The sequence below is a fragment of the Lactuca virosa genome, chromosome 2 (genome assembly GCF_052849685.1).
Source record: "Lactuca virosa cultivar CGN04683 chromosome 2, Lactuca_virosa_CGN04683_v6, whole genome shotgun sequence".
NCBI lineage: Eukaryota > Viridiplantae > Streptophyta > Magnoliopsida > Asterales > Asteraceae > Lactuca > Lactuca virosa.
In genome coordinates, this window is record NC_136427.1 from 242,013,314 (window position 1) to 242,157,492 (window position 144,179).

Here is a 144,179-nt window from a genome sequence, read left to right on the forward strand (position 1 = left end):
ATCTTGAGAGTTCATCTCTGGAGGTATAATCCCTTCTATTTCGTGTTGATATGATAGATTTCATGATTTTAGGGTTTTTACCTCCATTTTATGTAAGATCTAATGAGTATGAGGCCCCCTTTGTGCTAATAGCATCAGATCTGGACCATGAGAGGTCCATAGAGTCACTATCCCTCAGCTTTATGCAAGCAAATGAAAGATTGGGGACTAGGTTGCCATTTTTAGAGTTATTTCTCCATTTATGACTTGTTGTGGGTTGCATGCACGTAAAGGTTGCACCTTTACGTGACATTTGAACATTTGAAGGGTAGATCTGATAGTTAGGGAAGCAGATCTGACCTTAGGAGGTCATTTGAGGATGAACATGGAGGCAACTCGCCGAGTCCATAAGTGGACTCGACGAGTAGAGTCGGGGTTGCCCCGCGATTCGTGACAGGTGTAACCCGTCGAGTGGAAGGATGACTCGACGAGCCAAGAGAGGCTGAAAGGATTCAGAGGAACCGCATGGACTCGCCGAGTCGCCCTTGTGCACTCGACGAGTCGGGTCAAAGTTGACCGTTGACTTTCGTTGACTTTAGGGTTCTGGTCAAGACTGATTCAGGAGAGCTCAGGGAAGGGTAGAATCGCCTTCTACCCAATCTGTAGAGATGAGATCATGAGTGAATATTGATCGGGGATGTTATCTGAATAATAAGAGGAGGCTAAGTCGGGACGTTGAGCACGAGAGTTTATCCGACTTCATTGAGGTGAGTCTTCGCACTATACATTACCTAGAGTGGTATTTATGTGTTGTTGTGTTATGTGTTTCAGGTACTAGCGAGGATCGCGGGAAGGCGCCGGCATGATCCGTACACACTGAGAGGATTTTTGTATTTGAGGATCTTGGGATTTGTTTATTGAGATAACATGTGTTACATTGGATTACTATGATATTTTATGAATGAGAGTATGTTTTTAAAATGAAAGATTGTTTTGGAAATTTACGTCGTTACAAGTTGGTATCAAAGCCTTGGTTTGAGATACTCGGATACACCTCCGGGCGTATCTGAACTCAAACTGAGGATTTGAGAGAATTTTTCATAAAAGAAACAATTTTTCCAAAAGTGTAAAGGACTTTTGAGAAAAGCGGAACGGAGCAGTGTGTACGATCAGCCAGCGCCCGAACGGTGATTTCCCAAAATACCCTTACATTATGTGTTATGAGATATTATGTGATATGTTATGCACGCTAGAACGGAGCAGTGTGTACGATCAGTCCGAAAGGCATTTTTGGTAGCAGAAGGTACCCTTCTCGGTATGGAAGGCAGTTTTCACCTCATCCTCTCGCTTCATCTATACCTGATGATAGCCCTTGTACGCGTCGAGGAAGCATTTAAGTTGAAAACCTTCAAGCGATTGGACTTTCTGATCGATCTTCGGGAGAGGGTAGCAATCCTTTGGACATGCTCTATTGAGATCTGAGTAATCAATGCTCATCCACCACGATCCATTGGCTTTCTTCACCATGACAGGATTTTCTATCCATGACGGGAACATTACTTCCCTGAGTATGCCATCATTCACCAGGTCGGCCACTTCAGCGTTAATAGCCCTGTTCCGGTCTGCCGCCTGGCCCCTCTTATTTTTCTTTACAGGGTTACTTCCAGGCACGATATTGAGGTTGTGTTCTATAACCTGCCGATTGACGCCTGTTAGGTCTGTTGGTTTCCAGGCGAAAACAGTGGAATATTGCTTCAGGAGTGCTACCAGTCGTGCCCTGGTTTCGTCTGATAGGTGAGCACCAATTCGCACGACCTGGTATGGATATTCCATGTTTATTTGATGTTGTTCGATTGAACCTCCCTCCTTCGTCTTCTTTGGGGCTCGCACCAATTCGGGAGCGGCTATAATCTAGTGGCAATGCTGTGCCCTGGTGTTTGTGGCGAGGACCGTCGCCGATCCCTGGCATATGCTAAATTTAACGATTCCATGGATCGTCGATGGTACGAGATGCAGTAAGGCGATTGCCGATCGTCCGAGCAGGATATTGTGTTCTGCTGGGTACCGCATCACAGAGAATTCGATTGTTCTTGTGATTTTGTCCCTCTCGTCGTGACTGACCAACGTTAAGGGTAGCCGAATAGTGCCCAGTGCTCGTAGAGCATATCAGAGAAACTACCACTGTCGATGTATATTCGATGGAGCTTTGTGTTATGAATGAATCCAGATATGAGGAGTGGCTCTCGCGTATCCCAGTTCGGTGGTCTGGGATCTCTACTTGAAAAGATGATATTGAGTAAATTTCTCGAGAGTACCTCTATCTCATCCTCCGCTTGATGAGTTATGATTCTCTTACGAGGATTGGAGATAGTAAGTACTTCCGTGCCGTCTTGCGAAGGTTTCTGCAGCAGATCAGGATGTGATATCGCCGTCTGAGGCGATGAACCATCCGATAACGGTTGCCGGTAACTGCTCTGGAGTACTGGCCTCGTAATCAGCGAGATCTGCGCCATCAGCGTATGGATTGGAGTCTGCGTTCTATAATCACAGTGGTGTGCGTTTGTTATCGCTAGCGGTATTCGAAACAGATCTTCTATTATAGACACAGGTGCTGTTGGGTTTGGATCGCCGTTTTGCGCAGAACCAGTGTCGTTTACTGGTTGTATCACTCTGAGGATACGTCCGGATGGCGCCAAATGTTGTGACATGCTCTCTAGGGGGTTTGGATGCTTGATGATGTACCACCTCGGAAGCTTTCCTAAGAACACAATCACATAAGAACCGTTAGAGGACGACCGAGTGTTCTCCCGGGACGTTGCTCCGACGATCAAGTTAGTTTTCTGACAGAGAGAATTAGGGTAAATTATGTGAGAGAGAAGATGGATTCCTTCCTTGAGGCGGAAGAGATACTTTTATACATGTTACTAACGGATCGTGGGGACCTCGTCCAATGAGTGTGATACGTGGCCTCCTCTGACTGGGATAATTATGCCCACGTTAACTAACTGCCTGGTGACGTCGGTTCTGGGCGTCACCAAGGCTTATTGTCACGTCATGATTGGTCGTGAGTGGATGAGAAGATCATGGGGAATATTTTTCCCTCATGGAGGGAAGCGAACTGTTGCCCCGGTGTTAGATTACTTGGGCCAAGGTCGGGCCTTGGCCAAGGTTTTGACGAGATAACATCTCATTTGTACTTCCGTTACATTTAACGTGACCATTCATGGTAACGTTAACACATACTTTCTAATTTTTCAATGTACGACTTCATTTTCAAAACGTGCACACACATATAATTTCCATCTTTGTGTTTACATGCCAATAGGGCTTGAATAGTTTCATATCTTTCAACTTGAGGAAAACTGTGAAAGCAAAGATCTGCACGAACAAGGTTTGAAAACTCAAACCTTGAATTAACTAAATATCAATGTCTACTACTAATAAAGGTCCAGTCAATTCTGTTAACCAGTCTTGTCACGGAATTAAGAATTTCAACAAATTGCTTAAAGTAAACAAATAATAAGTATGAACAGTGTAAAGAGATTCAAGAACAATAAGAATGATAAAGAGAATGATTGACTGAATGATTCTTGGTATTGATGAGAAAGATGAATGTTGCACTCATGCTTGCTTAACACTAAGGTTACAACTCCTTAAATAGACAAAGAGTAATAATAAGACAAATCTAATAAAGTGCATGGACTAAAAGACATATGAAGATCAACAGATTGAAACAGCCTCTTCTGTTGATCTTGTCCCATGTACTATACTATCAAATAATAACTATATAAAAAAATAGTACTTGGAACATTAAATTCACATTACAGACTCAAAATAACAAGTAACAAAAGATGCATCTCGGACTGAAATTCACTTCAGAATTAACTCCACCTTGGAAGATTCTCACTTCTGACATGCTTATCTCGTATTGCTAAAGGATCAATTTTCATGTATCAACAATCTCCCCCTAAGTGAACTTATCAATCATTTAACTCATCATTAGCTTCATTAAACACAAACAGATAAGCACTCTGGAGCCAGCTTCAGACTTCGATGTACCATTTGAGATACTCAATGAATTTCTTCTTGACGTGTTCGGAGGAATCACTCTTAGAAGAATTTGAAATGAAGTTATAAAGAATCTTGGTAGGAATTAGATGTTTGTCAAGCACTCGGAAAAATTCTTTTTGATTGGTCTTCTTTATGAGGTAGACATAACCAAGTTCTGGTTCTTTAATTGGTCACTCTGCTACAATATGTGCTTCACGAAGCTCAGTGGTGATTTTGGCTAAGAGATTTTCCGTTCCGAAGAGATGAGCAAACTCTACATCGGATCTATAAAATCCAGCAATGTAGTCCTTAAGAAAGATGACTGCGGCGTTGTAAGCTCCAATGCTTGATTCATTTGTTTGACGATCTTGAAAATGAGCAGCTATAGTGAGAATGCCATTTGGATTCATCGAGGGAAATCTGCATCTGTGATGGTGATGGTGGATTCTTTGTTCCGAGATATGAAATATCTACGCAAAAGACAGTCGAGATCAAACTCTCTTTGAACCTTATTACCATATCCAACGATCTTGGTAATTCTTTTCTGAGACCACACTTCCTTTTGAGGTCGTGCGTTGGTATAATAGAAGGTTCTCAATCTCTCATGCTCAGTTTGGATGATGGTTTGAGGATCTTCAGTTGGATGTAGGGGTGCAAACTTGATATAGTAGTGTCCATGTGGAGAGATTGGCAAGTCCAGTTGATCAGCATCTTGAGTTGGAAGAAAAAAATACATGAAGGGCACCTTGGGAAGTCCAGTATATCATGAATAATTCCTTCTCAGAAGAGAGGAGAAATGCCTAGCATCGGATTTGGATTATCTTTGAGAGCTTGAATCTAAATGCTTTCTTCCAATGCTTGTTGTATTTTTTCCTTGGACCAACCCTTATACTTTTTAAATGACTTCACTGGGATGTCCGAACTTGTAGAAATCTTTTTGCCTTTGTCTTTTAATTAGTCACCTTGGGAAGAAATATAGGACCTTCATCTATTTGAACCTTCAAGTTTCCTGGATGGAGGAGGAATCAAAGGCTATTCATTGATCTCATCAAGTTTCCTGGTGGGAGAACCTTCATCTATTTGAAAAATCCTCAAAGCAGGAATTGGAGGAAGCATTGACTGAGTGGCTCGGAAGGTGTCGATTGTCATATTGGTTTATACCTTAGCCATGTATCGGCTCCGCTGAAAAGTTTCGTGTAAAGATGATGGCCAAGAAAATGAGGACCATTTCATCTTCTCTGGTTCTGAAAGGACTTTGGTAGGAGGTTCCCTGATAGCTTGTAGTCCTAGAATCACATCTTCCACTAAATCTTCATCATCATCTACTTCAAGAGTTTCTACTTCCAAGATTTCTTCATCGGTTGATTCATCTTGGAGTGCATAATCCAAGATCGGTTTCCATTGCACCTGATTTTGTTCTCCCCTACTTGCATGGGAAGACCCGACCTTCGATGCAAGTACAAAATTAGACTTGATCTCTTCCAACTGTTCGAACACTTGTTGAAAACTTATATTGACTTGCTTGGAGAGTGACGATCATCTCATCAAATTGGTGGTTCATAACATCCATAATGTGCCAGGTTAAATGTATGAGCTTGATGAGCACCTCTTGCATGACCATGTTCATGGTATCTTTCTGACGAATTTCTTTCTTAATTCTTTGAAACCGCTTCTCATGATGAATATGAATCTGCTTGATGAGTTCATTGGTAGCAGAGATCATGTCATCATGGATCTTAAGCATGGTGTTGATGTGTCGAGATGATGATCCAGATTAGCCTTGTAGCATTCCTCGGCTTCTTCAAGAGTATGACTCAAGCGAAGAGAGATAAGCTAGTCTAATTGATTGGCTTCGTCAAGTTCCAAGGGAGCAACAACTTGGATTTTGGAAAGAGACTTGAGTATAAGTTCGAGCTTGGAATCAAGACCTGCGACTTGCTGATCAAGTTTCGTATCAAGGTTCACTACTTTCCGATCGACTTTATCAACTTTGGAGTTTGTTGAGGCAATATTATCTCGGAGTTCCAACAAGGCAAAATGATCTGCAATGTTTTCATCGGAGGAACCTGTGTCCGAGGTGGAGCTTTCAGATTTCTTTTCATCTTCATTTTCATTGTAATTTGGATCTGTAGGCTTGGAATCATCAATTGGATCACATTGGCATTTTTCACCGTGATCACCTTCCAAGGTAGCTTTAGAAGGAGGAGAAGAGTGCTTGTTTCCTTCATGATTTTCTTCTTCTTTAAATTCCTCGGAGGATGAGGAGAGACCAAAATCAAAACATGGTTTTGATGAAGAAGGTTTCTACAGTAGAATGAAGGTAGTGGGAACCACAATAACACCAACAATAGTGTTGTCATCTTCAAAAATAATCTTATTGGAAAGATCATCTTCAACATCAGGCTTAGGAACTTCTGCACTAGTAAACGTTGGAGGATCGTCCGAAGCATTTGTGGAATTGGGAACAACTCCTTTTGCAGCAACTTCATTCCGAGGAGGGCCGTCCACTGCGGTGTCAGAAGTGGGAACATCTGCACTCAGAGTCTTTTTCAATGAGTCGAGGAACGGTTGAAGCTCTTGATCTGTCTCTTCGTTCGATGGAAACGTGAAGGTAAGGCAACTCCTGACAGCTCGTTGACACATGGAAATTAGCATGTATTCAACTTGTTCTCGAGAGAGCTACAGATTCCTTATGTGAGCCCTGTCAACAAAATCTGACCAATCCTTTTCAAAAATATCCGATCGTCCTTTACCCGAGCCAGGTATCAGACCAGTTGTGGATTTCAAAACAGGAGGGACTGCTCCTGCTTCGGAAAGCTTCGAATTGGTGACATGGGACACTAATTGTGCTTGTGTAGAAGATAAGGGGATGTTCAAATTGACTCGTGAGTGTATCCCAGGAGGCTCCAAGGGACTTTGTTCAATACCAGCACCATCTTTTTCAAAAGATGGAGGTATATCATAAGCAGACTCCCTGTGTGTGTGCATGTGATTTTGAAACTCCGAATGGTACTTCAGAAGAGTGGACGGGTGGGTAGGCTGAGACCCAGAGTCACTTCGAATGCCGATTTGTGAATCCTTTTAAGAGGATTCAGCAGCTTTGATTCTCTTTTTGGCTCAGACTTTTGAAAGGGATTCCTTCCGTTTGGAAATCTGTTTGATGTGTCCTCTAGAGGTGGTTGTTTTGTTCTCATCTGAGGTTGTATCATTCGAGATCGGGGAAGGTTGTGTTGGGTCAAAGACAACCAAGATCTCAAGATGATGTTTGAGATGTGGTTAGTTTGATGGAACAAAGGCCAACACGTGTTCAGTTAATCGTCTAACAGGTCCAAAAGCAATTTGACTAGGCAACCTATAAGTTTTGATAGTCTTGAAAAAAAAATATACCTCCTGGATGTCTGAATTGAGTTGAATGGATTCATGTCTTTTGGTGTAGAGTTGTTGCAGAGTCAGAGCCAAAAATCTCGGACTTGGGAGCTCGTTCGGTTTCCTCTTGATGGCAAATTTCCTGAAGTCTTGCCACAACACCTGCACTAGATCAACGGCGTTTGGTTTTCCCGGTGAAGATGTTGTACACCACATATAGCCAATATTTTCTCATGGAGTCTGTACCACCATGTTTTCTAGACAGATCTCTAAGAATGAGGTGCATCAAGATAATCCAAAGGCCATGAACGGCTGATTTATTGAACTCCTTTTGCATTGAACTCACCATTGTAGCCGATTTGGGTAAAAAACGATTAAAATTATTCAGAAAATGGTTCTTGCACTTGAAAACCTTTGGGGTTTTCTGTAATTCGAATTTCTTCGAGAAAAGTAGCCTTATAAACTGGTACAATCGTATCGTCAGCTATCTTTACTTCAAGAACACCATTTTCGATCTTCACTCTTTCAAAGGCTTTGTGAAGAAGTGTGTTAGGGAAATTAGGGTTAGGGATTTTAGTGAGAGTAACAACGATGGAATGGCAGGAGATAAACTCAATACTGATCCTCACAGATTCAAGTAATCCATGGGGTCAATAGAAAACAATTGGTTGTTTCTCTGTGAATGAACTCAATGGAGGAAGATGAAGCAGGCCCTTTCGATGATTTCTTCTTTGTTGCCGGTTTTGAAGATTTAGATGCCATTTAGAAGGTTTAGACGCCATTACAGGTGATTTGGAAAAGCTTTGATGAACAGAGTATAGAAGAAATCGCTCTAAGAAGAAGATAGCCAAATAGAAAAGCAGGAAGAGTTAGGATACAAAATCCTTATATAGGTTGGAAGTTTCGGGTCGGGACACAGAGTGGAATGATGAGACCCGAAAACCGAAATGGATTGCATTTAATGCATAGCCCAAAAAGGCTTCCTATGTGACAGTTGAGAGCAAAATGATGGGACGTTTGTTTGTTCAAAAAGGAAAATCGTCGATTCAGTTCAGAAAACACTCAGTACTTTATTGAAAAACATTTCAGAATAAAAACTTTAATGATAATCTTAAAATTCATTTATTGATGAGAATCTCGGAATAATTAGATTTCGAGATGGAATGTCATAAGATACTTCGGAAAGAATTCAAACACATCATTAGTACATGATATAGAATTGGAGATGGCACAATCTATAACTAAATATCAGAGGTAAAAATGCATGAAGATCTTAGAGGACAAGTTTCAAAAAAGACTTGATGTTCCAAGAGCTGAAGGAACATAGCTTGGAAGGAGATAAGTGATGAAGTCACATTACCATTTCAGATTTGAATTTCAAGGTTTACTTCATAGAAATCATTCTGAAATAAAATATTTCGAGAAGAGAATTCTCTTAAGATATTCGATGTAACTATATCGGACTAAACTTCAAATTATGAGGAAGGTTGAAAATCTTAAGAGTGGAAGAAAAGGTTAGACAAAAATAGATATAATGATCCTTTATTTTCCAAGAAGAAACAATGCCGAGGAGAAAAAGTTTTAATTCAGAATTATTTAACTTTCTAATGTTTCCATTAGAGAGTGAAAAATTCTTTGAAGAATTAAGGATCATGCATCATCATTCCCATTTTGTTCAGAAACCCAATATATTTGGTTTTGTCTAATGCCTAGACATCAGCAAATTCATCATTAGAAGGAACAAAAATGTGCTCAATGTTACCTTTGAGAACATGATCTTTAATAAAATGATTTCGAATATCAATGTGCTTGGTCATGGAGTGTTGAATTGGATTGTGAGAGATAGAAATTTCACTTTGAGAATCACAATAGATAGGAATCTGTTGAAATCTGTAACCATAGTCCAAAAGTTGAGATTTCATCCACAGAAGTTGCGAGGTATAGCTTGCAGCATCAATATATTCCACTTTAGCTGTTGAAAGAGCAATACAGTTATGTTTCTTAGATGACCAGCTAACCAATCTTCCACCCAAAAATTGACAACCACCACATGTACTTTTTCTATCAAGTTGAAGTCCTCCATAGTTTGAGTCAGAATAGTCTTGAAGAAGGAAACTTTCATTTGCAGGGTACCAAATTCTGAGGTGCTTAGTTCCTTTGAGATATCGGAAGATTTGCTTGACAGCCAAACGATGACACATCTTCGGATTAACCTGGAATCTGGCATACAGACATGCAAAGAACATGATGCATGGACGACTTGTGGTTAGGTAGAGTAGCGATCCAATCAGTCCCCTATACTTCTTCTGATCAACGGTAACACCTGATGGGTCCGAGAAGATCTTGTGTTCGAAACCCATTGGACCCTTTTCAGAGGAACATGCATCCATTGAATATTTCTTCAGAAGTTCGGAAATGTAGTTCTCTTGATGAATGAAGATTCCTCTATTGGTCTGTTTAACTTGCAGTTCGAGGAAGAAGCTCAATTCACGATTCATACTCATCTGGATCGACTAACCATTAACATGGAAAAATCAGCAACCATCGTTCGATCAGTTGATCCAAATATGATGTCGTCGACATATATTTGAACTAACATGAGATGGTTTCCATTTGATCTTCAAAATAATGTAGGATCAAGAAGTCCTCTTTGAAAACCAGAACGCTTCAGAAAATCAGTGACTGTCTCGTACCAAACATGTGGAGCTTGCTTGAGGCCATAAACAACTTTTTGAAGTTTGTAATAGTAGTTTGGATATGAAGGATTTACAAACCTAGGAGGTTGTTGAAGATATACTTCAGTACCAAGTTCACCATTGAGAAAAGCGCTTTTGACGTCCATTTGGAAAACTTTAAAGCCTTTGTGAGCAACATAAGCATGAAAGATACGGATATCTTAAAGACGAGCAACATAAGCAAAGGTCTCGTCGTAGTCGAGTCCTTTGATCTGAGTAAATTCTTTGGCTACCAATCTCGCTTTGTTTCAGATTATGACTCTGCCATCGTCGAGTTTGTTTCGGAAGACCCATCTTGTACCAACAATAAGGTGATCCTGAGGAGAATGGACAAGAGTGCACGCTTGATTTTTGTCAAATTCTGCTAGCTCTTCTTGCATGGTTGTAATCCAATCAGAATGTTCTAAGGCTTTTTTGATGGATTTAGGTTCAACCATTGATATGAATGTCGAAAAGTGACACTCGTTTTGAATGTTAGCAGCAGAGCGAGTTTGAATTCCAGCGGTAAGATTTCCAATAACTTGTTTCGTAGGATGATCCTTTGTCAAGATATGCAATCTCGGAAGTTCTTATGCCGCAAATGATCCGATATCAAAATTGGGGTTATGTTGCCCCCCCTGAAAAAAGTGTGTTTGAGGATGATTCTCCCCCTAAACTCTTGAATTGGATATGTCAGCGTCGTCATTGTTCAGAAAGTCAAAGAAGTTGACATCATCTTCATTGTTGTTTGGAATAGGATCAAATTTAGCGAATTGATCTGCTGCAATTTGAAATTCGTCGACATTTTATTCTAGGGTTGGATGACTATTCTCCCCCTCAATCTGATAAGGTTGAAATGGATCGGAATCAAATGGAGGAAAGGTTGGGGTCAGACCAGATACATTTTGAGAAACCGGAGTGGCAAATGATAATGACCTTGATCGAGATTCCGAATCAAGAGTAGTTTTTGTTGGTCTGAATAGACTTTCAAAATCAAACTCATAGATAATTTGAGGATTTGGAGACCCAGGGGGTGGAGCATCGGACTCCATTATATGTGTTGTAACATGAGTAGGATCTGAGTTCCGAACAAAATTATCATCAAAAGTGATATGAAAATTTCTTTAATTACACGAGTTCTACGATTCAGAACCTTGTAAGCTTTAGATTTGGCGGAGTATCCCAGAAAGATGGCTTCATCGGATTTTGGTTGAAACTTGGTGAGTTAAGCACGATTGTTCTGGATAAGGCATATACACCCAAAAATGTGCAAGAACGAGATACTCGGTTTCCGACCATTCATTGCTTCATACGATGTTTTGTTGAGATGACGGTTGATGATACTTCGATTTTGAGTGAAGCAGGCTGTGGAGACGGCTTCGGCCCAGAGATAGAGAGGAAGCTTTGCAAAGTTCAACATCAACCGAGCGGCTTCAACTAGAGTTCAATTTCTTCTTTCAACCACACCATTTTGATGTGGAGTGTACGGATCAGAAAAGTTGTATCCAATGCCTTTGTCGGTGAGAAACTTTTCAATGGTTGCATTTGTGAACTGGGATTGTAACATCCCAAAATTCAAGACCAAAAATTTTATTTTTAATTAAGTAATTATAAAACCAATAGTCTGAAAACATCCATAGTGTCATCCCATATCAAACCAATATGTCAATATTCAAAACATGTCATAATAAAACAACATCAGAGTTTAACTCCTAAAGATCTCATGTGTGGAAAACATGGTGTGATGCGCTACGATCATGCCGACTCCTTTCCTTTCGAAGAAGAAGTACCTGAAACCAAAACTGAAAACCTAAGCGCGAAGCTTAGTGAGTTCCCCCATCATACCACATAATCACATACTACCAGGAATATCTAGATGCACGGCCTACCCTGTCAGGCATATATGGGTGCCTGACCTACCCTGTTGAGCATACCTGGGTGCTCAACCTAACCATGTCAAGCATAACTAGGTGCTCGACCTACCATGTCATGCATATCTGGGTGCCCAACCTACCCTCCGGTTTATTTCAACCGGTTACGGGGTCTATCTCACCCCCTACCACTATCACATAATAACATATAATAAACATACTGTCAAGCATATCTGGGTGCCCGACCTACCGTCCGGTTTATCTCAACCGGCTACGAGGTTTATTTCACCCCTCCTACTACTACCATATGATAACATAGCATACAAGAACATAAATCTCTACAGATAGTGGTATACCAAACAATTATCACAAAGACAATCATCTCTACTATAAACAACTACTAGTGGGCCGACATTGGTGCCTTCGACCGACTCATACCAGGAAGGTAACTCACCTCAAAAACTAAAAGTAGCTGAACAATCCCCAGCTCCGGATATCAAACCAACTCATACCCCTACACATAAAAGATTTCCTTAATTACCCTTTCGTACTCATAACCCCTTAAGGGTCAACTTTGGTCAAAGTCAAAGACAAATTCAACATTCCGAGTTGACTCAACTCGCCGAGTTACTCTTCAACTTGTCGAGTTTCCATATTCACATAATCGTGATAACACGATCCAGCTCGTCGAGTTTTTCCTACAACTCGTCGAGTCCCTCTTTTTCCAATAGAGTCGGGACACTTCCAGACCAACTCGTCGAGTTCTCTTATAAACTCGTCAAGTTCTTCAGTCCGTCAACCTTCTTAATGCATTAAGTCCCTATTCATCAAATCAGGGCCCTATCTTCTAGATCCAAGCTGTAAATACATCTAGAAGGGTAAAGTTTCCAACTTTACCCATTAAGCACCTCTCCTGAGGCTTAAAGCTCAAACCCTAATCCAAAAAGGATATAGCTTCACTCCAAAAATCCTTATATCCTCAAAACAATGCACAAGGACATAGATCTGGACCTTAAAGGCTTAAAGGTCACGTGAAGCTCTCATGTTTACTCGCATGCAAGACCCAATAGGGCTTAAAATACTAAAAAGATGGTCTAAAAGTTGCATGGGACTTCCATGGCCATAAAGTTGGCACCTTTATGACATGAAGTCCCCTCAAGACCCTAGATCGGAAGGGTTTGCACACATGGGACGTTCAAATCCCAACCATCAACATACTTGGACCAAAACATGAAGCAAAACATCCTAAGACAAGATCTAAGCATGCCATGGACAAGGTTGAATCTTTATACCTCAGCTGAATCAAAAATTAAGCCTAACTTTTGGATCTACAATCCTTCTATATGTCATTGCTCCTTCTTCAAGTTCCTTCTTCTACAAAATCACCAAGAATGCACAAAAATTGGCTCAAAACTCTCAAAAGTGCATTAGGGTTTCGGAGCTAGGGTTTAGGACGATGGAGGCTGGAAATGAGGCCAGGTTATGGGGGTTAGGTGTTTAAATAGGGTGCAAAACCCCGAAATTATGGTTTCATTTTACCCAGCCAACTCGTCGAGTTGAGGCCTCACAACTCGTCGATTTGGTCACTTAAAATCCGCGGTCCACAAAATCTTTATTCGACGAGTCTGGGGCCTCCAACTCGATGAGTTGCTTGATAAAAATGACCAAATTATAAGTTTAAATACATACCAGGGACCAGGCATTACAATTCTCCCCCACTTGTCTCAGACTTCGACCTCGAAGTCCGTTGTCTCAAATAATCATGGATAATGCTCCCTCATCTCCTCCTCTGGCTCCCATATCCACTTTGACCCCTTACGGTGCAGCCACTGTACCTTCACTAACTGCACAACCTTGTTCCCTAAGGTTTTTGTCTTTCGATCCAGAATCGCCACTGGCTTCTCAACGTAGTTCAGGTGGTCGTCCACCTGAATATCCTCAAAGGGCACTACTACGGAGTCATCCACTAAGCATTTCCGCATATGGTAAACATGAAAAGTATTGTGGATCTGACTAAGCTCGGCTTGTAGATCCAGTCGATATGCAACCCGGCCCACCCGAGCATACCAATGTACATGGGGCCCAATGTACATGGGGCCCAGCTTGCGCCGCTTCCTGAACCGGATGACACCTTTCCAAGGTGACACCTTCAGGAGAAACATATCCCCTACCTGAAACTCAAGGTCCGACCGGCGCTTGTCGGCATAGCTCTTTTGCCGACTCTGAGCTGGCTGGAGCCTGCTCCGGACCTGCTGGATCATCTTAGTAGTCTTGAGTACCACTTCGGTACTCCCCATGACTCTCTGACCGACCTCGCCCCAATATATTGGGGTCCTACATTTCCTCCCGTAGAGCATCTCGAAGGGAGGTCGGTCTATGCTAGGGTGATAATTGTTGTTATACGAAAATTCTACTAACGGAAGATACGTATCCCAACTCCAACCAAAATCTAATACGCACGCACGCAACATGTCCTCTAGAGTCTGAATCGTCCTCACTGTGTCCATCTGTGTGCGGGTGAAAAACTATACTGAAGTGGAGACGAGTACCCATCTCGTCATGGAGCCGCTTCCAAAATCTGGAAGTGAAGCGAACATCTCGGTCTGACACTACCGAAACTGGCACTCCATGACGTGTCACTACCTCGCGGACGGAGATCTCGGCTAGCTTCTCAGCCGATATACTCTCCTGGATCGGGATGAAATGTGTACTCTTGATCAACTGATCCACGATGACCCAAATCGAATCTACTCCACGTGCAGTCCTGGGAAGCTTTGTGATGAAGTCCATGGTGATGTCTTCCCATTTCCACACGGGAATCTCCAACGGCTGCATCTTGTCGTGAGGTCGCTGGTGCCCGACCTTTATTTTCCTGCAAGCCAAGCACCACTCTACAAACCAGGCCACATCCCGCTTCATGCAGGGCCACCAGTAATCAGGGTGAAGATCCCGATACATCTTTGTCGCCCCGTGATGGATGGAGAACCTAGACTTGTGGGCCTCCTCCATCAGAACCTGTCGTACACCTCCCTGATATGGCACCCAAACCCTCCGATGCATGGTTAATAACCCACAGCTATCATAATCGAAGGAAGCCATCTGACCCACAATGCGTTCACTCTTCCGGTACTATTCCTTCATAGCCTCTACATGTGCCTCTCGAATCTGCTCCAGCAATGGAGTAATCACTGTCATCCTCAAGCATATATCCCGAATCGGCGCTGCAGTCGCCTTGCGGCTGAGAGCGTCGGCCACCATGTCGGCCTTCCCTGGGTTATAAAGGATCTCACAGTAATAATCCTTCACCACATCCAACCAACGTCGTTGCCTCATGTTCAGGTTTGGCTGATCCATCAAGTACCTCAGGCTCTTGTGGTCCGTGTAGATAGTACAACGGACCCTATAGAGGTAGTTTCTCCAAATCTTGAGGGCAAAAAAAACTGCCCCCAAATCTAAATCGTGTGTCGAGTAATTCGCCTCGTGAGGCTTCAGCTGCCTCGAGGCGTAAGCGATAACGCGCCCTCTCGTCATCAATACTGCGCCTAAGCCCATGATAGACACGTCACAATACACAGCGAAATCCTCAACGCCCTCTGGCAGAGTCAATATCGGTGCCTCGCACAACTTCTGCGTCAAAGTCTCGAAAGCTGTCTGCTGATCAGACCCCCAGCGGAATGTCACCGACTTCTTGGTCAGTCGGGTCAATGGAACGACTATCTTGGAGAAATCCTGAATGAATCTCCGATAATAACCCGCCAAACCAAGAAAACTTTGAATCTCAGATGGAGACCTCGGAACCTCCCATCTCATCACGGCCTCTACCTTGGCCGGATCGACTAATATACTATTCTGGTTGACGAGGTACCCCAGAAACTGCACCTCGCACAACCAAAACTTACACTTGGAAAACTTTGCGAAAAGTCTATCCCTCCTCAATGTCTCCAAAACCTCCCTCAGGTGCTCCTCGTGCTGCTCCTGCGTCTTGGAGTAAACCAACATGTCATCAATAAAGACTATTACAGACCAACCCAGCATCAATCTGCATACGCGGTTCATAAGATCTATGAACACGGCAGGAGCATTGGTGAGCCCAAACGGCATCACCACGAATTCGTAATGACCATATCGAGTCTGAAAGGCTGTCTTCTGTACATCCTCGTCTCTGACTCTCATCTGATGGTAGCCTGATTGCATATCAATCTTGGAAAACCAAGATGCTCCCTGAAGCTGGTCGAAGAGATCATCCATCCTCGGGAGTGGATAACGGTTCTTCACCGTTACGTTATTCAACTCCCGGTAATCTATACACATCCGATGTGACCCGTCCTTCTTCTTCACAAACATGATCGGGGCTCCACATGGCGAACTGCTCAGCCTGATAAATCCCTTGTCTAACGGATTCTGCAACTGTGTAGACAAATCCTGCATCTCGGGAAGAGCCAACCGATACGGTGCCTTGGCTGTCGGAGCCGCACCCGGAACTAGGTCAATCCTGAACTCCACCTGTCTCTCCAGAGGTATCCCAGGTAAATCCTCCGGGAACACATCCGGATACTCCCGCACAACTGGCACATTACTCACGGTCGTCTTACCCTCCTCCCAGGTATCCATAACATAGGCAAAAAAACCTGTACATCCCTGATGAAGGTAGTGTCTGGATCTCGCTGCTGAACACATGATCGGTCCATGTTGCGGTCTCTCACCCTGAATCACCAGCTCTCCCCCACTTGGGGTCCTAACCCGAACCAACTGCTGCTCGCAGTTGATTACCGCCCTATTAGGGATCAACCAATCCATACCTATGATGACCTTGTTCCCACGCAAAGGAAAGGGAACCAAATCCATGAGATAACGCTCGCCATACATCCTCAGAACACAATCCCTATAAACCTCCGAAACTCGTACGGATCGATCGTCCGCAATCTCGACCTCTAAAGGACAACCCAACATGCTCATAGACTCAGCAAACCTCTTGCTGAGTGCAAGAGAAATGAAATATCAGGTAGCTCCCGAGTCAAATAACACCAACACTAGGATACCGTTCACAGGGAACGATCCTGTCACCACATCTGGTGCGACACGCACCTCCTCGGCGGTCAACTGGAAGGCTCGGTTACTCACCACTGGGGCATCTGTGTTGCCCAGTCAGCCATCTGTGATTCGTAGGGTCATTGGAGTCGGCGCCGCCACTGGCGCTCCTGATACCAATCTCGAGCAGTTGGACTTTTTATGGCCCCTCTTATTGCAATGGAAGCAAATCAGGACTGATGTCTGAATGGTAGGGGTAGGGGCAGTGCAATCCTTGCTGAAGTTCCCATTCATGCCGCACTTGTAGCATCCCGATCCCCTAGCTCTGGACACTCCCTCGTGTGGCCTGCCGCATTTCCCACAGCGGCTCTGGCCCTGCTGACCCTTCGACCTCGGGTGGAATCCCTTGGGTTTCTTCACCGAAACCCCAGTCGTCTGCCCAGCCTCTGCCTTCCTCTTCCTAACGTGCTCTATGTCAATCTCCCCCTCTCGTGCCCTGGCTATCATGCCATCCAAAGTCGGGCACGCCGAATAACTGACATATTTCTGTATGTCATCTCTCAGCATATCATGGTACCGGGTTTTCTTCATCTCCTCATCACCCTCATACTGAGGCACCAACAAGGCCCTCTCCCTGAACTTGGCGGTAATCTCCTCCACTATCTCCGTAGTCTGTCTCATATCCAAGAACTCCCTGGCTAGCTGTTGAACCTCCACAGCTGGCGCAAACTCCGCTCAAAATCTGGTCACAAAATTCGACCTGGTCATGGCCTCAATAGCTTGGGCTCCCAAAGTATAACTGACAGCCTCCCACTAATCTCTAGCTCGCTCCCTTAAACAACCAGCAGCAAACCTGACTTTCGACCCCTCGGGGCAGAAGCTCGGCAACTGTGCAGACTCGATATCTGTAACCCATCTCTTAGCCACAAGGGTGTCATTGACCCCGCAAAAGTTTGGTGCTCCACATCCCCTGAAGTCCTTGAAGGAGAGTGTGTGAGTCCCAGACTGGCCAGGTGCCATGTCTCTCCTGAATGCCCTCAGGCGATCCTCCATCAGCTCAATGATACCTTCCTTGATCGACCCGAAAATCACCGGGTCGCCTCAAGGATGCCTCGCGTTATCTCAGATGCAATGAACTCGTGCAATCCATCATCAACTGGATCGGAACCTGTACCCGAACCTGACCCAGACCCTGAGCCCCCTGCTCCATGACGTGTCACCACCATTCTGAAACAAACCATACACTCTTCAAGGTCATATATAATCATTGAGAGACCTCACACACACTACAAGTTCCTTGGTTTTATCTAAGCTTTCCTTGTCTCAACTACGGATCCTCTGCTTTCAGTAGTACGGGCCCATAAGGCCATACTACCTTCCACATCTATCCGTACTTTCCTCAAGAATTTCCTTGACTCCACCAAGTCCCTTTCACTACTACTGTAAGGGCTTTGAGAAAGAACAATGAGTGTGATGCGTGCAATCAGCTGAGCTCAAGTAAGTTTTCCCCAAGATACCCATACATGTTATGATATGAATTGAGAATATGTGAACTGCATGCTAGATTAGGGCTAAGGGTCTAGGAAGGATGCCTTGTATGCCTACTGTATTAGCTTATTGAATTGCATGTTAGTATTGATTAGTCAGTGATATGATGGCCTGATTAGGATATGCTTGGTTTTAGTTACTCAATGCTCGAATGCTACTTGCTTTGTGCTTTTAGGAGTTCTAGTTATCTTTAACTAACTAGTAAACGAATACGCTAAGTTACATATTACGAGGAATAAATAATTTCAAAAGGTTAGGTTTAGCCCTATTGCGCAGCTCTCGTCTGAGTCTAACCATTGCAGAGAGAGACCTCTCATTCGAAGAATTATCCGGTCTTAGTAATATGTAATGGTATTCACAAGCTAGTTAGGGAAAGGTAGTGGGGACTTCTTATGCAGCTGATGGCGGAGAGTGGGTCAGAGATTACCCTATGGTAAGCCTAGGATGAGAATTTTTCATGTAAAAACCTTTCAAACCCTCGATTTGAGTCCAGACACCCCCGAAAGTGTGTCTAAATCCCTCAAACCAATGCTCTGATACCAACTTGTAACATCCCAAAATTCAAGACCAAATTTTTTATTTTTAATTAAGTAATTATAAAACCAATAGTCCGAAAACATCCATAGTGTCATCCCATATCAAACCAATATGTCAATATTCAAAATATGTCATAATAAAACAACATTAGAGTTTAACTCCCAAAGATCTCATGTGCGGAAAACATGGTGTGATGCGCTGCGATCATGCCGGCTCCTTTCCTTTCGAAGAAGAAGTACCTGAAACCAAAATAGAAAATCGTAAGCACGAATCTTAGTGAGTTCCCCCATCATACCACATAATCACATACTGCCAGACATATCCGGGTGCCTGGCCAACCCTGTCAGGCATATCTGGGTGCCCGACCTACCCTGCTGAGTATACCTGTGTGCTCAACCTACCCATGTCAAGCATATCTGGGTGCTCGACCTACCCTGTCAGGCATATCTGGGTGCCCAACCTACCTTCCGATTTATTTCAACCGGTTACGGGGTTATCTCATCCCCTACCACTATCACATAATAACATATCATTGGAAGTGTCATCCGACCTTAATTCGAATGACTCCAAAACTCCAGCCTTTTGGATTTGGCCTATGCGCTTCTTGCTGACATGTCCAAGACGACAATGCCACAAGCATGCCTTATCCAATTCATTGGAAGAATCAATGTACAATACATTATTTCCTAAGTTGTCCACAACCATCACAGTTTCATATACATCATTACAAGGTAATGCTTTAAAATAAAAGACACCATTATAATAAGCATTAATAGCACCACATTCTTTATCAAATGAAAAACTAAATCCTTGTTTGCACAAACATGAAAGGAAATAACATTTCTCGCCATTTCAGACGAGTAGCAACAATTATTCAAACCTATTTCTAACCCACTACTAAGAAATAAAGACTTAACTCCAATCTTGGTGACAGGTGAAACCTTCTTATTCCCCATGATCAAGTTTATCTTCCCGTGCTCCACATTCTCACTTCTTTTTAGGCCTTGCACATCAGAACAAATGTGAATTCCACAACCTGTGTCAAGAACCCAAGAGTTATAATGTGATGAGTTTTTAGATAGAATAGTATAAATACCTACATGGGTGTGTTTAAATTTCCTATCTTTCACATCCTGCAAGTATTTGGGGAAGCTTCGCTTCCAGTGCCCCTTTTCGTGACAGTAGAAATACTCTGCTTCCTTAGGAATGGAAGAGGGAGTAGCAGAACCAACCTTGGTCCCACTTGAAGAGGATCCATCTAGAGACTTTCTCTTGTGGCTCTTTGAGGGATCCTTCCTCTTCTTCCCTTTCCCTTGTCCAATTGCCAGAACAGGGGCATTTGCGGTAGGAGTAGAAACAACAACATTTTTACCTTTGAGACCACTTTTAGCAGTCCTCAAAACCCCTTGAAGTTTGCTAAGTGTGACCTCCTCCTTGTTCATATGATAGGTCATGCGGAACTGATCATAACATGGAGGTAAGGATTGTAGAATGATATCTATAGCCAGCTCCTCATGGAAGTTCACATTCAACTTTAGCAATCGGTCCACAAACCTTTGCATTTTCTGCAAGTGGCCTGTGATGGGTTCACCGTCCTTCATCCTGGTTGTTATCATGGAAGAGATGATTTCATACCTCTCTTGACGAGCACTCTGATGGTATCTTTCCATCAGGTCCTGGTGCATCTCAAAAGGGTAGAAGTCCTCATAGGACTTTTGGAGTTCAGCTGTCATGGTGGCCAACATGATACAAGACACCTTGGTGGCATCCTTCTCATGAGTCCTAAAGTCAGCGATCTCCTCAGGAGTAGCAGAAGACTCATCGATTTCCGTAAGATCCTTGTCTAGGACATATTCCTTGTCCTCATAACGAGTGACCATCCTGATGTTCCTCATCCAGTCATTGAAGTTGGAACCATCAAAGATGACTCTCCCACAAAGGTTCATGAGAGATAAGGAGCCAGTAGGGTTTGAGCCAGAAGCAGTGTTGGAAGACATCCGAAAAGAAATAAAGACAAAGTTTATATTAGATAAAGAGTCCTTAATATAACACCCAAAATGAAATATTAAGGCTAGGACCCAACACAATATTTTACAAATTGGAAGAGGGATGTCGTAATCCAACTTGCAAAATATTTGAAGGTAGGTAAATAAAGATTTACCAATTTCCACCATGAAAAAAGAAATAGTTATTATTTTTAATTGGATTGAAATTCCTAGATCCAATGAGATTCATTGAACAATTCAATGGCATGTTTAAATCTCAATTATGCCCTTCAGGTTTGTGACTGGGATACCGAGGATCACAAACAAGGTGTGAATAACCATGAAAAATGTGCTTGGTACTCCCGACTTTATCACCCAATCAATATATCGGTTAACCACACACACTCCATTGATCTTATGATAAACATCGAGCCACCCTTTGCCACCCTTACTAGTCTAAGTTAATGTGTCGGCTAACCACACACGCTCCATCAACGACTTGGTAAAGTGCAAAGTGCAATTTTCATGGATTAACATAAATTTCACATTTTCTTAAAGTAACTAAGATTGGGAATTTAATAAAACATTTAGTTACTTTATTATCATTATACTTAATGAGAATTATAGTCTTATCCTACCCGTTCGGCTAACGACCCTCCACCAGTCAAGGAAGCGGTGGGTGAGAATGGACACCCATTAAACTGCCATTTTATAGGCAGTAACCTTATACCCCCCTTATAGATCGGCTTCGTGAATGAGGCCTACTAACGGTAAGACTGACTTGATCTTATACACACACACACACACACACACACACACACATATATATATATATATATTATTAACTTATAATAGTATAGTATAAGGGTTGAATTTTAAACTTTTAAAATTCTAGGGTTTGGAGTTAAAGTATTCTAAAGCGACTTTACAAATTCCAAAACTTGAGGGCAAGTTTTGAAACTATTCAAAACCTTTCATTTCTATAACTTATGAGTTTTAATGACTTTTAAGGAAAAAAAATTTGGAATTCCATAACTTGAGGACAAATTATGGAGTCCATTAAAAGGCATTTAGATCAATAATTAAACTAACAAGAAATGTCAAATAATATCTATGATCTAGCAAAACTCATAAGCAAGGATAATTCACATCAACAATTTTCAAGAATCATATAAACTAATATAAAACTTGAAACTTTGACAATTATCTACTAATTGTACAAGCATGAACATTACCCTATTGAAAAACAGGTTTCTAGGTTCAAAAAATAGTTTAGGGTAATGATCCCAATCCAATTGCAAACCAAAACTCGAAATTCTGCTCACTGGTGCATCACCACATCGTGGTAATAGCTGCCACGTCGTGGTGAGCAGGTAGAACCGAAAATGGCAGATTTTCTAACTTTGAAAAACAAGTAGCATCAAGTATAATTGAAAACAAGCCTATGTTATGATACCACTGAAGGGTTTTGAGCATTCTAACACTCCTATGGTGTACATGCAACCCTAGATGCATTGGATCTATGTTTTCTCTATTATACATGCAAACTTTCAATTTTCCAAGGCATCATCCTAACTAGCATACTAAGGAGTATATACACTACAAAAATCTAGTTAGATGACTTACCTTTGTTGTAGCTTTAAAACCTTAAGCCTTTAAGAGCCTAGCACCCCAAGTGTGATGCCTCAAATTCTTCACACAACACCACCAACAATGGAGAACTTGAGAAGATATTGTCTTGCACACACAAAATCGGCTAGCCCTCTTGTATCTCACTTAAGTGCCGATTTAGGTAGCCATGAGGTTTCTTATATAGTGTGACAGAACTAGGGTTATACCATGTAGACCCTAATGTGCATGACTTTCCACATTCCTTAGGCTCCATGGGTTTTAACCTCCATGGAGTATCCATGGGTCACCACATGGGTTTAGCCCAACATAAAGAACTATGGATCATAAGCCCACTTTATAAGAATGAATGATTTACACAATCAATCCCCATATATTTAATTAGTCTCTTTTGATCACAAAATTAATTCCAAATTAATTTTTGATCAATACTAATTAAATAATATGATTTCATATTAATATATTAGAACTTATAATATATTAATAAATCATAAATATCCTCTTCTCAAAAGTCCATCCTTACAAATTGTTTCGGTGCCGTGCAACCCAAATGAACCATGCTACTCTCAGGTCAAGTACATACCAATTATAGTTATGGGCTTAGACACTAAATCCAACAGAAATCCCATGTGAAACTTGTGTAGTCATCAACCATCACAAGAATGTAATTTTTGTGATGTAACCTTTCTGCGGCAGATGGTCCACAAAGATCGATGTCAAGAAGTTCCAGTGGTTCCGGCTTCTATGTTCCTTTGAATGAGTATCTAACTCTTGGACTTCTTGACTGCTGACGGTGCTCAATCCTGCACCTGCTCTTCATACTATGTTGGACTTTCAATCATAACCTTCGAGTTACAAATTCGATCCTTATTAGAGACTCCAGATCCTTCTTGACAGACTTAACTTAAGATAGGTTCTTTCTTTTGATTATCGTAACATACCGATGGGTTATGTTCTAATGACCTCTCATTGTATGATGCAACACTTAGAGTCAAGTCTTTTAGAGCCGAATTCCAGAATGAAATATACCTTCCTTCATGTTCTAATGTGATATAATCACATTTTAGCATGTAGCATCTCTTGCTATAAGCTTCTTACTTTAATAACGATCGTGATACTTCTATTGATCACTTCGATTATCTTTCACTTCAATCTTCTGGCTTAAGTCAGACGCTACATCGAGCTTGGTTCTCTGAACCACGTAAAATACATATCTTAGTCGGACTCGATCTGATATGATCACTAGGGTCGGAATAGTAATCATCTTCTTAGTCATTACTGAAACGATGGTAACGACATACTTGAACAAAACGGAATCAATTACTAGTGCCTTGGTAACCTTGTGACTTTCCTTGATCCAAGTGTGAGTCATGTGCTTCCAGAAGTATAGGCCTCTACTACCTTTCACACCTACTCATACTCGTCCACTCGTCCCAAGTATTGTATCGTAGTTTTCCAAGTCACCGTACAAGAATTTCACATACTCATTTAACACACCGGATAACATAACGAAGGTTTATATTAATTCGTGAAACAATTACATAGATATTTAGGTTCACCATACACTATTCCTCTTATATTAGGCTACACCATATGATATTATCTATATGGCTGCTTCATATCCTGATCTTTGGATATACAGATCCTCACTCCTGATCCCTTGCATCCTCGCCTGCTTCATTAAGGATCATCTGGAATGCTCTTGATTTTGGCTTCGGCGGCGCATTTTGCCTTGCAGCTTCGTTCTTCTTTGGCCAGTCTCTTGACATATGCCCCTTGTCTCCGCATTTGTAGCATACCTTATCATTAAGCATACAATCTCTGGAATAGTGAGCGATCCTCCCACACTTGTAACAAGTCACTTCTCCATCGTATCTCCCATAGTGCTTCTTCCTGCACTTTTTTCATACCACTTGGCCCCATACTTTTGTTCATCCAGGTTAGACTTTGAGAATCTTCCTTTCTTATCAAACCTTGAGGATACCTCAATCTTCCTCTTTTCTCCCGCCTTTTCTTTTTCTAGACCATTTTCTCTTATCTGGGTCTCTACATTCTTAGCTACTCTAACGGTTGTTTTCAAGGTAGTTGCCATTTTGACCATTGGGCCAAAGTTTGTTGGCAATCCGTTAGCAAACCTATCTATTTTGGAGATTTCAGTAGGCACCAAGTATGGGAATATCTTCATCCTCTCGGTGAATGCGGTGGCATACTCATCAACACTCATCTTCCCTTTCTTAAGGTTCTGAAATTCTTTGTTTAGGTCTATCAGATCTATCTCTGAGCAGTACTGCATTTTCAACTGCTCCATGAATGCTTCCCAAGACATCCCCATGGCTTCTCCCCATGGCATTGTATATGCCAACAACTTCCACCAACTTAATACTCTGGTCTTTAGTTGTCTGACTGCAAAGACGGTCTTTTGCTTATCGTTGCAGTTGCAGCTTTCAAATACCATTTCCATTTCGGAGATCCAGTCCATAGTTTCCACTGGCTTTGGGCTTCCATAAAGACTTGGTGGTTTGGCACCCAAGAAGTTCTTATACATGCGCCCATCCCTGTCAATCCTTCTATCCGGGTCGTTCCTCCTGACCACTCGGGGTCCAACTTGACTCACAGTACGGCTGTAATTTCCCTCCTCTGACAGCCCTTCATTCAGGTCGGGTTGCACAATAGGTACAATAGGCTCTTCCATATTTTGTTGGAGTAGACACCTTGTCTCTTCCATCTAGCGATCCAACATCATTTGAATCATTTGGCTCGGGTGTACCTGCTACCTCTGGTGCACCCTTAATCACTCGTGACTGTTGGTTTCCATTAGCATTTCCTAATCCGCTGCGGGTTCTCACCATTTCGATCTATACACCAAATTAGACGTTTGGTGTGTAGTGACGAAAATTTAGATAGGGGAATCAGACGTATGAATCTCTTTATTACTCCGAAAAGTTACATGTCAGTTCTAATACTGTAATTAAACGTTTAGAAATCTGAACACATAAAGTTTCCAGATCCGGTCGGCAACAGAACATAGATCCAATCAAACGATACCATCGTAAAGCATCACAAATCATTTAGAAAATAAAAGCATTTTAGGCATCTTCCCTAAATAAGCTAGTGCTTGTGTCTATTCAGGCATACATCCTAAATATACCAAACACTCCTCTCACAATCATCGCTTAGCATTCTAAGTTTAAGTCTGGAAATTTCCTACAAATTCCTAGTTCGATTAAACTAGTGCTCTGATACCAACTGTGACATCCCCATTTTCACGGCCAGAAAAGACCGATTTGTTTATGATTTATTTTGAAAATCAGAGTATCTTTTTAAAGGAAAAATGTTGCGGAATTTGTTCCCAGTAAAACATGATAAATACGTTATCAAAGCATTTCCAAGGAAATGTATTTTATTCATTTTAAAACATTGGGATGTCATCGTCAATACAGAAACATAAGCATAAACAGACCTTACATTTATTTACACTAGTGATTCATATCTCCTTAATCTCTCAGTGTAATGTAGCTTCATATCGACACCTGTGAAACAAATAAACTGAGTGGGTCAAATTGGGAAACCTGGTGAGTACATAGGGTTTTCAACCCACAATAATAAAGTTATTATGTTTTATCAGCAAACAATTAACCCAATTACCCATCCCCATTATCTTCTTTAGTTCTTAAGGATCTACCCTAAGAATCATCTATCATCCACTCATTCATTCCTAAGGATTGTCCTAAGGAATAGGCACGAAGTCCATCGCTGTCAGGGTTTATTTAACAAGCACTAAGTCCATAGCTTTCGATGTTATCTATAAGGCACTAAGTCCATAGCTAATAGGGTTCATCTGTAAGGTACTAAATCCATGGCTACTAATATTTATCTGTAGGGTACAAAATCCATAGCTACCAACGTCCAATTATAAGGCACTAAGTCCATAGCTACCATTGTTCATTCATGAGGCACTAAGTCCATAGTTGCCATGGTTTTTAGAGTACACCGGGTGAACATACACCTTTCATCTCATCATCCAACTCATCTTTCATCTACCCATCTTTACCCATTGTAATTTATAGGTATAAAATACGTATATAGTTTAAATCGAATAAAACATGTATATATTTGTTCATCTAGCATAGATATCATAAACATACACAATATGCACACATAGTACGTAATTTATATTAAATACTTCATATCTATGTGTAAGATGAAAGTAAATATGCACTCACTTGTCAAAGTGATGATTCCAAACTCGGGCAACGCTTCGATTCTAATGATTCTATTTTCCTTCGACGAAACCTAGCATTAATATTGCTAAGTTTTAGTTTAATCTTTATTGCGACTAATTATTAGTCTAGATTCATCATTAACTCAAAGTCTACTTTCATGATCTATCAAGTAAGGAACAACCAGGTAGGATCATATCGGAGGTAGGGTCCGTTTGGTATACGAAGTATACTGTTTGGAAATCCCACTTTAAACACCTTACTAAATCACAGCCTAGACATCATCCCCGTAAGTAGATCAATCAGTATAACAACTTGGAATCACTGATAAATCTTGTTTATAAGTTCATAATAATGATAATGAACTTAAACATAAGTTATACTTAAAGTAGGGTAAGCATAACTCACTTAACGGGGGGGTTTGTCTAGGAACCAGGCTCTACGGGGGCGGAACTTCTGATTTGAAAGCTCTTCTTCTCGGAGCCTTCTGGCGCTCCGAGACTCGCCTCTAACACCTAGGAGGTGCTAGGGAATCGAAGAGAGGGTTTGGGAGTAATGGGAGAGATAGAAGTTGAAAGGTATGAGTTTTGGGGTGATCTACACCTCTATTTATAGGTTGTATGGGGCCTCTCACGTCGTGAGACAGGGCTCTCATGTCGTGAGCCTTGCGTAGGCACCAATGCGAAGCCTGGTGCTGACACGTGGCGCCGGACGTAGGTAAAACAACCAATCTTTAAAAATTCATAACTTCTGCATACAAGCTCTGTTTTTGACATTATTTATATCCACGTGTAGGTAATGACAAGATCTACAACTTTTCTTTTGACTCCATTGGCTAATTCTCGACCGATTTCAAATTTAACAGTATGAGAAGATTACACTGTTTAATAACCGTGTAAAATTCATAACTTCTACATACGGACTCCGTTTTCGTCTGTATTTTCCTTGTTGAACTCTTATTAATGAGATATTCAATTCTCATTTAGGTTGTGTCGGCTAAAAATCGATCGATCTAAAATTCGAATTTCGGGTTGTGCACTGATATGCTAAATCTTAGAAAAATCATAACTTCCTCATACGAAGTCAGATTTGGACGTTCTTTTTATGTACGTTCTCGGTTTAACATATAATAAAACTTTAATTTAGATCTCTAAGGCTAAAAAGTAATTTATCAAAAATTCACTTTTTACGTTACGCGATGCCGTGCCGGTTTAGCCGTAAAACTTCGATGGGCCATAACTTCTTCGTTATAATTCGGATTTCAGCGTTCTTTATATGTACGGAACCCTTGTGACATATACTATAAATTGGTTAAGATTATTCATTCTAAATAATCTTCCATCAAAAGTCATTTTTGACGCTTATTGTCTCTAAATTGACTAGCTCGAATCTGCGGGCGTTGCAGATTGATTCCCACATTCACACGCAGCGCAGAGATGATTGTTTTCAAATTTGAGGAGTGCCGGACCTCGGACCATTTCACCAGAAACTAGATCATTCATGTATCGGAAGTTGAGATGAGCAAGCCTACGATGCCATAGCTAACTTACGATAGGAACGGTCTTTGAAAGAAGACAAAGTTGTGGCTTTCCGATGATCATGTTGATGCCAAAGGATACATATTCTTGATACGATTTGATTTGATAATACATTTTGGTCTTCTGTCATAACGTAGCTGTGCTTCTTGCAAAATTCAACTTTTCGATTTACGTCAATGAGTTGGGCCACATTGATCAGATTATGCTTGAGATCAGATACATACGCCACATTAGAGACAAATAAATTTTTGTTGGTCAAGACGCCATAACCTCGAATTTGAGAATTTGAATTATTTCCATAAGTAACATAACCAGCATTTGGAGCACGCTTCAGATCACGCAGAAAATATTTCTACCCAGTCATGTGCATGGAACAAGCACTATCAATATACCATATTGTATCTTGTTCCGAAGAACAAAAAGCCTGCAAAAATCAGCGAGTTTTAGAGTTTTTAGGCTCCGAGTTAGATTTAGGGACTTTAGCATGGGCTTTCGACTTGGTTTATGATTTATGAGCAGCTGGTATCTCGGAAGGATTTTTCCAAGATTCTTTTGGAAAGAAGCAGAAAATCAGGATCTTTTCATTTATCCAAAAATCATACTCAATCATTGGTGGTTTGGGCACTGCTTTCCTCGGGGGAACAGTTTTCCGAGATGTTGCTGGAAGAAATGTGTTCACAGGTGTTTCAGTTGAGTTGTCAGGCCTTTTCAATTTCCATTCAAACTTTTGTTTTGAACCTTTGGAAGAATTTTGAACTACAGTGTTCCAATCATCTTTTTATTTGTTTGTTGAGTTCGAAGACACATTAGGTTTAGGAAATTGTTTAGGTTTAAAAATCTCAACAGTAATATTTTTCTCACAACTATTGACAGATGTGTTCCGAACATCCGAACTAATAGCATTATATGGCCTCTTAAGAATCTTAACAGGCATGAAGGTATTGTGATTCCTAAAATCTGGACTAACTGTTTGAGAAACTTTCTTTTCAGATCTCTCAAGAAACAAAGAGCATTGCCTAGACCTAGTTTCTTTTTCACGAGCTTTCCTAGTTTCGGACTTTGGATGAACAATGTATTTATTGTTCAGCCAGGGTTTCTTCTGAGAGTCAGATGATGACTTGGAAGTTTGTCTAATCGATGGATTGTTGAAACGAGGCTTAATTGGTACTAGAGTCGATTTTGAGACTACCTAAGAGATGGAGACACAAGAATCAGACGAGATTTCATCATCATTATTAAGTTCCACATCACTATCAAGAGACGCCCAAAATGAATTGGATTGATCTGAGTCATGTCCGTTTGTCTCAAGAATTATTTCCTCAATAACACTATTATTCAGAGGACCAGAGTTCAGAAAATGAACTCCAGTACAACCTATGTTCGGTAAGGATTCCGAAGACTGATTCAAGTCCAGTGATATCAGAGGCGTGGAATCAGGACATTTAACAGTGATAGGTTTGAACTCGGTAATCAATGATTGATATTTGTCTGAAGTCTCATGAAGGGATGAAAATGGTGAGACAGGGGTATCCGAATAAGTATGGTTCAGAATGTCTCCCATGAACGTTAGGTTTTGAAGTTCCTTCAGAGGATGAGCAATAGGTTTCGTAAACTCGCTTCCGAGACTTGGTGCTTTGGACCAAGGGTGACGAAAATTATGTGTCATCTTTTCGTTAGCTTCAATAACGTCAACAGAATTGTGCAAAGCATCAATTTTCGCATTAAGAAGTTTATTATCAGTAACCAAGATGTGTCTTTCATAAGAGTAATTTCACATTTGTTATTCAAAATGATACATTCATCCTTAGCCATTACAAGTTCTCTCTCTAATGATTCAATCTTAAGCTTGCGGTCTTCAAAACATAAACTAAGACGGGTCACTTCACTATCCAACTTCTCACTAACTTCTATGGCAGACTCATAGGCTTTATGAATAACTGTCATATTTGATTAAATTTGAGTTAGATAAGGTTCACAAACAGACAAATCAAAATTATTATCAATACTCATAGATTTTACCTGTTGGATGATGCTTCGTCCAGGTGGATCATTTTTTGCCATGTAGTAGTAGTTTGGCTTAACATCATCATCATCAGCTTCCGAATCAGAAGACGAATAACCTTCATTACACTCAATTTATTGTCTAGCCACTAGACATAAGTTCCTTGCAGATTTTTCTTCACTCTCATCACCAGACAACCAATGCCCATCAACATTCCTTGAAATCGTGGTGATAAAAGCCTTTTCACTTTCAGCAAGTTCTTGTGATCTAAAAGCATAGTAGGCAGAGTCTTTAACCTTTGGGTTTTAAGGAATTTAAGCCAAACAGTCATTTTAAAAGTGGTTTCCAAGACAACATTTGTGACATGCAATCTTGGGCTTAGGTAAGTTCGGAACTTCCTGAGGTTCCAAGGAGTGATTTGGAATGTTGGGTCGATATGCCGCTGGATTTTCAGTGGTTTTAGGGTATGGTTGAGGATTGCTTTGGTGAGGAGTTTGAAATAGGTTTTGAGGTGGTTTTTGCTTGGGATTCCAAGGATGTTTGTACTTCATAGATAGTAGTGCAAACTCTTGCTGGAAACGAATATGGATCAAGGTCTACATCATCCGGGTAGTTCAAAATCGTAGGAACATATGATACAAGTTGAGTGGGTCATGTAGGTTGAATAGGTGGGATGGCTCCAAAAGGATCCGAAACAGATGGGTTCAGAATCAATGGATTGACCGAGCTTACGAATGTGAGAGGACCTCCTGAAAGTTCTCCCAACGTTTGAGCAACGTTGGATTCATGACCCTGCAGTTCGTCAAACAACTGATAGAGCTTCAGTTTCTTCAGAGATCCATTACTCTGAAGACAAGAGTTAATGTTTCCCCATCCTTTTCCAAGGTTATTGATGAACTTGAGATTGTACTGTTGGATATAGTGTCTAAGTCCATAACTTTATTTGGTATGTACTTGACCCGACCCGGCATGGTCCATTTGGGTTGCATGGCATTGCAATACTTGGATAGACTAAATGAGAGAATAAGGCACTTATGATTATTAATACATTATAAGTTCTAATATATTAATAATAGTATTATTTAATTAGTATTGATCAAGTATTAATCTAGTATTAATTTGGTGATCAAAGTGAGACTAATTAAATATATAGGGTTGATTATGACAATCATCAATTCTTTTATGGTGGATTAATGATCCATGGTTTATGGGTTTGGTTATAACCATATGGAGCTCCATGGATAGTCCATGGGAGTTACAAACCCATGGGTCATGGAAAATCAAGAGTCATGACAATTAAGGGCATTCATGTGTAAACCCTAATTGTGACAACACTATAAAAGGAACCCTATGGCTAGCAAAATGGTAACCTAGTGTTACTAGAGAGGGCATAACCGATTTTGAGGCTAAGTGACATTCTCTCAAGTTATTCCAAGTCTTGTGGTGTTGTGTGAAGCATTTGAGGCACAACATTTGGGGTGCTAGGCTCACAAAGTCTTGAAGGAATCCAAGCAACAACAAGGTATGTATTTCTACTAGCTTTCATGTTTTATGTAATCCCCATGCCATGCTAGTCAGGAAATAACCTTGAAAAAGAAATTTGCATGTATATAGAGAAAACATAGATTCAAGGTTATTAGGGTTGCATGTACACTTAGGAAGTGTTAGAATGCTCAAAAACCCATCAGTGGTATCAGAGCCTAGGATTGTTTTCTGTATACTTGATGCAAAACTGCTTAAAAATCGAAAATTCTGCACTCTGACGACTGGACTCGCCGAGTCCATGGGGAGGACTCGCCGAGTCCATGAACAAATTCATTCTACTCGCCGAGTAGAATAATGCACTCGGCGAGTAGGAACGTGCTGGGCAGTTTTTTCGAGTTTTGTTGCTGGAAATGGATTAAGATCATTATCCCAATCTGTTTTGGACTTGTAAAATCTGCTTTTCAAAATGATAATGATTATGTTAACCCATTTTACATGACTTTTATCAATTTTCAAGTATTGTATATGTTTATATGATTTCTTGAAATTGCTTGACATGAATTTTTGTTCTTATGAGTTTTAGAAGATCATAGGAATTATGTGTAACCTCCATGTGTGTTTAATTCATGATCTTAATGGCTATGATGGTGTCCATAACTTGTCCTCAAGTTATGGATAACCAAAAGTCACTTCTTTTAATTATGATTAAAGAACTAAAGAGGTTTCATAAAATGAAGAGTCTTCATTTTTATGAACCATTAAAACTCATAAGTTACAAATTGAAGAGACTTGGAATAGTTTCAAATCTTGCCCTCAAGTTTTGGAATTTGAAAAGTCTTACACTTTAATACTTTAATTCCAAATTAAACCTTAGATTTTTAAAAAAGTTTAAAAATCAACACTTATACTATTATTATAATTTTATTATATAGATATGTATAAGAATATGTCATTCTTACCGTTAGTAGGCCTCATTCACGAAGCCAGTCTATAAGGGGGTATAAGGTTGCTGCCTATAAAATGGTGACTTAATGGGTGTCCACTCTCACCCACCGCTTCCTTGATCGGTGGAGGGTCGTTAGCCGAACGGGTAGGATACGACTTTAAATACTCGTTAAAAGTATAATGAATTATAAAGTAACTATACATTATAAATTCCCAATCTTAGTTACTTTAGGAAAATGTGAAATTGGTGCTAGCCCATAAAATTACACTTTGTACCTTACCAAGTCGTTAGTGGAGCGTGTGTGGTTAACCGGCACACTAACATGGACTAGTAAGAGTGGCAAAGGGTAACTTGACCTTATTATAGATCGGTGGAGCATGTGTGGTTAACCGGCACATCGATTAGGTAATATTGTTGAGGGTACCATGTCAATTTGTATGGTTATTCACACCTTGTTTGTGATCCTCGGCATCCCAGTCACAAACTTGAGAGGGCACAATCGAGATTCAAACATGCCATTGAAAAGTTCAATGTATCTCAAAAGATCTAGGAGTTTCAAAACCAATAAAACCTAATAATAAAATATTTCGTTCTTATGGTGGAAATTGGTAAATCGTCATTTACCTACCTTCAAATATTTTATAGTATGGATTACGGCATCCCTCTTCCAACTATAAATAGTTTGTTGGATCCTAGCCTTAATATTTCATTTGGGTGAATTATTAAGGATTCCTAATCTAATGAAACTTGTCTTTCTTTCCTTTCAGATGTCTTCCAACAATGCTTCTGGCTCAAACCCAACAGGCTCCTTTTCCCTTATGAACTTGTGTGGTAAGGTCATCTTTGATGGATCCAATTTCAATGAGTGGATCAGAAACATCAGAATGATTACCCGCTATGAGGACAAAGAATATGTCCTCGATAAGGAGCTTAAGGTTGTGAATGAAGCCACTGCTACTCCTGAAAAGTTTGCGGAGTTTGTTGCACATGAAAAGGATGCTACTAAAGTAGCATGCATCATGATGGCCACCATGACTCCTGAACTTCAAAAATCCTATGAAGATTTCTACCCCTATGAGATGCATCTGGATCTGATGGAAAGGTACCATCAGAGCGCGCGTCAGGAGAGGTATGAAATCATCTCCTCCATGATAACCGCAAGGATGAAGGATGGTGAACCCATCACCGGTCACTTGCAGAAGATGCAAAGGTTCGTTGACCGGTTGCTGAAGCTAAATGTTGACTTTCCTGAGGAAATGGCGATTGACATCATTCTCCATTCCTTACCTCCAAGTTATGATCAGTTTCGTATGACTTATCATATGAACAAGGAGGAAGTCACACTTAGCAAACTTCAAGGACTCTTAAGGACAGCTGAAAATGGCCTTAAGGGTAAAGCGGTTGCTGCTTCTACTCCTTCAACAGCCCCTGTTCTGGCTATTGGGCAGGGAAAGGGTAAGAAGAGGAAAAGCCCTTCGAAGGGTACCAAGGGTAAGACTCTTGATGGTTCCTCTTCAAGTGGGACAAAGAAAGGTCCCATTACTCCTTCTTCAAACCCAAAGGAAGCACAGTGCTTCTATTGCCAGGATAATGGACACTTCAAGCGAAGCTGCCCCAAATATCAGCAAGATCTAAAGGATGGGAAGGTTAAACCCACCCATGCAGGTATTTACACAATATTGTCTAACAACTCATCTAATGCTAATTCTTGGGTGCTTGATACAGGGTGTGGTATTCACATTTGTACTGATTTGCAGGCACTAAGAAGAAGTGAGCAAGTGGAGCACGGGAAGATAAACTTAGTCATGGGCAACAGGAAAGCATCACCTGTTACCAAGATAGAAGTTTATTCTTTATTGCTTAATAATGGGTTAATGTTAGATTTGAATAAGTGTTGTTACTCGCCCGAAATGGCGAGAAATATTATTTCTTTTCATGGCTTGTACAAACAAGGTTTTTCATTTTCATTTGATAATAAAAATGGTGCTATTAATGTTTATTACAATGATGTATTTTACTTTAAAGCATTACCTTGTGATGGTGTATATGAAGCCGTGAATGTTGTAGACAATCTAGGAAATAATGTGTTGTATATTGATTCTTCAGATAGCTTGGATAAAGCATCCTTGTGGCATTGTCGTCTTGGACATGTTAACAAGAAGCGCATAGGCCAACTCCAAAAGGCTGGAGTCTTGGAATCATTTGACCTCAAGTCAGATGATAGTTGCGAGCCTTGTTTACTTGGAAAAATGACAAAGTCACCCTTCACAGGTACTTGTGATAGGGGTGAAGGTTTGTTGGACCTCGTACACACGGATGTATGTGGGCCCTTCAGAGTTGCTACAAGGGATGCTAATCGCTATTATGTGACTTTTACTGATGATTACAGTAGATATGGATATATTTACTTAATCAAGCATAAGTCAGAAACCTTTGAAAAGTTCAAAGAGTTTAAGCAGGAAGTGGAGAATCAATTGGGCAGGAACATCAAGATGCTCCGATCCGATCGGGGAGGAGAGTATCTTAGCATTGAGTTCCTTGACTATCTTAAGGAATGTGGGATTGTCTCACAATTGACACCTCCCAAAACACCACAGTTGAATGGTGTAGCTGAGAGGCGCAATCGAACCTTGTTGGATATGGTTCGTTCCATGATGAGTCGAGCTTCGTTACCAATCTCTTTCTGGGGGTATGCCTTAGAGACTGCCGCCCATATCCTTAATCTAGTCCCTACTAAAAAGGTTGCCAAAACACCTCACGAGATGTGGACTGGGAAAGTTCCCAATTTGGACCACATCAAGATTTGGGGTTGTGAAGCTTTCGTGAGGCGTGAGACTCATGATAAGCTTGAACCTCGAAGTGAGAGGTGTATTTTCATCGGCTACCCACAGAGATCCTTTGGTTACCTCTTCTACAGACCCAGTGATAATGTGGTCTTTGTAGCAAGAAGAGGAGTCTTTCGTGAGAGAAATTTCATAAGCCAAGGGGACAGTGGGAGGCAAATTGACCTTGAAGAGTTTCAAGAGTCAAGTGGTGAAGGAACCTCAAATGCTATCGACCAACCTGAGGAGGAAACTCCTGTTGATCCGATAGATGAGTCTGTACCTCCAAGACGTTCCACTAGGGTGAGGAACACACCTGATTTTTATTATGGTTATCACATCACCACTGAAGGTGATACGTTTATTAGTGATAGTACACTAATAGATTTGGATGAACCTAATAACTACAGGGAAGCCATGGCAGGCCCTGAGTCTGCTAAATGGAAGGAGGCTATGGACAGCGAGATTCAGTCCATGTATGACAATCAAGTTTGGAACTTGGTTGACAATGTACCAGGTCGTAAGACAGTTGGGTGCAAATGGATCTTCAAGAAGAAGACTGACATGGATGGAAAGGTACATACTTACAAAGCGCGACTGGTTGCGAAGGGCTTTACTCAAACTCCGGGAGTTGACTATGATGAGACCTTCTCATCAGTAGCTAAGATTAAGTCTATTAGAGTATTGTTAGCCATAGCTGCATTTCATGATCATGAAATATGGCAAATGGATGTCAAAACCGCTTTCCTTAATGGAAAGTTGGCTGAGGATGTTTACATGGCTCAACCAGAGGGTTTTGTCGATACAAGATACCCTAATAGAGTGTGTAAGCTTGATAAATCCATTTATGGATTGAAACAAGCATCTCGCAGATGGAATCTTTGCTTTGATGAGAAAGTCAAAGAGTTTGGCTTTTCTAGGAGTGAGGATGAGTCTTGTGTGTATGTCAGGGCTAGTGGGAGCATAGTTAGCTTCTTGGTGTTGTATGTGGATGACATACTTCTCATAGGAAACGACGTCCCAACCCTGCAGGAGGTTAAGTCCTGGCTTGGAAAGTGTTTCGCTATGAAGGACCTTGGGGAAGCTGCCTATATCCTAGGGATAAGGATATTGAGAGATAGGAGTAAGAGACTAATTGGACTTAGTCAGAGTACTTATGTGGATAAGGTACTGAAGAGGTTCAGTATGCAAGATTCCAAGAAAGGAGAATTACCAATCCAGAGTAATGCCAAGCTAAGTAAGACTCAGAGTCTGAATACAGAGGCTGAGATAGCTGAGATGAGTCATATACCATATGCTTCCGCGGTGGGCTCAATCATGTATGCTATGACCTGTACTCGCCCTGATGTGGCCTTTGCTTTGAGCATGGTCAGTAGATATCAAGGGAACCCTGGCAAGGCACACTGGACAGCGGTAAAGAACATTCTCAAGTATCTGCGGAGGACTAAGGATTGGGTCCTTACCCTCGGAGGCAGTGATGACTTGAGAGTGGAAGGATATAGCGATGCTAGCTTCCAGACTGATAGGGATAATTTCCGCTCTCAGTCAGGCTGGGTCTTTATCCTAAATGGAGGGGCAATTACTTGGAAAAGTTCCAAGCAGGAGACAGTAGCTGATTCTACTTGTGAATCAGAGTACATAGCAGCAAGTGAAGCAGCTAAGGAGGCGATATGGCTAAAGAACTTCATTGGAGACCTTGGAGTTGTACCAGCTATAAAAGAGCCAATGGAAATTTTCTGTGACAATGAAAGTGCGGTTGCTTTGGCTAAGGAACCGAGAGATCACGGGAGATCTAGACACATTGACAGAAAATACCATTTCATCAGACATCGAATAGAAGAAGGACTCCTCGTGGCTAAGAGGGTATCATCAGATGAGAACCCGACAGATCCCCTCACGAAGGGACTGAGCAGGGTTAAGCATTTACAGCATGCGAGGCGCATTGGGCTGAAGGATGATATTAGTTTCAATAATTAGATTCCTGAAACTTGTAAAATGTAATTGACATTTGATGATAAATAAAAGTTGTTATTTATTTATGAGTAAGGTGTTACTATCTTATGTTGATTGTTTACTATGTTTCAATTTTGCATGTTTTTACTTCCAGAATAATTATGTTATTATTCAAACCATCCACAGTCAGTCAAACTTTGGAAGTAAGTACTGATTTAAGACTGTCATGAATTTGGCTTGTATGATTTGTCTAAAAGTGCTTTGGACAATGCAATGGTTGCTACAACATTCATGAGTACTCATAACGGCTGAGTATTGGATCCAACCCACGCTCACTTGCATCACTTCATGGAATTTATCTCGAGTGATCGTGAGACGGTAATATCATATGAATCTTCAAACCTAGATATATGAGTTGTTGACTATGAGTTGGTTATTCATTGATTGTACGAAAACGCATTGGTAACTCGATGTTATAAAACGTGCCTTTGTGAATAATTCAACAAGTAGTTAGTACAAGCATATCAGTCGAAGTTTATCTGTTCCTTCTAGAAATAGAAGCGATATATGGGCCCCTCGATGATTTGGTTCTGACTTATGTACCGGGCCCGGTCAGAACCTAATTGATGTGTTCAATTTAGTTCTATGTCGAGACAAATCAGAGATCGAGAAACAAATGCTGGACAATAAGTAAGACCATGTTCCATGTGTTTGTCCGGCTGATATCATGAGAACAGAGGATTATATGATCACTTATCTTAAATGGCGTATCATCATCATCTCAGTTCCGAGAGACTTTGAAAGAGCTACGATTGCTAGTCGGATTTTGAAGTCATATTTGCAAATATAGTTATTAGACTTATCCAAGTGGGAGACTGTTGGATATAGTGTCTAAGTCCATAACTTTATTTGGAATGTACTTGACCCGACCCGGCATGGTCCATTTGGGTTGCATGGCATTGCAATACTTGGATAGACTAAATGAGAGAATAAGGCACTTATGATTATTAATATATTATAAGTTTTGATATATTAATAATAGTATTATTTAATTAGTATTGATCAAGTATTAATCTAGTATTAATTTGGTGATCAAAGTGAGACTAATTAAATATATAGGGTTGATTATGACAATCATCAATTCTTTTATGGTGGATTAATGATCCATGGTTTATGGGTTTGGTTATAACCATATGGAGCTCCATGGATAGTCCATGGGAGTTACAAACCCATGGGTCATGGAAAATCAAGAGTCATGACAATTAAGGGCATTCATGTGTAAACCCTAATTGTGACAACACTATAAAAGGAACCCTATGGCTAGCAAAATGGTAACCTAGTGTTACTAGAGAGGGCATAACCGATTTTGAGGCTAAGTGACATTCTCTCAAGTTATTCCAAGTCTTGTGGTGTTGTGTGAAGCATTTGAGGCACAACATTTAGGGTGCTAGGCTCACAAAGTCTTGAAGGAATCCAAGCAACAACAAGGTATGTATTTCTACTAGTTTTCATGTTTTATGTAATCCCCATGCCATGCTAGTCAGGAAATAACCTTGAAAAAGAAATTTGCATGTATATAGAGAAAACATAGATTCAAGGTTATTAGGGTTGCATGTACACTTAGGAAGTGTTAGAATGCTCAAAAACCCATCATGTACTCGAGTGGAGTTCGGACTAATCCATGTGTTTTCATGTTGTTCACAATGATCCTGTACCGATTTGATGTAGAGGCTACAGATTCACCAGGAGTTGTAGTGAAGGTGTCAAAGTCGTTTATAAATGATGTCAAATGATTATCTTTCATGTTCTCGGACCCTTCGAACAAGTCTTGAAGTGTATTCCAAATATCTTTGGCGGATTTTCACAACTTAATGTGCTCAAAGAGAGAAGGAGGGACACCAAACACTATTTTTGAGAAATTGATTGCATCTGCATGAAGCTTCTCAAGTTCTGATGCAGTCAGTGGTGCTGGTCGTGCTTCTTCTTGACCTATGAGGGTGGAAAATTTATCTCTAAACATTTGTCTTACGGGAACATGAGGACCCTCTTTCACTGATCTCCATGTCTCTTCATCTTTATCCTTACCAAGTAAAAATCTCTCCATTCTAACTTTTCAGTCATCATACTCTTCAACAACTAACAATGGTGCACGTGTTTGGCAACCCGCGCTATTTGATATTTTCATTGAATACATTTGTTGAGATTGATTAGAAGCAACCATTGAAGTTAAGATATTAGAGCTGAAGTGGTAAATTGAAGAACTTTTATCCTGAACACAGAAATGATTGAGATACCAAGGTAATCTACAATCAACTATAATATGTTCTTATGGATTCAAAGGACAACCACTTAGGCTCTGATACCAATTGTGAAAGCAAAGATCTGCGCGGACAAGGTTTGAAAACTCAAAGCTTGAATTAACTTATGATCAATGTCTGCTACTAATAAAGGTCCAGTCAAGTCTGGTAAACCAGTATTGTCTCGGAATTAAGAAGTTCAACAAAGTGATCAAAGTAAATAAATAATAAGTATGAACAATATAAAAAGATTCAAGAACAATAATAATGATAGAGAGAATGATTGACGAATGATTCTTGGTATTGATGAGAAAGGTGAATGTTGCACTCATATGTGCTTAAAACTAAGGTTACAACTCCTTAAATAGATAAGGAGTGATAATAAGACAAATATAATAAATAGCATGGACTAAAAGACATCTGAAGATCAACAGACTGACACAACCTCTTCTATTGATCTTGTCCCATGTACTATACTATCAAACAATAACTATAGAACAAAATAGTACTTGGAACATTAAATGCACATTACAGACTCAAAATAACAAATAACAAAAGATGCATCTCGGACTGAACTTCACTTCAGAATTAACTCCACTTCGGAAGATTCTCACTTCGGACATGCTTATCTCGGATTGCTAAAGTATCACTTTTCATGTATAAAAAAAGTGACGTTGGGAGAGTCATAGGAGGAGGTGGTGGAAGAGTTGAAGAGAGACGATGTCCAGATCCACCATTTCCTAAGGAAGGGAAGACATTTTCACCTTGAATTGAAAATGCAATACCATCTCACTAAGAAAGAGGAAGACCGTTTCTATCTTTATAAGACATTTAAACATGGGAAAAGAAATAATTCAAGTTAGTTGATTTTAATCTTTAACTATTAACCCAAAATTTAAATTAAGGCTAGGATCCATATTTTTTATTCGAACTTTGAAGAGGGGTGTCGTAATCAAATTACGAATCTATTTTAGGTAGGTAAGGCTTTTACCAATTTCAGTCTAATGAAACTCCTAGATCTTTTGAGATTCATTGAATCTTATCAATGACATGTTTAATCTATGATTATGATCTTACCTTTTTGTGACAAGGATGCCAAGGATCACAAACGACATGTGAATAACCATGCAAATCCGCTTGACAACCATGAGGTCATTTATCATCTCAAATTGATGTGTCGGTAAACCACACGCACTCCATAAACAATGATAATTTTCGATTTATCCGTCACTCATCTTTATAGTCCCAGATTAGTGTGTCGGTTAACCACGCACGCTCCACTAACGACATATAAAGAGTGATATGTGTTTTCATGGATTAGCATATACTTCACATTTTGTCCTAAAGTAACTAGAGTTGGGATTTATATAAAAGGTTCTAGTACTTTGTAACGCCTGGGTTTCGGGGCTAAGCATTAATAGATGATGTAATAGTCTAGGTCAACTATTGTAACTCTTTTTGAATTAATAAAGATGAATTATTTGAGTATTATGTGAATTATGTGCATTTATGTGCTTATTACTTATTTATAAATGTATAATAAATAAATGATAAAAATAAGGGTCAAAATTAAAGTGTGAGATAAACCCGATATCTTTACATAAAGTTGTAGTGGTCGAAACAAGGATTCCGGGGATATAAAGAACGCCGAAATCCGAGTTATAACGAAGAAGTTATAACCCTTCGAAGTTTCGCGATGGAATCGGCACGGCACCGGGAAGCGTAAAAAGTGAATTTACGATAGAGCTCTTTTAGCCTTAGCAATCTAAACGAAAGTCGTAGAATATGTTAAACCGAGAGCGTCCATAAAAAGAACGCCCAAATCTGACTTTGTATGAGGAAGTTATGAATTTTCTAAGATTTGGCATAGCAGTGCACAACCTGAAACTCGAATTTTAGATCGAGTGGTTTTTGGCCTACGCGACCTAAATGAGCATAGATGTTTGGATGAGAGATAAGGGATTTTAGGCCTGTAAATACGAAATAATGTAGTAAGGCTTATGTTGTACTGTTTATGCTTTTGATCTGTATCGAACATGACATCCCGAGTCTTTTTAATGAAATACATTTCTATGGAAATGCTTTTATAAATCTTTATCAAATTTTGTTTTGGGAACAAATTCCGCAACTCTTTTATTTAAATTATTGCTCTGATTTTTAAACAAAACATAAACAAGTCGGTCTTTTTTGGCCTTGAAAAATGGGGATGTCACACTTGGTATCAGAGCATTAGTTTAAGCGAACTAGGAATTTGTAGGATTTCTAGACTTAAACTTAGAATGCTAAGCGATGATTGTGAGATGTGAGCATTAGCTTATTTAGGAAGTATGCCTAATAAGCTTTTATGTGCTAAATGCTTTATGCCTGCTATGTTGTTATTTGTTCGGATCTATGGTCTGTTGCCGACCGGATCTGGAAACCTTATGTGTTTAGGATTCTAAACGTACGAATACGATATTAGAATTAACATGTAAATGTTTCGGAGTGATAAGGATGATTTAAACGTCTATCCTAAATAAAGATCTAAAATACTCCCATAGTATTCTAATTTTTTTTTGTTCTGATCTAGAAATCCCTTGAATAGAGTTAGGTAAGTTTTAAGACTGTTGCAACACCACATCACTCCCAAACACATGTCGATCATATCTCAAATGAATATAGTTGATCAGACTATATTGATCCCAGATATGATTACATAACTGTCCAGGTTTGACTGCAGTGTTCAACCTTTAAATACTTCTGTTCTGTTCTTCTTGTGATACTTGTTCTAGTATGTATATATGTATAAGCATGTATGTATACTTTTATAAAGTATCGTTATATTCTCAAAATATATTATTATTCAGAGCACTTAGGCCCCATTGTATTTATAGTTTTATATCTTTTATCGGTTGATATACTTAGTTCACTATAAACAATGCTCTGATACCAATCTGTCATACCCCCAAACCAGAATGGCGGAAACATTCGGGGGCGGATGACTTCACGTAGTATCATCACAGTTGAATATCGTAAAGAAAGTAAACACAACCATCACACATATAATTTAAAAGTTACATTGTTGTATGTAATACATGTTTCAAAAGAATATTACAAATATGATGATTTAAAATGTTTTGATAACCGACGCCTTAACGTCCCTCCTTCAAAAGCTGATGTTTTTACCTGTATTAATGATTCCTTGAGAAATATAGGTAGTTTTGAAAAAGTGTCAACAATTAAGTTGGTGAGTTCATAAGCGTTTTTGTATAAGAATAGTATCCTTTTTAGTGTAAAAATAACTGAGCGTGTTTCTAGAAAATCCAATATTTTCCATGTATGTGTGGTAGTTTGAAAAAGTTCCAAAGACTGGAATGCTTAAGTACCTTCCGTGCTAAAAATGGTGTAAGTGGATGTATACATATATAATGTAATTACTGGATGCATTTAATAGTCTCGTAAATCAAAGATATTTCGATACTCCATGTGAGTGTTATAACCATGCTATTGACCCAGACTGCCTGTAACAAACGTTCTTCAGGCGTTGCAGTGTTATGACATTTGTCACCACAGACCTGCCGGTCTAACTGTAGCTAACAGTTTAGGTGCGGGATTGTCAATCACGTATATATCTATACACAAGTATCATGCTCTCCCTACAAGATATTATGGCTTATAATACAGGACTTGAAATACGTACTTGAGAGTACGGTGAAGCCGGATGTCTCACAAAACTTAGTATCAAAAGATTTACGGAATGAAAGGTCCACATTTCTTGTAAATGAAAGTATTTCCTTTTTATAATGTTTATGTAAAGATGTCATGAATAACTTGTAAACTATACCCATTATAGTTTTTCGAAAGTATGTTCTGTTTGGTGATAAAACTCGGTGTATACCAACTTTGCATGTAAAGTGTAACGTTGGTGGTAATGTTGTTTAACATTTAGAAACAAGATGTAGGTAAAGTATTTGAAAACATATGTAATGATGCGTGTTTAAAACATAAGTTTTTCTCGTGTTCACTTGTATTCCCCCCCCCCCCCCTTAAAACATGAAAAAGACGTGAAAATGTAGGGGTATGAACTCACCTGGAAAGTGTGGTGATTTGAAAAAAACGAGATTTTCTCGGGCAACACTTCAACCGGGAAGTGGTAAGTTTCTCGGGATTCTCGGAGCTTCGGACCTTCGTCGGAACTTGGATATGTAATCGGGGTGTCGGGGTCATCTCGGGGTGCTAAACGTAGAGTAGAAGTGACAGAGAAGAGAGAATTGAGCAAGAGAAACTGTAACCCTCGGTTTCTATTTATAGGGTGAAATTTTAGGACTCAGGTCGTGAGCATAGGATGGCTCACGTCGTGAGTTTGGCCTGTAGACGCGACGCCTGGTGGTCTAGCTCTGGCACACATCAGTCATAGACTCACGTCGTGAGTCTCTTGCTCACGTCGTGAGTCTTCGGATAAGGTTGGTGTGTGTGCCCCGACTTCAGAAATTCATATATCTCGCATACGAGCTCCGATTTCGACGTTCTTTATATCCACGCGTAGGTGAGGTTATGCTCTACAACTTTCGTTTAGACTCCGTCGGCTAACTTTGACTTAAGTTTTTAAATATTATATTTTTAATAGGCCGGGACAGGAAAAATCCATTAAAAATTCATAACTTCTTCATCCGATTTCCGTTTTCGTCTGTTTTTTTACCGTTGTATTACTATTGTCGAGATCTTCAATTCTCATTTAGGTTGCGTCGGCTAAAAGTCGTTCGATCTCTATTTCGAGTTTTTAGCTGTCTACTGCTATATCTGAAACTTAGAAAATCATAACTTCCTCATACGAAGTCGGATTTGGACGTTCTTTTTATACACGTTTACGGTTTAACATAATCTACGACTTTCGTTTAGATACCTAAGGCAAAAAAAGTATTTTATTGAAATTTCACTTTTTACACTTAACAGTGTTTTACCGGTTTTGTCGTGAATCTTTGATTAGTCATAACTTCTTCGTTATAACTTGGATTTGAGTGTTCTTTATATTTCTGAAAACCTTGATACGATATTTAACAATTTATGCATCCCAATTGAGACTTTTGAATAATTCGTTTTTGACGCTATTTTTATCGATTCCAAAAATAGATTATAATATTTGACTTTTTGAATATTGCATTGACTTGAAATATCGGGTTGTCACATCATCCCCTCGTTAGAGGGAATTTCATCCCGAAATTTAATCTAAGATGGAGTTCATGGCCTAGGAAAAAGATGTGGGTACTTTTGTTTCATCTGATCCTCGCGTTCCCAGGTGTATTCAGGTCCTCGCTTGGCATTCCAACGGACCTTCACAATGGGTATGCGACTTTGTTTAGGTCTTTTAATTTCCCGATCCATGATTTCTACTAGATCTTCTACGAAGTGGAGACTCTCATTGATTTCAATTTTGTCCAGAGGGATGACGAGGGTCTCATCGGACAAGCACTTCTTTAGGTTCGACACGTGAAAGGTAGGGTGTACATTATTGAGTTCATGCGGTAATCGAAGTTTGTATGCCACCGGGCCGATCCTGGCAAGGATCTCGAAGGGTCCGATATACCTTGGGTTTAGTTTCCCATGTTTTCCAAAACGTATTAATCCCTTCCAGGGTGAGACCTTCAATAGCACCCGGTCCCCAACCTGGAATTCCAAGGGTTTCCGTCTTTTATCCGCATAACTCTTTTGTCTGTCTCTTGAAGCCTTTATTCATTCTCATATTTGGACAATATTCTCGATAGTTTCCCTTATGATTTCCGGGCCAGTGAGAGCGATGTCGGGTACTTGACCTTTAGCAAGTTGTGTGTCACCCACTTCAGCCCAGCACAGAGGTGATCTGCACTTGCGGCCATAGAGGGCTTCGAACGAAGCAACTTTGATGCTAGTGTGATAGCTGTTGTTGTACGAGAACTCGACCAATGGTAAATGGGTATCCCAAGCCTTACCATAATCGATCACACAAGCTCTTAGCATATCTTCTAAGGTTTGAATGGTTCTCTCGCTCTGGCCGTCGGTTTGTGGGTGGTAGGCGGTACTCATGTCTAGTTTCGTTCCTAGAGATTTTTGTAGTGACTTCCAGAACCGTGAGGTGAATCTACTATCTATGTCCGAGATAATGGATATTGGTACACCATGCAGTCGCACAATCTCCCTGATGTAGGTTCTAGTCAGTTTTTCCAGCTTGTCTGTTTCCTTTGTTGGTAGGAAGTGTGCGGATTTGGTTAACCTGTCGACGATCACCCAAAATGGCATCAAGTCCACCTGTTGCCTTGGTAACTTGATTTTTAAGCCCATTGCAATCCGCTACCACTCCCACTAAGGTATCTCCGATTGTTATAGCAAGCATGCAGGCTTTTTCTCTGAAGTTCATTAAGACTTATACTTGGCTCATCCATCCTCACCTCGTGTATACGAGTTGTATATAATTTAAATTGACAAAACCTTCAGTTGGGTGGCTCTGCCCCAAGTCTACAACCAGACAAGGAATAGGAAGTAGGGCGGAATCACACATCCTAAATCTTGTTGAGTCTAAATTATATGCCACTCTTGCATATACAACTAGCAGCGATAGATTAACCTAACGAGTTCTAATACTCTATTCTTGAACTTGACCTGCAGTACAAGTGGTCTTCCTCGGAGATCTCTTGGGTATGCTACGGATGGTTACTGACTTCTGAGACTTCTTTGGTGCTTTCCGTTTCAAGTTTTCTATCTATTGAGCCGGCTAGAAGGTGTGGTACCCCTCGCATGGGTACTTCTGAAGTTTTGAAGTGATAGACGATATAAGGGTTTGCGTTATGGATTGGAAGAATCTCATCTGATAGCTGATTAAGGAAAAAGTTCTTTTACACGGTATATAAAAAAAATACATGGTAAGGATTAAGCCAAAACATGTCGGATGAGGATGTTGGAACTTCTCAACGAAGTAGATATTAAGTTATGCTGGAAGAGATGATTACTAGGATAATGAACAATTCTACGCACATAAGTTTTCAGCTCCTTTAGTTTTATTCTGTTATTTTGCTACGAATCCCCTTTTTAATTCAAAATTTGGCGGGTACTACTAATACGAGGGTTCTGATAATTTTGAAACTATGAACTTTCATGGAATGATTCCTACTAGGTCTCTCTATCATCGCTTGGTGTACACAAGTCATATATAATTAAGATTGGTAAGACAGTTGACTGAGCAACCCTGCCCTTAAAACATGAAAAAGACGTGAAAATGTAGGGGTATGAACTCACCTGAAAAGTGTGGTGATTTGAAGAAAACGAGATTTTCTCGGGCAACACTTCGACCGGGAAGTGGTAAGTTTCTCGGGATTCTCGGAGCTTCGGAACTTCGTTGGAACTTGGATATGTAACTATGACATCCCCTAATTTCTCTGCCAGAAAAGACCGATTTAATTTATGCTTTTTTTAAAATAAAATCAGAGAAATCCTTTTAAAAGATGTTGCGGAATTGGTCCCCAATACAAAACATGATAAAAGTTTGTCAAAACCTTTCTTTAAGAAATATATAATTTCATTTCATATCAAAACCTCGGGATGTCATGTTCCGATACAGATCAAAATCTTAAACAAGACATTTTAAGCCTTTCAACAGTTATTTACAACTACTGGCCTATAATCCAAAAATCTCTCATCACCCTCCGACTATGCTCGGGGTCCACTACCTGCAATATAAAAAGCAGAGTGGGTCAGGCTTGGGAGCCTGGTGAGCATATAGGGTTTTCAACCCACAATAATAATAAACTTATTAAGCTCATCAATCAACAATAACCCTGATTACCCGTTTCCGTTATCCTCACTTTACGTCCCTAAACACTTATCACAAGGGACCTAACCTAAAGAATATCATCGGGATGGACACTACTGCTAAGGGGACTCCTCAGCCATACATGTCCTAAAGGCAACCATGAGGGGTATGGAGTACAACAAATGAACACCCAAGTTCATTAACAGCTACAGGTTGCGGGCCTGCCAGCGTTCCACTGGACTGTCTAGAAAAGTTTGTGGTCGTCATCCATACTCCGCTAGATGACTGGATCACAATCACATCAAGGCCTCTCATCATTTTATTTCATCACACATCAACTTGTTGGGTTATGAGCATTCTAACACTCCTAAGTGTACATGCAACCCTAAATACCTTGGATCTATGTTTTCTCTATTATACATACAATTATGAACATCCAAGGTATTATCCTAATCTACCATACAAAATAATAAATATAACAAGATAGAATACATACCTCTTTGATGTAGAATGTCTTCATGAAGCTTGAGTGCCTAGTGCCCCAAGTGTGACACCTCAAATGGTTCACACAACAGCAAATACACTTGGAATAACTTGAAAGAAACTTGAACACTCCTTGAAATCGTCTAGCCCTCACACTCACACATTAGTGCACGATTTCTTGAGCCATGGGATTCTTTTATATGGTGGCTATTAGGGTTACACCATGTAACTCATAACTTTACCCATTCCTTATGTTCCATGGATTTTAACCTCCATGGAGTATCCATGGGTCACCCCATGGACTTAGTCCAACATAAGGAATCTTGGATCACAAGCCCACATATATAAGAATGAATGATTTACACAATCAACCCATATATTTAATTAGTCTCCTTTTGATCACTTAATTAATTCTTGATCAATACTAATTAAATAACCTTATTAATATATTAGAACTTATAATATATTAACCAACCTTAAATGTTATTTCTCTCATTATAGTCTATCCAAATGCATGATGCCATGCAACCCAAATGGGCCATGTCGGGTCGGGTCAAGTCTTACCAATTATAGTTATGGACTTAGACATTAATCCAACAGTCTCCCACTTGGATAAGTCTAAAACTATTATTGCGTATGACTTCAGGAACCGATCAGCAATCGTAGCTCTCAAAAGCTTATGTCGAACTCTGACCTTGTCGATGAACTCTGACCTTTATCAATGACTTGTCCATTAGATAAGGGATCATATATTCCTCCATTCTAGATATCATATGGAGTGAGACATGGATTATCAATCATTCTCTCTGTCCATTTGTTGTTTCCTGATTTCCAATTCATGATGACTGACTGATTGAACAAATCAAATCAGTCCTGGCTTGGCCAAGCACTCACATGTATCATCTTTAAATCATCGAGCGGCCCACAGATATCGCTTTTATCCCGAAGGTAAAAGGAATGGATAAACTTCGACTCATATGGCTTGTTCTACTACTTGTTGAATCATACACAAAGGCACGTTTTATAACATCGAGTTACCAATGCGTTTTCGTGCAATCAATGTATAACCAACTCATAGTAACAACTCATATTTCTAGGTTTGAAGAATATAAGATATTATCGTCTCATGATCACTCGTGATAAAATCCATGAAGTGATTCAAATGAGCGCGGGTTGAATCCAATACTCAGAACTTATGAGCACTCATGAGTGTTGTAGCACCACTTTGTCCACCAACTTGGACCTCTACAAACCAACCCATGACAGTCTTGATTCATAACTACTTCCAACATATGACCGACTGTGGATGGTTTGAATAACTTAATCATTCAGGAAGAGCGACTTAGTTATTCTGGAAGTCAAAACATGCAAAGTGAAACACAAGAATAAATGAATCAAATATGGTATCAAACCCTATGAATATAAATAAACACTTTTATTTATCACCATACTGATTACTCATTATTCATTGTTTCGGTTTTATCAACTTTATACTTGAATTTAAAACAATAGTTGTCCCATGCTCCAAGCATGTACACTATGTTTTCTTAACACTAGTCATGCCATACACCAAGTATGCATACTATGTTTGTATATGATCCTTACTTTGTGAAATAAACCAATTGAACATAATTTCAATGATTCTAATTTCACATTCCTAAATCCTTATCGAAAAATGTGAGAATTTCAAATTCCTATCATTTATCAAAATCTGTTTAGATTTTAAACTTATATGCACTGACCCTCCTGTAATGAATATGTACAAAGTCACAAAGACTTGTCAACAGTCATTATAAGGTATTCCAATGGAGATCAACTCCATGGAAACTAAGTCTCATATTCAAAGTACATTGCTTTGGACATGCTTCTTGCATTAAGTTTTCTAATCTTACACAGATAACTTCCACCTATGGAGACAACTCCATATTCTCATTTTGACTATCACTTCTGAATAAGAGATGCCTCTTTTCAGAATATGTCGATATGGTCCTTCCAAAATTAGCACTATACTTCCAACTGTCCCTGAGCAACCAATCTTTGGTAAACCTCAGATTGTCCTCGACAATTGCTTAATCATTTTAGTCATATCCAATTCTAGACCTTTTCCCTTCTTAATGCCTCTGGGCATTTGGAAAAATTTAGAAATGACAAATATTATAGCACATGCAATCAATCCTGTACCCAAAGCAAATGGTACACGATTCATGATGTCTCACATAAAGACGTGATTCTAGACCAGTCTTTTGCTACAATATTTTTATTTGCCATGTTTTCAAAATTTGACTATGAAGAGGGATGCCGTAATCATAATCGAATTTTGAGAACGCAATATATAGAATTTCCTTAAGTTGAACCAATCCAACATGAAATTCATATATATATTCTTGACTAAAGATGATTAAGGTCTCAATCTAAGCCTTTAGAACTGAAATGAAGTATATCCTCTCCCTTAATTATAGCAAAACAACTTTTTTAATCCCTGCAGCCTCACGAATTGAAACTTTTGTTTTCTATAATTAACATTGCTAACTTGCAACACTAACAATAATTATCATGCTCCCACTAACATGATGATTATTAGCGTAACACTTATGCTCCCACTAGCTTTGACATATACTCAGAAATCAGCTGGACTTCTAGAAATCAATACTTTATTGACTTTCTTACCAAAGTTCAGATTTCTGATACGACATGCTTTGATAAAACTTTATCAAAATCATACACCTTTCCTTAGATAGCATGCATGTGTGTCTAAACAATTTCAGAACTATGAAAAGGGATGCCGTAATCATAGTCTCAATTGTTTAGACCTTTTGCCATCTGCTTCAAATCTACTTGGTGGAAGTGTTTCCTCACCATCATTTTCATGAATCGAAGAGAAACCTTATGACCCTTAGATTTTATGGTGTATGTGTTCTTATCCATGTGAATCGTCAAAACCATAGTCACAAGACAAGGATAATTAAAAATCCAAACTCATATGGACTGAACTTATGCAATCTTAACTTCTTGCCACCTGGCAGTACAGGGCCTGCCATTGCTTCCAAGTTGTTATGCAACCAATTAAGCACTTTCAGAACTCCTATGCAAAGCCAACTTTAACTGGAATGGGCACAGAATATGTCAACACGATAGGTTATAAACCTCAAGTCGTGTGCTAGTGAAGAACCTCAGGTTTTATTCTTGATTAGTTCTTGAAATTCTTTTTAGGATCTTTAAGACTCCCACTATCCTCTTGACATATAAGACTATCTTGCCAAATATTCAAGAGATAGTGTGGATTCTTTATCAAGACAAACACTTCACACAATTGGCCTTAGTTGGTCTTTGTTTTATCCAAAACATCATAACTTACCAATTTCAAATGTACAAGAGTAGGACACTTTTACTCTTACATTTGACAAGTGTTTTAAACCTTTCTTTAAGATATGTCACTCAAGTTACAATCTTGGAGTATGACTCTAAGAATTGTTTTGGAACGAAGTATGACTCATCTTCCTGATCTAACCATTTCAACAATTCATGACTCCTCTTCTTAGTCATAAGAATGCACTAAGATGACCTTTAGAGGACTAATTGTGATATGATTTCTAAATCATTAAGATGATCACAAACATGATACTAAAGTACTCTCCCATCTTTTCAGATTTGAGAAACTTTTATCTTTCTGCCTAATTTGATTCTTCCCATTCGTTCTGCCATACATTGAGACTTTTCCAAGGTTTCAGAATTATACTTAAACTTGTAAGTATAACCATATTTACTAAACTTTAGTAAATCAAATAGTCTTAACGAGCTTTGTGGTGGACATGACCAGTGCACAAGAATGTGTACTCGATCCCTTTAGTCCTTCACTTGACTCACACATCCATGTGAACAAGTAATTAGTCTTGATTTCCCAATGCTTGAAAGTTCTCATTCATCATACTATTCAACTTGCATGATTCCAAGTTTCTATCCAACTGAAGCCTTGGGAATGAGAATCTTTCCTTATTTGGTAAATTATGACACTACCACAAACGAAAGAATCAAGTCCATTTTTTTCCTAAATATTGCTATTAATGGAATCATATAAACAACCATTTTTCACAAATGCCACTTGTAAGGATATTTTAAAATAAATATAAAATTAAAACCTTTTATTTTATTTCAAAACTTTGCGGAAAAAACTTATCCTTACAGTGCAAATGCATATGAAAAACTTGTTGTTATCTATTCCTAAGCAATATATCATAACTCCTAAGTAACAGCTTCAAAAATTCTAATCACTGAACAATGCGATTGAAATCCATCTTCGCGATCAGAATCAGCATATACTTCCTTTAAGTTTCTTCACTTTTCTTTGATTCTTAAAACATCAACATGTGACCCAGTCACATCATGTAATAAGAATCTCAAAATAGAAACTTAACAGAGTTAGATAGTGGACTTTTACCTAAAGTAGAGTCAAACTTCTTAACTTGATCAACCTTATGATCTTTCAGGTAAATAGGCAGCTTCGCAATCAATGCCCCTTCCTTTGGCAAGATAAACATATGGACTCTTTGGTAATGGGACTATCTCATACTTAGCCTTTCTCTTTACCATTTGGTCAACCGGGTTGACTATGGCCAATCCCTTTCCATTGGGAAGAGAATGCTTTTTCTGGGTATCCAACGTTACCATTGTCAATGTCCATTGAGAAGTTGATCTCCTAATCAGATTTGCTCTGCCAGTGCTCCAAATCATTGCTGATTAAGCACTCCAAAGCAAATAGATAAGATCATTCTGGGTCATGTCATAGTCCTTTACATGGTAGTTCATAAGGAACTTACTATGTGACTTAGAAAGTGATTGAGCATCCAACTTTCTCAAGACTTTGACACCCAACTCTCCCGGCTTGTCAATATGTGACTTCATCTCCAAGATGTGATCACACATAGACCTTGCTTGCCAATAGGGCTTGAGTGACCTTAAATTTTTCAAGAACTTGTGGGTTAGGGAGAATAATTGGAGGAGGAGAAGGAAGTGAAGTTTCAAGAGATTTGGGAAGATCATAGATGTCTGAACTAGACATCTTTTGGGAGATATTCAAGATAGTTGATTTAAGTCCTTAATACAACACCCAATATGAGATATTAAGGCTAGGACCCAACACAATATTTTATACCTTGGAAGAGGGATGTCGTAATCCAGGCTATAAAATATTTGAAGGTAGGTGAATGACAATTCACCAATTTCCACCACGAAAAACGAAATGTATTATTACGTTTTAATTGGATTTGAAACTCCTAGATCTTTTGAGATTCATTGAACTTTTCAATGGCATGTTTCAATCTCGAGTGTGCCCTTCAGGTTTTGTGACTGGGATGTCGAGGATCACAAAACAAGGTGTGAAGTAACCATGCAAATTACTTGGTACCCTTAATATTTACCCCTCAATCGATGTGCCAGTTAACCACACGAGCTCCACCGATACTATGATAAATATTAAGTTACCCTTTGCCTACCTTGTTAAATCCAGGTTAGAGTGTCGGTTAACCACACACGCTCCACTAACGGTTTAAACAAAGTGCAAAGTGTAATTTCATGGATTAGCACCTTATTCATATTTTCCTAAGTAACTAAGATTGGGAATTTTAAGTGTTTAGTTACTTAGTATTTATCATTAATACTTTTAATGAAGGGAGAATTCTAGTCCTTGTCATACCCGTTCGGCTAACGACCCTCCACCGGTCAAGGAAGCGGTGGGTGAGAGTGGACACCCATTAAACTGCCATTTTATAGGCAGTAACCTTATACCCCCCCTTATAGACCAGCTTCGTGAATGAGGCCTACTAACGGTAAGACTGACTTTACTCTTATACATATATATAAATATTATTAACTTATAATATTATAAAGTATAAGGGTTGAATTTTAACTTTTAAAATTCTAAGGGCTAACTTGGAATTAAAGTATTCATAAGTGAAAACTTTTCAAATTCCAAAACTTGAGGGCAAGTTTTGAAACTATTCAAAACTAATTAATTCTATAACTTATGAGTTTAAAGTAGTTTTAATTATAAAAAAAAAAAGAAAAAAAAAACTCTTCAAGTTCCATAACTTGAGGACAAGTTATGGAATACTTTAAACTAATTAATAAAAAAATAACTTTTTTTATTGTAACTTATGGAACTAATTAAGGTTACATTTTTTTTTTAATTTAATGAGGAGACTATTGAACCTCCATAACTTGAGGACAAGTTATGGAGTCATAAAACCATTTAATTAGAACTAGACTCTTCATTTTGTAACCTTTGCCAACTTTTATGAGCTTTATGATTCTTAAATGTGACTTTTCATATAACTTGAGGACAAGTTACAAAAACACACTTTGGAATCAACTCTTAGATTAAAATGGATTGAAAACAACTATTTCACACAACTTTTCTATTAATCTAAGAACCTCATAAGAACAAGATAATTCAAATCATTAATCTTCAAGAAATTAGCATGAACATACAAACTAATACAAATCTTGAAATTATGACAATTATCTTAGAAATTGGATTAGCATGAACATTACCACATCAAAAACAAGTTTATAAGTCCAAAAACATCTTAGGGTAATGTTCCTAGTCCAATTCCAGCCAAAACAATCGAATATATGCATCCAACTCGATTTTTCAGCTACTTTTGCAAGTATAACAAGAAAAACAAGCCTAGGCTCTGATACTACTGTTGGGTTATGAGCATTCTAACACTCCTAAGTGTACATGCAACCCTAAATACCTTGGATCTATGTTTTCTCTATTATACATACAATTATGAACATCCAAGGTATTATCCTAATCTAGCATACAAAATAATAAATATAACAAGATAGAATACATACCTCTTTGATGTAGAATGTCTTCATGAAGCTTGAGTGCCTAGTGCCCCAAGTGTGACACCTCAAATGGTTCACACAACACCAAATACACTTGGAATAACTTGAAAGAAACTTGAACACTCCTTGAAATCGTCTAGCCCTCACACTCACACATTAGTGCACGATTTCTTGAGCCATGGGATTCTTTTATATGGTGGCTATTAGGGTTACACCATGTAACTCATAACTTTACCCATTCCTTATGTTCCATGGATTTTAACCTCCATGGAGTATCCATGGGTCACCCCATGGACTTAGTCCAACATAAGGAATCTTGGATCACAAGCTCACATATATAAGAATGAATGATTTACACAATCAACCCATATATTTAATTAGTCTCCTTTTGATCACTTAATTAATTCCAAATTAATTCTTGATCAATACTAATTAAATAACCTTATTAATATATTAGAACTTATAATATATTAACCAACCTAAAGTGTTATTTCTCTCATTATAGTCTATCCAAATGCATGATGCCATGCAACCCAAATGAACCATGCCGGGTCGGGTCAAGTCTTACCAATTATAGTTATGGACTTAGACATTAATCCAACACAACTATCTATCCATGTTTTACCCAACATATTTGTAGATAAAAATACATATACAGTTTAAAACTTGTATAAAACATCTATTCAACTGTCACCTCAATTAAACAATTAATATTATTACACGTAGCACGTATTTTATAGAAAATACTTCATATCTAGGTGTAAGATGAAGGTGACTATACACTCACATGATTTAATGATAATCGGGCAGCACTTTGTTTCCTAAAATGATCGTTTCTAATAAAACCGGGAGTTTTATTGAGAAACCGGGCTCTGCAAGGGTCGGGCTTCGAAACCGAAAAGATAATTTTCTCGGGCTTCTCGGGCACTTCGGGACGTGTTTCAGGTGTTTGGTATGATACTGGGGCTTTGGGGGGAAGTTGGAATGAAAGAAATATGGGTTTAGGGGTGAAAAATGTCACTTTTCCAAAATATACCCGGGAGGTCTCGCACCGTTCTATTTATAGGTGTGAGGCTCCTGATCCAAGGGCTGAGAAGCCTCCACGCGTCAGCAGATCCGGAGCGAAGTCACGTGGGTTGCGCATGCGAGGGTCCTACTGGCAGCTTCTAAGTGGACCGAGGTCTAGGGTCCGAGGAGGGGGGGTTCGTGGCTCACCTGCGAGGCTCGGACACGCGAGAAAGGGGTACGCGTCGGACACCCATTGGACAGCGGCTTCGGATGCGAGGGCAGGCGACACGTCTCGGATGACTCAGCAGATTTCGGACACGTGGCACGTTTTGAGCGAGGGTGACGTGGCCGAAGTCCACCTATGCGAAATTTCTCGGATTTGACATTTTTTCTTGATTTTTGTGCAAAAACTTCTAAAATCCATAACTTTCGCATATGAGCTCCGTTTTTTACGTTCTTTATATGCACGCGTATGTAAAATTAGGCTCTACAACTTTCATTTAGACTTTTTCGGCTAATTTTGACGTTAATTTTTATATTATTATTTTTAACAGACCGGGACAGGAAATCCGTTAAAAATTCATAACTTCTTCATCCGACGTCCGTTTTCGTCTGTCTTTTTACCGTTGTACTACTATTGATGAGACCTTCGATTCTCGTTTAGGTTGTGTCAGCTAAAAATCACTCGATCTAAAATTCGAGTTTTTAGTTGTCTACTGCTAAGCTGAAACTTCGAAAAATCATAACTTCCTCATACGAAGTCAGATTTGGGCGTTCTTTTTATACATACTCTCGGTTTAACGAACACTACGACTTTCATTTAGATCACTAAGGCTAAAAAGTAGTTTATCAAAAACTCACTTTTTACGTCATTCGGCACGGTGCCGGTTTTGTCGCGAAACTTCGACAAGTCATAACTTCTTCGTTATAACTTGGATTTTGGTATTCTTTATATATCCGTAATCCTTGTCACGCCCACTACAAGTTTCTTAATAGATATCGGCTTTATCTAATATTTATTTTTGACGCTCATTTTTATTCTTAATTAATTAAACTCTAATAATTAAGCATAAAACACATAATTCAAATAATATTCACATAATTCCTTTTCATTTCTTCAGAATGAGTTACAAAGGTTAACCTAGACTATAACGTCAATATTAATGCCTAGCCTAGAAACACAGGCATTACAATTCTCTCCCCCTTAGGATGATTCCATCCCCGGAATCACACATCAACAAACAACTGCGGGTAGCGACTCATCATGTCACTATCTGTTTCGCAGGTGAGATTTGGCCCATTCGTATGTTTCCAACGCACAAGCACTAAATCGACCATCTTGCGTCGCAACTTCTTAGTCTTACGGTCAACGATTGCCTCAGGTTCTTCAATCAACCTCTTGTTTTCATCAAACCTTAATTCAGAAATGGGAATTATGTCGGGCACATTTCCCGTGAACTTTCTCAAATAACACACATGAAAGGTGTTATGAATACCCTCTAGTTCTTCCGGTAACTCTAGCTTGTAAGCTTGATTCCCGATCCTCTGAAGAACTTTAAATGGTCCAATAAACCTTGGACTCAACTTTCCCCTTTTACCAAATATTATAAGTCCCTTCCACGACGAGACTTTAAGTAAAACCGAATCTCCAACTTCGAAGGATATCGGTTGTCTTTTCTTGTCAGCATAACTCTTTTGTCGATCTTGAGCTGCTAACATCCTTTCCCTAATCACTTTCAACTTTTCAGCAGTCTGATGGACTATTTCAGGTCCCACAAACTGCTTTTCCCCAGCCTCCAGCCAACATGGCGGCGTTCGACACTTTTCTCCATACAAAGCGTGATAAGGTGCCATCTTGATGCTTTAGTGGAAACTATTATTATAGGAAAATTCTACTAGAGGTAAGTGTTCATCCCAATTACCTTGGAATTCCAGGGTACATGCTCTCAGCATATCCTCCAATGTTTGAATTGTTCGTTCGCTCTGACCATCGGTTTGCGGATGGTAAGATGTACTCAAACACAACTTGGTACCCAATTCCTCTTGTAGACTTCTCCAAAACCTTGAGGTAAAACGGCTGTCACGATCGGATACAATCGTTAACGGAACACTGTGAAGCCTCACGATTTCCTTCACGTAAGAATTCACAAGTTTATCCATAAACCATTTCTTGTTGGCTGCTATGAAGTGCGCACTCTTAGTGAAGCGATCAACGACCACCTAACTCATGTCGTGACCGTTCCTTGTTCTGGGTAGTTTAGTCACAAAATCCATGGTGATCTCTTCCCATTTACCCATGGGTACAGGTAAAGGTTCTAAACTCCCATACGGTTTCTGATGTTGTGCCTTAACCCGTAGCACAAGTTACACACTCGGCCACATACTTAACAACATCAAGCTTCATCGTCGGCCACCAGTAATAGGGTTTTAGATCCCTATACATATTTATACTGCCGGGATGAATCGAGTACATGGTTTTCTGAGCTTCTTCCATCAGAAGATCTCTTACTCCTCCCGTCTTAGGTACCCAAATCCTATCTTTGAATACCTTCAGCCCTTGACCGTTTGTATCAAACACCAACGTTTTACCCAAACGTTCCTCCTTCCGGTCATCTTTCTCTAAAGCTTCCTCCTGAGCTTTCTTTATACTTTCCATAATTGTCGAGACAACTTCAATTCTCAACGCTCTTGGCCTTTTCTTTTCAAGATTTACCTTCCGACTAAGAGCATCAGCAACAACATTTGCTTTACCAGGGTGGTAAAGTATCTCACAGTCGTAGTCCTTGAGTAAATTTAGCCAACGCCGTTGCCTCATGTTCAATTCCTTCTGATTAAAGAGATAATTAAGACTCTTATGATCAGTGAAAAGTTTGCATTTAGTACCATAAAGATAGTGCCTCCATATCTTTAAGGCGAATACTACCGCTGCCAACTCCAGATCATGAGTGGGGTAGTTCTTTTCATGCTCTTTCAATTGCCTCGATGCATACGCTATCACTTTATCCCTTTGGGTCAGAACACAACCTAACCCAACTCCAGAGGCATCACTATAAACTACGAAGTCATCAACTCCTTCAGGTAACGAAAGAATCGGTGCTTCACACAATCTCTTCTTTAACTTCTCAAAGGCTTCCTTATGCTTCTCATCCCAAGTATAAGTAGCTCCTTTGTGGGTCAAAGCTGTTAATGGAGTAGCGATCGAAGAAAAGCCTTGGATAAATCGGCAATAATATCTGGCTAATCCTAAAAAGCTTCGAATCTCCGTAGGACTTTTTGGTTGTTCCCACTTCATTACAGCTTCAATCTTTGCTGGGTCAACCATTATTCCTTCTTGGTTAACCACATGACCTAAAAATTGGACTTCTTGAATCCAAAATTCACATTTGGAGAACTTTTCATACAGCTTCTCCTTTTTCAGAACTTCTAGCACTTCACGCAGATGCTTGTCATGCTCCTGCTTGCTTTTCGAATAAATCAAGATATCATCTATGAATACTATCACGGATTTATCAAGGTATGGTTTACAAACCCTGTTCATCAAATCCATGAACGTTGCTGGGGCATTGGTTAGTCCGAACGACATAACCAAAAATTCATAGTGTCCATATCTTGTTCTGAACGCAGTCTTTTCGATATCCTGCTCTCTCACCTTTAGCTGATGGTATCCTGACCTAAGATCAATTTTCGAGAAATAGCTCGAACCTTGCAACTGGTCGAACAGGTCATCGATCCTCGGCAACGGGTACTTGTTCTTTGTTGTTGCTTTATTCAGTTCTCTGTAATCGATGCACATTCTCATGCTCCCGTCTTTCTTCTTTACAAATAACACCGGGGCTCCCCAGGGTGATGAAGTAGGTCGAATGAAACCTTTGTCCAATAACTCCTGAAGTTGTGTCATAAGTTCTTTCATCTCTGTTGGTGCTAATCGATACGGTGCTTTTGCTATCGCCGTCGTTCCTGGTTACAAGTCGATACGGAATTCTACTTGTCGATCAGGGGGTAATCCGGGAAGATCTTCGGGAAAGACTTACGGATAGTCACACACCACCGGAATATTCTGCACCTCCTTCTTTTCCTTCTTAGCATCGATCACGAACGCTAGATATGATGTACATCCCTTGGCCAAACACTTTCTGACTTTCATTAGGGAAATGATTCTAGAGTTTACTATGCGTTTGTCTCCATACACCATAAACGACTCTTTCCCTGGCGGGTTTACTTTTACTATCTTCTTCCAACACAATATTCGGCATCATTGGCGCTAAGCCAATCCATTCCTAAAACTATGTCGAAACCATTTAACTCGATAGGTAATAACTCCTCGTGGAACTCATTCCCATTCAAGTCAATGAGGATGTTTTCATACGATGGCTAACGGGTACAAACTTGCCACTAGCAATCTCGACTATTATAGCATTAACTAGTCTATCTACAGGCAAAGCTAGTTTTCTACCAAATTCATACGAAATAAAGGAGTAATTGGATCCAGAATCAAACAAAATTTGGGCAGGCAATTCGTTTACGAGAAAGGTACCTGAAGCGACATCGACTTCTTCTTTTGCAGCTTCAAGTGTCATCTGAAAGGCTCTCGCCTTCGGCTTTGGTGGAAGATTGGGCTTTGCTGCATCCTTCCTCTTCGGACAGTCTTTCAAAACGTGCCCTTCTTCGTTACATCCAAAGCATACCCTCTTGTTGGACGGACACTCGTTGGCATAATGCCCAGTCTTTCCACATTTGTAGCAAGTCACCCCCTCACTAGATTTCCCAGAGTGCTTTTTCTTGCACTTCTCACACCATTTCACTTCGCCTCCTCCTCCTCCTCCAAACTTCTTAGACTTTGAAAATTTTCTTTTCTTGTTGCAACCTAAAGTTCCGTCAAATTTTCTCTTTTCGCCAACTTCTGCCCTCTCCATACCCTTCTCTCTGATCTGAATCTCAACATTCTTAGCAGCCCAGATGGCGGCTTTCAAAGCGGTCGCTTGCTTAACCATTGGACCAAAGTCCGCTGGTAATCCGAGGGCAAACTTGTTGACCTTGGAGAGTTCAGTTGGAACTAAATAAGGAACAAGCTTCATCTTTTCTGTAAAACTAGCAGCGTATTCAGTAACGCTCATCTTTCCCTTCTTCAAATTTTGGAACTCATTATTGATTTCCAGAAGATCTTGCTCAGAGCAGTATTTCAATTTCAGTTGTACCACAAAGTCTTCCCAAGACATCTTGCTAGCTTCTCCCTTGGGCATCGAATCAGCTAGTAACTTCCACCAGCTCAATACACCAGATTTTAACAGAGGAATTGCAAGTGCGGTCTTTTGTTTGTTGCTGCACTCACAACTTTCAAACATCGTCTCCATTTCGGAGATCCAATTCATGACTTCCACCGGTGTCGGACTTCCAGATAGACACGGTGATTTAGATGCCATGAAATCTTTGTATTTGCATCCGCGTCCATCAACTCCTCCATCCTGGTTGTTTTGTATAACTATTGGTGGGTTGGCTTGACCAAGAGTCCCACTGTAGTTCCCTCCTACTGATTGCTCTTCATTCAATTCGGGCTGTTCAACAGGTCTCGTAGTTTCTTCCCTATTATGTTGTAGTAATCGCCTTGTCTCCTCCATTTGGCGATCTAACATCATCTGCATCATTGCTTGTACCCTAGCCATCGTCATTGGCTCAGGTGCAGCTCCTACAACAGGTACTTGCTCAACTACTTGGGGTTGAGGTTGTTGATTCCTGTTTCCGTTTGTATTTGCAACTCCACTGCGAGTTCTTGCCATTATAATCTATATACCGAATAAGGCGAATTTAGGTCTTTATCCTCGATAGGTATTTAGATTCCCTTATCACTCCGAAACGTTTACATGTTAGTTCTAATATCGTAATCGTACGCTTAGAATCCTACACACATAAGGTTTCCAGATCCGGTCGGCAACAGACCATAGATCCGAACAAATAATAGCATATATGGCAAACATATAACATTTAGCACATAAAAGCATTTTAGGCATATTTCCTAAAATAAACTAGTGCTCGTGTCTAAAATATGGTAGACACTCATCTCACAATCATCACTTAGCATTCTAAGTTTAAGTCTAGAAATCCTATAATTTCTTAGTTCGCTTAAACTAATGCTCTGATACCAACTGTGACATCCCCTAATTTCTCGGCCAGAAAAGACCGATTTAATTTATGCTTTTTTAAAAATAAAATCAGAGAATCCTTTTAAAAGATGTTGCGGAATTAGTCCCCAATACAAAACATGATAAAAGTTTGTTAAAACCTTTCTTTAAGAAATATATAATTTCATTTCATATCAAAACCTCAGGATGTCATGTTCCGATACAAATCAAAAGCATAAACAAGACATTATAAGCCTTTCAATAGTTATTTACAACTACTGGCCTATAATCCAAAAATCTCTCATCACCCCCCGACTATGCTCGGGGTCCACTACCTGTAACATAAAAAGCAGAGTGGGTCAGGCTTGGGAGCCTGGTGAGCATATAGGGTTTTCAACCCACAATAATAATAAACTTATTAAGCTCATCAATCAACAATAACCCTGATTACCCGTTCCCGTTATCCTCACTTTACGTCCCTAAACACTTATCACAAGGGACCTAACCTAAAGAATATCATCGGGATGGACACTACTGCTAAGGGGACTCCTCAACCATACATGTCCTAAAGGCAACCATGAGGGGGATGGAGTACAGCAAATGAACACCCAAGTTCATTAACAGCTACAGGTTGCGGGCCTGCCAGCGTTCCACTGGACTGTCTAGAAAAGTCTGTGGTCGTCATCCATACTCCGCTAGATGACTGGATCACAATCACATCGAGGCCTCTCATCATTTTATTTCATCACACATCAACTATCTACCCATGTTTTACCCAACATATTTGTAGATAAAAATACATATACAGTTTAAAACTTGTATAAAACATCTATTCAACAGTTACCTCAATTAAACAATTAATATAATTACACATAGCACGTATTTTATAGAAAATACTTCATATCTAGGTGTAAGATGAAGGTGACTATACACTCACATGATTTAATGATAATCGGGCAGCACTTCGTTTCCTAAAATGATCGTTTCCAATAAATCCGGGAGTTTTATTGAGAAACCGGGCTCTGCAAGGGTCGGGCTTCGAAACCGAAAAGATAATTTTCTCGGGCACTTCGGGACGTGTTTCGGGTTTTTGGTATTATACCGGGGCTTTGGGGGAAGTTGGAATGAAAGAAATATGGGTTTAAGGGTGAAAAATGTCACTTTTCCAAAATATACCCGGGAGGTCTCGCACCCTTCTATTTATAGGTGCGAGGCTCCTGATCCAAGGGCTGAGAAGCCTCCACGCATCAGCAGATCCGGAGCGAAGTCACGTGGGTTGCGCATGCGAGGGTCCTGCTGGCAGCTTCTAAGTGGACCGAGGTCAAGGGTCCGAGGAGGGGGGTTCGTGGCTCACCTGCGAGGCTCGGACACGCGAGAAAGGGGCACGCGTCGGACACCCATTGGACCGCGGCTTCGGATGCGAGGGCAGGCGACACGTCACGGGTGAATCATCAGATTTCGGACACGTGGCACTTTTTGAGCGAGGGTGACGTGGCCGAAGTCCACCTATGCGAAATTTCTCGGATTTGACATTTTTTCTCGATTTTTGTGCAAAAACTTCTAAAATCCATAACTTTCGCATACGAGCTCCGTTTTTGACGTTCTTTATATGCACGCGTAGGTAAAATTAGGCTCTACAACTTTCCTTTAGATTTCGTCGGCTAATTTTGACTTTAATTTTTATATTATTATTTTTAACAGACTGAGACAGGAAATCCGTTAAAAATTCATAACTTCTTCATCCGACGTCCGTTTTCGTCTGTCTTTTTACCATTGTACTATTATTAACGAGACCTTCGATTCTCGTTTAGGTTGTGTCGGCTAAAAATCACTCGATCTAAAATTCGAGTTTTTAGCTGTCTACTGCTAAGCTGAAACTTCGAAAAATCATAACTTCTTCATACGAAGTCAGATTTGGGCGTTCTTTTTATACATACTCTCGGTTTAACGAACACTACGACTTTAGTTTAGATCACTAAGGCTAAAAAGTAGTTTATCAAAAACTCACTTTTTACGTCATTCGGCACCGTGCCAGTTTTGTCGCGAAACTTCGACAGGTCATAACTTCTTCGTTATAACTTAGATTTTGGTATTCTTTATATATCTGTAATCCTTGTCACGCCCACTACAAGTTTCTTAGTAGATATCGGCTTTATCTGATATTTATTTTTGACGCTCATTTTTATTCTTAATTAATTAAACCCTAATAATTAAGCATAAAACACATAATTCACATAATATTCACATAATTCATTTTCATTTCTTCAAAATGAGTTACAAAGGTTAACCTAGACTATAACGTCAATATTAATGCCTAACCTAGAAAGACGGGCGTTACAGTAACCGGGGTGTCGGGGTCGTCTCGGGGTGCTAAACGTAGAGTAGAAGTGAGAGAGAAGAGAGAATTGAGCAAGAGAAACTGTAACCCTCGGTTTCTATTTATAGGGTGAAATTTCAGGACTCACGTCGTGAGCATGGGATGGCTCATGTCGTGAGTTTGGCCCGTAGACACGACGCCTGGTGGTCTAGCTCTGGCACACATCAGTCATAGACTCACGTCGTGAGTCTCTTGCTCACGTCGTGAGTCTTCGGATAAGGTTGGTGTGCGTGCCCCAACTTCAGAAATTCATATCTCTCGCATACGAGCTCCGATTTCGACGTTCTTTATATCCACGCCTAGGTGAGGTTATGCTCTACAACTTTCGTTTAGACTCCATCGGCTAATTTTGACTTAAGTTTTTAAATATTATATTTTTAATAGGCCGGGACAGGAAAAATCCATTAAAAATTCATAACTTCTTCATCCGATGACCGTTTTCGTCTGTCTTTTTACCGTTGTATTACTATTGTCGAGATCTTCAATTCTCGTTTAGGTTGCGTCGGCTAAAAGTCGCTCGATCTCTATTTCGAGGTTTTAGATGTCTACTGCTATATCTGAAACTTAGAAAACTCATAACTTCCTCATACGAAGTCAGATTTGGACGTTCTTTTTATACACGTTTACGGTTTAACATAATCTACGACTTTCGTTTAGATACATAAGGCAAAAAAAGTATTTTATTGAAATTTCACTTTTTACACTTGACAGTGTTTTACCGGTTTTGTCGCGAATTTTTGATTAGTCATAACTTCTTCGTTATAACTCGGATTTGAGTGTTCTTTATATTTCTGAAAACCTTGATACGATATCTAACAATTTATGCATCCCAATTGAGACTTTTGAATAATTCGTTTTTTACGCTATTTTTATTGATTCCAAAAATAGATTATAATATTTGACTTTTTGAATATTGCATTGACTTGAAATATCGGGTTGTCACAGGCACATTGCAAGGGATTGCCCGAAGAAGAAAGAGGCGGCAAGGCCCAACATTCCACCAAAGCCGAAGGCGAGAGCCTTCCAAATGACGCTCGAGGCTGTGAAGGAGGCAGCAGACGTCGCTTTAGGTACCTTTCTTGTAAATGGTTTGCCTGCCAATATATTGTTTGATTCCGGAGCCAACTACTCCTCTGTATCGCATAAATTTGGTGGGAAACTAGCATTGCCTGTAGAAAAACTTGATAATGCCATGATTGTAGAAGTTGTCAGTGGCAAGTTCGTACATGTTAGTAATCGTATTAAGAATGTCGTCATCGACTTAAACGGAAGCGAATTCCATGAAGAGTTGTTGTCCATAGAGTTGAAAGGTTTTGACATAGTTCTGGGAATGGATTGGCTCATTGCCAATGATGCCGAGATACTATGCCGAAAGAAGATAGTAAGAGTAAACCCACCCAGAAAAGAGCCGTTCATGGTGTACGGGGACAAACGCAGAGTAAATACTGGAATCATCTCCCTGATGAAAGCCAGGAAATGTTTGTCCAAGGGATGTATATCGTACTTGGCATTTGTTATCGACGCTAAGAAGGAAAAGAAGGAGGTGCAGAGTATACCAGTGGTGTGTGATTATCCGGAAGTCTTTCCCGAAGATCTTCCCGGATTACCGCCTGATAGACAAGTGGAGTTTCAGATAGACTTGTTACCAGGGACGAAACCAATAGCAAAAGCACAGTACCGATTAGCACCGACGGAGATGAAGGATCTTATGACGCAACTTCCGGAGTTGTTGGACAACGGTTTTATCAGACCTAGTTCATCGCCCTGGGGAGCTCCGGTGTTATTCGTGAAAAAGAAGGACGGAAGCATGAGAATGTGTATAGCTACCGAGAGCTGAACAGGGCAACGGTGAAGAACAAGTACCCATTGTCGAGGATTGATGACCTATTCGATCAGCTGCAAGGTTCGAGCTATTTCTCAAAGATCCATCTAAGGTAAGGATATCATCAGTTGAAGGTAAGAGAACAGGATATTGAGAAAACTGTGTTCAGAATGAGATATGGACACTACGAGTTCTTGGTTATGTCATTTGGACTAACCAATGCTCCAGCAGCGTTCATGGATTTGATGAATAGGGTTTGTAAACCATTCCTTGATAAATCCGTGATAGTGTTCATAGATGACATTCTCATCTACTAAAAAAGCCAGGAGGAGCATGGCCAGCATCTACAAGAAGTGTTGGAAGTCTTGAAGAAGGAGAAGTTGTATGCAAAGTTCTCCAAGTGTGATTTTTGGATCCGAGAAGTCCAATTCTTGGGTCATGTGGTTAACCAAGTAGGGATAATGGTTGACCCAACAAAAATCGAAGCGGTGATGAAGTGGGAACGACCAAAAAGTCTGTGACATCCCCTAATTTCTTGGCCAGAAAAGACCGATTTAATTTATGCTTTTCAAAATAAAATCAGAGAAATCTTTTTAAAAGATGTTGTGGAATTGGTCCCCAATACAAAATATGATAAAAGTTTGTCAAAACCTTTCTTTAAGAAATATATAATTTCATTTCATATCAAAACCTCGGGATGTCATGTTGCGATACAGATCAAAAGCATAAACAAGACATTATAAGCCTTTCAACAGTTATTTACAACTACTGGCCTATAATCCAAAAATCTCTCATCGTCCTCCGACTATGCTCGGGGTCCACTACCTGTAACATAAAAAGCTGAGTGGGTCAGGCTTGGGAGCCTGGTGAGCATATAGGCTTTTCAACCCACAGTAATAATAAACTTATTAAGTTCATTAATCAACAATAACCCTGATTACCCATTTCCCGTTATCCTCACTTTACGTCCCTAAACACTTATCACAAGGGACCTAGCCTAAAGAATATAATCGGGATGGACACTACTGCTAAGGGATTTCCTCAGCCATACATGTCCTAAAGGCAACCATGAGGGGGATGGAGTACAACGAATGAACACCCAAGTTCATTAACACCTACAGGTTGCGGGCCTGCTAGCGTTCCACTGGACTGTCTAGAAAGTCCGTGGTCGTCATCCCAACTCCGCTAGATGACTGGATCACAAATCACATCGAGGCCTCTCATCACTTTATTTCATCACACACCAAATATCTACCCATGTTTTACTCAACATATTTGTAGATAAAAATACATATACAGTTTAAAACTTGTATAAAACATCAATTCAACAGTCACCTCAATTAAACAACTAATATAATTACACGTAGCATGTATTTTATATAAAATACTTCATATCTAGGTGTAAGATGAAGGTGACTATACACTCACTTGATTTGATGATAATCGGGCAGCAATTCGTTTCCTAAAACGTTCGTTACTAATAAAACCGGGAGTTTTATTCAGAAACCGGTCTCTGCGAGGGTCGGGCTTCGAAACCGAAAAGATAAATTTTCCGGGCTTCTCGGGCTCTTCGTGGCGTATTCCGGGGGTTATAATTGATACCGGGGCTTTGGGAGATGTTAAAATGAAGAAAATATGAAGAAAGGGGTGAAAGATGGTGATTTTCCAAATGTATCCGAGACGGCTCGCAAGCCCTCTATTTATAGGAGGTCCGAAGTCGGTCAAGGAATGGGGAATCAGCAGGCGAGACACGCGGCAGCAGCTGGGCGAGGGTGCGCAGGTGGCTCGCACATGGTCTGCGCATGCGAGGGGCTCGGTGTCGCCTCCTGATTGGACCGCAGTCTAGTCCGAGGCTTCGGACGTGGCACCTCCTGCGAGACTCTGACACATCATGAAAGACACGCGTCGGATCCTTAGTGGACCACTTCGGATGATTCTCCGGTTCGGATGACGCAGCAGAATTTCGGACACGTGGCACAATTTTAAGCGAGGTGACGTGGCCGAAGTCCACGTATGCGAGATTTCTCGGTTTTGGGGATTTTTCTCGATTTTCGCGCCAAAACTTCTAAAATCCATAACTTTCGCATACGAGCTCCGTTTTTGACGTTCTTTATATGCACGCGTAGGTAAAATTACGCTCTACAACTTTCGTTTAGACTTCGTCGGCTAACTTTGATTTTAATTTTTATATTATTATTTTTAACAGACCGGGACAGGAAATCCGTTAAAAATCATAACTTCTTCATCCGACGTCCGTTTTCGTCTGTCTTTTTACCGTTGTGCTACTATTGACGAGACCTTCGATTCTCGTTTAGGTCGTGTCGGCTAAAAATCACTCGATCTAAAATTCGAGTTTTTAGCTGTCTACTTCTAACCTGAAACTTCGAAAAATCATAACTTCCTCATACGAAGTCAGATTTGGGCGTTCTTTTTATACCTACTCTCAGTTTAACGAACACTACGAGTTTCGTTTAGATCACTAAGGCCAAAAAGTAGTTTATCAAAAACTCACTTTTTACGACATTCGGCCCCGTGCCGGTTTTGTCGCGAAACTTCGACAGGTCATAACTTCTTGTTATAACTCGGATTTATGTATTCTTTATATATCCGTAATCCTTGTCACTCCCACTACAAGTTTCTTAATAGATATCGGCTTTATCTAATATTTATTTTTGACGCTCATTTTTATTATTAATTAATTAAACCCTAATAATTAAGCATAAAACACATAATATTCACATAATTCCTTTTCATTTCTTCAAAATGAGTTACAAAGGTTAACCTAAACTATAATGTCAATATTAATGCCTAGCCTAGAAACAAGGGCATTACAAAGTCCCACGGAGATTCGAAGCTTTTTGGGATTAGCCGGATATTACCGACGATTTATCCAAGGCTTTTCTTCGATAGCTGCTCCATTGACAGCTTTGACCCATAAAGGAGCTATACACATGGAGTGAGAAGCACGAATAAGCGTTCGAGAAGCTAAAGAAGAAATTATGTGAAGCACCGATTATTTTTCTACCCGATGGAGTTGATGATTTCGCCTTGTATAGCGATGCGTCGGGAGTCGGGTTAGGATGTGTTCTAACTCAAAGAGAAAAGGTGATAACATACTCATCCCGGCAATTGAAGGAGCATGAAAAGAACTACCCCACTCATGATTTGGAGTTGGCAGCGGTAGTTTTTGCCTTAAAGATATGGAGGCATTACCTTTATGGCACGAAGTGCAAGCTTTTCACTGATCATAAGAGTCTCCGGTATCTCTTTAATCAGAAGGAAATGAACATGAGACAACGACGTTGGCTGGAGTTACTCAAGGACTACGACTGTGAGATACTTTACCACCCTGGTAAAGCAAATGTTGTCGCTGATGCTCTCAGTCGAAAAGTCAACCTTGAGAGAAAAAGGCCAAGAGCGTTGAGAATAGAAGTTGTCTCGACGATTGTGGAAAGTATCAGGAAAGCTCAAGAAGAAGCTTCAGAGAAGAATGACCGAAAGGAAGAACGTTTGGGCAAAACGTTAGTGTTTTGTACAAACAGTCAAGGACTGAAGGTATTCCAAGATCGGATTTGGGTACCTAAAACGGGAGGAATAAGAGATCTTCTGATGGAAGAAGCGCATAAGACCATGTACTCAATTCACCCTGGCAGCAAAAAAATGTATAGGGACCTAAAATCCTACTACTGGTGGCCGACGATGAAGATCGATGTTGCAAAGTATGTGGCCGACTGCGTAACTTGTGCTAGAGTTAAGGCACAACATCAGAAACTGTATGGGAGTTTAGAACCTTTACCTGTACCCATGGGTAAATGGGAAGACATCACCATGGATTTTGTGACTAAACTGCCCAGGACGAAGAACGGTCACGACATGATTTGGGTGGTCGTGGATCGTTTCACTAAGAGTGCACACTTCATAGCAGCCAACGAGAGGTGGTCTATGGATAAGCTCGCAAATGCTTATGTGAAGGAGGTAGTAAGACTTCACGGTGTTCCTCTAACGATTGTATCAGATCGTGACAGTCGTTTCACGTCCAGGTTTTGGAGAAGTCTACAAGAGGAATTGGGTACGAAGTTGTGTTTGAGTACAGCTTACCATCTGCAGATTGATGGTCAGAGCGAAAGAACGATACAAACACTCGAAGATATGCTAAGAGCATGTACCCTGGAATTCCAAGGTAACTGGGATGAGCACTTACCTTTGGTAGAATTTTCCTACAACAACAGTTTCCACTCGAGCATCAAGATGGCACCCTATCAAGCCTTGTACGGACAGAAGTGTCGCACATCGTCTTGTTGGCTTGAGGCTGGGGAAAAGCAGTTTGTGGGCCCCGAGATAGTCCATGAGACTGTTGAGAAGCTGAAGGTGATTAGGGAAAGAATGTTAGCAGCTCAGGATCGTCAGAAGAGCTATGCTGACAAGAAAAGACAACTGATGACCTTCGAAGTTGGGGATTCGGTTTTTCTTAAAGTCTCACCGTGGAAGGGACTTATAAGATTCAGAAAACAAGGAAAGTTGAGTCCAAGGTTTATTGTACCGTTTAAAGTTCTTCGGAAGATTGGGAACCAAGCTTACAAGCTCGAATTACCCGAAGAACTGGATGGTATTCATAACAGCTTCCATGTGTGTTATTTGAGGAAGTTCATGGGGGAAGTTTTCGACATAATTCCAATCTCAGAGTTAAGAATGGATGAGAATAAGAGGCTGATCGAAGAGCCAGAGGCAATTGTTGACCGTAAGACTAAGAAGTTACGACGCAAGATGGTCGACTTAGTGCTAGTCCGATGGAAACATTCGAATGGGCCGAATCTCACTTGGGAAACAGAAAGTGACATGATGAGTCGCTACCCACATCTGTTTGCTGATGCATGATTCCGGGACGGAATCATCCAAAGGGGGAGAGAATTGTAACGCCCGGGTTTCGGGGCTAAGCATTAATAGATGATGTAATAGTCTAGGTCAACTATTGTAACTCTTTTTGAACTAATAAAGATGAATTATTTGAGTATTATGTGAATTATGTGCATTTATGTGTTTATTACTTATTTATAAATTTTAAAAAATCGGCTGATTTCCACCCTGAATGCGATGCCACGTGTCAACACCAGGGGAAACCTTGGAGCCTACGCAACACCACGATGTGGTATCGCTCCAGGAGCACTATAAATAGAGGCTCGGGGCTGCCTCATTCATCACACCTTTCCCCACTTCTTTCTCTCTCTAAACTCTCTCTCTAACCCCCCAAAAAGCCTAGGGAACCCCCTAGCACGAGGCGGAAGCCCCGGAGCGCCTGACGGCTCCGAGAAGAAGAGCCTTTCGGCTCGGAAACGCTGCTCCAAGCGAAGCCCAGTTTTCTATAAAACTCGTTGTAAGTGAGCTACGCCTACGCTATTTTTAATATAGCTTCTAATTAATTATAGTAGCATTATTAGGACCTTAAAATAATTATTTAGGCTATTATTATGAGTTATATAAGAGTGTTGTTTAACACTTATATAATAGTAATAATAGCTAGACTATTAATTAGTCTCGGTGAATATTAGACTAAACCCTAGTGGTAATGATACTAGGTTTTGTCGAACGAAGCTGTTTTAAGTAAACGAAGCGTTGTCCGAGTACTAAGTCACCACCTTATCAGGTGAGTGCATAGTTACTTTCATCTTACACATAGATATGAAGTATTTTATATAAATTACGTGCTACGTGTGCATATTATCTGTATACTTGCTATCTATGTTGGATGAACGATTTTATACATGTTTTAAATGATTTAAACTGTATATGTATTTTATATCTACAAAATGTGTTGGGTAAAACATGGGTAGATGTAATAATTGTTGTGTGACAAAATAAAATAATGAGAGGCCTCGTTATAGATGTTATTGATGATCCAGTCATCTAGCGGAGTATAGATGACGACCACGGACTGTTCTAGACAGTCCAGTGGAACGCTAGCAGGCTCGCAACCTATATGTGTTTATTTGAACTGTGTGCTCACCAGCAGTACTCCATCCCCCACATGGTTGCCTTATTTGATATGAATTGATGAGGAATCCCCGAAGCATGTGTTGTGACCCTGATGAAAGTCCTTAGACTAGGTCCCTTGTGTTAGATGTTTTAGGGACGTAAAGTGAGGATAACGGGAAGGGGTAATCGGGTTTGATTGGTTTGATAAAGTTAATAAACTTATTTATTGTGGGTTGAAAACCCTATGTGCTCACCAGGCTCCCAAGCCTGACCCACTTAGTTTCTTGTATTACAGGTAGTGGCGCATTAGCATAGATGTTTGGATGAGAGATAAGGGATTTTAGGCCTGTAAATACGAAATAATGTAGTAAGGCTTATGTTGTACTGTTTATGTTTTTGATCTATATCGAACATGACATCCCGAGTCTTTTTAATGAAATACATTTCTATGGAAATGCTTTGATAAATCTTTATCAAATTTTGTTTTGGGAACAAATTCCGCAACTCTTTTATTTAAATTATTACTCTGATTTTTAAACAAAGCATAAACAAATCGGTCTTTTCTGGCCGTGAAAAATGGGGATGTCACATACTTTAATAACATTATACTTTTAAGAGGTTATGTCATATCAAATCCGTTCGACTGACAACCCTCCACCAAAGAAGGGAGCGGTGGGTGAGAGTGGACACTCATTCAACAATCATTTGATAGGCCGTTTCCTTATACCCCCATATAGTATGGCTTTGTGAATGAAGCGTACTAGCGATTTGACTAACTTGTCTTATATATATATATATATATATATATATATATATATATATATATATATATATATATATATATATATATATATATATAGTGTGTGTGTGTGTGTGTGTGTGTTAAACATTTAATCATATATAGTATAAGGTGTATTTTAAAACTTTTTAAAATACTAGGGTTTAAATTTAATTTTCGAATTAAACCTTTAATAATTAATTTTAAACAATTAATGATTTACCAATTATCCTTTAATTAACTAATTAAATTAATTTAAATCATTACAGATGCAAATAATTATCTTCAATTAAACAATTAATAAAATAATTCAAATTTAAATCATAATGGATTAAATAATTATTTTCAATTAACCAATTAATAGGATAATTCAAATTTAATCTTAATCCCAATACCCTTATAATTTTCGAAAATAAGATATAATGGTTACCAGGTTTTAATTATTCAAAATTTAAGGCATTTAAAATAACAATTTAAGGAAACCAGAAACTCTAGCATTTTCAAAATTTAAGGGGTGGAGGCTAGGTTTCAAGAACCCTAGCCATTTTTAGAGGTTTTAAGCTTTTAGGGTTTAATTTCCATAAACCTAATTTTGATCAATTCACTTTTATTCATAGTCAGAAAGTTAAGGCTCTGATACCACTGATGAGTTTTCTAGGTTATAGAAAAAAATTCATGTAACAGAAAAACACTTAAACCCTTAAGTTCACATGCAAGTTAGAAATGATCTTTGTTTTCTCTATTGATAGCAACAAACAATGAATATCAAGAAACCCTAGAGAGAGGCTATGCAAATCGAAATTCACATAAAGATTAGGGTTACATACCTCTTGATTATTATAACAAATAATCAACTTGAATCCTCTTGTAGTTCCTTGGAAAGAAAGCACCAAAAGCTTGAGTACCTCTAATGACTTGTACTCAAAACCCTAATAACTAGAAGAATTAAGGAGAGACGATGGAAGAGCAAATTTTCGGATCCTATGAGTGTGTAGGAGTGGACAAAAATATCAGACCCTGGAAGTCATATTTATAGCTGATAAGAAAGCCTTGGATAACCCTAATTTGAATATAATATTAACAATATTTTAAATTTGGTTATTATCCAACTCATTAATTATCCATATAGATTATCCAGAAACCCTAAAAAGGCTTCCTCAAAACTGTCCAGGGTTAGGAAGGTTCTGGAATTCCATCTTGTTCAACTATTGAAGAATTACAGCTTAAGTCCTTACACTTCCAATTAATTCTAATTAACCTGAAATTAATTCTAATTAATTTCTGATTAATTCTTAATTAATTATTAATGTTTCTAATTAATATATTAATCATATAATATATTAATAAATCATCTTTTACAATTTATTAATCATATAATAAATTAACAAATTAGTCTCTCTCTTCGAAAGTCATTTTATTCAGTTATTGATTATGAGTGCAACCTAAAAAGGACATTGCTTTTAATTCAAGAATATACCAATTTAGTTGTTAGCTTAGACACCTTAATCCAACAACATCACCCTACGAAACACATTGTTAAACTGAGTTGTAAGTGCGTTTACATGTCTCTATTTGGAGAAGAGTTGATCTTTACTTTGAGGAACAACGGTTTGGCGGTTGTATGTTTCGGCAACTCTCCCCTAAAAATTATGTGCATTGAAGTTAAATGTTGATTGAGTCTTCTGTTACATCAACCCATGAACGAGCCAATAATATCTCTTTTTCAGGGGACCAAACACGAGCAATTTAATGAGGATGTTTAGAAGAAGATAGAAAATAAAAAAGGTAGGAGAATTGAGTTAAGAATGTTTGAATGTGGTGAAAAATGAATAAAGATGGTTGTATTTATAGTTGAAGATTGAAGTTTTAAAATTTGAAATATAAAAAAAAAACGGTTAAATTTTTAAAAATTGAGTATTTTTTTTTAAATCTGGTATTTTTTGAAAATGAAAAAGTTTATTAATTAGTAAAAAAAATGCAAAAAACTTTCTCTCTCATCGGTAGACATTCACCGGGTTGGGTTGCTGAGCAGAGGTCGGCAAAGACTTAGTCCGGTCTTTGCCGAGGTCGCCGAAGTCTACGCCGAGTCCACTCCGTCCGGTCTTATGAAATGATATAATAATAATAATAATAATTAATAAAATAGTAAACTGTATCATTTAGACATCAATTATTTAATTTTTAATTTCTTACGTCCTTTTCTAACTTTTTATATCAACTACTAGACTTTCAGCATAATATAGTTGCTAAAACAAATATTTTAAGGTTAAAATAAAAAGACATGTTATTTGTATGAATTTAAATATTTTAATGTAAAACATGACTTTTTTTCATAATTTATATTTGGGTTTATCACTAAAATATCAAAGTACATGGTGTCAAGGAATAACTAGTTTTTAGATATTTATTAAAAAAACATTAATCTACTCACAAAATATATTTTGCGAAATGTTTCATTTTATTAATTGCTTTGGTCCTTGTTACAAAACTTGCAAAATAACTATCATAAAAAAAGAATTTGCAATTTTTCTCACAAAATTAAATGGGTGTGTTGTGATGAATATTCAAATATGACTATTTTCTACTAATATCATATTTGTTTTGGGTCTGAACCCTTTATGATTTGGTAAACAAGGTTAAGTTGGAAAATCACCAACAAAAAATAAATAACTAAATAAAAAAATATATATATATATGAGCAAGGTTAGTTACAATTTCTAATAAGTTGAAAGCTCAAACTCGAGTAGACGATGTTAGATTAGGATCTAATTGAATTTGATAGTTTGGCGACTCTTCCCAATGAAGGTGCATGAGGAAGATTCGATACTGGATTTGAGAAGTAGCCCAAAAAATATATATGAAGATTATGTTTCACGAAAAAAGTTCAAAGTTTAAAAAGATTGACTATATTTACGAAAAAACATGTTTGATATAACAATTCAAATTAAGTATTTATAAACTCAAACTCATCTCATTTTTAGCATGATTAGCGATGTAAACGATGGCTTGATATAGACAAGGAATTTATTCAAATAAAGAAGATGAAAAGAGGTTTTTTGCTTAAAAGATTAAAACACCTAAAAGTGTTGTTTATCTCATTGATTTAAATAATTAAGTAATAACTAGTATACATTGTCGCTAATACGGGTATCACCTTGTTATATACCATTAATGTTTTTCGCTAATATGGGTATTACCTTGTTATACATCATTAAAAAGTATTAAAATGTTAAACATATCCGAAACAATGAGTTTTGATTTAATTGGCTAATAAAGTTTCGTCAACATTTAGCCTTCTAATTCAAATTGTGATAATTAAGTCATTTAATTTTTATTTTTGGTTTTTCATTTCCACCTTATCACCAGCTATTTACCAAAGGATTTTTAGAAGCGGTATCCGATGTTGTCATTCCTTCTTGAGGTTGAGGGTTCAAAGCTCGTCGTAGGCATATGTGGATTTAAGAAGTAGTTTAGAAGTAGATTATATTTGCTATGTAGGTTTGCACAACAAATGTATTTTACTTAATTGACCATCTACATTATAAAAAATGTCATTAATTGTGATAATTAAGTCATTAAGAAATAAAAAGACTTTTATAATTTTTTAAAACCTTTTTATACTATTTTTTTATTTTTTTTCTCTACTTATTTACAATTTTGTAAAAAAAAAATACACTTTCTTACAATATTCATATTTCTTTTTTATTCGAAAATATATTTCTCTTTTGCAACTTTCATTCAACCTTTTCTAATTTTCTCTTACAACTTTTTCTTCAAAAAAAATTGTTTATCAACTTTTACAAGTTTATTAATTAGTAATAAAAAGGTTATAAAAAAAAGTATATAAATAAGTTATAAGAAGTTTTAGAAAATATTGTTAAAAATAATGTAAATTTTTTTAGAAAGAAAGTTGATTCGTACACAACAGTTGTTCTCCATACACAACAATTTGTGTTTTAAAACGTTGTATTGTACAACTATATACGACATACATTGTTATGCATGTAGAAAAATTATTGTGTATAAATCACTTATATTTTAAGAGGTTTTGTATGAAAGTATAAAAAGTTTTAAAAAGATACAAAAAAGGGTTTAAAACATTTAGAAATATTTTTATTTAAAAAGTTGTATGAAACTGTAATTTTTTTTATAAAATTTTAAACCAAGTGTTTAGAAAATATAAAACAAGTTTATAACTATTTTATAAATATGTATAAAAAACCATAAATTTGTTTTAAAAGTTAAAAAAAAAGTTATAAATTTTTTTCAATAGCTTAGTTATCACGATTTGAATTTAAAAGAATAATTGTGATATTTCTATAATTTAGATGGTTAATTAAATCAAAAGTCATTTGTAGAAACAAACCTCAAATATCAGGTCATATATGGGGAAATGAAAACAAAAATAAAAAGTTAATGGAATTATTATGATTTCAACTATGGATGTCGGATCGGTTCGGAACCGGAACCGGTTTTCCTATATTTTAAGAACCGGGAACCGGACCGCCGGTTCTAGTGTCGGTTCCGGTTTCGGTCCCGGTTTTTAGGTTATTTTTCAAACTAGAACCGGTTGAAATATTATAGATGATACGTTATCTTCCGGATCTTGTAAATGATTTAATATTTAGCCAAATTATGACTTTTACATTCTAAATTGAAGTACTAACACTAAATTACATGATGAAAAAAAAATCAAGTAATTCCGACTTCATATGAGTGATTTATGCGCATTTTAAAAACAAGACATATTCCAAAAAAAATGTTGAAACAGAAAATACGAAACATTGATATGCTGTCTCCCGGGGTCTATAACTGATTCAATATCTGACCAAAATATGTGTTTTTATAGTATAAAATGAAGTACAAACACCAAATTACATGCTGGAAAAAAATTAAGTAATTCTGACGTCATATGAATGAGTTATGTACATTAAAAAAACGGGACAGATTCAAAAAAACAAAAAAATGCTAAAATAGAAAAAACGCAGCATCGATATTCTTTCTTTCGGGGCATGTTTTTGATTCAATATCTAACCAAAACATATTTTGTACAGTAAAAAATGAATTACAAACTCCCAATTACATGTTGGAAAAAAAATCAAGTAATTCCGAGTTCATATGAGTGAGTTATGCGCAATTTAAAAAACGGAAAAAATGTTAAACCGGGACCGGTTTTCATAAAAATGGAGAACCAGTAACCGGACCTATTACCAATTCCGGTTTTGATTTGGTTCCGGTCCGGTTCCGGTTCCGACGGTTCTAATGCGCATCCTTAATTTCAGGCCCCAAGTTATACCTAAAATCGTATAGTTAGGAGAGGTGACTCAGCAAGAAACCGCACCTAGGAACACCACATTCTGGGTATGATTTAGATGAAGGTTATCCCTGCACGAGGTAGCTTCCCCTCACTCTCTCTCATTCTCTGATTGGACAACGATATTTTTCTTTTTTTTTATTTTCCAGTTTTTATAATATTTAATTAATTATATATATACCAAAAAATTATATATATATATATATATATATATATATATATATATATATATATATATATATATATATATATATATATATATATATTAAAACTTAAGGTTTTTAAATCTCTACAAAAAAAATATAATATTAGAATAAAATTATTTAAAATAAAAATAAAAAATAATGATAAATGATAAATGAAAAATGACCATTTCTTGAGTTGTAAAAGATAAACCGGGAGAAAAAAAGTGAAAGGTGAAAGGATGATAAATGTTTTGGTCTTAAGATAAAACCTTAATAGTCAATTAAATCAATTTTTTTAAATAACTTGAAACAAAAAAAAAGCTAGATATATATAAATTTAAACTTAAAAAATCAATATAAAAATTAAAAATTAACTTATCTACTCTAATAAATGAAGGTTTTTATTGTCATTTGTTACATTCTCATTCAATTTGTTAAATGTCATTTTGTGATTATTTTGAATTAATTTTTTTTTTCTTACATGTCATTTTATAAGTTTTTTTATTTTATTAAATTTTACATAATATTTTAATGTAATAATTTAATGTAATAATTGTAATAATAAATAGATATCAATTTTATTAATCAACTTACTCGAATTGCTCCAAATTTGATATAAGTACGATCATTGATTTATCTAACATTGGAAATTACAATACTGCCCTTCCGTTTAAGAACATTTACACTTCTGTCTTTGTTTTATTTGGCCAAAAACAGCGAAACCCACACACATCAAGAGCATTCAGGTCTCATTCTTCAATCAAACCTTCTCTAAGTGTTGGCCATCATTTATTAATAATATCTATCTATTAAACAACACCCAACACAGTTTTTGATGGATCCCAAGGGCTCACAGCATCATCATCATCATCCTCAGCAGCCGCACCAAGTTTCCAGTGTTTTGACTCTCCCACAACCCACCATCACCACCATGGCTGATCAAAACAACAAGTCTTGTTCAGAGATCAAAGATTTACAAATCGTAGTCGCGGAAAAAGAAAAAGAAGACGGTGGAACCAAAAAACAACCACAATTATCAGTCAAACGAAGTTCCAACAAAGACCGGCACACCAAAGTTGAAGGTCGTGGTCGTCGGATGAGGATGCCTGCACTTTGTGCGGCGAGGATTTTTCAACTCACGAGAGAATTAGGTCACAAATCTGATGGAGAAACCATTCAGTGGTTGTTACAGCAGGCGGAGCCGTCGATCATCGCCGCCACCGGTACCGGAACCATCCCTGCTTCCGCGATGGGGGCAGCAGGTGCAGCTTCACTCGGAGCTTCCATTTCAGTCGGATTGCAACACAAAATTGATGAAAATAGTAGGACCAATTGGCCATTAGTTGGTGGGAATTTGGGGGTAGGTAGACCCACAAACCACATGGCTACATCTCCGGCTCTATGGCCCGCCATACCCACATCCGGATTTGGGTTTCATTCTTCTTCATCGTCATCTGGTCCATCTGCTAACAATCTCGGCAACGAAAGCTCCAATTATTTACAAAAAATTGCATTTTCAGGGTTTGACTTGCCCACTTCCAATTTGGGTCCGATGAGTTTTTCTTCGATTTTAGGAAATCATCATCATCAACAGCAGCTTCCGGGGTTAGAACTCGGCCTCTCGCAAGATGCTCATATTGGGGTTCTAAATCAACAAGCTTTGAGCCAGATTTACCATATGAGTCAAGCTAGAATGCACCAGCACCACCAACAACAACAGTCTTCAAAGGATGATAATTCTCAAGGTTCAGAGGGTCAGTAGAACTTTCAGATCAAGCTATTATAATGAAAAATGAAACCCAAATCTTTCAGCTCTTTTGGATCATGGGGTTTCTGTGTTGTATTGTATAATTTGCCTAAAAAAGAAAAGAGAGTAAAAGAGACTGATAAAGATGTTTCAGAGCTTCATCAGTATCAAAAAAACAGTTGTATATTAGCAGGTGCTTTTGGGGTTTCCCCCCTCTCTGACACCATCTTTTTTCTTTCTGTAAATCATATAGCTTTGTTTTTCCATTTAAATACATATTTCTTGATATCGTATATACATATATTGGTGGGGACGATAGGACATGTTGGTTTTGCAGGGCGAATCAAGCAAGACCTTTCTTGTTTAGTTTCAGATGTGTGTTTTACTCTAGTAGCAGCATACAATACTACCCCTTGTTAATATATATATATATATATATATATATATATATATATATATATATGTTTTGAGGAAACATCTTAAAGGAGTATGTTGCTTTCTTTCTACTCTTTGATGTTCAAGTCATTAACAAAAATGATTAGTTGGAGTTACTAATTAGACCTTAGCGTGTCGGTATGAATAGCTATGTTGTATTTCGGAAATTCGGATGTGGTTCCATGTCATGTCTTTAGGACAATAGGACCTTGTTTTCTGTAAACTGTTATTCTTTTAGCAACCTCTGAGTTAATTCGTCACACTTCCACTTATACGAGAGTACACTATGGGCCCACATGATGGCTAACATGAAAGTCCGGTGCAACCTAATCTATATTCTTTTCTTCCATTATGTTTATTTATCATAATTTTTTGATGATAAAAATATCAATACATATCGACGGAAGGCAAACGGACAATAATTTATATTGAAACGAAAAGTTTTACAGAGTACAAAGCTCTTGACTATTTCTGTAAATATATCATCCGAAACAAACTCGTTGGTTTGTTGTAAGATCTTAAGATTATGGGTTCTGGTAACCAGATTTGAATCATGACTAGGGGCTGAAACGATCAAGTCTCCGGTTTAGTCTAGGCATGTGAGTCATCAAGAGTTTTTCAGGTTCGAGTTATTACGTTTGAAGTTTGAAGTTGATGTATTTAATTTTTCTACGATCATAAATAAATTCAACCGGACACTCAATTTATTTGGCAATAATAATGGTCTATAGTATGGAAATAAAGAGAGTCACGGGTGGTCCCTTATTCTATCTAGACTATACATAATACATCGCACATTTAACCCAATAATCCTAACGTCATGTCATTGAGAGTCTCTTTCCATCAATTCTCAATTTCATATTGGTTATGTACGCAGGCATAAATTTTTGTGACTATCGTATTTAATAGTTTGACGAAATCAAAGTAAAACATAATTTTGGAAATCTAGCGTTTTCAGGCATGTAATTCAAAGATATCTAGTTTGTCCCGTTGGGAGATGGTGATTAACTCGTTTATTTAATGGATGTAAAGAATAATTAATTGTTCCGAAGTGTTTTTAGTCTTTCCGGGGGTGATGGTTCAAGTACCGTTGTGGATAACGAAGTAGTTTAGAAGTAGGATTTAATAAGTATGTATCAGCCGTTCCAAAAAAAATGATAAATTGAATGTTTTCTTTTTATAGAACATTATTTAAAAAAAATTGTTGGGTTACAAATATTTCATAGCTCACAAAATATCACCAAGATTCATTAAATTGTTGGGTTACAAATATTTCATAGCTCACAAAATATCACCAAGATTCATTAAATTGTTGGTAATGCCTATGAAGAGAGTTGCCAACATTGTTGTTTTGAAGCGCTTTTTTATAGTTATGTGACCCTCAGGCTGAGCTCATTTTACTTCAATCTTGCATTGACAACGCCAAACTATTCTTTGGCTTGAGGACGTGCCAACTCGTTCATATGGAGGAAGAGATAATATTCTTTGATAAAGGATTATTTAAGTCGATTGAGGACATGGTGGTTTGTCGAGGTCCGTTCTTTGGGGACATCCAGTGTGGACTTACTCTATTACCCTTTAGGTTTGGTGGTCACGAGTTATACTCATTGGTAGAGGTTTTCACATATGTTTTTGTGGCCTCACAGGTAGGCATGACAATCATGTCGTGTTCGGGTTGGCAAGTCGCAGGTTGGCGAGTCATAATACACCAACCCGAACACAACCCATTTAACTATACATGTTAGGGGTGAGCATTTGGACCGGTACGGACCGACTCTTGGACCGGACTGGTTTCAGAAAATCTTGTGGACCATGGACCGGACCGGACGAGGCTTACCGGTCCAGGTCCGGGTCTGGGTTTTTCGGTTCTTGGACCGGTACAACTTTACATGCGTACGATACAACTCATTAAAAAGCGTTTTTAGGTTTGATACAACTCGTTAAAACGAATATGTTGTTGGGTTTGATACGTTACAACTAGGGGTGTTCGTTTGGATGGATCGGTTTGATCCGATCCAATCAAGTGAATCCAAATTGATTTTGGTTTTCAAAACATGGATCCGAATAGTCCAAACTGAATTCAAATCTGATCCGATCCGATCCAATTACAATTCGGTTGGATCGGTTTTTATAATTCGGTTTTCAAAACCGAAACATTTTAAAACGACATATAAATATAATATTACCCAACTTTACACAAGAAGCAAAAGCAAATTATTTAGTTGTGATTTGAAATTTATAAACAACTAATACGAAGATATATTATAGTTAAATATCTTGTAGATAGAAAACTTTTGAGAGAAAATGCATATTAATGTTTTTTTTAACGGGTGAAACGTTTTGAACCTATTAAAAAAAATTACAAAATTAATAAATAACTATAGATATATATTATAAATAGATAAATAATAAATGTTTATTCGGTTTTTTTGGACTATTCGGTTTTTATTTTATAAACCAAAACCAATCCGAAATTCAAAATAATAATTCGGTTTTGTTGAAAACCTATCCAAAAATCCGAATACCCGAACCAAATAGTCCAATCCAAATTGTCCAATTGGATAATTCGGTTTTATCCGAATAGTGAACAGTCCTAGTTACAACTCGCTAAAATGAATATATTTTTGGGTTTGATACGGTACAACTCATAAAAATAAATATGTTTTCGTTTCTTGTGCCTGTTGGACCGGTCAAACTTTGATTGTTTATACCATTTGTTTGAACTTCAAATCAAATAAGTTAATGACCAATTTCGAGAAACATTGGTTTGGTTGACCAATTTCTTAGATGTATGTCCACATCTATGATTACCATTCGACTTTATGGGTATGTTCCTTTTAACCCATATGTGTAAAAATTCTTTCATCATTGGTCCCTAGTCGAGTACGTTGGGCATATTGGCTCGCAGGTTGGTCGCGGAGGCGCCCACGTACGTTGGGTGTACGTGGGAGTACGTTGGGTGTACACTAAGCAGGGGCAAACCCTAATTTTTAGGGTTTGTGCCCTATTTAAACAACTTATGCTGCCCTGGTTGTATCATTTGGTCAGCCTCCACTCCTCTACACCCTAAGAATGAAACCTTAGCCTCCTTTAGTGTGTTCTTGAGCTTTGGAAGTAATGTTGTGTGCATTAAAGAATGTGGTTCTTGGTGACCAAGCTTGGGTTGGACTTGAGGTTGTAGATCCAGAATCTTCATCAAATTTGCTAGCTCTAGAAAGTATAAAGTTCTCATCTTGAATCTCTTTGTGTTAGATTGAGTTTAGGGCTTGTTTTTTAGCTTATTATGGTCTTATTAGTTATACTTGTGAGTTTGAGCCACTCCAGAAGCTAGGAATGATAGATCTTAACCTCTCTAATGTCCATTGAGTAAAAAAAAATGCTATCTTGATGAATCATATTGGACCAGGTATGAATTAGAGTCCTTATTATGGGTCTTAATGGACAAAATTGGGTTTTGGGTCCCATTAGGACATGCAAAGTGGTAAAGTTGCTAACTTTATGCATTAATACCTTGAAATGAAGTAGATCTGAGGTTTGGACGTTAAGAGCTTAAGTGGTTAAGAAAAAATTATACAAAAGGGACTCTGGCCAGTACGTGGGGCGTAATTCCTGGTACGCTGAGCATACCGGGTCAACTGCCCGTTTTTCAGTCAACACTCGTACGCCACGCGTACGAGGAGTACGTCGAGCGTACTCGGTGAAGTGGGATTTCGGCGTTTTGGGCCCTTTTTTGACTCAAGATTCTTTTGGGCTTTGGGCCTTAACTGGATTTTGGGCCTTATGTCTGTTGGGCCATGGTTGGGCCTTAACTAGGTGGTACGCTTGGCGTTCTAGCCCAAGGTTTTGATCGTTGACTCCACCCACGTACGTTGGGCGTACGCAGGCCTGGGAGAAACCCTAATATTTAGGGTTTATGCCCTATTTAAGCATCTTAAACTCACCTCCTGATCAATTTATACCAACCTCCATATCTTGAAAAACCTAACCTCGCCCTTAGCCTTTGTTTTTGTAGCACCCGATTCCTGGTACGTATTTAAATTCAAGAAATGTTGCAATTTACTCTGGGACTCGGCGAGTTGGAGGCCCAACTCGTCGAATAGACTCGAATTTTGATCGGGGGTTTAAGTGACCTACTCGACGAGTCGGAAGACCGACTCGACGAGTAGGAGCTGTTTGGACAAAACCCTAATATTTAGGGTTTGCACCCTATTTAAACAACTTAACTTGTCCCAAACCAGCCTCCATCGTCCCTCTGACTTCCAGAAAACCCTAACTCGAAACCCTAACCCTTATTGAGTGTTCTTGGGCTTGTGCTGCCCTCTTTGTGTGTGTTTGAAGTTGGAGAAGAGGAAAGAAGCTTGGAAGTTCAAGTAGAAGCAAGGAGATCCAGAAGTTTTACTTCATTCTCAGCTCATTCAAGGTAAAAAGCTGGAACCTTGACCACTTATCTCTTAGATTTTGATTTGGGGCTATTTCTACCCTTTTTATGAGTATATAGAAGCAAAAATCGGATTTTGTGGGTGTGCTTAGAGTTGCACTTTGGATCTGGGGATATTAGGGGTCTTTATGGCATAAAGGTGCCAACTTTGTTGCCATAAACACCCAATGCATCTTGTAGACCTCCTTTTTATGGCTTTTGAGCCAAAGGCCCCATGCATGTACATCAAGTTTGAAGCTTTACGTATAAAATGGACCCTAGGAGGCCAAATCTATGGTTTTGATGCGTTAAGACCCATTACAATCGACTGTATAGTTCTGGACAAATAGGGACTCGGCGAGTCGTGATGCTTTTTCCCCAAACCGTCTTCTGGAAATTGTTTTGGTTGAGTGGAAGGAACACTCAGCCTGCTAGGGGTTTGTCTTGGACCTGGAAATCATAGGACTCGGCTAGTTGTTCATAGAACTCGGCGAGTCATAGACTGGACACATTCATATGATGAAGATGAACTCGACGAGTTCAAGGATGAACTCGCCGAGTCGGTTGAAGATGGTACCGATGCTATGGTTGAAGGTGAACTCGTCGAGTTCTTGCTAGAATCGACGAGTAGAGTCGGGGGGGGGGGGTTGTATCATTTTGAAAGAATAGGGACTCGACGAGTTAGCGGACCAACTCAGTGAGTCAAGTCAACTGGATGTTGACTTTAACCAGGGTTTGACCTTGACTTTGACTTGGATTTGGGTTGACCCTTGTAAGGGTTGTGAGTATGCATTAGTAATCGGAAAAAGTCGTTGTGTAGGGATTGAGGAGTAGAGACGAGTCGATTCCCGTGCTGAGGACTGTGCGGATACTTCACGACATCGACGTGAATTACTCCAGTAGCGGTGGGTCTACGGCCACAATGTCGGCCCACCCGTAGGAGTTGTATGTTTGATGATTGTCTTTGTGATATTCATCAAGGTTTGCTACTACCTGATATGTTTATGTGCTAGCATGATATGTTATATGTGATAGTTGTAGTAGGAGGTGAAATAGTCCTCGTATGCCGGTCGTAAGGACCGACGGGTAAAGTCAAGCACCCTAGAATGGCTTGACCTGGGTAGGTCAGGCGCCCCCGACTTGCCTGGCAGTATATGTGTGTTATATTATTACGTGGTAGTGGTAGGGGTGAAATAGGCCCCGATAGTCGGGCGAAATAGACCGACGGGTAAGTCAAGCACCCCAGAATGGCTTGACCTGGGTAAGTCAAGCACCCCAGAATGGTTTGACCTGGGTAGTCAGGTACCCCAGAATTGCCTGACAGTACGTTATTGTATGGTGTGTGGTATGATGGGGGAACTCACTAAGCTTCGTGCTTACAGTTTTTAGTTTTGTTTTCAGGTACCTCTTCAGCAAAGGGGAAGGAGCCGGCACGGTAGCGACACATCACACGCACATCAGGATTTCGCATTTTGAGATCTATGGGATTGTACTCTGATTTTATTAGTATCCGATGATATGTTTTCGAAACACGTCATGATGGTTTTATGAATTAATATAATATTAGGAATGTTTTGACAAATGATTTTTCATGTTACTTAATTAAAAATGAAATTTTTGGCCTTGAATTTTTGGATGTTACAAGTTGGTATCAGAGCCTTAGTTTGAGGGATTCGGGTACACTCTCGGGTGTGTCTGAACTCAAACTGATGACTTGGTATGAAATTTTTCAAAAAGGAAAATCACTTTTATGAAAAGAAGTTTGAAAAGAGAAAAGAACTTTGAAAAAGAACAAGATGTGTGATGTGCACGACCGGCCGAGCTCAAGTAAGTTTTCCCCAAGATACCCATACATGTTATGTTATGATATGATATGATTATGATAACTGCATGCTAGAATAGGGCTATAGGATCTAGGAAGATGCCTGATATGCTTGCTATATGTGTTTATTAAGCTTCAAGATAATACTGATTAGCCGGTTATATGATAGCTTGGATAGAGTATGTTGGATTGTGTTACTCAATGCCCAAATGTTGTTGCTTTGTGCTTCGGGAGTTCTAATTATCTTTAGCTAACTAGTAAACGAATACGTTAAGTTACATATTGCAAGGAAGAAATAATTTCAGAAGGTTAGGTCTGGCCCTACTACGCAGCTCTTGTTTGAGTCCAACCGTTGTAGGGTAGGACCTCTCATTCGAAGAATTATCTGGTCTTAGTAATATGTAATGGTATTCGCAAGCTAGTTAGGTAAAGGTAGCAGGGGTTCCTTATGCAGCTGATGACGGAGAGTAGGTCGGAGAGCTACCCTAGGGTGAGCCTAGGATGAGTTTAGCAATGAGTGCAGCAGTAGTCGAAGGGACTTGGTGAAGTCGAAGCAATCCTTGAGGAAAGTACGGATAAATGTGAAAGGTAGTATGGGCCCGTACTACTGAAAGCAGAGGATCCGTACTCGAGTCAAGGAGGGCTAAGAAGGAATCAGGGAACTGTAGAGCGTATGAGTCTTCCCGAGAGTTATGTATGATTCTGACGATTATGTGTTATGTTTCAGAATGGTGATGATCACACGTCACGGAGGAGGAGGTTCAGGGTCAGGACCAGGTTCGGGATCAGGTGCCGAGCCAGTTGATGAGGGACTACATGATTTCATTGCTTCTGAGATCACTAGAGGCATCCTTGATTCGACCCCAGTGATTTTCGGGTCGATCAAGGAAGGGATCATAGAGCTGATGGAGGATCGCCTCAGGGCATTCAGGAGCGACATGGCACTCAGCCAGTCAGGATCACGCACACCGTCCTTCAAGGACTTCAGGGGCAATGGTGCGCCGGATTTCCATGGGGTGAAGGACCCCATTGCTGCCAGACGGTGGATTACAGACATGGAGTTTGTACAGTTGACGAGCTTCTGCCCTGAGGGTCGTAGGTTCGTTATGTTGCGGGGTGTTTGAGGGACCGAGCTAGAGACTGGTGGGAGTCGGTTGGTGATTCCTTGGGAGCCTCAACCATTGAGGCCCTGACCTAGTCTGACTTTGTGACCAGGTTTAGGGCGAAGTTTGCGCCGGCTGTGGAGCTTCAGCAGCTGGTCAGGGAGTTTCTCTACATGAGGCAGACGACTGAGTCAGTGGCGGAGATTACCGCTAAATTTCAGGAGAGGGAATTGTTGGTGCCCCAGTATGCGGGGGACGAGGAGATGCGGAGGACCCGCTACCATGACAAGTTGAGAGCTGACATCCGGAAGCATGTCAGCTTCTTAGCATGCCCGACCCTGGATTTCATGATTGTCGGGGCAATGGAGAGGGAGATTGACTTAGAGCACATCAGGAAGAGGAAGGCAGAGGAGGGATCGATGACTGGGGCTTCGGGAAAGAAGCCCAAGGGAGCAGACACTAGGCCGAAGGGCCAGTCGGGACAGGGCCGCTGCAGGAAATGCGGCAGGGCACATGAGGAAGCTTGTAGATTGGGAGCGTCCATCTGCTACAAGTGTGGCAAGACAGGGCACTTTAGCAGGGATTGTGTGACATCCCCATTTTCACGGCCAGAAAAGACCGATTTTATTTATGCTTTATAAAAATCAGAGTACCTCTTTTAATAAAAATGTTGCGGAAATTGTTCCCAGAAAAACATGATAACTACGTTATCAAAGCATTTCCGAAGAAATGTATTTTTATTCATTTTAAAACATTGGGATGTCATCGTCAATACAGAAACATAAGAATAAACAGAACTTACATTCATTATCACTAGTGATTTATATCTCCTTAATCTCTCAGTGTAATGTAACTTCATATCGACACCTGTGATTCAAATAAACTGAGTGGGTCAGGTTGGGAAACCTGGTGAGTACATAGGGTTTTCAACCCACAATAATATAATTATTATGTTTAAACATCAAACAATCAACTCAATTACCCATCCCCATTATCTTCATTACTCTTAAGGATCTACCCTAAGAATCAGCTATTCCTCATTCATTCATTCCTAAAGATTATCCTAAGGAATAGGCACGAAATCCATTGTTGCTAATGACACATCTGTCAAACACAATTGCTAATATTATCACTTAGGCGCATCTGCCAGAATTTTGACATTCTTTATGGGGCGTATCTGCCGGTATAGTCCTTTAGGCGCATCTGTCGGGGTTATGAGGTTCTCTATTAGGCACTTCTGCCGGTAGATCCTTTTGGCGCATCTGCCAGGGTTATCTCGTTTATTGACAATATCATTTTCGAGAGTCCACTCGCAATACATGTCAATGGGTTTTTAGAGTACACCGATGAACACATCGTTCACAACACCTACAGGTTGCGAGCCTGCTAGTGTTCCACTGGACTGTCTAGAATAGTCTTTGGTTGTCATCCATACTCTGCTAGATGACGGGGCCAACATTTGGAAAAAGGCTTCTCGCATCGTCTACCTCTCACCCTTACCTCATGGTCTATATTACCTCTCAACTTATCGTCCAACTCATATTTCATCTACCCATGTTTTACCCCCAACATTTTTGTAGATATAAAATACATATACAGTTTAAATCATTTAAAACATGTATAAAAATTGTTCATCTAGCATAGACAACAAGTATTCAGACAATATGCACACATAGCACGTAGTTTATATTAAATACTTCATATCTATGTGTAAGATGAAAGTAACTATGCACTCACCTGATAAGGTGGTGACTCGGTACTCGGACAACACTTCGTTTACTCAAAACAATTTCCCTCGGACAAAACCTAGTATCATTACCACTAGAGTTTAGTCTAATATTCACCGAGACTAATTATTAGTCTAGATATTATTACTATTATATAAGTACGAAACAATATTTCTCAACCACTATGTACATACAGGGGCCAGACATGAAACACCGGAGGGCAGGATCATTTCGGCATATAGCACTTCTGAATCCAGCAACCCAAGCGGCCCTCCAAACCAGATTCCCCGTACCGCGAGTGGTTAAAAGATATTATAACGACACTTATATAACTCATAATAATAGCCCAAATAATTATTATAAGGTCCTAATAACATTACTATATTAAAACATAAGCTATACTAAAGATAGGGTAGGCGTAGCTCACTTACAGCGAGTTTTTCTCAAAATCGGGCTTCCCTGGAGCAGCATTCCCGAACCGAAAGGCTCTTCTTCTTGGAGCCATCGGGCACTCCGGGGATTCCTCCTCGTGCTAGGGAGGTTCTCTAGGCTTTTCGGGGGGTTTCGGGGCTAGAGAGAAGTTCTAGAGAGAGAGGGAAGTGATGGGAGGTGTGAGGAATGAAGAGGGCTTCACTTCTTATTTATAGGAGGCTGGAGGGTCACTCACATCGTGAGTTTTAAGATGCTCACGTCGTGAGCCAGCTGGATACAGCCAGGCACAGCATGGTGCTGACACGTGGCATTGCACACAGGGTGGAAATCAGCCAATTTTCAAAAATTCATAATTTTCGCATACGAGCTCCGTTTTCGACGTTATTTTTTTCCATGCGTAGGTAAAAACAAGATCTACAACTTTCATGTAGACTCTGTCGGCTAATTCTCGACCAATCTTAAATTTAACAGTAGGAGGAGAATAGACTGTTAAATGACCGCGAAGAATTCGTAACTCCTTCATACGGACTCCGTTTTCGTCTGTCTTTTTATCGTTGAGTTCCTATTAATGAGATATTCAACTCTCATTTAGGTCACGTAGGCCAAAAACCGCTCGAACTAAATTCGAGTTTCGGGTCGTGCACTGCTATGCCAAATCTTAGAAAATTCATAACTTCCTCATACGAAGTCAGATTTCGGCGTTATTTTTATGGACGCTCTCGGTTTAACGTATACTACAACTTTGGTTTAGATTACTAAGGCCAAAAAGTCCTCTATCTTAAATTCACTATTTACGTCTCCTGGTGCCGTGCCGGTTTTGCCGCGAAACTTCGACGGGCCATAACTTCTTCGTTATAACTCGGATTTCGGCGTTCTTTATATGTACAGAACCCTTGTAACATATACTACCACTTGGAAAAGATTAATCATTCTAAATAATCTTCCATCAAAAACTCATTTTTGATGTTTATTGTCTCTAAATTGACTAGCCCGGATCTACGGGCGTTACAGATTGTACCACCCCTGCGCCCACCTTCCAAACATCAGAGTTGTTGTGTTTCCACTGCAACCAGCGAGGCCATAAAAAGGCCAATTGCCCTCAGTTGACAGCAGTAGCACTAGTGAAGGCGCCAGCTCCAGCGACCTTGCAGATCGCTGATGGTCGGCAGGGCAAGACAGAGGCTCCAGTGGTGAGGAGCTGAGCCTTCCAGTTAACTACCGAGGAGGCACGTGCCGCACCCGATGTGGTGACGGGTATGATTTCTTCTCCCTAGATTTTATTTTATGTTGCTTATGATATTGATGTGCCATGTGATATGTCTTGTTTAGGATCGTTCCATGTGAACAGTATCCCGGTTCAGGTGCTGTTTGATTCGGGTGCTACCCGATCATTTGTCTCTCTTGCGCTAAGCAAGAGGTTCCCTGAGTCTTCGGGCATGTTGGATTTCCCCCTAGAGGTTGAGATTGCGGACGATCGATCCATGCGAGCGTCAGAAGTTTTCAGGGGCTGTGTTTTGAGGATGTTCGAGGAGCGTTATCTGGTATACTTGGTTCTCATTCTGTTGCGTGGGAACAAGGTGATTATAGGCATGGATTGGTTGAGCCCCAACAGGGCAGTGATCGACTGCACGCAGCAGTTGGTTCGGATCAGGACCCCGAGTGGAGGAGAGCTGGTGATTCAGGGCGAGAGGCCACAGCGCGGACCAGCACTATGTTCAGCAGCGATTGCTAGGCGCTATCTTCAGCAGGGCTGCGCTGGGTATGTCGCCTATGTTATGGATACACGGGAGGTGTGTAAGGCGACGGTGAGCGATGTTCCGGTGGTGCGAGATTACGCGGATGTATTCCCAGAGGAGCTGCCTGGGATACCTCCGGAGCGACAGGTGGAGTTCAGGATCGACCTAGTCCCTGGTGCGGCTCCGATAGCCAAGACACCATATCGGTTGGCTCCTCCTGAGATGCAGGAGTTGTCTACGCAGCTGCAGGAGCTGTTAGACAAGGGATTTATCAGGCCGAGCAGTTCGCCTTGGGGAGCCCCGATCCTGTTTGTCAAGAATAAGGATGGGTCGCATCGCATGTGCATAGATTACCGGGAGCTGAACAAGGTAACGGTGAAGAACCGTTACCCACTCCCGAGGATAGATGACTTGTTCGACCAGCTTCAGGGAGCATCTTGGTTTTCCAAGATTGACTTGCGGTCAGGCTACCATCAGGTGAGGGTCAGGGATGAGGATATACAGAAGACTTCTTTCCGGACTCGCTATGGCCACTACGAGTTCGTGGTGATGCCCTTCGGGCTCACCAATGCTCCTGCCGCATTCATGGACCTCATGAACCGCATGTGCAGACCGATGCTGGATCGGTCTGTGATAGTTTTAATTGATGACATCTTGGTTTACTCCAAGACGCAGAAGTAGCATGAGGAGCATATGCGAGAGGTTTTGGATACCCTGAGGAGGGAGAGCTTGTATGCCAAGTTCTCCAAGTGCGAGTTCTGGTTGTGCGAGGTGCAGTTTCTTGGGCACCTTGTCAACCAGAACGGGATATTGGTCGACCTGGCCAAAGTGGAGGCCGTGATGAGATGGGTGGTTCCGAAGTCTCCATCTGAGATTCGGAGTTTCCTCGGATTGGCAGGCTATTACTGGAGATTCATTCAGGACTTCTCCAAGGTAGTCGTACCTTTGACCCGGCTAACGAAGAAAGTCGTTGTCTTTCGTTGGGGGCCTGAGCAGCAGGCGGCATTCAAGACACTGAGACAGAGACTATGCAAGGCGCCGATCCTCGCCCTGCCCGAGGGTGTGGAGGATTTTGTGGTATATTGCGATGCATCCATTTTGGGTTTGGGCGCAGTTTTGATGCAGAGAGGGCATGTCATCGCCTACGCCTCGAGGCAGCTGAAGCCTCACGGGGCAAACTACCCGACGCATGATTTGGAGTTGGGGGCGGTCGTCTTCGCCCTCAAGATTTGGCGACACTATCTCTATGGGGTCCGATGTACCATCTACACGGACCACAAGAGTTTGAGGTACCTCATGGATCAGCCGAATCTGAACATGAGGCAACGTCAGTGGTTAGACATGGTGAAGGATTACGATTATGAGATCCTTTACCACCCGGGGAAAGCCAATGTTGTGTCCGATAAGCTTAGCCGCAAGGCAGCGCTGATTAGAGATATTTGCTTGCGGATGACCGTAGTGACTCCACTTTTGGAGCAAATCCGAGAGGCCCAGCTGGAGGCCATGAAGGAGGAACATCGGAAGAGCGAGCGTATTGTGGGTCAGGTTTCCTCCTTCGATTACGACAGCTGAGGGTTATTGACACTACACCGCAGGATGTGGGTTCCATACCACGGGGGTGTGCGCCAGGTTCTGATGGAGGAGGCGCACAAATCCTGATTCTCGATTCATCCCGGGGCGACGAAGATGTACAAAGATCTTCGACCCGATTACTGGTGGCCCTGCATGAAGCGGGACGTCGCCTGGTACGTAGAGCGGTGCTTGACCTGCAGGAAGGTCAAGGCTGAGCACCAGAGGCCACACGGCAAAATGCAGCCGCTAGACATTCCCATGTGGAAATGGGAAGATATTACTATGGATTTCATCACCAAGCTTCCCAAGACTGCACGGGGAGTGGATTCGATTTGGGTCATCGTGGATCGGTTGACCAAGAGTGCCCACTTCATACAGATCCAGGAGAGCATCTCGGCAGAGAAGTTGGCCGATATCTATATCCGAGAGGTAGTAGCTCGGCACGGAGTTCCAGTTTCGGTGATTTCGGACCGAGACGTGCGGTTTAATTCCAGATTGTGGAAGAAGTTTCACGACGAGTTGGGTACTCGTCTGCACTTCAGCACTGCTTTCCACCCGCAGACGGATGGTCAGAATGAGCGGACCATCCAGACTCTGGAGGATATGATGCGGGCGTGTGTTTTAGACTTCGGAGGTAGTTGGGATACTTACCTTCCTTTGGCTGAGTTTTCCTATAATAACAACTATCATGCGAGTATTGATCGTCCTCCCTTTGAGATGTTGTATGGGAGGAAGTGCAGTACCCCGATATGTTGGGGTGAAGTCGGACAGAGGGTCATGGGGAGAACCGAAGTGGTGCTCAAGACGACAGAGAGGATTCAACAGGTTAGGAGTAGGCTTCAGACTGCTCAAAGTCGGCAGAAAAGTTATGCCGACAAGCGCCGTTCGGACCTGGAGTTCCAGGTCGGGGATATGGTCCTCCTGAAGGTGTCGCCTTGGAAAGGCGTCATTCGATTCAGGAAGCGGGGCAAGTTGGGCCCCAGGTATATTGGACCCTTCAGGGTTGTCGCCCGGGTGGGCAAGGTGGCATATAGACTCGACCTTCCATCCGAACTCAGTCAGATTCATAGAACGTTTCACGTCTCCCAGTTACGGAAGTGCCTGGTGGACGACTCGGCAGTGGTGCCATTGGAGGATATTCAGGTGGATGACAGCCTGAACTACATCGAGCGGCGAGTGACGATCCTCGACAGGAAGTCGAAGGATCTGAGGAACAAGAAGGTGGAACTGGTGAAGGTGCAATGGTAGCACCGCAAGGGGTCGGAATGGACTTGGGAGCCGGAGGAAGAGATGAGGGAGCATTGCCCCGAGCTTTTTCCAGATTCAGCAGCAGACTTCGAGGACGAAGTCTAAAATAAGTGGGGGAGATTTGTAGCACCTGATTCCTGGTACGTATTTAAATTCAAGAAATGTTGCAATTTACTCTGGGACTCGGCGAGTTGGAGGCCCAACTTGTCGAGTAGACTCGACTTTTGATCGGAGGTTTAAGTGACCTACTCGACGAGTCGGAAGACCGACTCGACGAGTAGGAGCTGTCTGGACAAAACCCTAATATTTAGGGTTTGCACCCTATTTAAACAACTTAACTCGTCCCAAAACAGCCTCCATCGTCCCTCTCACTTCCAGAAAACCCTAACTCGAAACCCTAACCCTTATTGAGTGTTCTTGGGCTTGTGGTGCCCTCTTTGTGTGTATTTGAAGTTGGATAAGAGGAAAGAAGCTTGGAAGTTCAAGTAGAAGCAAGGAGATCCAGAAGTTTTACTTCGTTCTCAGCTCATTCAAGGTAAAAAGCTGGAACCTTGACCATTTATCTCTTAGATTTTGATTTGGGGCTATTTATACCCTTTTTATGAGTATAGAGAAGCAAAAATCGGATTTTGTGGGTGTGCTTAGAGTTGCACCTCGGATTTAGGGATATTGGGGGTCTTTATGGCATAAAGGTGCCAACTTTGTTGCCATAAACACCCCATGCATCTTGTAGACCTCCTTTTTATAGCTTTTGAGCCAAAGGCCCCATGCATGTACCTCAAGTTTGAAGCTTTACGTATAAAATGGACCCTAGGAGGCCAGATATATGGTTTTGACGCGTTAAGACCCATTATAATTGATTGTATAGTTCTGGACAAATAGGGACTCGGCGAGTCGTGACGCTTTTTCCCCAAACCGTCTTCTGGAAATGGTTTTGGTTGAGTGGAAGGAACACTCAGCCTGCTACGGGTTTGTCTTGGACCTGGAAATCATAGGACTCAACGAGTGTATGAACAGACTCGACGAGTCCAAGGCAATCTCCCAACCCATGAAGACAGACTCGACGAGTTGTTCATAGAACTCGACGAGTCATAGATTGGACACATTCATATGATGAAGATGAACTCGACGATTTCAAGGATGAACTCGGCGAGTCGGTTGAAGATGGTCCCGATGCTATGGTTGAAGGTGAACTCGTCGAGTTCTTGCTAGACTCGACGAGTAGAGTCGGGGGAGGGGGGGTTGTATCATTTTGAAAGAATAGGGACTCGACGAGTTGGTGGACCAAATCAGTGAGTCAAGTCAACTGGATGTTGACTTTGACCAGGGGTTGACCTTGATTTTGACTTGGATTTGGGTTGACCCTTGTAAGGGTTGTGAGTATGCATTAGTAATCGGAAAAGGTCGCTGTGTAGGGATTGAGGAGTAGAGACGAGTCGATTCCCGTGCCGAGGACTCTGCGGATACTTCACGACATCGAGGTGAGTTACCTTCCAGTAGCGGTGGGTCTACGGCCATAATGCCGGCCCACCCGTAGGAGTTGTATGTTTGATGATTGTCTTTGTGATATTCATCAAGGTTTGCTACTACCTGATATGTTTATGTGCTAGCATGATATGTTATATGTTATAGTTGTAGTAGGAGGTGAAATAGTCCCCGTATGTCGGTCGTAAGGACCGACGGGTAAAGTCAAGCACCCCAGAATGGCTTGACCTGGGTAGGTGGGGTGCCCCAGAATTGCTGTAATGCCCGTGTTTCTAGGCTAGGCATTAATATTGACATTATAGTCTAGGTTAACCTTTGTAACTCATTTTGAAGAAATGAAAAGGAATTATGTGAATATTATGTGAATTATCTGTTTATTGCTTAATTATTAGGGCTTAATTAATTAAGAATAAAAATGAGCATCAAAAATTAAATTTTAGATAAAGCCGATATCTATTAAGAAACTTGTAGTGGGTGTGACAAGGGTTACGGATATATAAAGAATGCCGAAATCCGAGTTATAACGAAGAAGTTATGACTTGTCGAAGTTTTGCGACAAACCGGCACGGGGCCGAATGTCGTAAAAAGTGAGTTTTTGATAAACTACTTTTTGGCCTTAGTGATCTAAATGAAACTCGTAGTGTTCGTTAAACCGAGAGTAGGCATAAAAAGAACGCCCAAATCTGACTTCGTATGAGGAAGTTATGATTTTTCGAAGTTTCAGTTTAGCAGTAGACAGCTAAAAACTCGAATTTTAGATCGAGCGATTTTTAGCCGACACAAACTAAATGAGAATCGAAGGTCTCGTCATTAGTAGCTCAACGGTAAAAAGTCTGACGAAAACGGACGTCGGATGAAGAAGTTATGAATTTTTAACGGATTTCCTGTCCCGGTCTGTTAAAAATAATAATATAAAAATTAAATTCAGAATTAGCCGACGAAGTCTAAACGAAAGTTGTAGATCGTAATTTTACCTACGCGTGCATATAAAGAACGTAAAAAACGGAGCTCGTATGCGAAAGTTATGGATTTTAGAAGTGTTGGCGCGAAAACCGAGAAATTTCGCATAGGTGGCTTCGGCCACGTCACCTTCGCTTAGAATGTGCCACGTGTCCGAAATTGGTGAGTCATGCGAGCCATGTGTCCGAGCTGCTGAGTCATCCGATCTCGTGGGCTGATCCGAAGTGGTCCACTGAGAAGGCGACACGTACCCTCTTGCACGTGACCGAGCCCTCGCATGAAGCCACGGACACACCCTACTTCGGACTAGACCTCGGTCCAGTAAGAAGAGGCCAGCAGCCCCTTCGCACGCGCAGACCATGTGCGAGCCATGTGCTGCGCACCCTCGCCTGCGGACCCCACCATCGGAACCGACTTCGGACCCCTATAAATAGAAGGGGTATGCGAGCCTTCCCGGTTAGATTTGGAATTTTGCCATATTTAGCCCCTTTCTTCATATTTTCTTCATCTTAGCATCCCCCAAAGCCCCGGTATCGATCATAACCCCCGGAATACGCCACGAAGAGCCCGTGAAGCCCGGAAAATTTATTTTTTCGGTTTCGAAGCCCGACCCTCGTAGAGCCCGGTTTCTGAATAAAACTCCCAATTTTATTAGAAACGAACGTTTTAGGAAACGAATTGCTGCCCGGTTTTCATCAAAACAAGTGAGTGTATAGTCACTTTCATTTTACACATAGATATGAAGTATTTACCTTTTAATACGTGCTATGTGTAAATATATTAATTGTTTATTTGAGGTGACTGTTGAGTTGATGTTTTATACAAGTTTTAAACTGTATAAGTATTTTTATCTACATATATGTTGGGTAGAACATGGGTAGATAGTGATATGTGATAAAATAAAAGTGATGAGAGGCCTCGATATGATTTGTGATTCAGTCATCTAGCGGAGTTTGGATGACGACCACGGACTTTCTAGACAGTCCAGTGGGAAACATTAGCAGGTCCGCAACCTGTAGGTGTTAATGAACTTGGGTGTTTATTCGCTGTACTCCAATCCCCCTCATGGTTGCCTTTAGGACATGTATGGCTAAGGAAACCCCTTAGCAGTATTGTCCATCCCGATGATATTCTTTAGGCTAGGTCCCTTGTGAAAAGTGTTTAGGGACGTAAAGTGAGGATAACGGAAACGGGTAATCAGAGTTATTATTGATTGATGAATTTAATAAGTTTATTATTACTGTGGGTTGAAAACCCTATATGCTCACCAGGCTCCCAAGCCTGACCCACTCAGTTTTTTTATGATTACAGGTAGTGGACCCCGAGCATAGTCGGAGGATGACGTGAGATTTTTGGATTATAGGCCAGTAGTTGTAAATAACTGTAGTAAGGCTTATAATGTCTTGTTTATGCTTTTGATCTGTATCGGAACATGACATCCCGAGGTTTTGATATATATGGAAAATATATACCTTCTTAATGAAGGGTTTTGATAAACTTTTATCATATGTTGTTTGGGGACCAATTCCGCAACATCTTTTGAAAAGATTTCTCTGATTTTATTTTAAAAAGCATAAATTAAATCGGTCTTTTCTGGCCGAGAAATTAGGGGATGTCACAATTGCCTGGCAGTATATGTGTGTTATATTATTATGTGGTAGTGGTAGGGGTGAAATAGTCCCCGGTAGTCGGGCGAAATAGACCGACGGGTAAGTCAAGCACCCCAAAATGGCTTGACCTGGGTAAGTCAAGCACCCCATAATGGCTTGACCTGGGTAGTCAGGCACCCCAGAATTGTCTGACAGTATGTTATTGTATGGTGTGTGGTATGATGGGGGAACTCACTAAGCTTCGTACTTACAATTTTCAATTTTGTTTTCAGGTACATCTTCAGCGAAGGGGAAGGAGCCGACACGGTAGCGACACATCACACGCACATCAGGGTTTCGCATTTTGAGATCTATGGGATTGTACTCTGATTTTATTATTATCCGATGATATGTTTTCGAGACACGTCATGATGGTTTTATGAATTAATATAATATTAGGAATGTTTTGACAAATGATTTTTCATATTACTTAATTAAAAATGAAATTTTTGGCCTTGAATTTTTGGATGTTACAGTTTTGGTGCTTTTGAGATCTTGTGAAGCATTTTGGTGTGCTTTTGTGTATTTTGAGGTGGTAGAAGGGGATTGAAGACTCATTCTTTGGAGAAGAGGTTAGAGATCCTGAGTTGGCATCATCATTTCGTGACTTTTGAGGTATAAAGTCCATAACTTGTCAACTACTTGTATAGATCTACTCTTGTGTTTGTTTATGCAGTGGCGAGTCTATAATAGAAATCTACGTGGTTCATTAATTATGGTTGGTTCACAAAAAAAAATCAGGTTCAACCAGAAAAACTGATTCAGCATGTATAAAAACCAATGGTGAAAGGACCAAGCCCAAACGATCATTCCTTAATTTTTTTTTATTAAAATAACCTTAAATTCAGAATAAATTCGACCTCTTAAATCAATCATACATTACGTAATTCTTTTTAATTTATAGATAATTACCATATTTAAAAAAATTAACATGTATATGTCATGTTTTGCCAATACAAAGAAAAAAAAATTGACAGGTAAGTTAGCTAGTTAGTACTCACGTCTAATAGTTATTAATCAAATGTTTGAGTAAAGGCTTTTTATTTTTTAAAGAAAAAAGGATGTGGAAATCTATTTAAAAGAAAAACAAAAATAAAAAAGAAATTGACAAAATGGATATAGAATCACGATGGAAAATTAAGACGATATATCCACTAATTCTCCCAAAGCGGTAAAAGTCAATAAACAACATATCAATTTTTATTATAATAGAAATAACAAATTAAAAAATAAATACATAATAATTATCAATAAAAGACATCTACAAACATCACAAGTATTGCTTTTATTTTTTTTACGCTCATTCTCTAAATGGACTCACGAACTAAAATAAAATCCCATACCCTCCCGATTATTTGAATCTAACCCTAGTTGTGTTGTGTCTCTTTCATTATGTGGCTTGCCGTTCCAAAGCTTCAAGACCTGCATTTCACCAACTGACTTCTTTCATAAGGTCGTTCCTCCAAAAATTTCAAAGTGGTTCCTAAATATTTTGATATATAATTTCTAGTATTATTTATAAATTTAGGTGGTTCATGTGACCCACCTTGGGCATACATAAACTCGCCCATGTGTTTATGGCTATTTTGGTCCCTTTTGGTTGGTCCTTATGAGCTAAGGTCCTGTCAGAAGCTTAAACCTTTAGATCTGGATATTTTAGGGGTCCCTTATGCATAAAAATGCAAACTTTATGGTGTATTTTGACTCATGCATGTGTTAAGACCTTTGTTAAGCTCTTTTAAGCTCTAGAGCCCCATTAAGTCATGCATGCACGTAAAGTTGCCAACTTTGCGTGATAAGTCATCTTTTGAGACAAGGTCTAAGAGTATGGAGTAGGGGATGAACCGTTTAAGAGCTTAAGGGAGTGGGGTGACACACTGGGGAGTACGTTGGGCGTACCCAGTTGGTACGTTGTGCGTACTCAACCCAGGAGGAGTAGACTTAGCGTATGAGCTGAGTACGCCCCATGTACTCAGTAGATGGGCTTGGATTAGACGTTCTCAGTATTAGGTCATTGTTTGGGCTTCCAGACTTCTGTGTTGGACTTGGACAAGCTTATTGGGGTTCATTGGATTTTAGGCCCATGGTGGGTCTTGGGCCCAATTTGGAAGATTGGCCTTGGATTGTCAATTAGAGTTTGGACTCTCTTAGTAAATGGATTAGACCTTGGTCTGGGCCAATAGATTAGACCTATGATTATGGGTTTAGATCCAGTTAAAAAATTGGATATTGTTGATATTGATAGCGCGTGGATTTACCGGACCAGCAGCCAGAGATTTATTCCAGTGATTCAACAGCTTGATGTGAGTCTTCCTCACCGTGTTTAGCGGGTCGAAGGCACCAAAGCCGACCCATGGTTTATTATGTTAGGGTGCTAGATGTCTGTGTGACTCTTGCATGTGTATGTGTTTATATGTTTAGTGGGCGAGGCCCAATAGGTATTTTGTATGCTATTACTAGCTATACTTGTATGTTTGTATGCTCGGCGGGGCCCGTTGTGAGAGTTAGGGCGAGGCCCGTTATACTCAGTAGGCAAGGCCTGTTATGAGAGTTAGGGAGAGGCCCGTTATACTCAGTGGGCGGGGCCCGTTATGCGAGTTAGGGCGGGGCCCGTTACACTCATCGGGCGGAGCCCATTATTTGTTTGATATGTGCATGTGGTATTTAGGGGAAACTCACTAAGCTTCGTGCTTACGGTTTTCAGTTTATGTTTCAGGTACTTCTGGTGCAAAGGGGAAGAGCTCAGGGTGATTGCAATCCACACATAATATTGTTCCGCATTTTCAAGATAACTTTGATATTTATGATGTATTGATACATTTGTTCCATTTGGGATTTATGATGATGTTTTGGGATATTGTTTTTATTAATTTAAAAATGAAATTTGTGTGTCTTATTTTTGGGACGTTACAAGTTGGTATCAGAACCTTAGTTTGAGGGATTCGGACATACTCTCAGGTGTGTCTGAACTCAAACTGAGGATTTGGTAAGATTTTTCAAAAAAGGAAATGTTTTATAAAATGGTTTTCTAACATAAGAAAACGGTGTGGTGCATACAATCGACCGAGCTCAAGTAAGTTTTCCCAAAATACCCATACATGTTATATGATATGTTTTGATTTGTGAATCTATGAATCACATGTTAGTTAGGGCTAAGGATCTACTCAGTATTCGCATGATAGAATGTTGGGAGAGATGCCTTTGTATGCCTACTGTTGTGACATGCTCTTCAGGGGGTTTGGATGTTTGATGATGTAACTGTCTTGGGAGCTTTCCTGAGAACACAATCACAGAAGAACCGTTGGAGGACGACCGGGTGCTCTCCTAGGACGTCACTCCGACAATCAAGTTAGTTTTCTGAGAGAGAGAGAGAGAGAGAGAATTAGGGTAAATTCAGTGAGAGAGAAGATGAATCCCTTACTTGAGACATAATATATCCTTTTATACCTGTTACTAACGGATCGTGGGGACCTCACGCTATGAGCGTAAGACGTGGCCTCCTCTTACTGGGAGATTTGCCCACGCTAACTAACTGCCGGGTGACGCCAGTTCTGGGCGTCACCGGAGCTATTCGTCGTCCTCTGATTGGATGTGAGTGAATGAGGAGATCACGTGGAATGTTCTTTCCTTGTGATGGGAAGTGAGCTATCAGCCTGGTGTAGGATCGCATAGACCAAGACCGGGCCTCGGCCAAGGTACTAGCATAGTAACACTCCGTCAAGGCCTTCCGTTAAGTTTAACGCGATCGTACAGGGTAACGTTAACAAGTCCCTTAGACCAGTAGGCGTCTGTGTTCGTGACGTAGCAGTGTCGTTCTGGTCTATTCCCAGGCACGTGGCGAAATGCTATTGATGGTATATGCGGTTGTCAGGGCGAAATCATGGCTCTTCGACAGTTTCATTATGGAAACGATTTGCTCCCCTTTTTTGGTATTTAAACCTCTGCTTATACTGGCACATCCTCTACACTTGCTATCTTTCTTTCTTTAAGTTCTTATCCGGAAGAAACGTTTTCCTCTTTTCCTTCGAACTCTTTCATGGGTTCCTCTCGTTCTCTAGGGAGAAATCTCACTGCTGAAGAGTGGGAATCTTTTCAATTCTGATTTGGGTTTGTTCCCGAACACGGCGTACAAATTCCCTTCTCCGACGTGTCACGTTATAGCTTGCCAGAGGGCAAAGTCGGGATTCCGATCACCTTATTCGAGGCAGGTCTTCGTTTTCCTACCATCGATTTCCTTAATCTGATCATCCGTGAATACGGGTTTTCAATGAGGGAGCTGACTCCCATTGCTATAAAAAAGATAGTAGGCTTCGAGCTCCTCTGTCTCGCTCTAGGTCGTTAACTGACTGTTCCGACATTCAAGCACTTCTTCAACGCTTCCACTCACTCTGGGACTCGAACCCTTTCTCGCCGGCGGGGAATCCCTACCCTTATTCACGACCAAAAGTCCAAGAAGAAGTGGCAAGAAAAGTTCTTGTGGGTGAATAATGATCTTGTGGTTCTTGGCTACCCAAGAGTTAAGGCGTATGTGGACCGTGCTCCCACGCTTTTTGCTGCTGACAAGGAGCTGGCTGACAACTTGGTGAAGATCAACATCAACGGCGAGGATTGGCTCGATTGCTTTTTGGCCACTGTTGGAATGAGCGCCGCTTGGAGGGCTCGTGGGAAGATGCATGAGTTCTTTGTTGAGAAGGAAGGTATAACACTCTTTTTCCCTTGTCCTCCCCCCCCCCTTTAGGCAAAACGCGTTGAAATTAGGGTTTTGGCTAACCGTCGTTGCTTTCGTTTTGTTTCCAGGTGGGGAGGAAATTATATCCTTGGAGAGGGCTCTTCAGGGTCTGTTTGAGGGTGAAATTCAGTGTGGTGAAGTCGACCTTATGGAAGCTCTTCCACCTCCTGTCTCTAGTCAAGGAATCGAGGCTACCCACGAGTCTCCCGCCCCGCATACTCAGCATATGGGCTTGGATTATACGTTCTCAGTAATGGGCCTTTGTTTGGGCTTATATTTCTTGGGCCTTATTAGGCCACCAGATTTCTATGTTGGACTTGATCTAGGTTGTTGAGCTTCATTGTCTTTTAGGCCGATGGTGGGTCTTGGGCCTAATTTGGAAGATTAGGCCATAATTGGCCCTTGGATTCTAAATTAGAGTTTGGAATATCTTAGTAAATGGATTGGACCTTGGTCTGGGCCAATAGATTAGACCTATGATTATGGGTTGAGATCCAGTTAATAAATTAGATATTGTTGATATTGATAGCGCGTGGATTTACCGAACCAGTAGCCAAAAATTTATTCCAATGATTTAGCAGCTTGAGGTGAGTCTTCCTCATCGTGTTTAGCGGGTCGAATACATCAAAGTCGGCCCATGGGTTATTATGTTAGGATGCTAGATGTCTGCGTGACTCTTGCATGTGTATGTGTTTAAATGCTTTGTGGGCGCGGCCCAATGGGTATTTTGTGTTCTATTACTAGTTATACTTGTATGTTTGTATGCTCGGCGGGGCCCGTTGTGAGAGTTAGGGCAAGGCCCGTTATACTCAATGGGCGGGGCCCGTTATGAGAGTTAGGGAGAGGCCCGTTATACTCAGTGGGCAGGGCCCGTTATGCGAGTTAGGGTGGGGCCCGTTACACTTATCGGGCGGGGCCATTATATGTTTGATATGTGTGGTATGTGGTATTTGGGGAAAACTCACTAAGCTTCATGCTTACGGTTTTCAGTTTATGTTTCAAGTACTTCTGGTGCAAAGGGGAAGAGCCCGGGGTGATTGCAGTGAACACACAATATTGTTTCGCATTTTCATACACACATGTGATTATTACTACATATATATATCTTAAATTTTTTGTAATTGTTCACGAAGTGAGACTATTGTGTGTTTTTCTGTTTTTTGTATATTCACATGTATCTATTTTTGTTATATATTTCAATCAACTTATGGTTTTAACTTATGATTTTGAAATATATAGTTTTCCTAAAAATATTTCTACATGAATTACCGAATTCGAGTACTCCCCGAGTACTACCGAGTACTCTCGAGTACTTGCTACTCGGTAGTTGGCCGAACGTGTACCAAGTAGCGAGTTCTACAATCATGGTTGCAACAACCTGCGTATTTCGTTATCAGGAAGATCGAGGTGAGTTTGCTCACGATACTATAGGACATTAGGATATGTTATGTGCTTGTAGTCTCTGTGACTCCTGTTGAATGTGTTATATGCATGTGTGCCCGTTTGCTATATGTATGTGGGGGTGAAATAGACCTGGGTGTGAAATAGACCCGATACATCCTTGTCCTGACATATGAGTTGAAATAGATCTAGACTCGAGGGTGGAATAGACCCGATACAGCATGGGCCGACACATGAATTGAAATAGACTCGGGGTGAAATAGATATAGGGGTGAAATAGACCCGACATAGCCTTGAGTTTGCAGATATATATGGTATGTGGTAGTTTGGGGAACTCACTAAGCTCCGTGTTTACGGTTTCCTGTTTATGTTTCATGTACTTCCAGATCGAAGGGGAAGAGCTCCAGGTGATTGAGTCGCACACACCATATTGTTCCGCATTTTGTTTAACTCTGATGTACTTGAATGATTTTGACATACTCGGATTTCACTATAGTTTTATGATAATATTTAGATAATAGTTTTATTAATATAAAAATCGAAATTTTTAGTCTTAAATTTTGGGACGTTACATATGACTTCCCGGATAAAAAGAGTTAGCAAAGGTTTTGATGTAGCCGAAACAATCTCTGTTTTTGCCTTGATTTTTTCAAAGAACTCCACCATATCCATTACCATTTGGAAGTCAAAATTTTTCGGTACTCTATCGATATCCCTTTCATCTGATTTATCTATTAAAGATACATAAAATTCAGAATTGTAGTTTAAAAAATAGTAGAAATATTTCAGCTTTGATATCCTAACTTTAAAGAATAGCAATTCATTGAATATAACACCAAGAGCTACAAAATTATAGTCTAAACTCATATACAAACTCTAAATTACATGTTGGAAAAAACTATGTGCAAATTCAACTTAAAACGAATGCAGTATGCTTGTTTAAAGATTTTCATAGAATACAAAAGTTTAAAATAATAATAGATGAAAAACTTAAATATTCCAGCTTTGATATCCCAACTTTGAATGATTGTAACTCATTAAATATAACACAAAAAATGACAAATTATAGTCTAAACTCATTTACAAACTCTAAATTACACGTTGGAAAAAACCTCATGCCAATCCAACTTAAAACGAATGAGATATGTTTGTTTAAAGATTTTTCACAAAATACAAAAGTTTAAAATAATAGCTGGAAAGTTGAAATATTTTAGATTTGATATCTCAACTTTGAAGGATTGTAATTCACCGAATTTAACACAAAAAATGACAAAAATTATAGTCTAAACTCATCTAAAAACTCTATATTACACGTTGGAAAAAACTACATGCCAATCTAACTTAAAACGAATGAGATATGTTTGTTTAAAAATTTGAAAAGATTTAAAAAAAATCAGGTCCAAAATCGGTTTTTACCTGGACCGGCTGGACCGAAATGGTAAAAAAACCGGACTAGTTTTGATCAATTCTCAGAACCGAGAACTGGCCTGGTGCTCCAAAAAAAGGTCCAGATCTGGTCTGGTTCACGGGTCCTAATGCTCACCACTAAAACAGGTCACGAGTTGGCGGGTCATGGGTTAGTGGGTTTGGAATATAAACTCATATACGACCTGTCAACCCATTTATTTATACGGGTTCGCCGGTTGGCGGGTCAGATTCGGGTTTGAATTTACATATAAATGAAAGTGTATTGCTATTTAATAACTGAAAGTAGGATGCTTTGAATAAACAAAAAAATGAAAGTGTATTCTTATGTTATTTCATTTAGCTCTACCCTAATATGATAATCTAATTACTAATATAAACATATGAGTAATTTTTTTCAAATAAATTGATATTAACCATTTAACATATTACACAAGTTACCGAATCAGTTAACAAATTATAGAACTGCCTAACAGTGAATATGTAAATGGTTAACAACTTAATATAAACAGATGAGTAATTAGTTTCGCAAAATCTAACACAATCATACAAACCACTGAACCAGTTAATATATTTGATTACACGTAATTTCTTTTTTGCTTTTGCGTTGTAGAAAGAATCAGAGAAACATATGAGTCATTGTGAATGATTAACAATGTTACAACTGTGAATGATTAACAATGTTACAAATAAGTACAACTGTGAATGATAAAGAAAACATGCGAGAGATCATGTAACATCTAGAAATTATCAAGTTTGCTTTTGATCCCTTAAAGTTCGTTTTTGTTGCACATTAGGTCCCCGAAGTGAAAATCTCAATGTTTTGGCCCTAATCGAGTACGCGGGGTGTACACCATTGTACGCTTAACGTAGTTGGTCCCGGATGAGTACGTTGAGCGTACTCCAGTACGCAGGGCGTGCGAGGCTCAAACCAAAACCCTAAGATTTAGGGTTTGCGCACTATTTAAACCCTATTACGGCCTAAGTCCCTCCCCTACCTCATCCTCCATCCTCTCTCACGACTCTTTTAGCAAAACCTAGTGCATCTTGCCCCATTTTGGATATTTTGAGTGTTAAAGTGTTCTTTTTGTGGTGAAGTAGGTTGCTCAAGAAGGAAGCCTTTCCCTCAGAGTTTGGATCCAGCTTCTCATCTTCATTTTGCTCCATTAGAAGGTATAAATCTCCAACCTTTGGTTGCATTTCATTAAGTTCCACTTTGGGTCTAGTTTTCCTCATTTTGACCATAAAGCTTAGATCTTGGTGAGTATGAGCTACTCATAAGCCTCCAAGTTGTGTTTTCAGAAGCTTCTAGTCGTTTCATCCCATAAAGGTGCAAGCTTGAACCTTGTTGTGTCCCCTTTCATGGGCTAGAGTGTAGTCTTGGGTGTGATAAGTTAGGATTTTGATATTGGGATTTTGGTATTTGTCCTAAGGCATAAAGTTTGCAACTATATGGCCTTAATGGTCTTAAGAGTTTCAGATCTAAATTTTAGGCTTAAGGACTTAAGTGGTTAAGCCACTTTTGCATGGTTTGCATGGGGGCTACGTACGATGTAACACCCCAGTTTTCAAGTAATTTGAAATCTATACCTTGAGTTTTAATTATGTCACTTTTGGTCCTTGGTTTAGAATGAAGTGGCCATGGGAAGCCCTAGTGGCAAAATGGTGATTTATGGAGCATGAGTTGTACGTTGGGCGTACATGTGAGGATGCTAAGCATACTAGGACGCGCCTAGTACGCTGGGCGTACGCATATGTATGCATGGCGTACGTATGTCCGGGTGAAAACCTTAATTCTTGATGTTGGTGGGGTATTTAAGCATCTTATGGACCATTTCTCCCATCTTTTTCCAGCCTCCAAGTCCTTGGGTCATTTTGGCAAAACCCTAGCTTCTCTAGAGTGTGTGTATGAGCTAAGAGTGTGCTTCTTGTGTGGTTGGAGAAGAAGAAGTTGCATCAAGGTGATTGAAGAGTGAAGCAAGCTTGTACATCTTGGATCAACACTTCATGAAGAAGCTCCAAAAGGTAAAAAGCTTCTACCTTTGTGCTTGGATTTCTTAGATCTTGTTGTAGTAGCTTTTTGGTGTTCTTCTTGTCCTAAAAATCCCATTGTTATATTTTAAACGTTTTGGGTTGTCCTTTCAGACCCTAGGATGGGATGATGTCATGCTTAGTGATCTGTAAGATCTGCCTGTTTGTCTGTTGATCAATTATGTGTTTAATTGCTATATATATATATATATATATATATATATATATATATATATATATATATATATATGTCGACATCTGTGTGTGTGGTTGGGTTGAGGCGGTCCTGCTGTGTGCTGAAGGCTAACAGACCGAGGGCGGCCCGGATAGACTGAAGGCCTACGAGGCGGTCCAGTCAGGCCGAAGGCCTGGCGAGCGGTTCGGATAGAATTTAGGCCCTGCGAGGCGGTCCAGTCATGCAGAAGGCTCGGGAGCGGTCCAGACAGGCTGTAGGCCCGGTGAGGCGGTCCAAACATGTTGAAGGCTCAGTATACATGTTGTTATTTGTACATGTTATCTGTTGGGTGTTGGTACTTTGGGGGAACTCACTAAGCTTTGTGCTTACAGTTTTGGTTTATAGTTTCAGGTACTTCAGTGGATCGTGGCAAGGTGAAGGCGCGACCGTACACATCTCCGCGTTTTGGACTAATGATTTCTGGGAAACTCTGATAATGTGAACGTTTTGAAAACTATGTTGTGAAAGGTTTTGATTTTAAAATAATGTTTTGGAATTAATGGGTTTTGTAAACACTTCTATAGAAAAATGATTGTTTTGAAAAGTTTAAATTTTATGAAAATTTCATGGATGTTACAAGTTAGTATCAGGGCCTTGGTTTGAGTGAATTGGAGGGACAGTCGTGTGAATTCAGTCTCAAACTAAGGAAAAAGATTTTCAAATAGTTTTCAAAAATACTTAAGGAGGATGTGATGTGTAGGATCAGCCGGAGCTAGTAAGTTGACCCCAAAATACCATATTGTTATTTGATGTTGTGATATGTTAGAACAACATGCTAGTGATAGGCTAAGGATCTTCAGGAATTGCATGTTAGAATTGCCTGATTATATGATGCCTGATAGCCTAGGATTCTTCTTTGTATGAAATTTACATCATTACCGCAGTTGCTTAGTGTATGCATCATAGTTGTACATAACTAAGATTCTATAGTCTGAGAATGTTTGGTTTGGCCTTATTTCCTGTTCTTGTCTGATGAAGGGCTTAGGGTAGGATTAGGTATTCGACTGTCTATAGGATCCATTGTTATGTATGGCTAGCATACGCGAGTGTTGCAGGGTTGGTGGAAGTTTCATGAGCGGGTGCAGTGTATAGCGGGTCAACACAAGGAATGATTACCCACTCTTGAGAGAGTGAGGGCAGGGCGAAGGTGTACCTGTGGTGCTGGGAGTTGGAGATCGAGGATTTCACGTGAGGATGTGTCTGATTTTATTGTATTTTAGTGCTTGTCGGCTTCTCTACTCGAATGTTTCTTGCTTTGTGCTTTGTAAAATGTAACGCCCGTGTTTCTAGGCTTGACATTAATATTGACGTTATAGTCTAGGTTAACCTTTGTAACTCATTTTGAAGAAATGAAAAGGAATTATGTGAATATTATGTGAAAATTATGTGTTTTATGTTTAATTATTAGGGTTTAATTAATTAAGAATAAAAATGAGCGTCGAAAATAAATATTAGATAAAGTCGATATCTATTAAGAAAGTTGTAGTGGTCGTGACAAGGATTACAGATATATAAAGAATACCGAAATCCGAGTTATAACGAAGAAGTTATGACCTGTCGAAGTTTCGAGACAAAACCGGCATGGTGCCGAATGACATAAAAAGTGAGTTTTTGATAAACTACTTTTTAGCCTTAGTGATCTAAATGAAAGTCGTAGTGTTCGTTAAACCGAGAGTATGTATAAAAAGAACGCCCAAATCTGACTTCGTATGAGGAAGTTATGATTTTTCAAAGTTTCAGCTTAGCAGTATACAGCTAAAAACTCGAAATTTAGATCGAGTGATTTTTAGCTGATACAACCTAAACGAGAATCGAAGGTCTCGTCAATAGTAGTACAACGGTGAAAAGACAGACGAAAACGGACGTCGGATGAAGAAGTTACGAATTTTTAACGGATTTCCTGTCCCAGTCTGTTAAAAATAATACTCCCTCCGTCCCAATATTATTGTCCACAGACAAAAAACACACATATTAAGAAAAACATTAATTACCACTAACTTTATTTAATAAAATGACAATTTTGTCCTTACTTTGCATTTAATGTTCCATTAAATGCTTAGTTGGTTAAGTAATAATGAGGGGGTATTTTGGTAAAATGTTATTTATTTTTAGAAGTGGACTATTATTTTGGGACAAACCAAAAAAGAAAGATGGACTATAATTTTGGGACGGAGGGAGTAATATAAAAATTAAAGTCAAAATTAGCCGATGAAGTCTAAACGAAAGTTGTAGAGCGTAATTTTACCTACGCGTGCATGTAAAGAACGTCAAAACGGAGCCCGTATGCAAAAGTTATGGATTTTAGAAGTTTTAGCACAAAAATCGAGAAAAAAAATGCTAAAACCGAGGAATTTCGCATGGCTGGTGTTCGGCCACGTCACCCAGAATCTCGCATGCATGCCACGTGCTCGCTGTTGATTGGACCGAAGGGAGGCCCAACCGAAGCAGTTCGCGTGTCGCCTCGTGTCCGAAGGAGCTTAGTCATCGATGCGCTGTGCAACCGAGGGTCCGACGCGTGTCTTCTCCTGAGGTGTCCGACCTTCGCATGGTGTGCCACGACCGAAGGCTCGGACCTAGACCCCGGTCCAATCAGAGGCCAACAGCTCACCCCTCGCACGTGCAAGGCACTTGCCCTCGCTTCGGATATGCTGACGCGTGGAGACTTCTCAGCCCTTGGATCAGAAGCCTCGCCCCTATAAATAGAAGGGTGCGAGACCTCCTGGGTATATTTTGAAAACTTGTCATTTTTAACCCCTTTTTCAATATTTCTTTCATTCCAATTCCCCCAAAGCCCCGGTATTATACCAAACACCCGAAATACGCCCCGAAGTGTCCGAGAAGCCCGAGAAATTTATCTTTTCGGTTTTGAAGCCCAACCCTCGCAGAGACCGGTTTCTCAATAAAACTCCCGGTTTTATTAGAAACGATCGTTTTAGGAAACGAAGTGCTGCCCGATTATCAGTAAATCAAGTGAGTGTGTAGTCACCTTCATCTTACACCTAGATATGAAGTATTTTCTATAAAATACGTGCTATGTGTAATTATATTAATTGTTTAATTGAGGTGACTGTTGAATAGATGTTTTATACAAGTTTTAAACTGTATATGTATTTTTATCTACAAATATGTTGGGTAAACATGGGTAGATAGTTGATGTGTGATGAAATAAAATGATGAGAGGCCTCGATGTGATAGTGATCCAGTCATCTAGCGGAGTATGGATGACGACCACGGACTTTTCTAGACAGTCCACTGGAACGCTGGAAGGCTCGCAACCTATAGGTGTTAATGAGCTTGGGTGTTCATTTGCTGTACTCCATCCCCCACATGGTTGCCTTATTTGACATAAATTGCTGGGAAACCCCCAAAGCAGTGTTGTCGCCCCGATGAAAATCCTTAGGCTAGTACCCTTGTGATAGGTGTTTAGGGACGTAAAGTGAGGATAACGGGAATGGGTAATCAGGGTTATTGTTGATTGATGACCTTAATAAGTTTATTATTATTGTGGGTTGAAAACCCTATATGCTCACCAGGCTCCCAAGCCTGACCCACTCAGCTTTTTATGTTACAGGTAGTGGACCCCGAGTATAGTCGGAGGATGATGAGAGATTTTTGGATTATAGGCCAGTAGTTGTAAATAACTGTTGTAAGGCTTATAATGTCTTGTTTATGCTTTTGATCTGTATCGGAACATGACATCCCGAGGTTTTGATATGAAATGAAATTATATATTTCTTAAAGAAAGGTTTTGATAAACTTTTATCATGTTTTGTTTTGGGGACCAATTCCGCAACATCTTTTTAAAGGATTTCTCTGACTTTATTTTAAAAAGCATAAATTAAATCGGTCTTTTCTGGTTGAGAAATTAGGGGATGTCACATAGAACTCATGAGTGATGTGAGTTAGCTATTAGGTGAATATGTCAAGTTACATGTGAAAAAGTTTGGATAATCTCAGAGTGACGGATTTCACCCTGCTGCACAGCTCTTGTTTGAGTCCAACCGTTGTAGGGATGAGTCTGTTACTCGAAGGATTATCTAAGCTTTGTTGCATGTGATTGTATTCATGGAATAGCTAATTGATATTGTGAGGAGTTTTTCACCAACTGATGGCAGAGGGGGTGTGGGTGAATCCTAGGATGGCCTAGAGAGTATTCTGGTGCAGTTGTTTCGTTGTTGAGCAATTTTCAGGAGTATTTTGTGACTAGGTCTTAGAGGACCCGAGGTGATTCTTGAGGAGAGTATGGATAGGTGTGGAAGGTAGTATTGGGCCCGTACTACTGGAAGCACAGGATCCATACTCAACTCAAGAAGCACTTCGGAGATTCTAAGGGTGGGTTAGGGTAGATAGCATGGGTGGATACCATGGTTCGAGTCAGTGGTTTCGTATTTGTTGATCTTTTGGCTTGCGCTGCTCAGGCGAGGATGGGTTTTGTGTTTGTTCATGCCTCCGTGGCGATATTGATGTGGGTTGAATGGTTCAGACCCGGGTGAGTATGTTGATTGGAAGTCTCGAGGGTTTTGTTAGGGGTCGTGCCTCGGGCCTCGAGTCAGGGGGAGGAAGCGGTTGTCATGATCAGTTTGGAATTGCATCTGGGATTTAAGTGGTGGATTGTCGGTTTGGTTTGTCGTTATCTACGACATGGATTTTTGCCTTCAGTTTTCCGAGTTAGAGGGAGTGGACAGGCTTTTAACCTCCTGAGTTAGATGGGGTTATCAGCTTGAGGTATGTTGGTCGCGGTGGTTGGAAATAGCATGTCCGCGCTGGCGTGCGCAAGTGGTGATGTGGCACGAGTATCTTAGCGATGTGAGCAAGGGCCGTAGCCTTGGGAGATGGGAAGGCCAGTTGCCGAATTGTCGTGCGGGTTGCATGCAAGGGTGTATATTGGAGTGAAAATCGGCAGTTACCTATGCTTAGTAAGTAGTTATTATGGGAAGATCCGAGGTCTTCAGCTGTATTTCAGGTGCCTCATGAGGTTCGTTTGATCCGTACCTGGATGGGCTGCTTGGGTTATGTTTTGGTTCACCACCAGTGAGTGGTGGTTCGAGTTATAAGTGGGGGAGAATTGGGAATTCTCAGGTTGAGTGTCAGTCCTTGAGGGTCTTTGCAGTTCGTGGTTTCGGATCGTTGTCTTCGGATTAGTTGGGTAGTTGTTGATCGATAGATCTTTTCCAGAAGTGGGTGTATGCAGTTCCATGAGGGTTTTGATTTCTTGTGTGAGTTTATCAATGACCACAGGTCGTGGTGGGTTCCTCATTCAGCGAAGTTTCCTTGGAAGGTTTAGAGGTGTCAGCCGAGATTCAGTGATCGGGCCAACCTGTCATCAAGTTCGGTATATTTTACGATTCCTTCGGTCTTCAGGTATGTTTACCCTCGATGGCGGAGGGGAAGCTTGGTTCATAGCAGACTCTAGTGTTGGTAACCTTCAGGATCATCTTGAAGGTTTTCTCGAGCTAGTGGTGTAGTGATGGAATCCGTTCAGTCTAGTATGGGGTCTTGTTTTGACCGATCGTGAAGATGCTTTCTTTAGATTAAGGTGGCATGTCGATTATCTCTGGTGTTTCTTTTCTTTGCGGATGAGATTTAGGTCTCTTAAGTATGTATATGGGGGTGTTCCGTGTGAGCTGAGCAAGATGGCTTTGGGGCTCTTGGTTCGAGTTGTGTGCATGATTCTCTGTGGTTTCAGCTTCCGATTCGGATCAGGAGTGTAACCGTTATCCTTTCTGCGGATCATGCGCTACTTTGTTTTGTAAGGATTGCTTGGTTAGCAACTATGTGGTGCTCGGTGGCGCTGTGAGAGTGTCGTCCAGGTCTATTTGTTTCTTCTGCTTGTAGTGTCCTCGGGGTTGACGCGTTGATGGGAGTTGGGCAAATCGTAAATTTGTTGGTTGGATAAGGGAAGTGGTAAGGATTGAGGGAAGTATCAGTCAGGTATCTGAAAGTCTCGACAAATTATATGCAATAATTCCAGTAGTTCGCTAGCGGTTGTTAGATTTGTGTTTCTCAAGTAGGAAATTCCTTATGCAGTCGTAAGTTGTAAAATTCTTGGGGATTGTATCAAGTGGGTGCCCAAGTGGGAGTTCACCGGAGTCATTAAGGGTTGGATGTATTGCAAAAGTTCATGGTTTGATCGTTGTTGCTAGCGGTGGTCGGTAATGGCATAACACAAAGTCAAGGGTGTTAACATATTGGGATTCTTCTTATGGTTTGATTTTGGGATATGTTTGCGGTCAGTGTGTATCGAAGATTATTCTTCATGGTTCTGTTAATGCTCCAGTTAGGGACTGGGGGTAGATTTAAATGGATGGTTCTACCATTATGAAGGTTGGGCTAGTGAGGAGGTTTCAAGCCCCTAGTATCAGTGTTTCAGGTTGTATTAGTGACGAGGGTTTCCGCGTATGCGTGGAGAGATTGGGTGTTTAGGAAATGATAAGTCACTCACAGCAGGATTAAATAATCTCAGAGTATTTGGTTTGACCCTATTGCACAGCTCTCGTCCGAGTCTAGCCGTTGCAGGAATGAATCTTCTACTCGAAGGATTATCTGAGCCTTCTGTCAAGTATAAGAGTTATGTCGCTATATATGGTGAATGACTTTATTTCCACTTTGCAGCGGCAAGTGATCAGGGGTTGGAAGCATTTTGTTTGGTGCGAGACTCTATGAAGTTGGCTTGGCGACAGTTCAGTGGGGGAGGCCTGACAGGGAGTCAGACCAATGAGACTTTAGGTTTCAGATCTCGGGGGAGGTAAGATTGGGTTCTATTCATGAGATTGGAGATTCGCTCTTCACCGGGCTTGAAGAACTATTTTGAGGATGGTTTCAGAAGGCCTGGATATGTCGTTGTATGATCAGAGTTGGGAGTGTTATTATCGGTTGTTTTCGTTGAGGGTTGGCATGGGTTGTTTCAGCCTGGGCGGTTAGTCGGGAAATCAGGGCATTGAAGATTTCGGGTCTCAGAAAAGTACATGTGGTTTGCAAGGACTGAAGGTTTGATTAGTTTCTTGGGATGGAAGTTTCTTTTGGGTTACAGTTGTTTCGAGAAGATTGTTCTATGCGCAAAATTTTTGATTGTGATCGCCAGGTTGGTTGTTTTGTTATGAGTATTGGTAAGGAATGATTTTGAGGACGAAATCGAATTTAAGTGGGGGAGACTTGTAACACCCCAGTTTTCAAGTAATTTGAAATCCATCCCTTGAGTTTTAATTATGTCACTTTTGGTCCTTGGTTTGGAATGAAGTGTCCATGGGAAGCCCTAGTGCCAAAATGGTGATTTATGGAGCAGGAGCTGTACGCTGGGCATACAAGTGAGTACGCTAAGCGTACTAGGATGCGCCTAGTACGCTGGGCGTACGCATATGTACGCATGGCGTACGTATGTCTGGGTGAAAACCCTAATTCTTTATGTTGGTGGGGTATTTAAGCATCTTATGGACCATTTCTCCCATCCTTTTCCAGCCTCCAAGTCCTTGGGTCATTTTGGCAAAACCCTAGCTTCTCTAGAGTGTGTGTATTAGCTAAGAGTGTGCTTCTTGTGTGGTTGGAGAAGAAGAAGTTGCATCAAGGTAATTGAAGAGTGAAGCAAGCTTGTAGATCTTGGATCAACACTTCATGAAGAAGCTCTAGAAGGTAAAAAGATTCTACTTTTGTGCTTGGATTACTTAGATCTTGTTGTAGTAGCTTTTTGGTGTTCTTCTTGTCCCAAAAAAATCCCACTGTTATGCATGCCTCGTTTTGGACGATTTGGGCTGTCCTTTCAGACCCTAGGATGGGTTCTAAGACATAAAAATGAGGTCCCTTGAGCTAGTTTGGTACCTTGTTCTTTGTTGAAGGTCTTAATGGACTTAGATCATGTATTAAGCCCTTTTTGGTCGACCAAAGTCTTAAAGTTTGAGACTTTATGCTTCTAGAGTGCTTTTGAGTCATGGATCTGAAGTTTGGGCTTAAGTGCTTAAGCCATTAAGCACTTCACAATGTTTTTGGGCTATGTGAGGGTACGCCCCGCGTAGGGAGGAGTATGCCCCGCGTACTTGGTCTGCCTCCCCGTAACTTGGTCAATGTGAGGTCTCGTGTTCGCTGAGCGTACCTACGGCGTACGCCCCGCGTATGCGATTGTTTTGTGCTCCTTTGCTTTGGGCTTCAGGTATTGGGGCATCTGTTGGACTTTGATGATTGGACCCTAATGGACTATCTGGATAAGTGTTTTTGGGCTAATTAGAGGATCGGACCTTGGATAAGGCCCAATAAGGAGTTGGGACCAATTTTGGGCCTTGAAGTAATTTGAGCCTTTTTGGATCAAGATTCAGGTTTGGTTTGCATTGGGTTTTGTTGGGCCATCTGGGATTTTATGGTTTGCGCTTTTGGCTTGCTGGATCTTCTTGAGTGAAGGCCATGAAAGGAATTAGGTCCAATTTGGAAAATTAGGCCATAATCGGACTTAAGGAGTTTATTTTGATTTTGGGCCTTTTGTCATTAGTTGGGCCTCGACTTTGGGTCATGCTTAAGAAAGGGTAAAAAGGTCTTTTACCATGAATTGGACTCATAGTATGAGTCAGTGGCTAGATGTTGATGGATTTTCTTTTTGGTGACTGTTAGCGCGCATGTGATAATGGATATGCAGTCGGATATTGTTCATGGAATTAGTTGTTGATGGAGTACTGTCTTGATGCTGGCGATTCGGGGATCTGGCAGCCAGCAGGCAGAGATTGTCTGCGTATTCGGCGATGTGAGGTGAGTTTTCCTCACTATAATTATGGGTCGAAGGCACCAATGTCGACCTTGTTGGATTACTATCCTGGTTTAACTTATGGTTGATTGAGATTATGATCTGTTAGATCGGTATCCTGGTAGGTAGGATGTTTCTATGCTGTTTTGATCGCTTAGATCTGTATCCTGATAGATAGGATTATATCATGCTTAGTGATCTGTAAGATATACCTATTTGTCTGTTAACTAGTTATGTGTTTAATTGCTATATATATGTGGACATGTGTATGTGTGGTTGGGTAGAGGCGGTCCTGCTGTGTGCTAAAGGCTAACAGACCCAGGGCGGCCCGGATAGACTGAAGGCCTACGAGGCGGTCCAGTCAGGCCGAATGCCCGGCGAGCGGTCCGGATAGACTGTAGGCCCTGCGAGGCGGTCCAGTCATGCCGAAGGCTCAGGAGCGATCCAGACAGGCTGTAGGCCCGGTGAGGCGGTCCATACATGCTGAAGGCTCAATATACATGCTCTTATTTGTATATGTTATCTGTTGGGTGTTGGTACTTTGGGGGAACTTGATGGGTTTTGAGCATTCTAACACTTCCTAAGTGTACATGCAACCCTAATAACCTTGGATCTATGTTTGTCTAATTATCATGCAAAGTTGAATTCCAAGGTTATATTCCTATCTAGCATACATGGGGAACAAATTTTAACTTGCATGAAAGATAGAATAACTTACCTTGTTGTTGCTTATGATCCTTGAAACCTTGTGAGCCTAGCACCCCAAGTGTGATGCCTCAAATGCTTCACACAACACCAAATGCTTTTGGAATGACTTTAGAGAGAATACACACTTCTAAAATCGGCCTAGCCCTCTTGTTTCTTATGTGTGTCCGATTTTGGTGGAGAATGGGTTTCTTATATAGTGTTGACACATCTAGGGTTACACCATGTAAACCCTAATGTGTCATGACTCTTCATTTCCATGACCCATGGGTTTGTAACTCCCATGGAGCATCCATGGAGCATCCTATGGGTGGAATCCAACTTGATAATCCATGGAGCCTCTTAGCCCACTATATAAGATATGGAAGATTTACATAATCTACCCATATATTTAATTAGTTATCTTTTGATCACTTAATTAATTCTAAATTAATTCTTGATCAAACTAATTAAATAATATTATTAATATATTAGAACTTATAATATATTAATAAACCATAAGTGTTATTTCTCTCATTTTAGTTTATCCAATTGCATGGTGCCATGCAACCCAAATGGACCATGCCGGGTCGGGTCAAGTACATACCAGAAATAGTTATAGACTTAGACACCTTATCCAACAGTCTCCCACTTGGATAAGTCTAATAACTATAACTGCAATACTTCAGGAACCGATCGGCAATTGTAGCTCTTTCAAGGTCTCTCGGAACTGAGAAGATGATGATACGCCATTTAAGATAAGTGATCATATAATCCTCTCTTCTAGATATCAGCCGGACAAATACATGGAACAATGTCTTACTTATTGTCCAGCAGTTTGTTTCCCGATTTCCGATTTGTTTGACAAAGAACTTAATTGAACACATCAACTTAGTTCTGACCGGGCCCGGTACATAGGTCAAAACAAGATCATCGAGGGGCCCAGATATCAGCTTCTAATCCAAGAAGGAACAGATAAACTTTGACTCATATGTGTGTTCTACCACTCATTGAATTATACACAAAAGCACGTTTTATAACATCGAGTTACCAATGCGTTAACGTACAATCAATGCATAACCAACTCATAAGTAACAAATCATATCTCTAGGTTTGAAGACTTATATGATATTACCGTCTCACGATCACTCGAGATAAATTCCATGAAGTGATTCCAGTGAGCGTGGGTTGAGTCCAATGCTCAGAACTTATGAGCACTCATGAGTGTTGTAGCCATGTCCAACAACTTAGACCTCTGCAACCAATCATGACAGTCTTGATTCATACCTACTTCCGACATATGACCGACTATGGAGGTTCGAATAATATGATATACCAAACATAATTATTCTGGAAGTCAAAACATGCAAAAGAAATATAGTAAACGATCGACAAGAGATAGCAACACTTTACTCATAAATAAAACACCTTTTATTCATCATCTAATGTCAATTACACTTTACAAATTTCAAGGTTATCTAACTACTAAATCTAATATCATCCTTCAGCCCTATGCTCCGAGCATGCTGGAGATGCTTAACCCGAGTCAGTCCCTTCGTGAGGGGATCTGCTGGATTCTCATCCGATGATACCCTCTTTGCCACGAGGAGTCCTTCTTCTATTCGATGTCTGATGAAATGGTATTTTCTGTCGATGTGTCTGGATCTCCCGTGATCCCTTGGTTCCTTGGCTAAGGCAACTGCACTTTCACTATCGCAGAAAATTTCCATTGGCTCTTTAATAGCTGGTACAACTCCAAGGTCTCCAATGAAGTTCTTCAGCCATATCGCCTCCTTTGCTGCCTCGCTAGATGCTATATACTCTGATTCGCAAGTTGAATCAGCCACTGTCTCTTGCTTGGAACTCTTCCAAGAAATTGCTCCTCCATTTAAGGTAAAGACCCAGCCTGACTGAGAGCGGAAATTATCCCTATCAGTCTGAAAGCTAGCATCACTATACCCTACAAATCTCAAGTCTCCACTCCCACCGAGGGTAAGGACCCAGTCCTTAGTCCTCCGTAGGTACTTGAGGATATTCTTTACCGCAGTCCAGTGTGCCTTGCCAGGGTTCCCCTGATACCTGCTAACCATGCTCAAAGCAAAGGCTACATCAGGTCGAGTACACGTCATAGCATACATGATCGATCCTACAGCCGAAGCATAAGGTATTCGACTCATTTCTACTATCTCAGCCTCAGTACTAGGGCTTTGTGTCTTACTCAATCTGGCGTTACTCTGGATGGGTAACTCTCCTTTCTTGGAGTCTTGCATGCCGAATCTCTTCAGCACCTTATCCAAGTAGGTACTCTGACTAAGTCCAATTAGTCTTTTACTCCGGTCTCTCAAGATCCTTATCCCTATAATATAGGCAGCTTCTCCTAGGTCCTTCATAGAGAAACACTTCCCAAGCCAGGACTTAACTTCCTGCAGAGTTGGGATGTCATTTCCTATGAGTAGTATGCCATCCACATACAATACCAAAAAGCTAACTATACTCCCACTTGCCTTGACATATACACAAGATTCATCTTCACTCCTAGAAAAGCCAAATTCCTTGACTTTCTCATCAAAGCAAAGATTCCATCTGCGAGGTGCTTGCTTTAACCCATAAATGGATTTCTCAAGCTTACACACTCTATTAGGGTACTCTGTGTTGACAAAACCCTCTGGCTGACTCATGTAAACATCCTCAGCCAACTTTCCATTAAGGAAAGCGGTTTTGACATCCATTTGCCATATTTCATAGTCATGAAATGCGGCTATGGCTAACAAAACCCTAATAGACTTAATCTTGGCCACTGGAGAAAAGGTCTCATCATAATCAACTCCCGGAGTTTGTGAGAAATCCTTTGCAACCAGTCGTGCCTTATAAGTGTGTACATTACCATCCATGTCGGTCTTCTTCTTGAAGATCCATTTGCACCCTACAGTCTTACGACCTGGTACATTCTCAACCAAGTTCCAAACTTGATTGTCATACATGGACTATATCTCGCTGTCCATTGCCTCTTTCCACTTGGCTAACTCAGGGCCTTCCATGGCTTCCGCGTAACTGTTAGGTTCATCCAGACCTATCAGTGTCTCATCACTGATAAGTGTATCACCTTCCGCAGTAATATGGAATCCATAGTAATCCTCATGTGCATTCCTAACCCTTGTGGAACGCCTCAGAGGTACAGACTTGTCAATTGTCTCAACAGGAGTTTCCTCCTCAAGTTGAGTGCTAGGGTTTGAAGTTCCTTCACCACTTGACTCTTGAATTTCTTCAAGGTCAACTTGCCTCCCACTGTCTCCTTGGCTTATGAACTCTCTCTCTCGAAAGAAAGCCCTCCTAGCTACAAAGACCACATTCTCACTAGGTCTGTAGAAGAGGTAACCAAAGGATTTCTGTGGGTAACCGATGAAAATACACCTCTCACTTCGAGGTTCGAGCTTATCATGAGTCTCGCGTCTCATGAAAGCCTCGCAACCCCAAATCTTAATGTGGTCTAGTTTGGGTACTTTACCAGTCCACATCTCATGAGGAGTTTTGGCAACTTTCTTTGTGGGAACTAGATTAAGGATATGGGCGGCAGTCTCTAAGGCATACCCCCAAAATGAGATTGGTAGCGAAGCTCGACTCATCATGGTACGAACCATATCCAACAAGGTTCGATTACGCCTCTCAGCTACACCATTCAACTGCGGTGTCCTGGGAGGTGTCAATTGTGAGACAATCCCACATTCCCTAAGATAGTCGAGGAATTCTGAACTAAGATACTCACCACCTCGATCGGATCGAAGCATCTTAATGTTCCTGCCCAATTGATTCTCGACTTCCTGTTTAAACTCTTTAAACCTCTCAAAAGTCTCTGACTTATGCTTGATTAAGTAGACATATCCATATCTACTGTAATCATCAGTAAAAGTCAAATAATAACGATTAGCATCCCTTGTGGCATGTTTGAAGGGCCCACACACATCCGTGTGTATAAGATCCAACAAACCTTCACCCCTCTCACAAGAACCTGTGAAGGGTGACTTTGTCATTTTTCCAAGTAAGCATGATTTGCAACTATCATCTGACTTTAGGTCAAATGACTCCAATACTCCATCCTTTTGGAGTTGGCCTATGCGTTTCTTGCTTATATGTCCAAGACGACAATGCCATAATGATGCTTTATCCAAGTTATTATCATTAACAGAATCAATACGCAATACATTATTTCCTAAGTTATCAACCACAGATACAGTTTCATACACACCATCACAAGGTAATGCTTTAAAATAAAGAACATTATTAAAGAAAGCATTAATCGAACCAACTTCATTATCAAATGAAAAGGTGAAACCTTGTTTATACAATGCATGAAAGGAAATAATATTTCTTGCCATTTCTGGCGAATAACAACATTTATTGAAATCTAAACTAAACCCACTACTTAGCGATAAAGTATAAACTCCAATCTTGGTGACAGGTAAAGCTTTCCTATTCCCAATGATTAAGTTTATTTTTCCATGCTCCACATTCTCACTTCTTCTTAGTCCCTGCAAATCAGAACAGATATGAATACCACAACCGGTATCAAGGACCCAAGAGTTAGAATGGGGTGAGTTATTAGATAAAATAGTGTAAATACATGCATGGTTGGGTTTAACTTTCCCATCATTCACATCTTGCTGGTACTTTGGGCAGTTCCGCTTCCAATGTGACTTTTCATGGCAATAGAAGCATTCAGCCTCTTTAGGGTCAGAAGAAGGAGTGACAAAACCTTTCTTGGTTCCACTTGAAGAAGAGCCATCAAGGGTCCTAGCCTTGGTACCCTTCGAAGAGCTCTTCCTCTTCTTCCCTCTACCTTTCCCGATTGCCAAAACCGAGGCGGAGTTTGGAGTAGGAGTGTTAACAACCGACTTACCCTTAAGACCTGTTTCTGCGGTCTTGAGGAGTCCCTGAAGTTTGCTGAGTGTGACCTCTTCCTTATTCATGTGATATGTCATGCGGAATTGATCATAGCACGATGGTAAGGAGTGCAAAATGATATCTATTGCAAGCTCCTCAGGGAAGTTCACATTAAGCTTCAGCAACCGATCCACATACCTTTGCATTTTCTGCATGTGGCTCGTGACGGATTCCCCGTCCTTCATCATGGTTGTTATGATAGAGCATATGATTTCATACCTCTCTTGTCATGCACTTTGATGGTATCTTTCCATCAGATCTTGGTGCATTTCAAAAGGGTAGAAGTCCTCATAGGACTTTTGGAGTTCCGCTGTCATGGTGGCCAACATGATGCATGCCACTTTTGTAGCATCCCTTTCATGTGCCTGGAAGTCAGCGATCTCCTGGGGAGTTGCAGTGGTCTCATCAATCTCCTTAAGCTCCTTGTCAAGGACATATTCTTTGTCCTCGTAGCGGGTAATCATCCTGATGTTTCTGATCCATTCATTGAAGTTGGATCCATCAAAAGTGACTTTCCCACACAAGTTCATAAGGGTAAAGGAGCCATTAGGATTAGATCCAGAAGCAGCATTGTTTGAAGACATCTGAAAGAAGAGAACAATATTAGTTTAGATATTAAGAGAGTCCTTAATAAAACACCCAAATGTAATATTAAGGCTAGGATCCAATCACAATATATTATAACTTAGAAGAGGTATGCCGTAATCCAAGCTATAACATATTTGAAAGGTAAGTGAATGACGATTCACCAATTTCCACCATGAAAAACGAAATATAAATATTAGGTTTTTAATTGGTTCTTAGAAATTCCTAGATTCTTTTGAGATTCAATGAACTTTTCAAAGGTATGTTTCAATCTCGAGTGTGCCCTCCAAGTTTTGTGACTGGGATACCGAGGATCACAAAACGAGGTGTGAAGTAACCATGCAAATCACTTGGTACCCTCAAGGTTTATCACTCAATCGATGTGCCGGTAAACCACACACGCTCGACCGATGCTATGGTAAACCTTAAGTCACCCTTTACCAACCTTGTTAAGTCCAAGTTAGTGTGTCGGTTAACCACACACGCTCCACCAACGACTTAAACAAAGTGTAAAGTGTAATTTCATGGATTAGCACATTATTCACATTTTCCTAAAGTAACTAAGATTGGGAATTTAATAAAAGCATTTAGTTACTTTATAATTTTCATCATACTTTTAATGAGAATTTATAAGTCCTTGTCTTACCCGTTCGGCTAACGACCCTCCACCGATCAAGGAAGCGGTGGGTGAGAGTGGACACCCATTAAGTTGCCATTTTATAGGCAACAACCTTATACCCCCTTTATAGACCGGCTTCGTGAATGAGGCGTACTAGCGGTAAGACGACTTGACGTTATACATATATATATTAGTAACTTATAATATTATAAAGTATAAGGGTTGAATTTTAACTTTTAAAATTCTAAGGGTTGGAACTAAAGTTTTAATCAAGACTTTACATGTTCCAAAACTTGAGGGCAAGTTTTGTAAACTTCCAAAACTTTTCATTTCTTATAACTTATGAATTAATTGAGTAATAAAAATGAAGACTCTTCATTTTTATAACTCTTGTGTTCTTTTAATGGCTTTAATAAAAGTGAGACTTTTGGTTTTCCATAACTTGAGGACAAGTTATGGACTCCATTAAAACACATTATGATCATGAATTAAACTACCATGAAGGTTACAAACAATTCCTATGATCATCTAATCTTCATAAGTTCAAGAACATGAATATGAACACTTTCAAGAATCAAAAATTACACTTAAAAAACTTGTAATTTTAATAATTGCCATTGTAAATGGATTAGCATAAACATTACACCATCTAAAACAAGCTTTAAAACATCAAAACAGTTTACGGTAATGTTTCTAGTCCATTTCCAGCAACAAATGTGCAAACTTTCATACGAGCAGAAAAAAAAACGATTTTTTTCAAGCTGTTTGCACACAAAAAAAAACAACAAACAAACCTAGGCTCTGATACCACTGATGGGTTTTGAGCATTCTAACACTTCCTAAGTGTACATGCAACCCTAATAACCTTGGATCTATGTTTGTCTAATTATCATGCAAAGTTGAATTCCAAGGTTATATTCCTATCTAGCATACATGGGGAACAAATTTTAACTTGCATGAAAGATAGAATAACTTACCTTGTTGTTGCTTATGATCCTTGAAACCTTGTGAGCCTAGCACCCCAAGTGTGATGCCTCAAATGCTTCACACAACACCAAATGCTTTTGGAATGACTTTAGAGAGAATACATACTTCTAAAATCGGCCTAGCCCTCTTGTTTCTTATGTGTGTCCGATTTTGGTGGAGAATGGGTTTCTTATATAGTGTTGACACATCTAGGGTTACACCATGTAAACCCTAATGTGTCATGACTCTTCATGTCCATGACCCATGGGTTTGTAACTCCCATGGAGCATCCTATGGGTGGAACCCAACTTGATAATCCATAGAGCCTCTTAGCCCACTATATAAGATATGGAAGATTTACATAATCTACCCATATATTTAATTAGTTATCTTTTGATCACTTAATTAATTCTAAATTAATTCTTGATCAAACTAATTAAATAATATTATTAATATATTAGAACTTATAATATATTAATAAACCATAAGTGATATTTCTCTCATTTTAGTTTATCCAATTGCATGGTGCCATGCAACCCAAATGGACCATGCCGGGTCGGGTCAAGTACATACCAGAAATAGTTATGGACTTAGACACCTTATCCAACAGAACTCACTAAGCTTCGTGCTTACAGTTTTGGTTTATGGTTTCAGGTACTTTAGTGGATCGTGGCAAGGTAAAGGCGTGACCGTACACATCCCCGCGTTTTGGACTTATGATTTCTGGGAAACTCTGATAATGTAAACGTTTTGGAAACTATGTTGAGAAAGGTTTTGATTTTAAAATAATGTTTTGGAATTAATGGGTTTTGTAAACACTTCTATAGAAAAAGGATCGTTTTGAAAAGTTTTAATTTTATGAATATTTCATGGATGTTACACACGCCATGCGTACTTCCTGTACGCTGCACATACTGGCTCCCTTGGCCGTGTTTTCCTGCTTCAACTTGGTAAGATGCGCATACTACTATATACGTTGAGCGTACGACCCAGATTTGGGGTAATTGCATTTTGGGCCAAGTCCATGGGCATGGTTAATGAGTTTGAGCCTTGGGCATTTTTCCATTGCCTTTCCAACTTTTGGGCCATTTTAGGCCTTAATTAATCTATTAGATTGGATTTTGGATATTTATGGTCTTTAGGACTAGTTTGACCCATCTCATCTCGGGCATCAGTTTTTTATGTGAAAGTCTTAGTTCAGATTTTGACCTTATTGTTTGGGACCTATTTGTCTAGTTGGCATGGGATTTTATTCAGCCTAGTAGCCCGAGTATTTGATTTGGATTTCAGGAGTTGAGGTAAGTCTTCTCACTATATCCATGGGTCGAAGGCACCAATGCCGGCCCATTACTTGTTCTGAGGAATGATAGTTTTCTATGTGTTTGCTTGTCTAAAAGACCTCGGGGTAGCCCGTGACACTTGTATGGAAGACCATAGGGGTAGCCCACGACATTGGCATGGAAGACCATGGGGGTAACCCATGGCCCTTGGATATCAAACCATGGGGGTAACCCATGGCAATTCAGGGAAAAGACCACGGGGGTAGCCCATGGAAATTGTATGTGTGTTATGTGGTATTTTGGGAAATTTTCGCTAAGCTTTTGCTTACAGTTTGTATTGTGGTTTCAGGTACTTCCAGTACTAAGGGGAAGGGCCCGACTTGATAGCTCAGCATACACTCTCCACTATTTTCCGCACTTCCTGATATTGTCACTCTAATGTTTTGTTATAGTTATTATGTAATGGATTTTTGGAAACCATATTATGATTGCAATCCTCAATTGAAAAATGAAAAATTTATCTTGAATTTGGGTTGTACAAGTTGGTATCAGAGCCTTGGTTTGAGGGATTCGAGCACACTCTCGGGTGTGCCAGAAGTCAAACTGAGGAAATGATGATCTTTTAAAAGAAAAAGAACTAAATTTTCCGAAAAAAGGTTTTCTTAAGTAAAAAGTGAGAGTGCAATGGGTGCATCCCAAGTTACCCATATGTGTGCATTACAATACTTGATATGTGAATTGCATGCTAGAGTAGGGCTAAGGATACCTTCAGAAATCATGTTATAGAATTGTCTGATTTGTGTGATGCCTAATAGCCTAGGAAAATTAGATGTCATGTATTGCTTGGAATTGATATCGACTCAGTTAATTGTTATGTATATGCCTTCAAAGTTGTATATGCTTAGGACTGTATAGCCCTAGAATGATCGGTTTGGCCTCATTTCCTTTTCCTTGTTTGGATGTGGACTTAGGGTAGAATCTTCATTCGACAGTCTATGTCACACCCCCAAACCAGACGGCGGAAACGTCCGGGGATGGATGACTTCATTTGTATTATCACAACACATGCATTATAGTAATCAGAGTACAAACAAACACTGTATTTAAAAAGTATAAGTATTTACATGTGTTTCATCATTGTATATTGAAACCAAATAGTTATACAAAAAGAAGAAGACAAGACTCAAATTAGCTCCATCTTCTCAAAAGCTCGGGGAGTACCTGTCTACTGGTTCCCTGAGAATACAAGTAATTTGAAAAGAGAGTATCAACATAAAGTTGAGTGAGTGCATAAGTGTTTATGTTTGAAAGAGTGTTTTCTGTTTCTTGAATATGTAAACTGTTCCAGAAAATCCTATATTTTCTATGTATATGAAAAGTAGTTTTAATCACATAAAACCATTCTGTTTGTAAACCAATGTTCTGTATTTGTATTCCTTTTGTAAAACTTGTAACTGTGAGTGTGTCTGGCTTCACCAACTGTTATTGTAAACTGTAATGTAATATTGTAAATTGTATCTTGTAAAACTAGTACTTTGAAAATGTACTTATGTTTTATTAATTATACACTAACGTATTGTTAATATCTTTTTAATGAGTTATTATAACCATACTGACTAGATGGCCTGACCCAACGCATTGAAGGCGTTGAAAGTTGTTGATAACAACTGTCACTCATAGGCGTGTATGCCTGACTGTAGCTAGCAGTCTGAGTGCGGCGTTGTCAATCCCAATATAGATCTATACACACATTGTTTCGATCCCCCACTGGAGATTCTGGTTATAATGTCAGGACTTTAACTATATTGTTTAAAATAAATTAAACAACCTGTATCAAATGACTCATAAAAATCATATAAACGTTACATGTATATTAATTATGAAAACCCAATCATTCTGAAATAAATGATTGACAGTATGTTCTTGAATTAGTATTCTTAACATGTATATGAAAGATGTATACTCTTGATTAGTTTTGAATCAAACCTTCGTTCTTGTAAAACAATGTACTTTAGTATACTTGAATCGTGAATTAAGGTTCTGTGAATCATAAATTATACCTATTATAATTTATATGTACTTTTTTGAATTGATACTGAGTATTCATGAATGTAACCCTTTGCTCAACATGTTACAAAGGGTGTTTGAACTTAATGAAATAACTTTTATACTTATATACATATACAAATATATATAAGTAAAATTTAAATGACACTCGGACAAATAACTGATACTTATAATCCCACATCCAAACAAGGAAAAGGAACCAAAGTGGGTTATCAGTCCTAAGCCTTTTAAATCTTATTTATATAAATATGAATTCTGGGGAAAAATATAAGTTTATAAAAACATTTAAAAGAAGTTTAATATTTTGAAATACTTTTGGTGACTTGATGTCATTTTAACACAATCTTTGAAAACCAATTGAATTGATGATAACTGAAATCCATTTTGATAAGATGTTTGAAACCTTTTGTTTATAACACAAAATCTTTGTGTTAGACTTGTATCCCCCCCCCCCCCTTAAAATAGTAAAAACTATAAAAATACGGGGGTATGAACTCACCTTTTGGAGGGTGATTTAAATGATGATTTGGTATAGGATGTTTAGTTCCACGAGTGAAATCCCGCAACAAAACAAGTCCTATATAGTTATTTGTATAACATATATGCATCCAATTAGCTAATATAATCATAGGAATGATTGGAAATTGGACTAACTTGTAAGTATAACTTACAAATTACAGTGTTAGAAGCTAAAATGGAATCTGATAGGTGTTCACGGCCAGTAGAGGGTGTTAACGGCGCTAGAGTATGAAGGGTTCACGGCCCAAGCTTGAAGGGTTCACGGCCCAATGTTCTTGAATGATTGAAGAACACGTGATGATCCTAAGCACGTTTCTAAGAAGATCTAAAGGTTTACAGGTGCTTGTTCTTCGTGTTCTTCGTGTGTTCTTCGTGAAAAATAGATTAAATTAACGGGTTTCAATCTAATATAAGAAGATTGAAAGATGTTCTTGAAGTGTTAACAAGATCAAGAAATGATACCTATTAGATCTTGTGAAGAACTAGTGATTATTGCTTGAATATGATGAGAAGGGATGAATATAACATGTTCTTGAGGAGAAAGGTTATTCTTTGTGTTCTTGGCTGATGATACTTGAGAGAAAATGGATTGGAATTGTGTTTGAATGTGTAAAAAGTGAAGAAAAATCGGCTGAAATGATTATATATGCGATGGTTCACGGTCCGAGGGGTTCACGGTCGAGAACCTCGTATATGGTCCGAAGTCGGTTGGCCAAGAAGGGTTTACAGTTGCGAGTTTGCGGCCCGAAGCCGTTCACGGCCGAAGTGTTCCCGATCCGAGGTTGGTGTACGGTCCGAAGGAAAAGAAGAAATTACATGCGAGACTTCTCGGTTTTTAAGCATTTCTCTTCCAAATTTAACCATAAATATTTTAAGGATTTTTAATAAACAAAGGTTATTATTTTAACCTTAATAAAAACCCAAAACAATAAAGAAGACTTTAGTTGACCCAAGTTTGACCTTGGTTGACTAGGGTTGACTTTACAAAGAGAAAATAATGAGATGTTACATTATCCCCCCGTTAAAGAGAATATTGTCCCGAAATTTAAATTAAAGAGATGTAGAAAGACTAGGGAAAAAGATGTGGATACTTCTGTTGCATTTGATCCTCCCGTTCCCAAGTAAATTCAGGTCCCCATTTTGCATTCCAACAAACCTTCACTATCGGGATACGGCTTTGTTTGGTTCTCTTTACTTCCCTGTCTAAAATCTCTACGGGTTCTTCCACGAAGTTGAGATTCTCGTTTATCTCGATTTCATCGAGTGGGATAACAAGAGTCTCATCGGATAAACACTTTTTCAAGTTAGAGACGTGGAAAATAGGATGTATGTTACTTAGTTCTTGAGATAGTCGGAGTTTGTAAGCTACTGGACCGATTCTAGCAAGAATCTCGAATGGTCCTATGTACCTTGGATTCAGCTTGTCACACTTTCCAAAGTGTATCATGCCCTTCCAGGGTGAGACCTTCAACATGATGCGGTCACCAACCTGGAATTCCAAAGGTTTTCTTCTTTTGTCAGCGTAGCTTTTCCGTCTATCTCTGCAAGCTTTAAGTCGCTCTCGGATTTGTACGATTTTCTCCGTAGTTTCGCGAATGATTTCCGGACCAGTGAGAGCACTGTCAGGAACTTGACTTCTAGCTAGCTGCGTGTCACCCACTTCAGCCCAGCACAGAGGTGATCTGCACTTGCGGCCATAGAGGGCTTCAAAAGGAGCAGCCTTTATGCTAGTGTGATAACTGTTGTTGTAAGAGAATTCGACAAGGGGTAAATGAGTATCCCATGCCTTTCCAAAGTCTATCATGCAAGCTCGCAACATATCTTCTAGAGTTTGAATCGTCCTTTCACTTTGTCCGTCAGTTTGTGGATGGTAGGCTGTACTCATGTCCAGCCTAGTTCCCAAACATTTTTGTAAAGACTGCCAGAAACGAGAAGTGAATCTACTATCTCGGTCTGAAATAATAGATATTGGCACACCATGTAGTCTAACGATTTCCTTGAGGTAAGTTCTTGTTAGCTTCTCCATCTTGTCGGTCTCTTTGATTGGTAAGAAGTGTGCGGATTTGGTTAATCTATCGACAATTACCCAAATAGTATCATAACCACCCGATGTCTTGGGTAACTTAGTTATGAAATCCATTGTAATCCGCTCCCACTTCCATTCTGGGATTTCAGGTTGTTGCAATAAACCTGAAGGTTTCTGATATTCTACCTTGACTTTGGCACAAATAAGGCACTTGCCCACAAAGGTAGCGATTTCGGCCTTCATGTTAGGCCACCAGTATAGTTTCTTGAGGTCCAGGTACATCTTGTCTGAACCTGGATGAATGAAGTATCGGGTTTTGTGTGCTTCATTCATAACCACGTCTCTGTAACCACCGAACTTTGGTGTCCAGATCCGGTTCATAAACAATAGACTCCATCATCCCTAACTTTGAAGTTTTTATCCATTCCTCTCAGGGTTTCACCTGCCACATTTTCGGGTTTCAAGGCCTCGAGTTGAGCCTCTCTGATCTGTGTGGACAGATGTGAATGGATTGTCATGGTCAACGACTTTACTCGACGTCCCGAGTATTCTTTTCTGCTAAGGGCGTCAGCTACTACATTAGCATTACCAGGGTGATAAAGAATCTCACAATTGTAGTCGTTCAGTAGCTCCACCCACCGTCGTTGTCTCAAGTTCAGCTCTTTCTGATCGAAGATATGCTGGAGACTTTTATGGTTTGTGAATATTGTGCATTTCGTGCCATATAAATAATGTCTCCAGATCTTCAGAGCAAATACTACTGCTCCTAGTTCAAGGTCATGTGTTGTATAGTTGACTTCATGTGTCTTTAGCTGTCTTGAGGCATAAGATATAACTTTTCCTCTTTGCATAAGAACACACCCAAGCCCCTTATTAGAAGCATCACAGTACACTACGAAATCCTCTGTCCCTTCAGGAAGAGACAGGATCGGTGCACTACACAGAGCTCGCTTCAGCGTTTGGAACGCTGTTTCTTGCTTTTCTCCCCAGCTAAAAATTACACCTTTTTGTGTCAGGGTGGTAAGAGGTTTAGCTATTCGAGAGAAATTTTGGATGAATCTGCGATAGTAGCCAGTAAGACCTAAGAATTGACGGATTTCTGTAGGTGTTGACCAGTTTTCAGTTGCTTTTATTTTGGAAGGGTCGACGTGTATTCCTTCTGAACTGACCACGTGACCTAGGAAATCAACCTTCCTGATCCAAAATTCACATTTTGAAAACTTTGCATAGATTTTCTCTGATCTAAGAGTTTGCAATACTTGACGAAGATGTTGGCCATGTTCCTCTTCACTTCTTGAGTAGATAAGGATGTCATCAATGAAGATTATGACGAATTTGTCCAGGAATGGACGACACACTCTGTTCACTAGGTCCATGAACACAGCAGGTGCATTCGTCAATCCGAATGACATCACTACAAACTCGTAATGACCATAACGAGTTCTGAACGCGATTTTGGGAATGCCATCCTCCAAAATCCGTAACTGATGATCTCCGGATCTTAAGTCTGTTTTCGAAAAGTAGCTCGCACCTTGAAGTTGGTCGAACAGATCGTGAATGCGAGGCAGAGGATATCGATTCTTGATGGTAAGTTTATTCAGCTCGCGGTAGTCTATGCACATACGGAATGATCCATCATTCTTCTTTACAAATAAAACCGGTGCTCCCCAGGGTGAGAAGCTTGGTCTTGTGAAACCTTTGCTAAGGAGTTCGTTAAGCTGGTTGGATAATTCGTGCATTTCAGAAGGTGCAAGACGATATGGGGATTTGGCTACAGGGGTAGCCCCAGGGATTAAGTCGATTCTAAATTCGACTTGTCGTTCGGGAGGCACTCCTGGAAGATCATCGGGAAAAATGGTGGGAAAGTTGCAGACCTCAGGAATGCTCGCGATGTCTTTCACTTCTTGCTTTTTGTCTACCACGTGAGCTAAGAAAGCACAGTACTCTTTGCGAAGGTACTTTTGTGCCTTGATGCAAGAAATGATCTGGAGGTTCGTTCCGAGTTTGTCGCCGTAAATAACAAGAGTTTCGTTAGTTGGCAAGTTCAGACGAATGGCTCTTTCATAGCATATGATGTCAGCGTGGTTAGAGCACAGCCAATCTATACCTATTATGACGTTGAAACTTTTGATAGAGACCGACATAAAGTCTATTGGGAAAGAAAAGTTATTCAAGGTAAGAGTACATCCTATCTATATATCATTGGTGGATTCGGATTTCCCGTTAGCCATTTCGACAGTGAAAGTTTCATTTAGTGAGTTTTGATTTAGCAAGTGTTTGAAATTATGGCTCACAAAGCTCTTCTCAACACCACAATCAAATAGAATTCATGCATAAGTTTTGTTGAGAAGAAACGTACCCGTGACCACCGTAGGGTCTGCCACTGCTTCTTCGTGACCCAAAGCTAAAATTCTCCCAACTCCACCGGCATTTCCAGCTTTTGGACAATCTCTCTTGAAATGCCCCACATCACCGCATTGGTAGCATGCTTGACCTACTCCAGCGGCAGGTACTTGGTTAATTGGTTGTGGTGGTGATCTACAGAATCGGGCAGTATGTCCTTTTCTGTTGCAGTTACGACACTGCATTTCCCGACAATTTCCGTTATGGTGAAAATTGCACTTGTTGCACTTGGGGAGATTACCAGCATAAGGCTTAGCTGGTGCAGGGTTAGCAGGAACAGCAGCAGGTACAGTAGCAGCATTGACTGTCACTAGTTGTTGCTTATTTGAAGATTCTTGTGAAGACTTGTCCTTCCTCTTGTTCCAACCTTTCTTCTTGCTGCTGTTGTTGTTATTGTTGTTGTTATTGTTTCCCTTCGGTTGTTCTGGTGCAGCAACCACTGAGTTTTGACGGGCTCCGTGGTCAATAAGAGATTGTGCCAGCTCTTTGGCACTGTCAAAGGTAACAGGCCTTGAAGCTAAAACACTTGATTGAATGAGGGGCGACAGTCCCCAATATATCTCTCGATCTTTTTGCTCTCCAGAGCAACCATTTATGGACAAAGAATTGATAAGTCATAGAAACTATTGGTATAGGTTGTTATGTCAGAACCAACCATTGTAAGACCCCAGAGCTCTTGCTCGAGTTTCTGAATTTCCCCTCGCGGACAGTATTCCCGCATCAACAAAGTTTTTAAGTTCTCCCAACTTATCGAGTTAGCCACTACCAGAGTCAGTGACTTAACATGGCCATTCCACCAAGTTAAGGCTCTATCTGAAAAGGTACAAACAACGAACTTAACCTTGCTACCCTCCGGGCAGGAGAAGATTTAAAAAATTGCTTCTGTCTTCTCAATCCACTGTCTTAACGCCATAACTCCTCCAGTCCCGTTAAAGGTCCTGGGTTTGGCGTTCGAGAAATCTTTATAAGTACACTCTCGCGAGTGCCCATGAATCTCTCCATGGTTAGAAGGCTGTGCACCAGCTCCTGACACACTAGCACCAGGAGTATTGATATGAGACATGGCAGCCGCAACCGCTATCGTGACCGCCGCTTGAAACATAGCAGCGTCGAATTGAGGAGGTGGTGGCGGAGGTGGTGTCGGTGCTTCATTGACATTGTTACGTCTTGGATTTCTCCAAGGAGGCATCTTTTACTATAAAAGTTAAAAGATAAAAAGATGATAAGATATCAAGAGTGAAGATGAATTTGATATCTCTGAACTAAAACATTTAGTTCAACATGAATCTTGTAATGAATTGGAAATAGAAGTCTACGACAAGTACAACTTGCAACAGGATGATATGAAATTGAGTGGTTATTTTTCAAAAAGGTATGAAAATGCATGTCGATAATATTGGCATATTGAATACATAAAGTCTGGAAAACTTGACCCTAAACAGGTCTACAATACACCAAATTCTAGGAAAAATATCGACATCAACCCGACCTACCGAAAATGAAATTTTCACGGTCGTACTGAAAAACATGAAAAATAACGCTAGCACATATCCGCAGAATTAACTATAACCAAAATAGTAAACAAAGAACGAGTAGAGTATTATCCATTTCTTAAACCAAAATAAAGAATAAGTAGAGCATCTCCTACTTGTGACGGGCATCACTCGGACGAACCCTCAACTCAGCCAGCTGACGCTCCACATCAAGCAGATGTCTTTCATACACTGTCTGGCATGCTCGGAGCTCTATGAATTCAGCTCGAGTTATAGCTAGCTCTTGCAGCACGGCGTCATTGTCTCTCATTGCTCTGTTATGAGCAATTTCAAGATTGTGAATACGATCCGTATTGGCATTCGTGTCAGCATCTAGCTCTATGGTTTGCTAAATGGCTGTCACTCCTAGCTCAACATTTTGAGCTACTCAACGAACCAAAATAGGAAGAACTCTGTTTGTAGATCCTCCCCCACTTATGTTGTAGAAGCTTCGGTCTCCATTGTAGGGTAAGGGTTGACCTTGCTCTCGGCTCCACCTACCCAAGTTCTCAGCCCATGAAGGCGTCGGACCTTGGAAATTTTGCCGTGGATTAGGATTCTGGGTAACTGGTGGTGGATTATAGGCTTCTGATTCGGAATCAGTGTCTTCAGGAAAATTTTCTGCAAAATCATCATCTAAGGGAATTTCATGATTCTCTTCTAGCTCTGCATCTTGCCCTTGATTGGGAAAATAAGGGTCTCCGGGTAGATGAACTCCAGCCATTGTTATCTAAGCGAGAATAGGGGTAAGAGATATAGAATATAGTTAGTAATGATAGATTAAATATATAAGTTTCTACGAGAGAGACTTACAGTTAACAAGTAATGTATTATGTATGACTTGTTCTATGTATTACTATAACTATAAAGTGTATACTAATTATATATAACTTGGGTATAATCGACCTTTGATTAAATGACCCGGCTCTAAATCCACAACCAAACAAGGAACAGCAAATGAAGCTAGATCACATATTCTAAGTCTATATAACTTTAATTATATATAACTGTAATATACCCTTAATATTTATAACTCTACCCTCAATGGTTCTTTTGTTTTCACATGTTTGTTATTAGTATATAGTGCCTAAAATACTCCTATAGTATTTTAATCTTTATGTTCTGTTCTAGAGTTCTTCTGAATATGTATGGTTGGTAAGTTTTAGACATGTCGCAACACTACTATCACTCCCAAACACATGTTGGTCATATCTCAAATCAATATAGTTGATCAGGCTATATTAATCCCAGATATCATTACATAACTGCCCAGGTTTGACTTTAATGTTCAACATCCAAATACTTTTAAGTTCTTATGACTGTGATATTGTACTTGTAGGTATGAGTGTTAGTATACTTCTTGTAAAAATACTTAAATTTTTAAAAAGTATACTGGTAGTCAGAGCTCTTATCCCCAAATGTATTTATAGTTTGTATATCTTTTATGGATTGATATATTGAGTTCAATATAAACAATGCTCCGATACCAATCTGTCACACCCCCAAACCAGACGACGGAAACGTTCGGGGGTGGATGGCTTCATTTGTAGTATCACAACACATGCATTATAGTATTCAGAACCACTGTATTTAAAAAGTATAAGTATTTACATGTGTTTCATCATTGTATATTGAAACCAATTAGTTATACAAAAAGAAGAAGACAAGACTCAAATTAGCTCCATCTTCTCAAAAGCTCGGGGAGTACATGTCTACTGGTTCCCTGAGAATACAAGTAATTTGAAAAGAGAGTATCAACATAAAGTTGAGTGAGTGCATAAGTGTTTATGTTTGAAAGAGTGTTTTCTGTTTCTTGAATATGTAAACTGTTCCAGAAAATCCTATATTTTCTATGTATATGAAAAGTAGTTTTAATCACATAAAACCATTCTGTTTGTAAACCAATGTTCTGTATTTGTATTCCTTTTGTAAAACTTGTAACTGTGAGTGTGTCTGGCTTCACCAACTGTTATTGTAAACTGTAATGTAATATTGTAAATTGTATCTTGTAAAACTAGTACTTTGAAAATGTACTTATGTTTTATTAATTATACACTAACGTATTGTTAATATCTTTTTAATGAGTTATTATAACCATACTGACTAGATGGCCTGACCCAACGCATTGAAGGCGTTGAAAGCTGTTGATAACAACTGTCACTCATAGGCGTGTATGCCTGACTGTAGCTAGCAGTCTGAGTGCGGCGTTGTCAATCCCAATATAGATCTATACACACATTGTTTCGATCCCCCACTGGAGATTCTGGTTATAATGTCAGGACTTTAACTATATTGTTTAAAATAAATTAAACAACCTGTATCAAATGACTCATAAAAATCATATAAACGTTACATGTATATTAATTATGAAAACCCAATCATTCTGAAATAAATGATTGACAGTATGTTCTTGAATTAGTATTCTTAACATGTATATGAAAGATGTATACTCTTGATTAGTTTTGAATCAAACCTTCGTTCTTGTAAAACAATGTACTTTAGTATACTTGAATCGTGAATTAAGGTTCTGTGAATCATAAATTATACCTATTATAATTTATATGTACTTTTTTGAATTGATACTGAGTATTCATGAATGTAACCCTTTGCTCAACATGTTACAAAGGGTGTTTGAACTTAATGAAATAACTTTTATACTTATATACATATACAAATATATATAAGTAAAATTTAAATGACACTCGGACAAATAACTGATACTTATAATCCCACATCCAAATAAGGAAAAGGAACCAAAGTGGGTTATCAGTCCTAAGCCTTTTAAATCTTATTTATATAAATATGATTTATGGGGAAAAATATAAGTTCATAAAAACATTTAAAAGAAGTTTAATATTTTGAAATACTTTTGGTGACTTGATGTCATTTTAACACAATCTTTGAAAACCAACTGAATTGATGATAACTGAAATCCATTTTGATAAGATGTTTGAAACCTTTTGTTTATAACACAAAATATTTGTGTTAGACTTGTATTCCCCCCCCCCCCCCCCCCTTAAAACAGTAAAAACTATGAAAATACGGGGGTATGAACTCACATTTTGGAGGGTGATTCAAATGATGATTTGGTATAGGATGTTTAGTTCCACGAGTGAAATCCCGCAACAAAACAAGCCCTATATAGTTATTTGTATAACATATATGCATCCAATTAGCTAATATAATCATAGGAATGATTGGAAATTGGACTAATTTGTAAGTATAAATTACAAATTGCAGTGTTAGAAGCTAAAATGAAATCTGATAGGTGTTCACGGCCAGGAGAGGGTGTTCACGGCCCTAGAGTATGAAGGGTTCACGGCCCAAACTTGAAGGGTTCACGGCCCAAGCTTGAAGGGTTCACGGCCTAATGTTCTTGAATGATTGAAGAACACTTGATGATCCTAAGCACGTTTCTAAGAAGATTCAAAGGTTTACAGGTGCTTGTTCTTCGTGTTCTTCGCGTGTTCTTCGTGAAAAATAGATTAAATTAGCGGGTTTCAATCTAATATAAGAAGATTGAAAGATGTTCTTGAAGTGTTAACAAGATCAAGAAATGATACCTATTAGATCTTGTGAAGAACTAGTGATTATTGCTTGAATATGATGAGAATTGATGAATATAACATGTTCTTGAGGAGAGAGGTTGTTCTTTGTGTTCTTGGCTGATGATACTTGAGATAAAATGGCTTGGAATTGTGTTTGAATGTGTAAAAAGTGAAGAAAAATCGGCTGAAATGATTATATATGCGAGGGTCACGGTCCGAGGGGTTCACGACCGTGAACCTCGTATACGGTTCGAAGTCGGTTGGCTGAGAAGGGTTTACGGTTGCGAGTTTGCGGCCCGAAGCCGTTCATGGCCTCGTTCACGGCCAAAGTGTTCCCGGTCCGAGGTTGGTGTACGGTCCGAAGGAAAAGAAGAAATTGCATGCGAGACTTCTCGGTTTTTAAGCATTTCTCTTCCAAATTTAACCACAATTATTTTAAGGACTTTTAATAAACAAAGGTTATTATTTTAACCTTAATAAAAACCCAAAACAATAAAGAAGACTTTAGTTGACCCAAGTTTGACTTTGGTTGACTAGGGTTGACTTTACAAAGAGAAAATAACGAGATGTTACAGTCTATGTGATCCTATTTCGTGTACAACTTGCATGCATAGGGCAACCAACGGTGTTGATGGAGGTTCTTAGTACTGCTAGTGTGAAAATTTGAAAGTTCCTATAAGATTTTATGTGTGGATAATGTTTAGCAAAGGTTGATATGTTATAGTAGGGTAGCTTGGAGGAATCAGATTGGCCTTGGGGATGGTACAGTATATGCGGAAGGTAGTATTGGACCCTTACTACTGGAAGCATAGGACTTGTACCTGAGACAAGGGCTGGCATGGAATCTCTAAGGAAGCTAGCGTTGAGGAGTCCCCTCGAATCTTTTTGATTCATTGCTCTTATTTTGTATTTTCAGTTTGAGGATGGTGATGACTACCCGCGGAGGTTCAGGTTCAAGTTCGGGCTCTGGGTCAGGTTCAGGTTCAGGCGCTGAGCCTATTGATGAGAGACTACGTGAGCTTATCGCAACCGAGGTTACTCGTGGCATCCTTGACGCTACCCCGATGATTTTCGGTACCGTCAAGGAAGGGATTATGAATATCATGGAGGAGCGACTCAGGTCATTTCGAGCCGAGATTTCTGCAAGACAGATTGTGGCTCGAACTCCCTCGTTTCAGGAGTTCAAGGCGTGCGGAGCGCCTGAGTTCGGTGGGGTTAAGGACCCCATCGCTAGCCTTCGCTGGATCGATGACATGGAGAATGTTCAGCGCATGAGATTTTTCCTCGAGGTGGCAAAGGTGAGGTTCGCGTCCTGATTGTTGAGGGCAGAGCACGGGATTGTTGGGAGAACGTCACCCACATGGTTGGTACGGTGGCTGTTTCAGTGATGACTTAGGAGGATTTTGTGCAGAGGTTTTATCAGGAGTTTGCACCAGCCATTGAGGTGCAGCAGCTGGTGAGGGAGTTCTAGCACCTTCACCAAACTATAGAGACTATGGCAGAGATCACCGCCAAATTTAGGGAGAGGGCATTGCTAGTTCTACAGTACACTACGGATGAGGAGATAAGGAAGACGAGATATCATGCCATGCTGAGAGATGATATCCAAGAGTTCGTGAGTTTTTCAGGGTGCAAGACCCTAAATGATATGGTTGAGCAGGCCCGTGAGCGGGAAATCGAGTTGGCGCTCCAGAAGAAGCGGAAGCCGGAGCAGGCACAGACAGTAGTGGGCCAGGCCAAGAGGCCCAAGACCTCCGATACTTCTAGCAGAGGCCAACAGGGTCGGGGCCGTTGTGGGCACATGATCAGAGATTGCCTCAATAAGGGTTTGATTTGTTTTCACTGCAAACAGACCAACCATAAAAAGGTCGATTGTCTGAGGTTGTCTGGGGGAGTAGTGGTGGCGCCTGCGCCAACCACCTTGAGGATTACCGATGGCCGTCAGGGCAAGGCGGAGGCTCCTGCGATGAAGAGCAGATCGTTTCAGTTGACCACTAATGAGGACCGAGCAGCGCCGGATGTAGTTACTGGTATTTGTCTTAACTCTATCTTTTATTGTTTTCTTGTTATGCTTATATTTGTTATGATCTTGTATAGGGACCTTTTGGGTCAACGGATTGTTGGCTCGTGTTTTATTCGATTCGGGGGCTACTCGATCCTTTGTGTCTCTTGCACTTAGAAAGAAGTTTCGAGATGCTCTGGGGATTTAGGACTCCCCTCTGGATGTGGAGATCACAGATGATCATACTGTGAGCGTTGCGAGGGTATTCTGAGGATGTGTTCTGAACATGTTCAGTGAGGTTTCCTATTGATTTGGTTCCGATCCCCTTGAGGGGATTGAAGGTGATCATCGGGATGGACTGGTTGGGGCCCAACGGGGCCGTGATTGATTGTAAGCGGCAGTTGGTGAGAGTTCGAACCCCAAGTGGGGTAGAACTAGTCATTACTGGTGAGAGAGCTTCACGTGGGCCAACTTTGCGAGGGCTAGGAGGCTTCTTCAGCAGGGATGTTCTGGGTTTTTGGCTTATGTTTCGGATACATGGGTTGAGGCCGTGACAGAGTTGAGCGGGGTACCCATTGTGCAGGATTTTCCCGATGTCTTTCCCGAGGAATTGCCGGGAGTGCCTCCCGAGAGGCAAGTTGAGTTTCAGATTGATTTGATGTCTGGTTCGGCTCTGATAGCCAAGGCGCCATATCGCTTAGCACCGCCTGAGATGCAGGAGTTGTCTACACAACTGCAGGAGCTGCTAGACAATGGTTTTATCCATCCGAGCAGTTCCCCATGGGGAGCACCGATCCTGTTCGTGAAAAAGAAGGACGGTTCGAACAGGATGTGCAACGATTATCGAGAACTGAACAAGTTAATGGTGAAGAACCGTTATCCACTTCCGAGGATCGACGATCTTTTTGACCAGCTGTAGGGTGCATCTTGATTCTCCAAGATCGATCTACGGTCAGGATACCATCAGATGAGGATAAAGGATGAGGATGTGCATAAGACGACCTTTATAAACCGTTATGTTCATACGAGTTCGTGGTGATGCCTTTTAGGCTCACCAATGCACAACAGCGTTCATGGATCTCATGAACCGGGTTTGCAGGCCGATGCTGGATCGGTCTGTGATTGTTTTCATTGATGATATTATGGTCTACTCTAAGACCAAGGAGTAGCATGAGCAACATTTGCGAGAGGTGTTAGAGACCTTGAGGAGGGAGAGGCTTTAGCCAAATTCTCCAAATGTGAGTTTTGGTTGCATGACGTGCAGGTTTTGGGGCATGTCATCAACCAGGGTGGGATCTTGGTGGAACCGGCCAAAATCGAGGCTATGATGCATTGGGAGGTTCCAAAAAATGCATATGAGATTCGGAGTTTCTTGGATCTTGTGGGGTATTATCGAAGATTTATTCAGTACTTCCCCAAGATTGCGGTGCCTATAACCCGGCTAACCAAGAAGAATGTGACGTTTCGATGGGGTCCGGATCAGCAGTTGGCCGTGGAGACGCTGAGGCAGAGATTGTGCACTGCCCCGATTCTCGCGTTACCTGAGGGATTGGATGATTTTATGGTTTATTGTGATGCTTCTATTTCAGGATTAGGAGTCGTCCTTATGCAGAGAAGGCATGTGATTGCTCACGCCTCGAGGTAGCTGAAGCCTCATGAGGCGAATTACCCCACGCATGATTTGAAATTGGGGGCGGTGGTATTTGCCTTCAAGATCTGGAGGCACTATTTGTACGGGGTCCGATGCACCATCTACACCGATTATAAAAGTCTGAAGTATTTGATAGATCAGCCGAACTTGAATATGCGGCAACGAAGGTAGTTAGATGTGGTGAAAGGATATGACTGCGAGATTTTGTACCACCCCGGGAAGGCCAGTGTGGTGGCCGATGCTTTGAGCCGTAAGACGGTGTGCTCATCGATCTGATATATTTGCTTGAGGATGACTGTTACTTCACCATTGATGGATTTGATAAAGGAGGCTCGGATAGAAGGATTGCAAAAGGAAAATTAGAATAGTGAGCGGATTAGAGGGCAGTTTCCTTTGCTTGTTAGAGACAGTTGAGGATTATTGACTCATTGTGGTAGGTTCTGGGTTCCGGCATCAGGTGGCGTGAGACAAAATTTTTTGGAGGAGGCACATAAATCAAAATTTTCTATCCACCTGGGGGCCACGAAGATGTACCGAGATTTGGGGTTGAGTTACTGGTGGCCCTGTATGAAAAGGGAAGTTGTTTGGTTCGTTGAGCGGTGTTTGACTTGTAGGAAGGTCAAAGTCGAGCATCAGAGACCTCACGACAAGGTGCAACAGTTACCCACCCCTATATGGAAATAGGAGGAGATCACTTAGGATTTCATCACCAAATTGCCCAGGACGGCGTAGGGTCTTGACTCTATTTGGGTCACTGTGGACAGGCTGACCAAGAGTGCACATTTTATCCCGATTGCCAAGAGTATGTCCGCAGAGAAACTAGCCGATATTTATGTCTGAGAGGTGGTCGTTAGGCATGGGGTGCCAGTGTCAGTGGTCTCGGATCGATATGTTTGTTTCACCTCCCGTTTCTGGAGGAAGTTCCATGAGGAGTTGGGAACTCAGCTGCATTTCAGTACAACATACCAACAACAGAACGACGGACAGATTGAGAGGACAATCTAGACGCTCGAGGATATGCTTCGGGCGTGCGTGCTGGATTTTGGAAGGAGTTGGGATACTTACCTCCCACTAGCAGAGTTCTCCTACAACAACAGTTATCATGCTAGCATCGACCAACCACCATTCGAGATGATGTATGGAAGGAGGTGTAGGACTCCGGTTTGTTAAGGGGAGGTTGGACACTGGGTGATGAGGAGCACCGAGGTGGTGCTTAATACCACTGAGCTGATTCAGCAGGTGTGCGATAGGTTGCGGGTTGCGCAGAGTCGCTAGAAGAGTTACGCTGAGCGACGCCGTTCGGACCTCGAGTTTCAGGTGGAGGACTTTGTGTTGCCAAAGGTGTCACCCTGGAAAGGTGTTATCCAATTACAGAAGAGGGGTAAGCTGGGTCCCCGATTTATTAGCCCATTCAGGGTTTCTACCCGTGTAGGGTTGCATAACGGTTGGATCTTCCTGATGAGCTCAGTCAGATCCATAACACTTTCCATGTGTCTCAGTTGCAGAAAGGTGTAGCCGATGATTCAGCAGTGATATCGTTAGATGATATTCAGGTGGATGAGCGCCTGAACTATGTGGAGAAGCCCATTGTAGTTTTTGACAGGAAAACCAAAACTCTTCGAAACAAGGTGGTGAATCTGGTAAAGGTGCAATTACAACACTGAAGGGGCTCCGACTGGACATGGGAGCCGGAGGACAAGATGAGAGAGCACTACCCGGATTTCTTCACATCAGCGGACTTCAAGGATGAAGTCTGATTCAAGTGGGGAAGAGTTGTAACATCTAAAATTATCAGGTTTTCTTTTGAACCCTTAAAGATTGTTTTTGTAGCACATTAGGTCCCCAAAGTGAA

The 144,179-nt window shown here is 40.1% G+C and overlaps 1 protein-coding gene across 1 annotated transcript; it reads left to right on the forward strand.

Moving 5' to 3' along the window:
* Positions 1–79,353: 79,353 nt before the first annotated feature.
* TCP20 (TEOSINTE BRANCHED 1, cycloidea, PCF (TCP)-domain family protein 20) lies at positions 79,354–80,671 on the forward strand. Its single transcript, XM_079079906.1, has one exon. It carries the CDS (start codon positions 79,467–79,469, stop codon positions 80,391–80,393), a length of 927 nt encoding a protein of 308 aa, XP_078936032.1. The 5' UTR covers positions 79,354–79,466; the 3' UTR covers positions 80,394–80,671.
* The last annotated feature ends 63,508 nt before the right edge of the window (positions 80,672–144,179 follow it).

Excerpts from the sequence above, each read along its gene's own strand:
- TCP20 (XM_079079906.1), top strand. The coding sequence starts at position 79,467 with ATGGATCCCAAGGGCTCACAGCATCATCATCATCATCCTCAGCAGCCG.